The 144,179-nt window shown below is 41.9% G+C and overlaps 1 protein-coding gene across 1 annotated transcript; it reads right to left on the minus strand.

Annotated features, from left to right (window-relative positions):
* Positions 1-28,505: 28,505 nt before the first annotated feature.
* PLCXD3 (phosphatidylinositol specific phospholipase C X domain containing 3) lies at positions 28,506-108,066 on the minus strand. Its single transcript, XM_064735469.1, has 3 exons — positions 107,913-108,066; positions 60,274-60,982; positions 28,506-35,901 (listed from the first exon to the last, which is right to left on the minus strand). The coding sequence occupies exons 1-3, from the start codon at positions 108,013-108,015 to the stop codon at positions 35,745-35,747; spliced, it is 969 nt and encodes a 322-aa protein (XP_064591539.1). The 5' UTR covers positions 108,016-108,066; the 3' UTR covers positions 28,506-35,744.
* Positions 108,067-144,179: the final 36,113 nt, after the last annotated feature.

The following is a 144,179-nucleotide window of genomic DNA, read 5'->3' on the forward strand; positions in this document are numbered from 1 at the left end:
CTGCAAACAATCACTATTGCTCATCTGAATTTTCCACCAGAAAGAGAATATCTAGCCTGTTTCTCACTCCAGTGGTCAATCAAACTTTATTTGCTGGGACAGAGGGTTACAGCCAGTGTTTAGGAAGTAACAATACTTGGTAAACTACAAAAAAAATCCAGAAAAAATATGTATTAATTAAAAAATGCAAACCTCATAATGAGGTTGAATCAACACTAACTCTGATAGGCTGTTACAGTAGAGAATTATAAATTCGGTTTACCTCAAAAATCCCACCCCAAATTCAGCAGAACATTTAAAAACCAAAGTATTTGTTTCAAAACAATACTCCAAAATACTTTGTTTCCATAAATTTGAAATTAATTGTGCAATTGTTTTTTTCTTTAAGGTTTTTAGCCATGTATGCTATTATGATTTTTATACTTTGCCGAAAAAAAATGAAATTGCATCAAATCCAAACATTGCTTTCTCCCTTAGCAAAGAAAGGCAGTAGGTTTTCACACTGTTGTGCAATGAGAACTTGCATGACTTTTTACATGGAAAGCTTATGAATGAACAAACCTTTCAGAGAAATTTAAGTATAATTTAATAAAAAATAAGATAAGGCCGAGGAAGTAGCAGTCTTGCCAGTGAGAAGAGAACAGATATTTTCTTTTTCCTTACCTGACTTCCTGGCTTCTTGCACCCACAATGCCAGTTTGGAAAAGAGATGAATCCCTACACAACAATTACTGGCTTTATTCCTTCACTGTGCTGTTCATAGAAAAAACTCTTTATTCTTATCAGTGAGCAAAACACCAACCCATCAGTGCATCAGAAGCCATATAAATACTAGCCCATGAGAGAGCAATTAACATTTTAAAGAAATAGAGCAAACCCCACAGAACACTTTTCCACAGGTCTTGTAGCCCATGTGCATTGAAGCCAACAACAACCACAAAAAAGTCCTCCTTTCTCACTTACTGTAAGATTGTTACCTGAAAAGTCAGTGTACATTGCAGTCTCATGCCACCCTGGTGTGGTTTGCTGCAGTCTTTCAAAGGGAAGGCTGAGGCTTTGTTTGGTTTGGTTATGTTTTAATGAAGGCAAATTGATCTGGTGGGAGGAGTGCTCAGAACGAGGCGGCCTCTGCACCTGCACGCCCTGGGAGATGCGTTCTGCAGAAGTGTGGAGAACCTCCTCTGTGCGCAAATGCAGCTGCCCAGGATGAGCCAAGAGGAATCCAAGCACATTTCCATCAGGCCACCACAGTGGCTCAATGCTCTGCAGGTCTCCTTGTGCTGCCCCAGGGAGCTGCACAACCTCTCTGCCTTCAGTCTGACAGCGGGAGAGTGAGAATTTGGTAAGAAGGCTCATGCTTGTAACTCATTTCTGCTTTCACAAGGAAACAGGAGACAGAGTCCAAGATCAGGCAAGACGCTGTCTGCTGCTGCACCATCTCCACCAAAGGGAGGCTCCCAGAGAAAGCAAAATACATTTGAGGTTATTTACAACTGTTTGCCTTTTGCCCTCCATGGCGAGATCTGTTCTCTGACCCCAGGCAAGTGCTGCCAGCAGACAAGGACTGTGAGCCTCTGTCCTGCAGGACAGACACCACCTCACAACTGAGTACCAAGGCAGGGATTGGAGTGGTAAATGAGAGAATACACACATGCAAAACAGAAACAGCAATGGCAAGGACAAAACAAGGAAGTCGTTTGCTCTAAAAAAATTATCACAATATGAAATATTGAATCCCTCACCTCCCAGATAACCACCAAGGATTCCATGCAGAGGGCAATCCTACATTGGGTCCCCTTGATTCCATTGGACTGGTGGAAATATGCCAAGATGTCAGAATCTTCGAAACATGTTTTCCAATTTGTTGGGATCCAAGGTCATCTATATACTTGAAAAAAAAACCTCAGAGCTTCCTGCATAGCTTTATTTTCCAGTTGCCTTTGCAGATTTTTCTTTTAATTCTGAGCTTGCCAAGAATTGTTGTTGCACAACTTGAGCACAAAATTAGCAAAGTGATGTTCTGCCAGATCCTTATTACATTGTGTAAACTTGTCATAGGAAATCAAAATATTCATCACAGACTCTATCATTGCTGCTGGGTGGGATTTTTAAAGTTATGTGAAAAATATTATGTTCTACCCTCCAGAGAACATCTTCTAAACCTCAGCACTCACAGCTCACTGAGGGCAGCCCCTCCAGCCCCAGTGGGACCCCAGGAGATGTCTGGTTTCTCCCAGCCTTGCAGAAACAAACCACAGCTGAGCTGCAGTCAGTGTTCACAGTACATAATGCAGATGACTAAAACCTTCTAGTTGAGGAACTACTTCTTTCACTTCTTCATATCAGAATAAATAGGAGTTACTAAAGAATTATTAAATTTTAAAAGAATGCAAAGGAAAGACACATCACATAGTGTAAAAGCAGTCTTTTACAAAAGCAGTCTTATAAGAAAAGCCATTTGCAATTAGTGAACAAGCTCTGTTAATGCTAAGTGTGGTCTAGCACCACACTCAGCATTAACAGAAATGTTAGGTGGAGATGGGCACAGGTAGACCTCACACCAAAGCCAGGCCTTGAGAACAGCATGGCTGCATCTGTATTGAATGCTTGGATGGGAGGTCATGTAAATCAGTTGCCTGAAGCTTAGAGGCCATGGAGCAGAGAGCACTGTGTGGGCTAACTCACTTTTTGCAGAGCTGCTGATGTGCCCCAGCAGGCTGTCAGCTCCTCTGCAGGCTGGCAAGGGGACGAGACCAATGAAGGGTCTGGGCCAGAACAACAAAGGAAGCACTCATGTTGTCACCAAGGGGACTAAAGAAAGGAGTTTTTCACAAGCATGGCGCCTCACTGCCTGTCACTGAAGGACTGCTCTCCGTTTTATACCTGTTTCTCTAAGATTTTGTCTACAGGGTATCCTCAAAACTACCTCATTCTCTGCCATAGATGGAGGTTAGCACTTGCATAAGTGCATCTTTCCCTTGAACCATGGGATGTTCAAGGGCATCTTAAACAGTGGACAGTACCCCAGTGCTTGTGTTCGCCTTCTGTCCTGACAGTCAGTGAGAGATAAAAGCACTTAGAAATTCAGTCAGCAATATGGTAAATGATGGCTCCTACAAACCAGGCTACCTTCCAGAAATTATTTTCACACAGAAAAGTATCAACATGGAAAGATATTCCTGTATCTGCTGTGCCTCACTGAGACTCTGGTCATAAGTTCTGGTGCAGTATTCCCTAAAGACCAAAGCACCAACACTGGAATGGAACTGGGAGCGGCCCAAAGAGGTCAGGTTATTGCCCCCAGACTTTGGAAATGTCTATGTACATATTCATGGCCTCAGTTTCATTATTTCTACAAGAACTATTTATCCAGGAAAACAAACACATCTCTTCAACTCTGCTGCAATGTCTGAATAAAAGATCGTTTTTCAAACAATCTGAAAATATTACCTCAAAGAAATTCAATGAGTATTCTGCCTGACCCTGTAGCATTTCTAGCTGGCTTTCACAAGGTCACGTCTCATCTATTTCCTCCTATATCTAATTCCTCAAACTCAGAAAAACTGTGTAATTCTCCCAATTCAACTTCTAACTCCCCTCTTAGAGAAGCCCATGTTTCTACTGCAAACCTCCCTGAAGAAGAAAGTCTGGGACTGCAAAGGGGAAAGAACACAAGGGAACAGAAAGGATGGGGGCAAACACCACAAGATCTTCTGAGAGATAAGAAAAACAAATCAAACAGATCTTCAATTTAAGTGACATCTCCTGGCATTTTCCATATTTCTTATGTACAGGGAAAAGCTGTTCATCCTGTCCCCTAAAATTTGTATCTGTCACCAACAACCTTCAGTTCTTCAGAAAATGCATAGCAAGAGTTTAGTGCACTACATCCCTCATCTCACACTGGTCTTAGCATCAGCTGTCTGTGTTCTGACAAAATCTGGAGTTATAAGAGAAAAAAGTGATACTATTCACTAGACATTTTTTCCCCTCAAAATCCTCCTGAAAACAAAGCACAAGAGAAATCTTCCACCACTACACAGCAGATGAAAATTTACTATCAGGATGGAGCAGGAGGAAAATACCCCTTGCAATTAATTTAATAATTCAGAGAGTTGTTTTTCCTCCATGTATGCCCCCCATGAGAAGGGATATTTTAAAAAGAAAAAGAAAAAGAAAAAAAGACAACTTTAAGCACAAAGGCTATCTGAATGGCTTCAATACTGACCTATTCTGACACATCCTGTGGCAATAAGAAAAGTGACCCATAGAACATCCTATACCCTCTGTCCCTCTCTGGGCTGTCTGAGGACAGGTGTGGCAGGTGTCATTGGCATGGCACAGCAGCGGCAGGCAGCCCTGCATGCAGCCTGGCATCTGCCACTTGTGCTCTGCCTCACAGGGATCCCATGCCTCTGCCTCCGCCCTGGCTGCCTCTGCACAGCTGAGGGAGGTGTGGGGTTGAAGAGCAGGGTCCAGACCCGGAGAAGAGGGACTGAACCAGCTTGGAGGATTCTGTGGAACAGCAGCACCTGTGAAGAAAAACTATTTATGTCCAAGGATTGGACAAACAGATTCAGGTTTTATGAGGCAGAGTTTGGAATTAGCTTCCCTCTTCAACTGCTTTGTTGAATGAACAAAGTCAGGCATTCTTTCTGTTATGCAGAATTTTCTGCTTCCCTGAGTTCAGTTAATAACCCAGAAGTATTGGGAGCACCAGCAGTAGGAATAAGGACTTCATCATGTTGGGGAGTGTGGGTGTGGGTGTGAGTCTGATGAAGGTAATTTCAGGACAGCAGGAAGCAGAACTAGCTACCACTTCTGAAATTATGTTCAGGATGTTTTGCTCTGGATTAGCCCCAGTTCAGGGTATTCAGCTCTGAAAAGCACATTCACTGCTTGCACCATCAGCAGGTGAGGCAAGCACAAATACTTTTTGCTGGGTTTCTGCCCTCTTGCTGGTACCCCATAGTAATGGTTGGCCTGGAGCTAAGGATGGAAACCCCAGCTCAGGACCACCCCTTGTTTTCAGAACACTGTCTCTTCACTTCTTTAGGCCGCAGGATACCTGGAATTAACTTAAAGCATCTCACTTTTAAAAGCCACATTGGATTTTATCCCCATTGAGAGCCCAGCAATGGCTCAGGCAGACAGAAGCATGACTACAGGCCTGCCCCAGCCCAATAACAGCATAAACACATTCCCCTGAGCAAAAAAACATCTCTTCTTCCAGGGCCTGAGATGCTTAAAAAGTGGATTTCATCTATCACACTGTGAAGGACCAAAATTATGGAGAAAGCAAATCCCAGGTTCCATGCTTGTAAGGCACCCTAGCAGCAGAAAAAGGGAGTGGAACCAACCAGAAATGCTGCAGAGAGGCATCCACCACTCAGTACTCAGCCCCCTCACTTCACCATGAAAGGTGGGTGGAAAGGCAGCCACCTTTGCACAGTAGCCTGTTTTGCAAACCAGCCTCCAAGGGAGAGGGAAGCACCAGCTGGGGGAGAGTCTGAGCTGGTCTGTGCCAGGAGAGAGTCACTCGTCCTCCATAGTACTGCCTGTAATGGAGAGCACCTCCTGCACCAAAGCAAGGAGCCTGCAGCAGCCACCACTGCGAGGCCACAGAGGGATGAATGCAGGGGAGGGATGGCAGCATTTTGGCCACATGTTCTTGTTCTGCTTCATCAGCCTGGCCCACAGTTCATGGCTGGACCGTGAGCATCACTGCACATGAGCTGCCACCACCACTTTATCCTGAAGTGTCTGTCACATGGCAGTGTGGGACCACAGCCTCCCATTTGCAGTTGCTGCCTAAATTACTTCCATCACTGTTGAAGTCGTTCAGCAAATTAACTCTCTCTTGGTACCCATAGGCACTGGAGCACTGGAGTGAGAGAGGGATGCTGAGGTCTGAGACAGGGAACAAGACCAGATTTGGAATCCCCAAAACATCCCCCAGCCAGACATGCTGGATGTTGCATCTGTGCTTAGCTCTCCTGTGAGAAATGGCACTTCTGGAGTGCTCACAACAGAGCCGTGAGGCACTGGTACCCCATAGCTTAACAGATATTCTAGATAAAGCACAGGATAAAATCCCTGTCACTCCACACAACTAACTCAGCTGGACTCAGGTGTGGGATCCTGAGTACCTGCAGACATACCTGGAGTGCAGGAGGCAGCAGGCTGTGCCACAGCTGATTCCCCAATGTCATCTGCAATGTCTGTCAGCAGCAAGGAAGCTCATACTGCCTGTCTACAGGCTTTAGGTGCTCTCTGGGAGCCACTTCTCAGAAGCTGGGACAGGCTTTGTTCCAGGCCTCTGGAAATATGCCTCACTACTGCAGGGGCCATCTGCTGTGCTGGCCTTTCTTGCACGGGGACAGAAGGTCTAATAATGCATCTATGTAAGGCAACTGCTAGAAACTGAAATTTCCCTTTACAGGTTCCACAGACTTATTTCAATTTACTTCTAGACAGTTTGCTGGTAGAGCTCAGCTTCCTGAAGGAGGTAATGTTGCTGAAAACACAGCAGATTGGAAGATAAGATCCTGCCTGACAGAAAAACAAAGGCACAGAAAGACTTCAAAAAGAACAGAGCAAAGCAATAAGTATCCTTGATAAACAGTGATAACTACCATCAAACAAGTCTGATAATTATCAGTCAAAGTAAGTCACCTTGTTTGATTAAAACAGCATCTGAAAGCTGCCTCACTGGGAAAAGGTGGAGGGAACTGGGCGCACCCCTAACCTGGGCTCCTTCCCAGTGCACCCATTCCTAGCTCAGACTGTGTGCAGAAAGTTGGGATTCTCTGGCTCTGCTGTTTTCTCCAGGACCTCTCCTGGAACAGACTTCCTATCTCTGCAGAACCTGAGCCAGTCAGCCTTGCCCAGGATTACAGCAGTTTCCATGAGGCACAGAGCTGTGGTTTGTGGCTCTGTACAGTTGTTTCACAGGAAACAGTTGACATGTGCAGTGCGGTTCCCTCTTCTCTTAGATAATTCTCAAATTTGTGAAGTTCAGCCCACGAGTGGGGCCAGTTTGGCATTCATCAAAGTCCTTTCCACAAGTGTTTGTCCCCAGCCTGGCACACCTACGGGAAGGCAGCCAGGCACACTGCATTGGTGTTGGATTTCTTTCAGACACAGTGAGAAAAAGAATAAGAATTGTATCTCATCTTATTTAGGACAGTAGCACATTATCACTAAGGACAGGAATGAACAAAGCTTGGGAGGGAAAAAGGATTTTCTTTGCTGCAATGTACATTTCTCACATCATAGAGGCCCTGTGCCGCATGAAAGTTCAACCCTGCACATCTGTAAGGTGTGAATGACCTTACATCTCCAAAGAGACTTTTTGGGTGACTTGAATCAATTAAGATATGAAATTGCGCAATAACTAGTGAAATTCCTCCAGCTCTACTGAAGGCAAACTTCACCGCTAGGGAGCACCAATAGACAAAGGTTTTTACAGCTTTTTTTGTGTTGAAATCAAACCACGACTATAAACTACAAAATGCATTTAACAACGTTACAATAAATATTTTAAATTGCAATTTTTTATAACTACCCACTGAGAAACTAGATGAATCAGAATTAATGGGGCAAGAGATTTTAGTTCATTTGATCACTAGGCAAGTCCTGTAAATGGACACCTACTAAGAACTCTGCTGATTCATTTCTGCAATTCACGGGTAATTTTTTTGAAGTTTCAGTATGATTGGTAACTTTATCATCATAAAAAACCCACAAATACCAGGCAATGAAGGAATCTTTCTCTACCAGAGATGAACTTTCTAGGTCAAATCCAAAGTACATTACAGAGCCAAGAGAACAAACAGCTTGTTTTTTTCTGTGGCAAATCATGATCAGAGGTGCCTGTCTGTGTTTGGCAGTGACTCAGAGGCAGATAAAGAAAATTCAGAGCTGGAGCTGAAATCCCAGTTCACACAGCAGAACTGCCTGACCAGAGATGTTTGCTAACAGCTCACCCTGTACACCTCCAGTTCCTCTTCCTGGCACTACAAGCCCTCCTTATCCTCTCGGTCTCTCAGAGTTGGACACAAAACATCAGCATTGTTGCTGTAAGCCCCGGTGCAGAGTGGAGAGGCATTAAGGACCTGTCAGACTGTGCTCTGGCTGCTCTGGCTTTATCTGTATGCTCCATCAGCCAGGTGGCACCAGGGTGTTCAGGGGCCTCACAACAATGAAATGAAGACAAAGGCTCCCGTCAACAGAACTTTTTCTACTAAATGGCTTTGTGGATAGAGATCAAAGCGTAAAATAAATCAATCATTAAGGTAATATTTCAAATCTTATCTTCTGTTTCTGACACTAGAAGATGGGATTAGGCTTGATCATTCAGGGATTCAGGAACCAGTCAAGTTGCCAGTCTTCCTAGTCTTCATTCTCCCCAAAAACCAGGATTTGCACCATTTGGGACACAGCCTTGGCATACCTCAGACCAATTCCCACAAAACAGAGGAGGCTCAAATGGAGACTATTCTATGGCCACTGCTCAAAGGGAAAGTCCTCTGTGTTTGAAGGCATGGCTGCAAGGACATCATCCAAAGAAACATGCTTGTGCCATAGCTGTCAAAAGATGGGTGATGCAGAGCGCTACAGGCCTGATGCAGTGGATGATGGCACTCTGAGCACTGTTGTATAAGCTGTAGTGGTTATTTCATGGAAACTAGCCTGCATTCATCAAGTCTGCCAGGACAGCCCATCTTCAGTTGCATTAAGGCTCTCACCTTCATCAGTGGCCTTCATCATGCTATTTCTTACCTTGTCCTTGCCAACAGTCACATCACTGTAGTAAATGTGCTCTAAATACCACAAGAAGGCGTAATTGAAATCAGTAGGAAAGCTCCTGCTCACTTGTATATTGCAATGACACTTAAGGTGACATTCATGATCACTTACAGAGGGACAGCTTCTGTACTGTGGTGCTGCTGGGCTGGCCAGGGGTGCCTACCCCAGCTGAGGGTGCCTTAGTCCACCCAAGCACTGTGGGTTTGAGGCAAATGGGACTGGAAGAAGAAGTGGGGCAGCTGAGGGGAAATTAAACTGAGAACAGTAGTTGCATGCCTGATTTATGCTTGATACACTCTCCAAAACTGGATAGGAGAAACCATACAGAGGGTGAAAGCCTTGAGGGTTTCTGGGCATTGTATGGACTACAGAAAATAGAAATGAAACAATTTCTATTGTTTCATTCTATTCTATGTGCCCTATGTTGGTAGATAATGCTTCCCTTTTAATACAAGAACTACAACTAAATTCCTGTTTTAGGATCCTGATTTCTGACCTGCCTTTATGGCCATAGCACCCATGTAAAGGTCTGCTCCCCAAAGTTCTTGTGAGCCCCACTCTCAGTGGAACAGACAGACAAAATTTGGTGTCCGGCAGGAGTGCAGAAAGGAGCCCAGAGCTGTGAGGGGTCCCAAGGTCTCTGTTGCAACTCTGCTGTGATTTGACAAGTGGTATGTCTGAGCAGATCTAAAAATCAAACCACGGCTCTTGTCAGCTGAGGTGCAAATGCTTATCAGGCTTCATGAACACTCTTCTGGGAAGATGTTCCTCTGGCTGGTACATGTGTCACCCAGTCTGTAGACTGCAGGGCACTGCCAGCTACCAGAGAGCTGAAGATCAGCCTCAGCTTTGCACAGAGCCTGTGTCTGACAAGTCTGCCCTGCCCTGCAAGGTCCCAGAGGCAGCAAACACACAGGGGTGAACTGCCAGGGCACATGCAGGCTGCTGACCTCAAATCGTTTGCCCTCATGTGCTGAAATAGCCCTGCGTGCACCAGCACACCGTTTGCAGGGCTGCTGACCATCAGCCACAGTGTCTGCTCACAGCTAGTCTTCAAACAAAGCATTACACGGATCCTACTGCATTTTTCCAAGGATACGGATTCCCCTTCACTGCAATCACCCCCAGGCGAAGAAGGGCAATGGAATAAGCTCTCTGCCAAAGCTTTCAGTTCTCCTGGACAACTCCAAGCTCCCATCCCAGTAGCAGGATCTGGTCCTGGAGACAGGCTGTGTTCCCAGACATCAGCTGCTGCAGGACAGTGCTGTTTGCCCAGGCTCCAGCCCTGCTGAACCTGCAGTTTGAGAAAGGCCCAGGTGAACAGGAGGCAGCCCTGACCTGGTGCTAATGAACCCAGTCACAACTGCATCTCTATAAAACTGCTTCAACACCATTCAGCTCAGATAAGATATTTTTGTTTCGTGCTGGTGCAAGTGGGAAATGTTGAACTCTAATGTGCCTGCAGTGATTGACAGGCTCACAAGGGGATCCAAAGATATCTCACTATCTGTCTGAGACAGCTTTTAAAATCAAGCTTACAGTAGTCAATCCCTCTTTAGAGACTTAATGAGTTTAACAATCATCCCAATAAACCAACACTCAATTTACAAAAATAAATCCAGAGGGCAGGGAGTGAATTCAGGTAGGTTTCAGCACCCTAAGCAAGCCCCACTGAAGATGAAAGATGGTTTATGGTGTACCTATTTTGCAGATAAGCAGAAGACTTGAGATAATTCTATAATTACATGTGTGCCCTTCTCTGGAAGCTGTGGCTATTTTCATACCTCAGCCCAATAAAGGAAATGTGAGAGGCATCTGTGCTGTGTTTATAGCTCCATTAGCCTTTCTTGAACTGTAAATTACTTGGCAGTGGCTGAGACAAAAGGGAAAGGCAGGACTGGATTGCAAAGGAAAAGTTTGAAGTTCACAGCTAATTAAAATCTTTCAGATTTTACTGCCTAAAGTTATAGTTCCTTTGAAAATTTACTCCATAATTATAAAGCTCATTAGAAGAAATCAGCACATTTAGTATATGTTTAGTTGTAGAACAGACTACTGTAAACCACACTTTTGCATATATTTTCTTTATAACCTTTCAACTATGATAGTCTTCTGTGGTAATCTTAACTCTTCTCTCTTTCTCACTCTTCATCAGTCAGTGAATAAATGAATGAGTTCAGGCTGTGCCTGGCACAGTTGAAATTTTCAGAGTGAAGGGAGTTAGGAGCAATAAATTGTACTCCCATTTTCAGCTCCCTGGTTTAACCACAATGTCAACACTAGGAGAGCATAAAGGCGCAGCCTGTGAGGGCCAGTAGCAGGAGGCACAGTGCTGTAATGGCGTCTGGAGCATTATCAGTAGCACAGTTGTGAGTAATTGCATTAATTGCCTTTAATTACACTCTGTGACCTGAAGCAGGCTGCTTCCAAGAAACATGACACAATACTAATCACGATGGGTTTAGAAAGTAACTTGAATAAGAATGTGGTTAGATCTTTGTAATGAAGCTGCAGCTGGAGTGACAGGCATCTGCATGCTGGGCTTGTGTGCCTGTTCTACAGGTCACTGCAACAGAAGTAGAGGATGAAGCAGAAGATTTTTCTTCATAGAGTGAAACCTATACAAAGGGCAAATCTGGAAATGATGCTTTGCTTTGCTTTTCATAAATGTGATCTCTTTCTTCTGCCATTAGTGTCCCTATCCCTATGGGAAATCTTCAGAGGTGATGGGTTTTGCCACAGCTCCTGCTGGATAGTAATATCTTTGCCATGGGCACAATTCAAGTGGTAAATGACCACAGCTTTCCACAAATCCTGAAAGGATTCTTTTTCTTCAAGGATTTTTTTTTTTTCCTCAAAGGATTCTTTTTCTCAGCTGTGTCCCCTTTGCAGTTGCAGTTTTGCAAAAGATGAATAAATGTTTACATGTATGAATTTTAGCATTGAGGCTAATGCTGTTCAGTGCTGGACAGTTCAATGCTGGACAGAACTTCCTGATGAAAAACAAATGTCAGTGGAGGAATTGCATTAGAAAGACATCCTCCAAGCTCTCCAGCCAAGCCTTGGGATGGCCCTAAACTCCCAGTCTGACATCCCATCAGAGCTGGGATGTCTGCCCTTGTACCTCAGCAGGCAGACAGCCTCTCGGGGTGGTGGAGCCAGCATCACTGTTTCTGTCACTCTCATGTTCTACAGCAGGAGGAAGCTGCTGGTGTTGCCATGCCACCTTTACATCACTCACCTGCAATTATGGGAGCTGCACTCTTCTCCGTGACTCAGAATGTTTTATTCATGATCCTTTTATGGTAAGACAAAGCACAGGGAACTCTGATGGTACTGGAACTCCTTTGCATGCTAATGGCAAGCGTTTCAGCTGTGAGTCCCTAATTCTCATGCCTTACACTGGCATTGCATGTTTGAAGGAGAGTTGCATTCTGAACCTGCTGTGTGTGCATTTTTCTGCTTGTAACCTGCATGCAGAATGCAACTGGCAGTGTAAATTTGGTGTGCACACCTCGGTATGAAGATGGAGGAAAAAATTATTCACTGTGTCTTATGGTTCAGGAAGTCACATTCCCACTCTTCCCATCCAGCTCCTTCAGAGTGGTGAGATCCCCAGGCTGACCCCCAGCTTGGCTTCTTCTGAGCTGTGCTGTTCAGCCTCCCATAGCCAGGAAAATAAAGGGGGGGTCTGAATTATGCCTGCTCATGCTGCTTTTCCTCTGCAGAAGGCATAGGTGGAAACCCATAAGTTATACTGATGAAGAGAGAAAACCAGCTTCTGCCTTGCCCCTCATTGTGAATATTCCTGCAGTCACAGGCTGTCCTTTCTCCTGCCCAAGGTGTCAGTAGATCCTTGGTGAGTCCTTTTTGAGTTTCTGATATTCAGCCTTACCTGTATTTTGAGGTGTACATTTTGTTTTGAGGTGTACATTTTGAGGTGTTCAAGACATGGATCCAGTAGGACACACTGTGATTTTGTTTAAGTCTAGCCATCACATGATTCATAGTTCTACATTTATTTTTAGTTGTCTTAAAAATGTACTGCAGGTGGCATATGTATATATTTATAAAGGAACTCAGTGGTTATATGCAAGTGCCAACAAACGTAACAATCAACTGACAGCTTGACCAGGGTCCACATAAGTCTTCTTAACTCCTACTTTGGAAGCAGGAAGCAAATAAAGCAACTTCAAATCCCCAAAAACATCATTTACAAGTAACTGAAATCTTGACCTTTCTAATTGGTTTCAAAACCAAAAAAAATCATTCCAGAAACTAGCAGCGAGTCTCTGACTCCCTCAACTGTCCCTGAAAACCCTAATCTAAGGCCTTGCTCTTATTGTCATCAAAGTAATTAAATTAATGGAATTCAAGATAGGGCAGCAGAGGGAAGTGTAGTCCAGACAACCAAACACTGGGTTAGGAACTGGAAATTACAACACCCAGTCCCACACCTCCTTTTCTATGTATTATGCCAAGTCACTCACTTTTCTTGCCCTTTTCTTTATCTATTTTTAGACTTGGGGGTTTATTCACCTACTCAAAAAAAGATCTGTTCATCTCTATGTCCCCTACATGATCTTCAAGTTATTAATTTTCTTTGATAAAGACATCACTGACAGCCAGGTCTGCCTCTCATCACGCATTTTGGAACAGCCTTGACTTCCCTTTTCTCTGCCTGTACCTGCATAAACTCACACAAGAGACAGAGAAGACAGTGCTGTGCAGGAAAGGGGAGTATACCATGAAGGCTTTTGTTCTGTGCTTTTAAACCTCAGGGTGCAAGAAATCTGCTGGTGGAGGAAGCTGGTGAAGATCCAAGCCCACAGTGCCTCCGGTATTTAACCCCACGGGAAGGAGGCCTCATGACTAACACAGCACCCTCAGGCCCCTGGAGCACCATCAATGCTAACTGCAGGCATTTTGAGGCTTGCTTTCCCACCCACACCTCCTCCACTAAATCCACCTGTTCCCAGTGTTTGGGCACGGACAGCTCCCAGATCCCTGATACATTCACAGTGGATAACCAGCACAGCTGTAGCACCCATCTTTCCTTGCCCAGAGGGTAACGCAGCAATGGCTGCTGCCCTGCCCTCCTTTCTCCCCAGCCCTCGGTGCAGGCCCTCAATCCTCTCTGCACAGAGCCTTGGCACCACTCTGGACTGCCCTGGCCAAGGGTTCTGCTTCCCAGGCTGCTCCACACTGCCATCGTGGCACCACAACTGCATGTGGGTCTGGTGGGGATGCCTGGAGAGGCTGCCCAGAGCAGAGCCTAGGCAGAGTTGGAAAATAAAGTAGGTATTTCTTGAAAGGCCTTCAAAGGGTACACTTTGGGCAGTGCAGGAGCCTTGTAGAGGCTACAAGGACAACAGTCATCAGTTTTCTCAGGCAGATAAAAGTTTGTTCCTCTTGCATATTGGGGGTTAATTGTCCAATTACACCTTCAGGTAATTAGGTCACATTTCCCCAGTTTGCTTCCCACAATTCACTTTTGTTTATACTTTTTGGGCCTGAGGCTGAGATGATGACCTTGATTCCTATCTGAGAGAGGATTGTTTTATCTGACCAAACTGTGAAGAGAACTTACTAACACTATATACGAAGTTCAGAGTTATACACTAACGCAGCACAGGATATGAAAAATATAAAAGCTAAAACTTAAGGCATCAATGGTGACTATGAAAGGGTGCTCCAAGATGGTGGGTTTGGCTATACAGGTTCCCATTTCAACATTTGAAGTCAGTCTTGGTGAAAACCTGGAAAAAGCTGAACAATTAATGCAGCATCAGCATATTGAAGTTGCCAGCCACAGAGAACATTACATGAACACTTGCTCAACACCACCTTTGCCCCTTAAAGATAGTCATAATGAGAGGGTTTTCAGCACTGCTAATGATGGTGAAGAAAGCTGACTGCATCACTGCAGTAATTTAGCCCAAGGGAACCTGTAGAAACAAATGAGGCAACACAAATCACAGATTTGGTTCTTTTTTCTGCTATTCACCCTGGCCAACAAGGTCATGCAAAATATCTTTCATTTCATTACAGGCAATTTGAGTCATTAACATCAAGCTGACACTGTAGTGTTAATTCTGTTCTGCAGAGGTAAGAAAATGGCCAGTGGCCTGAATTTTGCATAAACACAGTGAAATTGCAATGCTGCAGCCAAGGTCAGCTCCATCTCTGGGTATAAACAGGCTGTTCTTTCAGACAAGGATTAGAAAGGTCATGCTGTATTGGGTCTGACTGAAGTAAAGTTCACAGCCCTTACAATGCTGTGCTTTGTATTGGCAGCTGGGTGGGTGTTGATGAGAGATCAGGATTTTGGGTGCTGCTGGGCAGAGCTGACCCTCTGACATCCCTTTCCCCACCAGAGGGGATGGGAGTGGGCAAGGTCCTGGGAGGGGACACAACGAGGCCAGCTGACCCAAACTAGCCAAAAGGACCGTCCTTACCATATGACAACAGCTCAGATATCTAAGCTAAGGGAGAGAGGAGGAATGAGGGGGCCATTAGTGAGATTCCAGTGTTTGCCTTCTGGAGGAACTGTTACATGTGCTGAAGCCCTGATCAACGGGAAGTGTCCAAACATTACTGCTGATGGGAAGTAGAGACTGATCTTCTTCCTCTTTAGCTCCTGCATGTGCACATCTCCGCTTTTTTGCCGTTTCTTTCTTTTTGCTGTAATAAAACTGCCTCACCTCACCCTGCTGGTTGTGCTCCATCTTATTCTCTCCCCTATCCCAGTGAGAGAGGGAGAGACAGAGCGACTGAGTGGGCACCTGGCACCCAGCCAGGGTCAACCTGCCACACAGGCTTACAAGAAAGGCCATAAAATGACACTGGGAAGAACAGTAAAGGACTCTTCTTTTTAAAATTGTTTTGGAATTTTGTGAGCGTGCTGGCTGGATTTTTTTATTATTATTAAGAAAATAAGAGCAAATCAAATGAGAAGATTCTCTGTTTCTGTCAGACAGACTCAATGAGTGTAACAAAACACAACTATGAGGAGGAGGGATTAGTAAGAGCAAGTAGGAACTGGAAGTTTGGAGAAGCTTATGACAGCAAAGAGGAACACATTCTGTGTGACCAAGCTCATGAAGGAATTTTATTTATTTTTGAACAAGATACATAAATAAAAAGGCTTTGTATCACCACATTAATTCAGCTTCAATTTTCCTTGTGAATAAACTAGCTGACATTCAGCTTTACTGTCAGGAATTTGGTCTTCCTGTTCTGACGACCATAAAATCCTGGTGGGAGAATTAGAACAGTTGAGGAAAGGAAGGAGCTATGGCCTACAAAAAAAAAAAAAAAAAAGATTACCCAAAATACAAGCTATCTATTTAAACATGAACCAGTTGATGTCTCATAGTAGCTGCACATATAGATTGCCCTTTCTAGAACCCTCACAGTCTGACTAAAATGAAAGATGATGTAATACAGAAGGAGTTTTAGGACTACAAGATTAAATAAAGCAAGATATCACCAAAACTGTATATGTTGCATTTGTAAGACACATTCAGCACAGTGCTGTACAAGAGGGAGCTTGTGCTGAATATCTTCCCAAGAGGAATCACAACTTTCTTGATACAAATATACTCTTGAGCATGCATGCATGTTTATTATAGTCAGGTTCAGAGGACAAGAATGCTGAACATGTGCTGCTATAATATTGATTTCATTTCTTAAACGTCAGTTGAGGTCTCATTGCACTATTCACTTAAGAATTTATAAATATGAACAATAACCAATCTTTTTCAAGTTGTCAGGGATAGCCATGAAAGACAGGTCTGTAAGAAGTCACATCAGAACCTTGTTATCTGCACTCAGGAGTGTGATTTGCAGACCCACCACCACTCCCTGATTCCCTAAGGGGAAGCAAACACTGCTATTTAGTGCCTTAGTACTCAGTGCTGAGTCCAGGGCTAACATATGGTCAGACTGTATGGATCAGTGTAAGCATTCTTGTGTTTTGTAGGATGTGGCAATATTACTTTTAGGTCACAACATGGCTGAATCAAGCAGCAGCTTACAAAACAAGTCATGCCACCCTTAACAGTGGGTGGCACTGGAAATAATGCAGTGAGAACTCGTAGAGCAAATTATGGACTACAGGACAAGACAAGCATGTCTGGTGTTTGGGTCCTTAATGCAGGATTTTGAGGGTTGCTGACTGCTGTAAAGCAGAAACGCATCTTGATTTAAGTCTTGATTTGTTCAAAGTACCACACAAACAGGCTTCAATGTCTGGCTGGTGGCACTAAGGTAAATTGTGCCCACAGCCTCACAGCTGCTCACATCACACATTCCTTGTTTGTCAAAAGTCCCTTTTCACCTGATTTGATCCTTGAGCAACCCTGTGAAAAGAATTATCACAGACTGATGCAACCAAGATCCTCTAAATGCTATCAGAATTGAGTGCATTTTGGTTTCACAAGCACAGTTTTGGGTAGGGAAAGGACAGAAAAGGAGGGGATACTGTCCTGAAAGTAGATGTTTTCTTGTCCCTTCCCATGAAGAAAAAAGTCCATGCTAGTCCTTAGCAAAATATAATAAAATAGAAAATAGAAGAACCAGTAGAAATGTCTGAGGATGGCTCAGTTCACAATTAGCCACTGCAAAATTCCTGTAAAACTATCAATACCAGTGAAACAATCTTTTCATGGGAAATGCAAGTCAGTCTGACCTGAAGTATTTTGAACCACTGATGATTCCCAAGGGGATGGATTCAGTTTGATTAAACATAAGTGAGACATAAATACAGATGTGACCCAGACAATAAGCTAATACATGTGCTGCTTCAATAACAGCAGTAGGACCTCATGGATTTTGTAATTACTATGAAGTGGGTCCTTAAAGGATGAGATTTGCACAAGCTCCAGCTTAGTCTGAAGAATGAGCTCATTACAGAGTCAGACATCTCTCCCGAATTTCCTGAAATTTCTTTCAGTGACACAAATACGCTCAGAGTTGCACACTTATCACCTTCAAAGCAACAGGATCAGTGTAGCATGGAGACAGTGTTTCAAAGGAAGTATTCTTTCTGCCATCCGAACACAGCAGCAGCAGCACAGGGGCACCTGGATGCGCTGTGGAGCCACGCTGACATCCTGACATGGCTGGGAGCCATCAGGAAGGTGTTACCCCGACAGGAGAGCCAGCTGCTCCTTTGAAGACAAACTTTGAGGTACAGTGAAGAAATACAAGAGCCTTCTCCATCAAATACAAGCAATTAACAGGATCTCAAATAACACAGCTTGGAGACAACAGTGAATCAAGGAAAATGATGCTTTTGAAAACAGCTCAAAGGCATAGAAACTGACAGTAATTTTGTACTTTAAAACATACACAGTATCCTTTGCAAAATGATGCAAAACCTCCCCCAGCAGATGGGGAGGCTTCTTCTTTCCACCCTTGGGCAGCTGGGCATGTGAGGGACCACAAGCCTCTGCCATTGCTGTCCCCACCTGTTTGAAAATCCACAGAGAAGCTCCCACCCCGGAGGCTTTATGCTTTTTCCAAGTGAATGCAGAGTGTTTGCAAATTAAAACAGCCATATTATCTGTGCACTTTGCAGAGGTATAAATGCCTATGAGGCAAGCTGCAAGACAAAAGGGGAGAGCCAGGGCACAACCCTGCACCAGAGATATTGTAAGAGGCAAGCACAAGACAACTACCCACTAAAAAATTGTGTATGACCCCAGACAGGGTATGCAAATACATATCAGCATCAGCATCTGCTTGCAGAGGGTTTTCTGTTTGGAAGGTCAGTGTGCTCTGAACCATCTGCCCCAGAGGTTTTGTACAGCAATTCAAGGAAAGATGAATGAGAAAAAAACAGTAGACCAATGTGTTTTGTCCTCTCTTCCCCTTTACTCATCTGAAGCTACCTATCCCCTTTGTAATCACAAAATAACAACATGAAAGTCCCCACACCATTTTGTGCCATTACAACTTGTCCAGTTTTTAGGAGAGTATGGACTAGAATCAAGATATTCTATTTTCCACATCTATCAGCATTTAAGGGTTCCACACAACATAAAAGAGCCCCAGGAGGGGAGAACGGAAGAGCTTCAGACCAGTTGGCACACAGATCTGCTCATGGGGAGTTGCCTGGGGCTAAAGCCCAGTGATCATCTGGCATCACAAACATAATTCTCTGACATGAGATATGTTAGCAAATTTGTGTTGAAATAGTGTGTGCTTCTGGAAACAAAGTTCAAAACAGAAAAAAACCCCAAAACCAACCCCAAATTAATACATAATCTTGTAAATTATAAAAACACAGGACAATTCCTCTTTGAAGTAGGTCCTCTCTATCCTTTAAGTGCTTACACTTGTGGATGCATGATACTTAATGGGGCACAATCACGGTTTCTTATTTTCTGAGACAATAAAATATATTAAAAATAAAAATACATAGACTTGCAAAATGTTTGTAAATATAGTTTGGTTCAGCTCTTTAACATGGCTTTTCAAAAAAAATGAACCAAGTTCTAGCAACTCAGCAGGATAAATTCCAAATGTACCAAAATGGCACTCAGATCATTAATGATACAGTATTTATGACTTGCCTTTAGGTAAGAGAGAACTTCTACAAACCTGTGAATAAATCCCATTTATATTTATTAATAAACAATTTCTGGACATGCACTGGGTCTCACCAGATAAAACAGAGTGAAAGTTAATGCTGATATTTTGCCCCCATATAATTCCACTGAAACACTTTCTTCCACTCATCTGATCTAAGCAATGCTAAAATGCCATAATAGGAGCTGCCAGACATTGCCATGACACACCACTGGTTAGCAGCATAAGCTTTTTGTCTTGGTTTTGTCCATCAGGCCCAAGAAAGAGAAGAAAATAGTGCCTTGCAGCAGTAGCAGGTCCATGCATTTTGTTTGATATGAAAAGTGAGACATTCCAAATCCAATTCTCTGTTATTCTACGCAGAGCTATGCAACTAAGAGTTATTACAAAAATTGTGAACATAATTCTCCAAGGTACTTATTTTATTTTTCTTGAAGGTCAAGAGATTTCTTCTGAACATCTGTGAAAAGAACAAATTTTAAAAAAAGTAGCAGGGGGTACACTGAATAATTTAGTAAAGTGTATGCAAGTTCTCAATATCAATAACTTGGTTTTTCAAATTAAGCTTCTTTTTTTTTACTCTAAGAGTTGTATTTATTTAATCCAAAATCTTATCTTCATTGCACAAAGAGAACATCAGAGGAAAAGCTTCTCAAAGCTCTCCTTTGATAAACATTATGATTACAGGCAAATTAAAGCACTTTACATATACATATTTGCTAACTGCAGCCTTTGCACAACTGATGCTTTCAACGTACAGAAAGAACAGCCCTGAAAACTGAAAAGCAGCTTCATCACAAATTGTTGATTTACATTTCTCTTTGTCACGTCCTTTAAGCCCTAATTGAGGACTCAAGGTTTAATTAAAACTAAAGCAGATAGAAAATGACAGGCATTTGAGAGCGGCAGCAATAGCAGCAGCCATGTTTCCCCCCTCACAAGCAAACAACCCAGAAATGCAAAAGCATTTGCATTTGCTTTATCTGCTTCTATTTCTGGTTTAAAATCACCAATTCCTCCTAATCAGGCTAAACTGCAGCCATATTTTATGAAGTCAGAACCATTTAGCTGAACTCTTAGAAACTGGAGGTCCTGCCTGATTTGTGTTCCACTGGACAGAGTGTATGGGTAGGCCAGGGCACCAGCTCTTAATAAATTATTGCAAATAAAAGCCAAAAGCCTAAATTTCTTGTATCTTAAGTACTCTGTAATGGCTGGCTGTGTTTTTCATGCTCCTCTTCTGCAGTGAATGTAACTATTCTCAGTCCTTGCTGAAACATCAAGTGTACTTCAGCACTTACTAGCAACATGTGGTATAACAGCCCCCATTAGCTTTCAGCAGCCTTGACATCCACAAACTTGGCCGTGCTGCTTGCCAAAGAGGGGCAGCTAATGGCCCTACCCTGCACCTCCCACTCAGCTTCCAGCTTGCAGGCTCAAAATCACGATGTTCAAAATTACAATGTTCAAAATCACAATGTTCAGTTCTTACAGTGGTACTGTCAGATTTTTGCAAGAAGATTTTTGCAAAAGCTTCCTCTTGCCTTCCCCAGTATACACACAGACCAATTATGCAGATGTACAAAGAGTTCCAGCCAGGTTTAGCTTGCTCATTTAACTGTTGTAGTATGGAGAATATAGATTATGTGATTTTCTTGCAGGCTGTGTTGTCTGCACAAACAGATGTACAGAGTAATAATCCTCATATTATCAAAAGAGCACCTGATCTGACCATATTAGAGTTTTAGTGATGCAGTAATTCAAGTAGGCAACAAACTCATCTCCAAAATGTTTGATTAATTGCAGCACTGCTATTTTATGCAAGTCCATGAATTGTGGACATGATTACCTGTTTGCATAACTGCATAGTTAATCACCCCAAAGCATTCCATGTGGAAGCTTGCTTTTGATCTGGAAAAGGCTTTCATAGTCCTTGTTTCCTTGAACACAGAGCAGGAAGACACAATAGCTAGTTGGATTGGACCGTGGGACAAGGCGTGGGGACGGGTTTGACACCAGGCCCTGTGACAAGCTGTGACTCCAGCTAATGAAGTGCTCCTGGCTCTCCACTCTGCTCTACACCATATGCACAAATATTTATCCCACAAAACTATTGTCACCCAAATGTGGACTGGGAAAATATCCAGGCAGTCTTATGAAAACCAGCACATCAAACAGATGAATGAAGACACAACAAAACCTTTTCCTCCCAGGAAGTGTTTTCAGCACCTGATAATCCCATCTAGCCAAGGGTATTAGGAAGGATTAAATATGGAAATAAGTGAAGCTGAAGTATTCTGTGACCCTATGATAACAAATCAGAAGGGTGCTCAAGGGGGCACTATCCAAGCAGAGCTTATCTTCATATGCAAATAATATGAATTAATTTTTTTTATTCATCACTAAAAAGTGCTATCAGATTTTGATTTGTGTGAATCACCTTATTTAGCATTAAAAGTAGTATTTGTTTATTTCTGTTAGGAAAAAAACTGCTTCTAAGCACTCCCTCAGCACCAAACTATTCACAGCATAAGAATTTTGTGAGATGAATCTACTCTGTGTATTAGCAACCTTCAACAAATGTGCTGTTCATGAATCTGCGTAATCTTCCTTTGGGCTGATGAAGACATTCAGCACCCATCCCAGCATCCCGTGGTAAGAAGTGTTGTGGTGTAACTACCCAGCAGGTGAAATTCTCTCCTTATGTCTCTCTGGACATGCCTCTGGAAAGATTCAGATGATGTCTCACCCTATTGTTTGTGGGACTGTGCCACTCGTGGTTTGATAGCCAGCTATGATTCCTCCTCCTGCCAGCCTCATCTCCAGTCCAAGGAGTCCCGAATTCATCTTTCCTGAGCTGGAACTTTGCTGTAACTTTGCTCATCCCTGTTGCCCTGACTGAATCTTCTTAGGCTGCAACATGCTCCTTAATACTGGCTAACCAAACTGCGCTGGTATTGGTGGTAGCTGGATAAACACAGAATGATGTGCTCTACTTTGTTCCTATCTCTTTCCCCATGTCATGGTTTGAGCCTGGCACAGAGCCAGTGCCCCCATGAAAATGCCCTCACCCTGGTGTCTGCTGTGAGATGTGACCAGGAATAAGCAAAACAGGCTTTAGCTTAAACATAAAGAACACTTTATTACCTAAACTACAGGAAAATAGGGAAAAACTATAAGGAAAAGAAAAAAAATTGAAAACCTTACAAAAAAACCACTTTCCTCCTCCCCACTACCTGACTTTCCCAATCCGATTCATTCTCCCAAATCACCAACTGCCCAGCCTTAGCACCACACTTTAGTATACTCAAACTTCAGTTCATGAAGAGGAAAGGAGTCCTTCTTGTTCCATAGGCTTCCCCTGGAAACACACTGAAACCTCGTGTGCTTCCCTGTCACTTCGGCACCGCCCGGAAAAAAAAGTCCTTTTGCCGCTTGTGACATCTTCCTTCCATGCCCAGTGCTCTCACCACTGTGCATGGCCAGAGCTGCTTTTAGGGTTGTCTTTCAAGGATGCCTTGTCGCACTCCAAAAAGGCACAGTCTCTGCTTTGGGACATCTGTCCCCCCCATATTTTTCCAACCCCCTGGGGCCGGGGGGTCCTCACAATGAACCCTCCTGGTTCTGAGCCACTGCTTCCCCCTAAGTGCAGTCTCTGTGTCACAGGAACAAACTGAGTCCATGGCCACAAGAAAAGTCCAGCCAAAAGGCCACTCCAAATCATCTCTCCCCATTCAATCATCTCCACGTTCTTCGGGCCAGGTCCTTGTCTCATCTCACCTCTTATCTCCCTTCTTATTCAGCTTCGAGGAGGATTAGCATTTTTTGCAAGGCCCCAGTCATGAAAGAAAGGGGTTAAAACTTTCAGTCTCTGTCTGTCCCGGAGCTGCGGCACTCCCACACACGCTGCCGCTCCGGCCGGGCACTCTTCTCCCCCCTTCTCCTCCTGGGCCGGCTGCTGTCACATTCAGTGTTGCCGGCTCTCTCTCTCCCTCCTGGTGGGGTGATGGCTGCCCGAGGGCTGACTCCCTGGGATCTTCCACCCTTCCATCCTCGAGGGCCTCCTCACCTCCCATCTCTGTCCAGGCCCAGGGCCTACCACGTGGCTGCCCCTCCCCCGCCCAGCAGCAGCGGCTGGACAGGGAAGGGAGATCTGACTTCTTCGCCTCGACTTCCCAAGAGAACCTCCCAGGGCCAGAGCCCCCCTTTTTAACCCCTGTGTATTCTCGGAGGTGTGTCCAAACCCCACTGGCTACACCAGGTGTCAGTATCAAACTCCGAACATCCATTGGTTTGACCACAGCATCCCAGAATTCCCACTTCTTCCTGGTCAAACCACCACAATCCCTACTGTGATTTGCTTTTTTGACTGCCAAAGCAAATGAAGTTTATTCCTTCATTATTTAAAGTCTGTTTCAGTGCTGATGGTAATGGTCAATAGAGGATTGAAAGGTAGACAGAGGGATGACAAATCCACATTTCTCAATAGCCTGGGAAATAGACTGCACACATTTGCTGTTTGTGTTCACTGTTAATTGCATATTTCATTTCAGTTAAAATATAAAATCAGACACTTACTCTTGAAGCAATCCAAATGGGATTATTAAAATGTTTTGGCCACTTTGGGAGCATGCAGTGACTCTGTATGACCAACAAGGTCTAAAGAAGGTGAAAGTACACTCAGAATGTTTTCTTTCCGACAGCTTTCGCTCTTTCTATTTCTCAGTGCTTTAATTGGAGGAAAAGCAGAGATGTATTTTATAGGGTTGCAGATGCATGACACAATGGAAAAGAGGTTTGTTCAGATTTTGGGTTAAGTGTTTAATGAACATGGGCAAATCTTCCCATTACTGCAGGAAAATAATTAGTGATTTTTTATTAAAAAACCAACCCTCTAAAACCTTTTACAAGATCTCTGATGGCATGTGTCAGATGACTGCCAGGTTGATGATTGAGCACAAGAGAAAGGTGAAAGTGGCAAACCCTGACTGCTTGGCCACAACAGGTCACATCTTCACTGGGACAGGCAGGGCTTGGAAATTTGGGAACAAGGAATTCATTCAGGTATCAGGCAGTAGCATGACTCCCTCTCCTCCTGGATTTGAATGCAAGCGGAGAGACAGGTTCCACATTTCTGAGTTTCTAGAAAAGCAAAGCCAGAGGACTTAGACTGCAGGCTTTTTTTTTTTTTTTTTTTTTTTTGGTGTTCCTAGGTAGGAACTATCCTGGCTGTTTCACCAGTGTGGCACTTGACATATCCAAAACACAACTCAGCTCACGCCCTCAAATTCTTCCTTGAAAACTTTACAAGCTTCAGAAATGTGATGGCTACTCAGGGAACAGAAGTGGTTTGTTCAGACAATAGTGTTGCTAATGAGGATGTTGTTTGCAACCCTGGAAACCGTACAGGAAAAAGGAAACAAAATGTATCTGCATAGATGGCACCACATTAATGAGAAAGGAGTATGTGTATCCTGTAAATCAAGCAGGAGATTTTAAAAACTTGCTTCCTTTTAATCAGAATGCTGTGAGGGATCAATGGCTAGCAAGAAGCACTGCAAACTCCTATGTTCCTCCAGATTACTGTTCAGTCTTCAAGTTCCTTTATTTCCTTGGCTTCATCTGGCTCAAATATTTTTGTTTGAAGATGATGGTGCTCAGGTAGGTTCTTTCAGGCCATACTTTCAGGTTGGGATGAATCTGTGTGACTGTGATAGAGACAAAAGAGGGCTGGGTCTTCAAGTGCATTCTCTCCCTCTCCAATAAACCCCCTCTCCCTTTCCAAGGCCTCTGATGTTCAGTGTAGTTTGTCTAAGGTGGGAACACCAGGGTGGGTGTTGCAGGGGGAATTGTCTGTGTGACTGCACAAGCAATATATTCCAGAGATGGGGGAGCTGAGATGGTCGCATTGACTTTGGTGCACATTGGCCTGCTGAAGGGCGATGCCTGTGGAACTTAGATCAAATTTACAAGGTGCTTATATAGCTTGAGTTATAAGATATCAATATAACCTGATATATCTACATAACCTGATATCAGTATAACCTAAATAATGACTTTTTATGTATCTATATAACCTGATACTTATGTAACCTGAATCATAACTTTTTATACCTATATAACCTGAATCATGACTTTCATACCTACCTAACCTGATATAAATAACTTTTTATGCAATGTAATGGCTAGTATAAGGTTAAATAGTTGCTTAATGCTGAATAGACAAAAAAAAAAAACAAAAAAAACTCACCAGGTGGATACCTTTAGAAATAGAAAAGTGTGGTACTAATGAGAAATTGGCAAGTGCAAAGCCAATTAGCCACAAAACAAAGAATTTGGTTAGGGCCAGACAGACCGAGGAACAATGCAAATGCATATGCTCTGAAGACAAAGTTGAAAAGCTCAGATGTGAATATGACCTTGGAAGCCTTCATCAAAGGCCCCTGACAACCCCCCAAGTGGGGAGGCACAAGTGCAGTACAAAAGAACTATTTACAACCATGAGGTCATACTATGTAAATTGGTTCTGGCACATATGTGATGATGTTGTAGTGACATAGTGACACTGAGCAACGCTTATTGTACAAACAAACCACAGCACAAGACAAAGGTGGGAGAGTTAGGAGCAGAAATCCCCCTCACCACCAGGGCTGCAATAAATGAATACCTGCTCTATAGACCTTGGTCTGTGGGGATTTATTTCTATCCTTTTGGGCATCAAGGGTATGAAATGCTGTTGGAGTCTGGAACAACTGGGTCTTCCAAGATTGCAGGCAGCTTCTGTGGGGTTATTCCTCTGCCAACCCCACCCCACATCCCCCTACCCCTTGCCAACAGGGATGTCTGTAGAATTCATCCAGACTGAACGCTTGCTATTGGATGTGTGGGGGAAAGCACTGAGAGCCATCATGCTAAAATCAACCCCATGTTTGACTGCCCTTCCAGCTGACCAGCTCCTGCTGCAATGTGTGCCATCCCTTACATGCTCTAGTCTGGTAACAGCACACTGTCAAGAGCTCCAGATTTTTATCCCTCTGTATCCATTTTGGCTAGCTTTTAATAACCATATGAAATTTTGGTATAACTTCCAACATTTTAAAGAAGAGATAGAAGTTTTGTTGATTGATACTAATCCAAAGTAACACCTACATTTACTGTTTAGTAACCACTTAAGCAATGGTGAAAATTTAGACTGTGTACTGACCAATTAACATGAACCTGTTGGTAAGATGGTACCTGTGGAATAGAAAGAAGTAGGGAGACATTTTAAGCAGCAGGCAAATTTAATTCATGGGTTTCTGCAGGGAGACAATGAGACTTGTTCATCTTTCGTGGCCTCTTCTACTGCAACCCTGCAGCCTTCACCTGGGCCAACTGAGAGGTCACAAAGAGTAGGAGGGCACTGTACTGGGGCTGCGTTTGCCTGTGACATGGTAGGAGAACTGAGCAACAGAAGCTGTCCTGGAAAACAAAATTTCTGGCCTTGTTAGGAAGAAAAAGTAACCCAAACCTTAAATTTCAAGCTTGTGCCATGCAGAAAGGCTTTAAGCTTTTAACATACCACACCCAACTATGGCTGGAAGATGAGCTGCTTGCTGCTCCCGTGTTCAGAGCACTCTTGCAGGGAAGTTTTCTGCGCCCAGTTCTGAGGGGGGTCCCTGCACCCCACAGGAGACACCAGGGCGAAGTTGGAGGGACTCCCCTCCTCACTGCAGTGTCCTAGAGCCAGACTTGGGGCAGCAGTCAGTCTGCTCCACCGCTCCTGCAGGCCAGCTTGGGTTTGCTCAATGGTGGCTGTACTGGGCAGCACTGTGGGATGGCCCAGGGCACAGCAAGACAGGCTGGCACTCCACAAGGGCAATTCCCACATTTCAGGCACCCCCAGGGGCATGAGCTGCACTGCGAGTTCTTGTGCTTTGCTGCCTGGGCACACTGGGGCTGGACAGCCCCACTGGGGAAAAGAGTAGCCAAGAGCCCACTGTGTCCCTGGCAGCATGGACACACCATGGACACCATGGACACACCATGGACACACCATGGACAGCATGGACACTCACAGCATGGACACACCATGGACAGCATGGACACACCATGGACAGCATGGACACTCATGGCATGGACACACCATGGACAGCATGGACACAGCAGGGACAGCATGGACACACCAGGGACACTCACAGCATGAACACACCATGGACATCATGGATACACCATAGACAGCATGGATTCTCACAGCAAGGACACACCATGGACAGCATGGACACACCATGGACAGCATGGACACAGCATGCACAGCATGGACACACCATGGACACTCACAGCATGGATACACCATGGACACACCATGGACACTCACAGCATGGACACACCAGGGACACTCACAGCATGAACACACCATGGACATCATGGATACACCATAGACAGCATGGATTCTCACAGCAAGGACACACCATGGACAGCATGGACACACCATGGACAGCATGGACACAGCATGCACAGCATGGACACACCATGGACACTCACAGCATGGATACACCATGGACACACCATGGACACTCACAGCATGGACACACCAGGGACACACCATGGACAGCATGGACACACCATGGACACACCATGGACACTCACAGCATGGACACACCAGGGACACACCATGGACAGCATGGACACACCATGGACACACCATGGACACTCACAGCATGGATACACCATGGACACACCATGGACACTCACAGCATGGACACGCCATGGACAGCATGGACACACCATGGACAGCATGGACACACCATGGACACACCATGGACACTCACACCATGGACACACCATGGACAGCATGGACACTCACAGCATGGACACACCATGGACACACCATGGACACACCATGGACACTCACAGCATCCCATGGTATTGCAGGGTCCCTACAATTAACAAGTCAAAAGGAGACTGCCAGTGCAATCCCCCATGGGACAGTCCATGTACACCCCTAACATAAGAGGTCTGTGTCTAATACATGGCTCCACGCCATGACCCCAAACTGTGCTTAAAAAGCCTCCCACATGAAAAGCCTTGAATGAAGCAATGAAGCCATAAAACAAGAATACAGGTACCAGAGCTTTATTAGATGTTTCACTGGATACAAAGAAACTGGATTTTATATTACTTTTTTTACTCTAAATACACATTCTTGTCATAAAAATTCACATTTGCTATACAGAACTGTAGGCATTTTTAACACAACATTTATTAAAGTACCATTGAACAGATCCTAAAACGAGAAGGTGCAGCTCTGTGAACCTTTGTGGGCACAACACACAGGGAGCTCCATGTTCTCAGTGTTACACAATCATCCTTCCCACCAAAACGGAGACAAGTCATTCAAATGCATTAATGCTCACTGGGAATAATAAGGCTTCTGTACAGAGACCCTGAACAGTGTCAGGAGGCAGTGTGGCAATAACATGCTAAAAATCATCACCTAGAAGATACTAAACTACTGATGACTGAGGCAGTCAAAAACTTAACTGTCCTGGCAAGCCCATATAATTTTTCTTTTTCTTTTTAAAATTGTGTTTTTAACCACGTATTTTTATTTTCAGTAACAGTAATTACAAATAACTCCAGGATTCTGCTTTAAGGATCCCTGCTTCACAGCAAAACTAATTGCAGCTACTTGAGGATTTTTTTCCAATCAAACTGACCTCTGTAGGACCAAAGGCTGAAGGAGAAATTAGTACATGCAATCTTGCTGCAGAAACAAAAGCCTCTAAGTGCACCTCCCTCTGAGGAGATACTCATTGGCCAAGGTGATGCCTCTTCAAGGGGATGTGTGTACATAACTCGGAACGTGGAGATAAACCATCCTGGGACATCAGATGAGGCCCACTTCCAGCTTTTAGCCCCACACACTTAACATCTTTTACAACCATGTGGACTGCTGTGATGCACTGAGGTTGACAAATATCTAAGATTTACAGCTGGCAGGTAACGGGATGTTATGCACAAGTCCAGATAAGCAGCACTGAGCAGAGGCAAAGGAGAGAAGTGGGAAGATGCTGCATTTTAACTGGACAACTGAAGAGGCTCTGAAATCAGACTTGTGCCTTCCCTCAGTCCCTGTTCAGGTGGATCTGACTGAAGCTGGCCTCATACCAAACGTGCTGCTGGAGGGCAGGCACCCTACTCCAACCAGCCAGGCACAAGGTGGGCACTCGCTGTGTTTAGTTAGTTCCTCTATCCTAATTCTCTTGGCATCAGGCATCCTAAACACAAACCATGAAGGGAAAAAGCCAGGTCTAGCTGTGGGAATAGTACAGGAATTGTACCTCTAGGCAATGTAGAGATTCCTAAGTAGGCCCTGCAGGGATAAAGAATTATTAGAGTCTTTTTATTTAAAGCTGCCACAATTCCTGAAAGCAGAATGCTGTATACGTGGGCAGGCCAGGCCATGCTGATCAGCCTATGGCATTCACAATTTTTACATAAGGGTTTTTTTTTGATAGGTCCAACCTACACTGGAGCAAAGTTCAAAGCTCTTCCTGCAAATTTAAAGCTATGTTCCAACAGAGGACATGAGCAGTATTGCATAGCATCCAGGCACTTTCTTAAAGCCAGGATATCCCCATCCTCCTATCATGACTATGTTCCAGAAGATGAATTTGAGGCCACTCAATTACATGATCACAATTCCTGCTGAGATCAGCAGGGGCTGTGTGTGTGCAGAAGTGATTTGATCTGTAACACACTGGAAACCATGTCTTTGCCACCTCGTACAGTCAAGGCAATTGATCAGGCAAACATCCTATTCTGTATTTACAAATCTGTAAGTGAGCTCCAAGTAACTTCAAGTTTAACTCCTTCGTGCCAGAAAGTGAGGGAGTCAGCTCTATGGACAACCCTTGGTAACATCTGAAACAGAACCGATAATTATGAGATTTAACAATATTATCCTAATGCATTAAGGCAGGTCACATAACTGCCCTTTTCCTTTAGGATTAATTATTATTTCCTCATACACTGCAGACAATCCATAATCCCATTTACACACATATCTACAAAACACCAGCACAGTAAAAACTAAATAGACCACTGAACTCCAAATACTTGTAATCAGTACATTACACATACTATACAGCATATTTTAACCTCATCATTGGGTAAACATATACAATTCAGAACAACATTGACTGTATGTAACACAGAAGCTACCACTGAGACATGGCAAATACATCATACACTATTAGCTTTTACTTCACTGAAAAGGAATTTAGAAGTTTGAAATGGTGTTACCTGAACTCTTGAAATCACCAAATGGCCTAATCAGTTGCTAATAACTAGTGCTTCATATACTAAATTGAGGATAAACAGCACTGGAACTGTGTTTTCAGGGCACTCTGCTTTCTTTTTTTATTTTGTGGAGTTAAGCTCCACATTTTTAAATTTCATTTGCAACACAGCCTATCATTACTACACAGTGACTCTCTGCTCACTCTCATCTCAGGGTAAAGGCTTAGTAACTACTTTGAAGTTAGTAGAAACTGTCTAGATTTGTATGAGTATGACAGAAAGATTGAGCCCAGCAACAGGATCATACATTCCCTCTCAGCCATGCATGCATATATATTTTTATGTATATATACACATGCTTACATTTAAAATAATGTTTTGAAATAGCAGGACCTAGAAAACCAGTAATGTATCCAACAGCAAAAGAATTCAAATAACCCATTAATTCTAAAACTATGTTCCTGTGGTCTGATTCCGATTCTCCCCTCACCATACAAGGCAGGAATTGCACTCCAGGAACCACCTCCTGTTTGGACTGGATTTCTACAGGTTGGATCAGTATGGAACAAAGATATCTCAGCATGTGTAAACTGAAAAACGGAGCCAGGTGGGTTTACACAGCTGAGACATTCTGTTTGTGCAGCACAGTTGCCATTTTCCAAGTATGGGTGAAAAGAAAGGATTAAGAAATCACATGAAACTGCCAGAAAACAAGAGCACTCGATGTATACATGATTAACATAGTGAGGGGGAAAATAAGCAGAAGAAGGAAAAAAATGTTTTGGCAGTGAGTGACATGACAGTTTGAGTAAGTAGATGCTTATATAGATCAATAGTGTAGACAGGTGTTTTTCCTTGATGGGCTGATTACAGTCAACTAATTTCCCATGCAAGATTCCTCATAATACATATGAAGAAACCTTTCAAGTTCATGGGATCAGAAGAAGACATCTGACCCAACTCTGCAAGCACATTTCTGGTTGAAATCAAAGACAATTTTAGCTGCATATGGGTGGCAAAACTGGGCTCTTGAACGGTCCAGTTGTGATGCATAGTACTTTCTGGCTTGTTCTTTTTTGGCAAGATCCCCAAACAACATCAACAGGGAGTGCATCTCTATCAGGACTTAGAGTTTTAGGCCCTCTCAGATGAAATCTTCAGAAGAGCATGGATAGTATATCCCCACATGCACTTTTTTCTTTTAGTTATTAAGGCAAGTTTGTTTACCTGTTCCTACCATAAAGTGCTGTGCTTCTCCAATAGAAAGATCGACAGCTAAATGAAAACATATTTTTTCTGACCAGAATTTAAGATTTTGCTAGCATTCTTCCCCATTAATGGACAAATGATAAATTTTGTCTATTATTGTTTCTTGTCAGAGGATTCTTTTTTGCTTTGCTTTTACTTTTTATTTATTTCCAAATGAGAATTAGAATAAAATTGACACTAAGCAAACATTTCATAACAATACTAACAAACTCTAGATAGCTCTATACTTATTCATATATACAGGCACATACACATACACTTTTTAAAATACAGCAAAGCATTTGCCTTGAGTACACCTCTGAGCAAGCGAAAAGCCTGGTGTGTCTGGTGTGTGTTTCAGCAGGGGTACCACCAGCAACCTGGTGCTGGTGCTCTTAGATGAAACAGAATTTCAGCCAGAATCAAAAAAAAAAAAAAAAAGAAAAAAGAAAAAAGAAAAAAAAAAGGAAAAAAAAAAAGAAATCTAATTTTCACTCCACCCAATGATTTGGATCACTTTACTGTATTAAAATTATAGATTAACTCTTTTGGCTATATTTGAGCAGCTGAAGAATCACAGCAGGAATCTGGAAACAACCAACTCCAGCTAAATGGAAAACAGAGCACTTTACACTACACTGTCATTAAATAAGCAAACATTTTCATATTTTTATGTAGGACGTCCACATAGAAGTGGGCTCAAAATTTATTTTCATGTTTTATTTTATATATCTGTTACATAAATTTTACTGGGAGAGCCTATGGAAACCAGAAACAAAGACTATCAAGCCACTCAATAACTTGCTTAGTTGTGGGTGAAAGCATTAAAGTCATACCCTTTGTTCAGCAAAACCATGACTTGTGACTCTAGGTAAATTTTCGACATGGTCTGGATGAAGTTTAAATGCCATAAAAAACCTAACTAGCTTAGATCACAGATCTCATTTGGGATGACTTGTACAGTCCTAACATATACAGAAGAGAATGCTACTGAAAGAGCCATCATGACTTCATAACAGCTGCATGGTTTTTTTCAAACAGATTTATAGTAGTCCTGTCCACAACCCCGAAAATCATTATGCAAGTGTACAAGGATGCATGTGTTATACACACACATTTAAAAGTGTCATTATACTACACATACACCTAAGTTATTCTTTATTCTACACTCACATGTGCATACTCTTTTTCCAAGTACAAAACAGCAGGAAGTGTTCTTTTTATTTCACTCCCTAAACTAAAGCCAAGAAACCCCCTATAATGCTTGTTGCCTATCTGTTCAATATGGCCATTTCTGAATTCCTAAACTCTGATGGGAGACAGTAGTCATTATCATCTGACATAAAAGAGCAATGGACTCTATGATGCAATTCTCTCTTCTCACTCAACCAAAAGTTCTAGTAATATCAAGTGAAATTTGACCTTAATTCTATCCCATAAATCCTTGCAATATTTCAAACATTTCCTTGTGAGATGTTATAGCATCTATTGTTTCGTACAGATGAGATGTTTTATTTTCCAAAGTCGTGTGAGTGTCTATTGATGTGTCTGGGAGATGAGACTGCCTGTATTTTATCCAGTTAGGTGTCATACAGTTGCAATGTCATACAGTTGCTCTCATTTTATAAATTACTGAATTTTCCATTTACTTTTTATATATGTTTTTTTAAAGCTAGGATGATCAGTGATTTTGTTGCTGGAACAGTGCCATTCAGTAGATTTTCAACCTTGTGTTATGCAGTATTGTATCCCACAGACAATTTAAGGACTATAGAGTACTGTCATTAGCTAGAATTGAACTACTGCATTCTTCAGTACAGGAACTTTTCACTGATGAAACTGGCACTGATTTTTTGTAATCAGTGGAAAAGTGTTCTGCTCATAGCTGCCTTAAAGAGAAGCTTAGACTGCATCTACTTTTAAGTGCAGTTTCAGTCTTGCAGAAATCAGGTTTCCACCACAGGACAAAATACTGCACATGTTAGAGTATGCACAACTCACCTTTTGCTAATCCATGCTAAACAAAGTCATTTCCATATTCAGGGCACGGGATCAGGCTCTTACATAAGATTAATTTTGGGGAGAAGTGGCACTCAAAGCTGGCCTACCTGTGTTCCTGATGGAACCAGGGAAAATATGGACCAGCAGCTGTCCCTTAGAGGCTCATATTGTGACCAGTGTTATTTAATATCTTCATTAATGATGCAGATGAGGACTCAAGTGCACCCTCAGCATATTTACAGGTAACACTAAGCTGAGCGGTGCTATTGACACACCTTCAGGATGGGATACCATCCAGATGAATGTGGACAAGCTCAAGAAGTGTGTCCATGGGAATTTCACATGGTTTAACAAAACTGAGTGCAGGGGCAGCCCCTGGTGCCAGCCCAGGCTGGGCATGAGCAGCCCCAGAGCAGCCGTGCCCAGAAGGGCTTGGGAGTGCTGTGGGTGAGAGGCTGCACATGGCCCAGCCATGGCATTCCCAGCCCAGAGAGCCAAACGTGTCCTGGGCTGCACCCAGAGCCCCGTGGGCAGCAGGGCAGGGAGGGGATTCTGCCCCTCTGCTCTGCTCTGCTGAGACCCACCTGGAGCACTGCATCCAGCCCTGGGCTCCTCTGAACAGGAGGGACAGGGATGGGCTGGAGCCAGCCCAGAGGAGGCCATGAAGTTGATTAGAGGGATGGAGCAACTCTCCTATGAGGAAAGGCTGAGAGAATTGGGATTGTTCCATCTGGAGAAGAGAAGGCTTTGGGGTGACCTAATTTTGGCCATCCAGTACCTGATGGGAGTCTACAAGAAAGGTAAAGAGAGACTTTTTACAAGGGCGTGTAGCAACAGACAAGGGGGAGTGGCTACTGAGAGGGGGTTTAGATTAGATATTAGGAAAAAATTCTTTGCTGTGAGGGTGATGAGGCACTAGAACATGTTGCCAAGAGAAGCTGTGGATGCCCATGCCTGAAAATGTGTAAAGCAAGGCTTTGGATGGACCTTGGAGCAACCTCGTCTAGTGAAAAGTGTCCTGCCAATGGCCAGAGTGTTAGAACTAAATAATCTTTAAGGTTCCAACCCAGGCCTTTCTGTGATTACAGAGTTAGGCCAGTATCACATATCTGCTGGCTTGACCTGAGGCAGAGACATTGGAAAACCCCCTTTTGAGAATGAAAAACAAGCAGGATTCCATCTGTGCTTTGTGCAAGCTACACAGTACATGATGTCTGCTGTCCACTGATTATGGTACATAGCACATCATGTTTACTGTCACTGATTATGCATGTGTTAGAAGCATGACTTTGGATTTACATCACAAAGGCATTTAAACCAGCAGCTCATTGATAAATATGATCAGTTAAACCACCTAACAGATGAAATGTAGCAGCTTAAAATTTTTGTGCCAGATATACTGTCCTCAGTCTCCTGGTGCAATGCCCACACCATTGGGAATCCTGCTGTGAGCAGGAAGAGGACAATATATACATCCCCTTGCTCTGAAAACAACAAATTTCTTGGCACTGCTCATAACCACAGAAGACACATGAATCACATTTGGTACCTCATGGAGAACCAGTAAATGGCCTTCTTTTATCAAACACTGTAAACATGTTTAGTTTTGCTCTTCACACTAAACACAAATATGAAAAATGATCCTAAATGATGAAAACATTTCCCTTATGCCCACCCACTAAAGCCCTAAACACCTCAGTGTGTTACAAGAAGATGAGTGTTTTACAATAGAATCCTTTTAGAATACAATCTTTCTTTTTTTTCCAAATTCTGAATAACGCAACAACACACATATCACAGTACTATCAAGTAGTGTCATCTTCACCGTCATCCAGAGAATAGTTGAGCTTTATGACTGTGCTGATAAAGTCACCAAGTTCTACAAAATCTGCAGTGATAATATTCACACCACTCTCTCCTGCCTTCTGAGTTCGGACCCACTCCATCATTGCAGGAAGAGCCCTGAGGAGAAAAGAGGAACAATAATTACTCATAAATCACTGAGACAAATGCATCAAGGCAGGATCTACTGACAGTGTCTCCCATCAATCTTACTTGGTTCCTAAGGGAAAGAAACCAAGTGAGACAAGACACAGGTGACTGCTCAAGCTTTTTGAAAATTCTTTTTAATTTTCATTCTCTGGGGAAATAATATGTTGACTGCACTTCAACTTCTCAGTGGAAAAGAATAGAAGGAAGATAATGCAGGCTTAGAGTAATTATTGATTTTGCCTAGGCACAAGGCAAAATTGGACCATGGACAAGATACTTTTTGATATCATCAAAATATGACTCCAAGGGATTTGCTTATGGAAAAAACAGTAACAGAGAGCTCAAGCCGTTTGCAAAGCATGCTTGACACGCACAAGGAAATGCTGAAAATGGTATTTTGAGGAACACAGAAACAACCATGATTCCTACTGTATAAGTACAGCATATACCAAAAAACCTTTCTTCACCAGTACTGATACCCAAGCCATGAATTAATTAGACTTAATCATAAACCAATGGTTGGTAACTGAAACAGAAAGCACCATAGTCATATCAACTCTTTTCTAAGATGGCAGATTTTAATTATGTCAGATCCTTAGCACAGGAACACTGGGGTCTAAAGGACATCTGCCTAACTGTGCTTCTGAATATAAAGAAATTTTTCTGACATTTTTCTGCGCAAATACAAACTAACAATCACAAGAAACATCTGTGAGAAAAATAAAAGGCTCTTTAGTCCTGCTGAGGCTGTCAAGCAGCAAAATCCAGGATTTAGGAGAAAGAAGTTAACAGAGTTCCAAAAAATAAGGTACACATTTTTCAGGGAAAGTGTATTTTTCAGAGAAAGGGCATTTTTCAGAGAAAGGGTAATTGACCATTGGTACAAAATCCCAATGACTGTGACAAACTCTGCAGCAGTCTTTAAATCAAGCCTGGGTATCGTTCCAAAATTATACTTTTGGTCAACCCCAAGCTGCTGAGTTAAATAAAAGAACCTAAAGTCTGGGCAGGACTGCAGTCAGTTTAGATGAACATTGTGTTCTCCCTTTGCTCTAAAATCTATAAATCTGTGGTTTCCCCTAAACCAGCATGTTGTGCAGCCTTTTTCACAGACACAAGGTACATGGAAAATTTTGGTCTGAGAGTAATTTAAATTAAGGTGAACATATTGAACCTATATCTTTTCTCACAAGCTTTATGAAAACTAGTCTAATGAAAACAGAACTATTAGCAGGCAGAGATTGTACTTGTCAGTGGCTACTAGAATCAGTCCGTTTTAAAAATAATTTAATACGGAATAAAACCCAAGCAGCTAAAATTATTCCTCTATGTGATTTCACAGAAGAATACCGAGGTTTTCTTTCACCAAAATGTACTTGAATCTGCCGTAAGATCCACATATCAGCAATACATTTTATTTCAGTCATTGATTCAGTATGACTGAAGCGCTTGTGTGTATGCACACAGCTCATAAAACCAGACTCAAGCATTCTGCTGTGTATGAGCCCAGCCAGCACCTTCAGATGTAAGTTTATGTAATGCTGAAAAGCTGCACTCTGCACAACTGTAACGGGACACAGGTCAGGCGTTAAATTCCTGGCAATTCCTGGACTGCTTGGAAAGATCTGTAATCAACCAGAACCAGGACAGATCTCAGCAGAACAGCACAGACCACCAAGGTGACAAAAGGCAGCTCACAGCAGCTGTGAACTCCACTGAATATTCATATGTGAAAGGTACTGCTGAACTCTGCTCAAAGATACAAGGTCAAACCTACGAGATGGCAGTATGTTGGTTTTGTATTTAATACCAGTTAGAGGTTTAAAGGTCAACTCATTCATTGCAGGCAGGCACAAATCCTTCCTTCCTTCCTTCCTTCCTTCCTTCCTTCCTTCCTTCCTTCCTTCCTTCCTTCCTTCCTTCCTTCCTTCCTTCCTTCCTTCCTTCCTTCCTTCCTTCCTTCCCTCCCTCCCTCCCTCCCTCCCTCCCTCCCTCCCTCCCTCCTTGATAACCTTGATATTTTACTCCCCATTGAGGCATAATTAACTCATTTTGGTGTCTTTTACTTGTTCTGAAGCTGGTTCTGATGTCATTCTTTCTTAACAGCTTACAGTTTGCTGTCCATACACTTACCCATATCGACCAAAATACTGTTTTCCTTTTCCTGATGTGTTCTTAGTAAGTCAGACTCCACCCAAAAGTCATGCCTCCTTTTGATCAGTGCTTTATCCTACAATCAGCCTGCCTTGCCATTTCATCCACAGCTGGCTTTGTTAGTTGAATGGGTTATTTTTGTTTTACTGATATTTCATACAGGACACAGTTGCATGACCCTCTGCTGGTACGTAAATTGCTAGATAAAGTCACGGAAACCTTTTGTTCATGAGACTAGAAAGCATTTAAAGATAAGTCAGAAATGAATCACATTATCAAACAAAAAGCTTATTTGCATAGCAATGCCAAATAACACAATCCTATTTAAAAAAAAGACAGCTGAAGAAAACATTCCACTGACCTTAAAGATTTGTTGTCGACTCTATAGCTCTCTTTAGTGTGTCTCCCACAGCTGGTACAGTCCAGCCCTTATGGCCATTCCCAGTTCTCACAAGGAATAATTTCTAACCCCTCTGGGTTCCAAAGCCACCGTGTCACCCAGAGCCACATGCACAGAAGGTGCTGCTTGTCCTTGCACAGAGCCAGGGAGGAGAACAGGCGTGCTCCTCCACAAGAGCTGTGCCAGGAGAAAGAGAGGAGTCCTCTCCTCTTACCTCTCTTCCTGTTTTCATTCTGCTGCAGTTCCTCTGACCTGGGCTGGAGTTGGCCAGATCTGATCCTGCCAGGCCAGTGCAGCACTGCCCCACAAACCAGCATTTGAAGTCAATTAGTTTTTCCACATCCCTGGTGGAAGCAGAGGGGTTAATGGAAACAGTTGCCTAGGGAGGGCAAAGACACAAGGCTGGGGGGCTTGAGTACTGGCAGGGAAGGAGGTGAATGGCATGTTACCTTGACTTGATTATGAATGGAGATCAGGAATCTTGGTGATAAATTTTCTGGCCTGAAGGGATGTGTGGAGTATCTCATTTCCTTTCACAAACTGGAAACGAGGAAACGCCAGACAGCTGGCCCTCACTGCCAGGATGGTGGGAGTGAAGCCAGTGACTGACTGATGTGGAAGGACCTCATGGCAAGGGCTGTGGGCCAGCCCCAGCCACCACCACTGCACCTCCACGGAAGCAGACAGATCCACCACCAGTGGTGCCCAGCAGCCTTCTGGAGCAGCATTTCCACCTGCCAAAGTCTGCATGAGAAGGGGGAGAGTAGAGGAGATCTGGGTGATAGGGACCTATCTATGCTGGACAATCAAAGTCACACAGAGGTGCTTGATTGTGGCTGCATTTCTTCTGAGATCTAAGTTTATATCTCAGGTGGCACCTCACTAGGTTAGTCAGAGGTACTCATAACTTGGGCATGACCTGGGTATCAAGATGGTTCACACCATGACTGCAAGCATGCCCTACATCACCACTCTCAGCTGTTTTGTTATTTTTGAGGGGCCATATACTTTCTCATGCAGCATTGCTACAGCAGTTTTCACTTACAATCCAGTAAAATCTAGGCTCAGCTTTGACACTTATTTTATTACCTCTATTTTCCCTGTTCTGCTTGCTTGCTTGTATAAACAGAAATATGCACATATTAAAGTTTTTCTCGTCTTTCAGGAACCATTTTCTAATGCATTAGAGATCTGCTGAGAAATACTGACCTCAACTACAAAACAGGCATAGCCCTTTTTAACGTTACTGAATATTCAAGACCTCTTTCTTCTTTTTTTTTTTTAATCTATCAAAGCTCTCAAGTGACTTCAATGGCATTGAATTTTGTTCAAAAATAATAATTAAGCATTCAAGTTGCTTCAGTTCAAGCAGTTAAATCATGACTCCCATTAAAAGCTTTCAGAAAGAAAATATGACCTAATTATTTGTATTAAGATTTGCTTTTAAAAAACTGTTCTTAGGCTATTTTAGTTCCAGAAGAGGGTTGGTTATTTGGTATTTCTAATGCCTGAGTCATGAAAGCCCGACAGTGTGACAGAAGACTAATGACAGCAGTGCTGTAAGACAGGACCTCCCATGGCGGAACAGCCGCTCCTCTCTGTAGAGCTTTCACAGGAGAGGAGAAGGAAAAGAAACTTCACAAACACAAAACAGAATGGCCATTCACTATTTAATGAGAGTTTGATCACTAAAGGCAGAGAACACGTTTTCTTCTGGAGTGCAGGGAGTCAGTACAACCTAATCCACAGTGAGAAATTGGTCCCATTCACGTGGTGTGATGCTGCCGAGCATTAAGTGCCCATTCCCAGTAACACCAGTGAGAACTGCAGCAGGTCTGATGCCCAGGGCAAAGTGACATGTGGCATTTCTTCCCTCTCCAGTGAAGCACACACCCTGCTCCCTGCAGCCTTTTGCAAATAGGTGTTATGGCTGAACAAAACCAGCACCCCTTTGCAGGAGGCTGTGCTTACACAAGCCTGACTGAGAGTTCCTATATTCCTTGATTTCCCTGCTCTCCATTCAATTTTACCACTGTCTGCAGCAACACTGAATTCTAGAGCCATAATTCAGCATATGGTCACCTTGGCTTTTCAAGGATACTGAGAATTCATTGCTCCAGTGAGAGCAGTGGATTTCCTGTGTGTCACTGAAGCATGAAATCACAACTGGAAAGAACTTTGAAAAGTCATCCAAGTTCATGCAGACCACCTTGAACGGGATCAGCTGCACTAAGATCAGTGATACAAATCACTCCTGGTTCAGTTTAATCTATTTACAAGCCCCCAGTGAGGGGCTTTCTGTGTATTCAGAGCACCCCCATACAGAAATCCTTATACATCCTCATTTGTTTCACCTGGAGCACCCAGAAATAATGGCATTGTGGCATGCTGCTCAAGAGTGTTCACCATGCCCTCACTCTGCTCCTGCTGAAGATTTACTCTGTCTCTGTAAATAAGATTCCCTGAAAAGGATGAGCCTGAGGTACCATTCCACAGTACACCATTCTACCATAATTTTCTCTGTGGCAAAACTACTTTAAAAGATCCTCCTCTTTTATATGCTAGCCATTTGTTTTCACTCCCTGATCAAAATTTACAATTCTCTCAGTTATGCTAATAGACCTGTAGAGACAAAATTAACACAGCACATGGAAATAGTCTGAATTAACAGAAACAGAACAAGTGGTTTTGCTCTCCCTCTGTCCCTGATTCATTGACAAGTTTTGGTTTGTAACACGTCCTCACTAATTGTTGAAATGTGACAAACAAGGAACAAATGAACTGAAGCACAGAGATTTACATGAGCTCAGCACAAAAAGGCTGAAAAGGAACTCCTCAGATGCACTTCCACAACTCTTGGATCCTCTTTAGGCAGCAGTTACATAGCCATAAAATTGGCACCACCAAGGTCAGGTTGACTCAAACCAGAAAATTTGGGCAACATTGAGCGGGAATTGCTTTCCCTGGATCTTGAGTGGTCATTATATAATGTAGGTTGTTCTTGCAACGTGAGTTGCCATGTTGCAAGAACAACCTACATTAATATCTAACAACCTTGAATTTATTCTTCTGAAAAACTTGTCTTAATTTAGTCATCCTCAATTGCTTTATACAATTTGGAAATGCATCCATTCAAATGACACAGACAAGCATGCTGGGGTCACATGCATCTTTTAATGTAATTATTTTAGCAGCATATTCCTTAGAGTTGCCAAGGGCCAGATGTCTTCCTTCTCAGATTGAACTGGTGTTGGCTTTCTGGGTTTCATTTGTAAAATGAATTTGTTAAACCTACATCTTGTACAAAAACATAATGGGATACTTAATAGCAGCAAATGGTGGTTTCTGGAGATAATTCATGTTCAACATCCCATTTTCCCTTTTCCCCCATTTTTAGCCATTGCATCTAGAGCACTAACTAATAGCATTAGGAATACAGGCAGGAGGAAAAAGACTCATTCGACACTGTAATATAAGAGCTCTCTTTAAGGAGACAACTCTAGTATTTTGGCTACTCTTGGTTAATGCAGTAGGGAACTGAAGTGGCAAAGACAGAGCTAAAAGTTTGAGCTGCTGCCATACAAACCATGGTGTTTAGCTTTTACGTTATGACTGAAAAAGGCTGTAAAACATGTAGTTACCCTTGCATGGAAAATACACACTAGCCAAAGGATTTAAAGGAAAAGTACTACTTGCTATGAGGATGTCTCTGTTCAAAGGCTGGCTTTTCTCAGTGATTCAGCAGATCAAATTAGACAATCTCATCAACTGCTTCTCTAACCTGGAGCTGTGCAAAGCACTTGACATGGTCATGGCATCCTTGTGTCTAAATTGAAGAGACATAGATTTGGTGGATGGATCACTTGGTGGACTGGAATTGGCTGGATAGTCACACTTAAAGATTTGTAGTCAGTGGCTTAATGTCCACCTGGAAAGCTGTGTCAAGTAGTGCTTCCTGAGGGTTGGCATTGGGACTGGTGCTGTTTAACATCTTTGCTGGTCACATGAACAGTGGGATTGAGGATTCCCTCAGCATGTTTAATGATGACACTGAGCTGTGTGGGGCAATCAACACACGGGACGGAAGGGATGGCATCCAGGGGGACCTTGACAGGCTTGAGAGGCAGGCCTGTGCAAACCTCATGACGTTTAAGGTCAAATGCAAGGTTCTGCACACGGGGGTCAGGGCAAACTCCAGGCTGGGGGCTGATGGGATTGAGAGCAGTCCTGCAGGGATGCATTTTTGAGTTTTGGTGGATGAGAAATTCAACATGGCTCATCAATGTGCACTTGCAGCCCAGAAAGCCAACCTGGGCTGCACCCAGAGCACTGTGGCCAGGAGGCTGGAGTAGGGGATTCTGCCCCTCAGCTCCACTGGGGTGAAACCCCACCTGGGCTGCTGCATCCATGTCTCTAGCCCCCAAAATAAGAAGAAAATGGAACCTTGGAGTAAGTCCAGAGGAGGCCATGAAGATGATGGACTGAAGCAGAAGGCTGGAGTACCTCTCCTGTGAACACATCTGAGAGAATAGTTCAGCATGAAGAGAAGGCTTTAGGGAGACTATAGAGCTCATTCCAGTACCTAAATGAGGCCTACAGGAAAGCTAAAGAGGGATTCTTCACAAGGGCATGGAGTGACAAGACAAGAGGAATGGCATCAAACTGAAAGAGAGCAGGTTTAGATTAGATGTTAGGAAGCAATTTTTTACCATGAGGGTGGTGAGGCAGGGAAGTCACAGGTGCCCCATACCTGGAAGTGTTCAAGTCCAGCTTGGATGGGGCTTTGAGCAACCAAATCTAGAGGAAGGTGTCCCTGCCCATGGCAGGAGCTGGCATAGGATGACCTTTAAAAAGTTTCTTACAACACAAACCATTCTATGATTGTAAGTTAATCAGTTATCTCTTGCAGATCACAGAGGGGTGATCAGGGAGGTCAGAGCAGTGTTCAGTCATTAGCCCTTTTAACCTCTTGTAGCCCAAACACAAAGCCTGAACAGTCATTAACACAGGTGCGTGGATGAGGCATATTTTATCTGTGTGAGACAGCTGGTCCTGCTCCCAGTTCCACATAGAAATCTGAGTGTTCAAGAAAAATTAAAAAATTCACATAAATGACAATATGCCTGGAATATGGAAACTGGAATTGGAACTTATTCCACTGTCTGTGAAACAGAAAACCGCTGCTTTACAGAAGAAAATATCTGTCACCAATTAAAGGAACAGCTACAGGTTTGGGGTTTTTTTCCTCCCCCATGTTTTAGTTCTTAAAAAAATAGATATGATTTATTCATATACCCATTACACTGGAATCACTGCATTAAAGCATCCAAGTCAGGTGTTAGAATCTGACAGCAGAGCTGGAACTCCTTTGACACAGATGTGTGTTGTAGCCAGTACCAGACCATTCACAGCCAAGGTTTCCTCCATCAGACTCTGCTTTGTTTTCTCCAGGAGCTGCCACTGTGTGTTATCTGGGATCTTTCAATGAGTTCTCCTGCTGAGGAACTTATTTGGGTACTCGAGGCATAGAACTGTTCAGCTAGCCCTCATTCTGGAGTTTCACTTGCTACTGCTGGCTCATCTCCTTGTTACAAAACTCACATTCTTGAAAACGTAAAATTTGAATGATTCAAGAAAGAAGACAGAGATTTAGAGAGGGAAAAAAAATAGATAGTAGTGCATGGAAGAAATACTTTGAAATTTAATGTGGAGAACAATGAAAGAAAATCTACCACATCAGTGTAGAAGAAGTGATTTTTACAAGCATTTAGCCCTGCCCAGAACCTTAAAACACAGAAGAATTAGCAGAGTGATTATGAAAATCCCACTTTTGAGTAACAGGAAAAGTTAGTAAAAAGGGTATGTAACACTAGCAGAGAAAGCAGAGCAGTTAGATGGAGGGCAAGGTTTAGTAAGAAACTTCTGGCTGCCAGCACTATTTCTCTGCTGTACAACTTGTAACAGAATTTCATACATCATTTCAGTTTCCACTGACATCATTGCTGCAACAAATCTAAACTACTTAAGTAAATAGATAAAACAAGCATTTTTTTCAGACTAATGGTGTAGCCTGAAAAACTGTTTCTTCCTGCAGATACCTTAAATGAAGGTGAATCTCACCAATATTTTAATTCTTTGCTATTGAATATAGAGACAACCAAAAAGGAAAAATGTGCAGGTGACTGTTTGCCGTAGTATCTTATTCAGTATATTCCACAATATGTTATTCAGAAAGACATATGGAGAATAATTTATTTGGAAGGCAAAGTTGAAAAATGCAAGGAAAATAATCATATTCAAATAATAGAAAGTTACATAAAGAGATGCATCTTATGGTTCCCTGGAGTTTAATACTTTCTTACTGTTTAGAATGAAGGTGAAAATGTGTTTTGTTCATGAAACATTCAGCAAACAGATTATGATGAAGTAATCCACTTAATAAAGTTGAAAGGGAAAATTATAAGAGAAAGAATTACCTCCAAAGAAGGGAAATAGAAGTTTTTCATCCCTAGAGCTATTTGGACAGCAAGAAGCAAAGAATATAGTAAGGGTTTCAGGCAGCACATCCAAGTAACAGAAATTGGGCATAATTACAGCTCTGATTTGAATGATGTTGTGATTAAAACAAGTCAGAAAATTAGATGGTGGAAACAAAATGACATAGGAACGCACAGTTTTTCAGTTAATTAAAAATATATTAAATGTGTAGCTCATGTTCAGCACAGCCAATTAAACATTCTTTTCTCACTCTTTGGTCTCTTAAAATTGTCAAAACACTTCAATATTTCTAAAACACTAAGGTTGAAACCATCACATGTAAATGTTATCTTACATATTTTTCTCATATACAACTAGTCTTCAAGTTTGTTCCCATTTCACAAACAGAATCAACAACATTCACAGTTCCGTTTTCCCAGTACATTTAATTTAGCCCACAAACTCCTCTCTGCTGTACCTCTCCACACCTGAGGCATCGCTTCTTCTGCCAGCCTGGTGCCTGGACCACAGGCACACACCTATTAACTCTTCCACAAAACCTGCTTCACCTCACCACAGAGAAGGATCAAGCTGCTTATTATAATTTATACATCTTCTGGCTTCTAGCTCTGGACTCCCACAGCTAAACCATCTTTGTTAATCAGCTGGATCCCAGAGGCACTATCCTCCTAAACAGCATCCTGGGCATTGCTGTGAATCATTTACCAGGAGCAGCCTTCCCAGAGCTATTCCTCATTCCTTCTACTTTCCTCACAACCTAGAATTAACAAGCCCAAAGCATTCATATGATAAACCCTTTACTATGCCAATTATAATTATCTAAAATATAGTACCCAGGAGATATTACAAAATAGTCACTGCTCTTTTACAGTGAGAAATGTTTGTCCTGGATACAGCTGGTGGAGACAGGCTCACCAGGTTGTCTTTCTGCTGTGGTGGGAACTGTGCCCCCAGCACAGACTTCTCTGACTTCTCAATAATCAGTGGGGTCATGAAAGAATACTGCAAGAGTACCTCTTTCACCACCCCCCACGTGGGAGTCCCCATCCCCTGTCCCCTGTTCTCCCATCTCCAGTAAGTGCCACGGTAAGGCAGGTGAGCAGCCACAACATTCTCTCGTAGAATGGTGTCCGGGAGGAACTTGCTAACTAGTGATCTCCGTTCCTTTTTCAAAAGTTGATGAAGCTCATCTTAAAAGCAGTCACTTTGTTCTCACTCCCACTTTTCCAGCTGGAAAACTTCACTGTAGGGAGCCCTTCTCTCACTTCCAGCTTAAAGTTATTTAGTCAGTGTTGCCCTTCTAAGAATGCTGGCCCTTAGCCTAAACTGTTTTCCCTCACTGGTATTTATTCCCGTGATATTTACAGCGAGTAGGTAATCACAGAATCTCTCAGGATTCACTGTGCCAGGATAAACAAGACAAGCTTTCTCAATGCCTTCAGCAATTCACTCCCTGCTTATCCTGGTTGGTAGTCCCTCTCTGCAGCTGTGCCAGTATTATCTACTCAGAACAAGGATGACCAAAATTGCATTGAACATGCAAAAAGATATCCTATCATACCTCAGCATCTTTCTGTGCATGCTGTAAATGTCTAGGTGCGTAACATGAGGATACCACCCTTTTTTCTACACCGTTTCCACCAAGGGCTAAGATTTAGCCAACCATGGGTGACACTACAGCAGCTACCTTGCCTGGCAATCCCAGCTGATGAGATCCTGCCTTAACAGAGCATGCTCCCATCATCATGACATTACATTTTATACCACTGGATTTCATCTCACCTCTCCTGCAGGCATCCAGGTCTTGCTATATGTTACCCCTCAGCTTTCCTCAGTTACAATGACAGACTCTTACTTTGTGTTAGCAACAAACTCCCTTATTTACTGCAGAATTCAAGGCCCTTACTGGCAAAATTAAAGACAACCAGGGTCTTTGAGGAAAGCTACCATTTCTACAGTCTGGTACTTCTAACATGTCCAACTTAATTTCTGATTTTCAAACTCCATTTCAGTTGATAATACACTACTTTACACTTTACCAATTGCATTATGCATTATTTACCAGCTGCACCAGGCCATCCCAGGGGTGACAAACAGGTCAATGGAGGTAATTATGGCCCTCTGCCCTCATGAGACCTCACCAGGAGCACTGTGTCCAGCTCTCAGGTCCTCAGCACAGGAAAGACATGTACCTGTTGGAGTGGATCCAGAGGAGGCCACAAAGACAATTAGTATGATCAGTATGAGAGAGGTGGGGCTATTCTGCCTAGAGGAGAGAAGGCTTTGGGGAGGCAATGGAGGAAATAACATCTGCTTCTTTCATTCTGTTAGATAGTTCTGCTGACCTCTGAGCAACCCTTTCTAGCATTCATTACTGGCATATTTTGTAACAAAACAATAATACTCATCCTTTCTTTTAACTCAAACTTACAGCAACCAGTCTTGAAAAGTCAGATGTTACCATCAATAGCATCACAACATGACAGACTGCAGTCAGTCAAAAAGCTAAGTCAGACTCTTCCACATTGCATAGCCCTGAATCACTACCTCTAGACTACATCTGCCAATATGCTGTCTGCCTTGAGTTCAAATAATCTTCAATTTTAGAGAAGGCAGTTGGGTCATTTAACGTCTATCCAAAACAAAGCAGTTGGATAATTTAACTTCTATCCAAAATAAAGCAGTTGAACTTTCTCAGAGAAAAATTAAGGACAGATTCTGATTTATTTCTCCCGCAAAACAGTAAAGCATCCTGAAATGTGCCACAGTATTACTTAAACAATAGAGTCTCCCTGAAGAATTATATCATTCCACACTGTTTATGATTGTGCACACCATGTTAATTAATATTGTGAATAGTACTGCTGCTTTGCTGGGCTGGTGGTATTCACCTTCCAGACAGCAGAAAAAACTGTAAGTTCTATTAGTCATGAGCAAAGTTAAAATGGATATGGGGAATGGGACATAAAGACTACCACTTGATCAACTGTGATACCAAGGGGCAGGCAAAAGCTGGATGCTTCAGGGCTAGACATCCACTGTGGTACTAAATAGATGTGAAACCAAGATTCTGAAACCAAGAACTGCTGTTCCGTGAAACTCCAGCATTTCAAAATGTGATTTTGCTTCATATTAGAAAGCAAAACAAAAATTTTGGCCTTTCCACAAAACAACGTCCAAGAACTATTTCTGAATTAAAAAATGAAAAGCTGTAAATATAGAAACAGCATTAAATATTGCAATTAAGAGTGTAACATAAATCTAAAGACAAGACAGAACTAATAGGAGTGAAAATTGAAATATTTTGACGTATTTTTCTAAAATAGACTTTTCCCTGGGGAAAAACACTGAAAGGAACATTCTTGGGGAAAAAAAAAGAAAAAAGAGTAGACTTTTAAATACCTGTAGTTGTCAATAAAAAGTGGCATTGATGGGAAAAAGAAAAAATGGCTTTGTAATCTTTGGGTTGAAAAAAGTCACAGAAACATGCACTTGATGTCACATCTAAAAAACTAACAACTGGAGACCAAATTCTTTACAAAGGAAATAAAATATTAAACAACATACCACTGATTCGATCTCAAATTAGCATTAAAGACAAAAATTATTTGTTGATTTGGAGCACTCTTACTGGTTCTGATCAGCACTAAAAATAGGCAGACTTTGTGAGAACTCTCATGTTTCCAGTAATACTGATAACTTTTGAATTGATCTCATATTTTATTTAACAAGAACTCCACAGCAATGAACCATGGTTACCAACCACAGGGAAAGGTAGACTAAAAAATACATTATGTATCTTGTAAAAATTTACCAAGGGACTACAGAGGATGCATCAGCAATAAAGTAAAATCCCCATGGAGAGAAGAAAAGAGAGGTACTTGGTTGAGAAACACTTCAGCAAAGAGGTCATGGAATAACTGAACTGTTTGGGTTAAAATGGATGCTTAAAAGTCATCTGAGGGACACAGCTTGTCACTGATGTCCATCAGGAGGACTCTGAGCTGTTAGCAACTATACTCTGGATATCTATCCAAGCCATTCCTCATTCACCAAAGTCTACTCATCAAATCCATCTCTGATTTAGAGAGAAAGATGTTGTGGGGAACCACGTAAAAGATTTTACACAAGCTCACACAGATGACATCCCCTGCCCACTGTTTTGGTCATTCCATCACAGAAGCCTAGCAGGCTGGCCAGGCAATTCCTGCCCTCAGTGAAGCTGTGATGGCTGTCTTGAATCACCTCCCTGTCCTCCCAGTGACTTAGTGTAACTTCCATGAGGAACTCTTTCATCATATTCCCTGGCACAGATGGGAGGCTGACAGGACAGAGTTCCCAGGGTCCTCCCTTCTACCCTTCATAACAATGGGCACAATATTTCCCTTTTTCCAATTACCTGGGACTTCCCCGGACAGCCATGAATTTTCAAACAACATGGACAGCAGCTTGGCAGCTCCAACAGCCAATTCCCTCAGGACTTTATGTTGCATCTCATCAGGTCCCATACACTTACATACTACCAAGTTCCTGAAAAGAACACAGATCTGATCTCCCTCTTATAGTGATTTTCCTCCCTGCTTTAATGCCAATTCGCTCGAGATACCTGGGAAGAAAGGCTGCCAAGAGAAGCCATTCCCTTCTCCATCATCATAGCATTGAGCCATGCTGCTTCATCAGCTCAAGGAAAAGCAGCCACCTCAGCCACGCGTGGTGCTGAGAGTCCTGCAGGGGCTCACGCTCATCTCACGGGCTGCAGACCAGGCTGCACATCCATCACAGAGATGCTGCACTCCTCTTCCTCCAGTAAACCTCTCACACCAGAGGCTAACAGTGGTCAGTGTTGCCTAAGCACTTGCCTTGCATCAAAGACCAGCAGACAGACCTTGCACAGCTCTGCCTCAGCACAGACTGGGGTAGATCTGCACAACCTCTGTCACTGTCACCCAGTGCACTGGGGTAACAAGTGTCAACAGAGACATTACTTATGAGACAACACGAGTTCACAAAGCATGGCCTGGAGAAAAACACACACCACTTCAATAAGCAGATGTGAATGTATCTCCAGAGATACACCCTCTCTTCTCACAAGAGCTGGGAGCAGGTATGGTCAGTGCTGGCTGTCAGCAGCAGAGGAACACAGAAAGTTACTGAGAAGAAATTACAGTAACAGACCCTGGATGTCAGTCCATCCAATGCCTTATTTCATAGAATCATAGAATATCTTGACTTGGAAGGAACCCACAAGAATCATCGAAATCCAACTCCTGGCCTGCACAAGACAACCCCAAGAGTCACACCATGTGCCTGAGAGCATTGCCCAAACTTTCCCTGGACTCTGTCCCATTTGGTGCTGTGACCAATGCCCTGAGGAGCTGTTCCAGTGTCTGACCACCCTCCAGGTAAAGAACCTTGTCCTGATATCTAACCTAAACCTTCCCTGACACAGCCTCATGCCATTCCCATGGTCCTGTCACTGGTGAACAGAGAGAAGAGACTGGTGCCTGCCTCTCCATTTCCCCTTGTGACAAAGCTCCAGTCTGCTATGAGGTCTCCTCTGAGACTCCTCCAGGCTGAACAAGCCAAGTGAACTCAGCCTCTCTTCATACAGTATCTCCTCTAGACTCTTCAACATCTTTGTAGCTCTCCTTTGGATACTTATTCTTGCAGTTACTAAAGGAAAAACAATGTCCTTCCAGAGCGGAAAAGTATTTTTCAAACAGTCTACTTGTATTTCTTATGAGAAATAGCTTAGAAGAAAAAAAACAAAACAAACAAAAACAAAACCAGGTGTTCATCATATGGATTAATACTCTCACAAATGTTCCTCAGACTGCTGAGCTCAAATGAGGGTGCTTTCCACCAAGAGAAAACAATTCATCTGGATTTACGTCTCTCCTGTTCCAGCACAGCCAGACACTAACAGCAGTGAAATGCTGTCTGATGGAGAGAGGAAGCCAGCAGCAAATGCCACCAGGCAAGAAAGATCATTATCAGCCAAATGTTCTGAGCTGCAATTAGCAACAGGCTCAGAAGAACTCGGTGTGCCTGGTGTGAAAACAGGGCAAGAGGCAAGGCACTGCTCTTGTTTGCAGCGCCACTGCAGGGACCTTGCTGACATCTCTGAGCTGAGTCCTATCCTTACCTCTAGCAGAAGGATGCTTAACAAACTGGGCACAGACACTCCCCATGCCATGTGCTCCTACTCCTCATGGACACAGCGCCAGTCCTGGACAACACACAAGCACCTTGAGGACATTCCAGCAACGAGCTTCAGGACCACCTGCCTGGCACCATACAACAGCCTGGAACAGCACCCCTGGGTATGAAACATCCTTTCCTACATCTTTACCATCTTTAAAAGCTGTCAGCATTCTGGCTTCAGGCTTATATTTTCACCCTAATTACCCAAACCCTAACCAGCATCTCACATGCAGCTGAAGTAGAAATTAAGCTTGCTGGGGTGACTGCTTGCAATAGTTTAGAGGAAAAAAGCAAATCTAATTAAAAAGAGCATGTGAGAGGAGAGAGGTGAAGAAAGGGGCTAAGGAAAGGATGTGACAACAGTGCTCCTTTAGCAGAGGCAGAGCCTCCTCCTGACACGGGGTGGTTGGCACAAGACCCACATAGCTGGAGGTCAGCTGAGAGAGTACGGAAAGTCATGAGGAGCCAAGTCCTCACTGTTTCAGCATTTTCCTCAGCCAAAGGCAGGAAACAGAGAAATGGCCCTGTAGTTGGTTTTCTCTGGGAAGACATGCAAATCCAAGACAAATTGTAATGACCTTAGCTCTGAGAAAAAAGCCTGCTCATAAGGAGGCAAGTTGCTTTTCAATATCCACTCAAACCCTGAGAAACAGCAGTGAACACTCTGGACAAAATGACCACTTTCCCATTATTTAAGCAATACCACAACTGCAGGAATCATTTGGGATTACAGCCTTGCCTCAGAGCTGTAATTTGAACAGGTCTCACTGGAAAAGCAAAGAAGTCAGTTTCAGACATCAGAGTGTGTAAACAGGTTGGGTTGGGGTGTTGATCTGCTGGAGGGCAGGAAGACTCTGCAGAGGGATTTGGGCAGGCTGGATCGATGGGCTGAGGCCAGTGGTGTGAGGTCCAACAAGGCAAAGTGCTGAGTCCTGAGTGCTGCCCTTGGGTCGCAGCAGCCCCAGGCAGTGCCAGGCTGGGGCAGAGTGGCTGGAAAGGACCTGGGGGTGCTGGTGACAGCAGCTGAACATGAGCCAGGCTGTGCCCAGGTGGCCAAGAAGGCCAGTGGCATCCTGGCCTGGATCAGCAATGCTGTGGCCAGCAGGACCAGGCAGAGATTGTCCCTGTGTGCTGGGCACTGGTGAGGCTACATCTTGAATCCTGTGCCCAGCTTTGGGCCTCTCACCTGGAAAAAGGCATGGAGATGCTGGACTGAGTCAGAGCTGAGAAAGGGTCTAGAGAGTAAGTCAAGTGAGGAGTGGCTGAGTGAGTGTGGTTGTTTTGCCTGCAGAAAAAGAGGCTCAGCAGGCAAAGTTTTGCTCTCTACAAAGCTGTACAGGTTGCAACATGGTGGGTTTGACCTGCTCTACCAGGCAACCAGTGACAGGACACGAGGAAATGGCCCCAAGGTGCACCAGAGGAGGTTCAGGTTGGACATCAGGAGGTTCAGGAAGAACATCTTCATTTATAGGGTGATTAGGGATTGGAACCGCCTGCCCAAAGGGGTGCTGGAATCACCATCCCTGGAAGTGTCCAGGAAACTACTGGGCATGGCACTTTATGGTACAGTTTACTTGTCATGATGGTATTTGGTCAAAGGCTGGACTCAATCTTTGAGATCTCCTCCAAGCTTTTTGAGTCTTTGATTCTAAATCCAAGTAAGAAGAGAATAAAGATCCGTGGCAGTCCCTCTTTGCTGTTCATCAGCAAAATTAATGTGTCCATTACTCAAGATCAAGTTTCATACTTGATTTACTACACAACAGCGTCTGCTCACAGAACTGAGAGTGCAGGGTGCAGGTTTCAATACCCCACCATGGAAGAAATCATGGTAAGGTTCATCCTTTGTGCTATACCTCTGAAAAAAATAATGTTCAATAGGAAAGTGCCTGCATCTCACCATGGCTCCTATTTCACTCTAACTACTTCGTCTCCTTCATATCTTAATACTCTTTTATGATACAATACATTCTGGATGACAGTTGCTTAGCTACAAAAACCCTCAGATCAACAGCTACAGTATTAAAATATTGCCAAAGGTCAAATCCCACTGTATGATCATTCAGCATCTTATAGATATATCTTTTATTATTTTTTCTTAGTGTCTGAAATAAATACTGAAAGACATTTTAATATAACAAGCTGTGCTCTCTAGGGCAACTGTACAACCCAGGACAATACATGCAATTATATCATTATAATTACAGTTAAATTCTTATTATAAACTTTGACTACATTAAGTTTGTGTACTAGACCTAGCTCTCCCCTCCCCCTCCAAAAAAACCAATCATTCCTGGAGAAAAATATAATTATTAAAAATGTGCCTAAAAGTAAAGTTGTAAAGAAAAGATCAATAAAAGGAGGCTGGATATTTGAAGGATTTGTATTCATGAAACCAGCATCTTTCACAGTGACAGTGGCACTTAAAGAAAAAAATTGCATTGCAACCCACAGACATTACTGAATTCCTAGGGAAAAGACCGTATCATCCCTGCTTTAGCAGAAGAAAAGCATGGGCATTTTTACAGCTTATGCAAATTCTGCATTATACAGAAGGTGGTACATCAACAAGACATTTGGCCTGCCTGCCTTCACTATTTCCAGCCCCCCTGTTGCAGTGATCTCTTTGTACAATTGTGGCAGCAGTGTGCCAGAATCCCTACTGCTTCCTCTGCAGGCTTTATCCAACACATCTCTGACTGTAGCCCGCATGGCCAACTGCTCACTCAGCCCACAAAGGCTACTTGCTTGTAAGCACAGGGAAATGTGTACCTAAATTAATTGCAGGCTTGGTGTATCAGCTGAAAATGGATTTAAGGGGTTTCTGTCTCTAAGACTCCTTTACCACCCTTCCTGTCTTAAATCTTTCCTACCAGCCAAGTGGAAATACCCGCTGGAGAAGCTGGGCATATGCAGGTGACTTCTCCAGGGACAGTGTGGATGCATTCTCTCCAGACTGCATTTGAAAGCCCTCTAAGGTTTTAGAGGCTGCTGAGAATTGCTCAAACCAATCAAAAATGATACAGCATGTTCAACATGGTTTTACAAGCTGACAGGATTTTGTTTTGACATTTCTATTCACATCCTACCCCTCTAGGATCATGGAGCAGCAACAGAAGGTTAAAAATGGAAGGGGTTCTTTTGGAAGTTTGATCCAAACATATAATGAGCATGTTAGTTTGTGGAGAACTGTCCAGTTCTCTGCTTAAACTGTGACAAGGATGTGCATATAGATCTACTTATAAAACCCTATAAGTAGACTAGCATGGTTTGCAGCATGCAGAGCTAACACAACACAGACATGGATGTTGCCCTATCTACTGAGTTTGTTTTTGCTTGTGTTTATGTGAAACATCTTTGCTTTACACAAAATTATTACCAACTTGAACACCACCTTGTGAATATAGCCGAAAAAGCTTGTTTGTGTAAATCTCTGTGCTCATTTTGTCCCTTATAACTGAAGAGCAGAAGGATCAACTCATCAAGGAATTATTTCCTTCACAAAGAGGTGGAAGCAGCTACACAGACCGAGGCCCAACATTAGCAAATGCATTTTCCCTGGGGTCAGCACTTGTTAGCATCTATTAGCTTTTGAGTTTCCGTAGTGATCGGAGTAATGCAGAAAGATCAAAGAAAACCCAAGTGACTTAATGAGACATTTGCAATTTCACTACAGCAGCCATAAAGAGTGAAGTGTGAAATCTTTGAGACAAGTAGATGTTAGAGACAGCTTACAGCAGTGAGGCTGAGAGAATTAACATTTCCTTTTTTGTGATGAAAAGTACTTGCTGCTGTCTGTATGTGCAGGGCCACACTGTGCCCACAGTGCAACGACAGGAAAACATAAAGTATATTTACAAGTAGTCACACAGCACACACAGTAACTGTAAGCAGGTGTTTTGATGCCCAACATTATAAAACTCACAGGAACACCAAGCAGAGGGAAAAACTGTGAGACACCAGTACCTGCCTCAAGAAAACATCAGAATAACTACCCCAAGCAAACAACCAGAAGCCAAGCCACTGATCACAGATGTCACCGTGGTGGTCACCACGCCAATCTTCTTCCTCCACCAAATCCCACAGGCTACTACTCGGTATGTTGACAAATACTTTAGCAAAGCCATTAAAAATCTGTGCTCCTGTATTTTGTGACAATTTAATACTGTTCCAAGTTCATGACCAGAGCCATCAGACACAACCCCACAGCCCTTCCTGTGGGAATGCTGTACTGAAATTCTCATGCAGACAGATGGTCCATGATGAAATGCCACTACACATACACGGCCCATTGGGGGTTTCATTGTGCTGGCCTGTAGACGTGGTGGATAGATTCTTCCAAAGAAATCTCCCTGTGCTGTTGAGTGTGCAAAACACAGTGACTGCCTGTTGTGTAGAAAGACTGGAAAAGTAATTAAGCACAGTTTTAGGAAGAACAGTAATACTAAGGATTTGTCGAGATTGCCCAGAGTTCTTTTGAATAGCTTGCTAATATACCAGAATGCCATTGTGTGCCTTCTGTGGTCAGGAAATAATAACCAAAAAAAAAAAGGAAAAAAAGGAAAAGCCAGCTGCGTCCCAAGGCAAACATGTGTGGTCAGGCGTGCTTGTACCACACACATTAGCGAGGGACTGAGGCTCCCCTCACCTCCCAGCTAAAGAGCTGACACATCAGCTTCGAGTCCTAAAATTGGAACCAGCTCACTGGAGCCTGCTCCTCTCCTGCAAATCTACAGCAGAGACAGACATCAAGGTCACAGTCAAGAAGGATGCAGAAAATTAGAAAAACATAGTTGCCATTTCTGTTGTTTTTCTTTTTCATATAAAATAGTTTAAGAATGACATCAGTCAATATGGAGTGCAGATTAAAATATGATCAATTCCCACTCTTCCTGTCACACAGAAACTCAAAAATTCAGCTGACGGAGGTGTGGCACCATCAGCAACTGACTCAAAAAATCCTACTTCTGGCAACTTCAGGAATCATTTTCCACACAATATCCACCTAATCATCTAATATCCATACCCTAGCTAAATCTGACTCTCCTTTGTTCATGACTGTACCCAGAGATGGATTTTCTCCTGACAGTTACTGTGGCCTACTTACCACCCCTTCTGTTAATATTGTGAATTGGATGCTTTGCCTCCATTTCAAAAGGTTTTATTCTCATGTGCAGGACATTTTTTTTTAAATTTGGTTTGGTTGCTAAGGAGGAAGCTTTAGCAGGGTAGGCAAGGATTTAGTCATATGTGAGCCACAGGGAACATTATCCTTAGAGATTAATTTGGAAATCAAGTGACAATTGGCAGGATATGTGTTTACTTCCTATTTTTTGAAAGCTTTACAAGTACCACAGGATTTCTGCATCCTCTGAAGGAGATCTATTCTTCTGCGACATTAATAAACGACAGAGACAACAAAGAGAGTATCACACTTGTCTCAAGTGTCATAGATAAAATTAGCAATTTCACTGCAAATCAGAAAGCAAACTAGATTATTAGGAACAGCTCTACACTAATCAAAAGGGTGTCTCACAACCACCTTTCAGATATACTGAAGGCAGCTGCCTCACTATGAAGTTAATTCAATGAGCACAGCAAATGTAATTCATTTGGCATATATTGTTTGCTAATCAAAGAGCATTTCTTGGCGTCTAAACTGCGTGTGTGACAGAATGTTAAGCCTGGAAACGCATTGATAGTCCTCAAAGTTTTTAATCAAATCCAAGAAACATAATGTGCACACATGCAAGCAATTCTCCTCATTCAAGTAGTGAAGGTGAAATCTGTATTACCAAGTGTTGTTACACTGAACAGCGGTCCTAGGAAGACCTTACCAAAAATAGCTTTGCCCTCACGTATTTGTGCAGGACAGAAAGCTTCAAAACTTTTAATTTCTCCTTCTTTCTAATTACCATACCACAGAATACTTACTACCTGTTATGACAGGAAACTTTGTGAGCAAACATTATCAGTAGAAAACTCCTGGTATATCTTCACTGAATTGAGTCTTAAGAGTATGAAAATGTTTTGGGCTTTGGATTTTTTTTTAATTGAGGTTATTTTGGGCCTCACAGCTTGCATACCTGAGCTCTAGGGAACAGGCTATAGAATAACATCTCTACCCCTTCTGAAATATATTGCCTTGGAAGGCTTCTCTACTACAGTGTGAGCGTGGACCTCTACCATCACAGGCAATCACACTGAAAAGCCATTAAACCAACCATTTGGCTGAGAGGAATATTTCACTGTGTTCTTTCCCAAAGAAAGCTGCAAAACAGCAGAATGGAGTCCGGATGGGATTGCTGTATGGAGTCTGCTCACAGATTCCCTAGTCCAATGGATGCTGTGACTGGGGGAAACCATGCTCTCCCTCTAAGGCAGCCACTGCTCTTCAAATCATAAACAATTTCACTATTAAAATCAACTTCAGAGATCAAAACCTGACATGTTTCATTGTCTCTGAGGCGATCTACACTTTGCCCTATTTTCAAAACAAAGTCAATATGTAAAAGGCCACTGTGCAGGTGGAGAAACAAAACAAAATAAATTGCTACATGTTTTATTCAAAATGCAAAAGGAACATTTCTTAAATGTAATACTTAATTTAGGAAAAAAACCAAACCAAACAACAAACCCTCACATCAGAATTATTTGAAAAATTCAACCTTATTCATTTGAATTCAGAACTTTTAAAATTCAATGAGAGGGAAGAACCCCATCCAAGTATGGTTACAAAACTGCTTCCAAAGGCAAGATAACTACATTCTTAATGTAAGGCTCTACACCACCATTTCTTAAAAAGGAGAAAACAGTGTAATGTATAAGTCTATGCAGTTACTGGCAACAAAAGCACACATGTTACCCACCTGGACACAAAGATGGGATTTGGTCTGGGTATTTATTTTGAAAAGAACAAAATAATATTTTTACTGAGTGATGGTTCAAGGTGACAAACATAGCACAGCTGGACCGTATGTCTTGTTACCTTTGGTGTGGATATTTTTAAGCTACTGAAACATTAAGGCAGGGTAGGCTGAAGATAACTGTGCAAATTCTACTGTGTAAATAGTACTTCATCTTTTAACTGCTTGCCTATTTATTTTTAACAGAATCTTCATAAAATGAGGAGCACTTCTGAATATATTTGATGTTTACTTTTAGAGCAGTTAACTCAAAATACAGGCTCAGTTTCTATCAATATTATCATAAATTTGAAACTTACATATTATCATATCAAACCAATATTATCATAAATTTCTTCCTACAGTCTATTTTTGTTTTAAAATAAAAATTAAAAATGAGATGCCATACTTGGAAGACTAAATATCAGCCTTGGAGATTATTTTGAAGATCCATTTCTCTCATAAGTGCTAAAAGAATTATACAAAAAAGGAAACAACTTTTCATGTAGAAATGTGACTACACACTTGGGGATCATGTGAAAAATATCAGTTAAAATCTGGCAAAACAACATTTCCAGGTTTTTCAGCCCAATTACTTATTGGCTTTTGAAGGTAGTTATAATTTCAAGATTTGCTGTTGGGAAAGGCACACTGAGAGTTCAATGGCTCTGGATATTCAAAACTCAGTCAAACATTTTCAGCATCTATTTCAAGTCTTTGCTTTACAAACAGCTTCTAAAAAGCACATTAGAAGCCAAAGATGAAGAAAATGAGGTTTGATGGCTATTTTATTGATACAACAAGCTTTAAGAACAACCTGTTAGCTTCCTGATTGTCCTACTTCATGTTCTAAAGAACACTCAGGAAGATGTTTACCAGAGGAGAAAGTTCCCTGACAACAAGGTGTTTATCAGCAAAATCCATCAACAAAGCAGTGTTTAGTGCAGAGAAGTGCTCTTCAGACTCAGGAGAGAGGGAGACTCCCCAGCCTGATGGAGCCCCTAAAACACAGATGAAGGATATACCAACAGCTGCAAGTGCAGTCACACAAGTGCTTCTAAATCCCGTTCCACTGCCCATAAAACCTTCCAAGTCAGTGTTTTACCATGTCAGGTGAGGTTTTTACCTATTTTTTCCAGTCAAGAGCTGCTTTGGAAAACTGCCGTAAAAACAGCTCAACCTTTCCCAAATATGAGGCATGTTTTCTTTGCAGACACTGCATTTTTCATAGAAGGGGTTATGCTCCCAACAGAAGACCTTCCTGTCACAGGCACATCCCTGAAGAGAGCAAAACATTAGCAGGACACTGACCATCATTGTAATTTTTTTACACTCTGCAACCCTTCTTTATTTTCAAGGAGAAAAAAAAAATAGCTCTTGCATCTTGGCATTAAGTTTCAGTTTTCCTACCAGGTTGTCAAGAACATAGTCACATATATATGCCTTTAAGCTCAAAACTGGCTGTGATTTATCAAAGTCAGAATGGTATAAATAATGCATGTCTTGCACAGGTGGCTTTTTTTTTTGTAATAGAACAACTAATGGCCTGTCAACAAGCTATTCCATATACAGAAGCTATATGATGGTCTGCCATCTCTTTCCTGTGTGGTAAATGAAGAAAGACTTTAAGGAGTCAAATTCTCTCTAATGGTGTCCTGCTGTCTTTGATACAATGTGTGATGGTACAGAGACAGAGAAACCATGCATCTTTGTGTAATGGCAAATCCTGCAGCATCAGGCTTTGCTGATGAGCCAGGACAAGTTTTTTTTTAATCCAATATCTGAAGCCTGATGCACAAAAAAAGATTACTTAGATCATACAGATAGATTTGTCTAGATCATACAGATAAGATTTTCCAGTACAGAAATCCTAGACATGATATTCAGTGATTATGGTAAGAGACCACATTTGGAAAACAAAGCAAATAAGCAAAACCTGCATTCAGAAAAAAAGAGAAGGTTAAGCCAATAAGGCTTATTGGCAGATTTTCTTTCAAGATGCAAAAGTTTGTCCTTCAATGTTTTTCTCTTTAAATATTTTAGCATTATGCCAAGTTCTGACTGGCCCACAGTAGCATGGAAGAAATGCATCTGCTAGAGTGCCTTTAAAAGGAATTGGAAGAACAGCACTACCAACACACATTCAGCACAGTCAGCACACCTTACCAGCCACAAACTCACCTCTCTGTGATCGTTTCTCTGAGACCACTTGCAACCCCTTTCACCACCGTACTAGCCTTTGGTGTCAGCACTACTTGAGATATGAAAAAGGAGCCTTTCTTTCTTCTTTCAGTGATTGATGCCTGCAGGAACTGAATCAGCTTTTCCGTATCTGTTGTGTTTGCCCATGGAGCTGGCATCATCTGGCCTGGCCACAGGAAGGCCACCTCGACGGCCACCGGACTGTGGTAGAACACTAGCACTTGGTGCTCCTTTTCCCACAGGTACTGGAGGCTGACTTCATGGGCAAATATAGCAGGACACATTTTGTTTCCGTATGTGTCCTTGAGCATCTGGACAAGCTTTTCATGATGGCATTTCTGCATCCCGTAGAAATGATTGAAGTCCAAGAAGACCACTTCCTTTGGGTGCTCAGTGAGAAACGCGTTGATCTCCTCCAGACCTTCCTTGACTTTGGCACTGAATAAACCGTGGGCAAAGTAGAGTTCATTGTCTGGGTCTCTGGGCTTGGTGGAAATTCTGAGATCAAAATACCGTATACCTGCCCCCAGCTGGCTGGTGAAGTTCATGGTCTGTGTAGCCAGCCACTTCCTCATCAGCTTTTTAGCCACAGTCCCAAAAACTGACACAAAATTCTGGACCGTCTCTGGCTGTTCAGGCCCAACTGGAGAGGCTTCATCAATGTAGAAGCTAAAAGAGTCATGAGACCCTAAAACACAAGAGAGAAAAATTATAAAAAATATATTAAAAGCCTTTAGTGGGTTTTTCTCAATGAAAATAATTTTCTGACCTCTACCAACACCCACCAACCAACCCTCACACCCATTCCCTCAACAACAGTACATTTGTCTGGCAGCATTTGCCCCAATAATACTTTGTAGGAGCTTCAAAGAAAGTCTGTTTCACTGCTTGTCTGGATGCTCAGTCACTCTTTTCCAGCTCTTACTTAGGCCTTTAGGCTCAATGAACCCAGTGGCCTCTGAAGATCAAAGCAATTCTGGTAGCAAAGCAAAACATTAAATCCCTTGAGCCAAGGAGGAGAGTTTGGCCCTGCACACTGAATTGTGCATTGTTTAGTCTGTAGAACCAAAGGAAAAAACCAAAACAAACCAATATCCTTCCACACATACCTTTATAGCCAGATAAAACAGGAGTTGGAAAAATGTCAAGGAACATAAATATTTTATGTTCTATCTTAAATCAAGTCTCATCTGGTCATACACAAGGTTACTAAATGGTTTTCCTTCCTAAATTTACTTCTAAAATTCTTTACTTTCTTTTGCTAAATAAGTACAAGACGTAGAGAGAAGAACTGCATTGCATTCCACTGATAAAATTCAGAAACTCAGACAAAAGCCAAATTAACAATGCTCAGCATTCAGACATCAACATGAAAGCAGTTATATGGAGTTATAAGCTGACCCTAGGAGATGCTTATCATCTTTGTCAACCATTACCCTGCTGAACACCTGGTGTTTGCACCTGGCAGTTTGCACAGAAACACAGTCCAGCTGCAGGCAGAGCCACACTCCTGCCATTCCAGCCATAGATGGTTCTGGTCAGACTCGCAGCAGCAAGCAGGTCTGCTGCTCAGCCCGAGACACACTGCTTGCAAAACTCCTTCAAAGTCAGCAGGACTTGTATTCTGGAAATGGACTGCAGTACTAGGTGCTCAGAGATCCAAATCCTACATCAAAATGAGTTCACAGCACTGGTCTTGTCTGTCACCAGTGCTTTTGCAGGTGCTTTTCGAAATTGCTTTCCAAAGCACGCATGCTGTAGCAAGTAAGTATCACATTAATGAAATTCTGCCAGTCAGTCATTTCTGAGAGTGATGCTACTTTACCTGAACTGGAATAAACCCTATAAACTGAAGCAGCAGCTATAACATTTTCTTCTTTAACAACAAATGGAGTCATGACAAATCATCCTAGACTCTGGCTTGGATTTGGCTTTGTTTAATCTGAGAAATGTCTTGAAATTTTGTACACACCTACTTCTCCTGGTTGCCTCTTTGAACTGCATTTTGCTCTAAATAGCTTTTCCATTTTGATGAAGCTTTCTACTGCTAGGTGTTGAAGTGATAATGTATTTCTTGCAGTACCTGATTAGATCACACAGTATCTGGTTACACATTGATATCCTTGGGGACTAGATCTGCATACAGAATTCTAATGGTAAAACAAATTATTAGAGCAATGACCTGTGTATCAACAGTATTACAGGGAAAATCAATGAGATGCATTAAATGTTCTGCTCAGTGTAACCTGCACTAATCTAGAAATCAAAGTAAATCCAGTCTTGTTTAAAACAAGGCACAGCCACTGATATTAGGAAGGGATGGTTTTTGCAAACCCCCCCTTTGTCCATTGAAGCCCATTTTATTTTTGTAGAGTTTTATGCCAGATTAAGTACCTGTGTAAACCTGATCAACTGATTAGAGCAGTAGGCTCAAAATGGTATTAAGACTAATTAAACCATTTGTCTCTGATCTTCTGGTCTGCAGACATGGGCAACCTGAAGTTGCAGAAAACGCAGTAGCTAAAGTTGATCCCAGCACTGCCAGTGGGCACATATTGGTTTAAAAATTTTCTTAAAACTACTTTAGTCAAGAAAAGCAGCACAATTCTCACAGCAGAAAACAAGGTGAACAACATGTCAACAGGTACCTTTTAGCTACTGGTGATTCAAAACACAGAGAAGTGTATGTGTGTGTGTCTGTGTGTCTCTGTGTGTCTGTGTGTCTGTGTGTCTGTGTGTCTGTGTGTCTGTGTGTCTGTGTGTGTGTGAACATCACAGCTAGAAATACCTGAACACTGCAAGCTGGACAGGTCAGAAAAATATTTTTTCGTCATTAAAGTCTTTGTGCACATATTTGAGCCTAAAAATAGGTATTTCTATGTGGATGGTAATGAGAAAACTGCACAGTTCTCAGTGAATTTTCATGTTTTGTAACCCAAACAAGGAAGCCCTACAGCATAATACAAAAAGGAAATAAGGCTTAACTTGGTTGATGCAAAATGAAGCAGAGGTCAGCTGTTCAAAAGTATGTAAACATTCCTCCTGAACAACAAATACAGCAAATATTTTATCTTTTCATATGTATAACTATTTGGAACAGGTCAATTAAATATTAATTTTCATTGTGCACTCATCTATATTTCCTTTTGCCTTAATCATGCCTTGTTGTCTCAGATAGCTTACTTGTGTAACTCACAGAAATTCAAAATCCTTACACTTAGCAGAGTAAATTAGGGTATGATTTTTTCCACTGTCATGCCCAAAATCACTATATTCCTGGTAATGAGGGAATCCTGTAAAAACATGCTTTTGGCAGCCACGTTTCCTTCCAAATCTTTCTTTTGTGCACAGGGGCATTCCCCTCCTACATTTTCACTGGAATGTGTTTTTGCAGGTTCTCTCTACCACCAAAGTTCAGCCTCCATGAAGAGAGGACACAGGTTACACTTAGGAACACAAATGCTATGATGCCTGCAATCTTTGGAAGGTGGCAGCCCTCGCACATCATCTGTCTCTGTTATGGCAGGTCTGTACCACAGAGACTTCACAGTCTGAGACCTGGAGAAGCAAAGAGGGCAAATTACTCATCCCAAGTCATTCAGGGAGCAAAAGAAGATACTCCTCTTGTGTGCAGACATAGTTTCTCACCATGCACACTGTTTTCCCACTATTTCAACAACCCAGCATATCCAAGAAGTCAAGGATAAAGGCTCATGGATCAGCATGATGGGGATAGCAAACGAGGGGTTAATGTGGAGTGCCCATACTATAGACTGCCCAGTCAAGAAAAGAAAGTGGATGAAGCCTTTAAACAACTGGAAGAAGCTTCATAATTACATGTTTTCATGGGGGAATTTTGAGACATTTGCTGGCAGAGCAGAACAGCAGAGTGAAGGACATTCAGAGAGCACCAGAAACTTATTTTTTCTGCAGATACTCCTTTTAGTAGTGAAGTTGCACTGCTGGATGTTGTATGAATTAAGGAAGAAATTGATAGGGACATAAAGGCTGATGACAGCCTTAGACTGAGTGACTACAAGGAGAAATAAGAATTTGAAATACTCAGGAAAGCAATGAAGGCAAAAAGCAGAACAAAGATCCTGGATTTCAGAGCAACTGTCTTGGCTTGTTCAGGAAATTGGTAAGTGGTAGCCTGGAAGAACTCAATTACCTTAAATGCCAAGGGACTCAGCAGAAAGGGCTGAACTTGGAAAGCAACTTCTCTAAAGCATATGAATAGAGTGTGAAGAAACAAGGACGTAATGCAGGAGGCAAGTTTGTCTGGAGGAGTAACTTCTGAGTGGCATCAAACTTAAGAAGCCACTACAGAAGGTTTTAGCAAGGACAGATTGCCAGGGAGGAACAGAGGACAAAGGCACAGGGGGAGTTAGGAAGGGCTCAGCTGGGAAGGGAAACCTGCAAGGAATGGGAAAGGCAACAGACAGCTTCTGCTGATATATCAACAACAAAAAAAAGCACAGAGAAAAAGGGTCCACTACAGAACAGGGCAGGAGACCTGAAGGATGGAATGCCATCCAGAGGGATCTGGACAGGTTTGAGAAGTAACCCATGAGAATACAATGAGGTTTAACAAGGCCAAGTGCTGGTGCTGCACCTGGGTAGGAACAACCTCACTATCAGCACTATCAGGCTGGGCAGGAGCAGTCCCAGAGCAGCCATGCCCAGAAGGGCTTGGGGGTGCTGTGGGTGAGAGGCTGCTCATGGCCCAGCCATGGCACTCCCAGCCCAGAGAGCCAAACGTGTCCTGGGCTGCACCCAGAGCCCCGTGGGCAGCAGGGCAGGGAGGGGATTCTGCCCCTCTGCTCTGCTCTGCTGAGACCCACCTGGAGCACTGCATGCAGAGCTGGGCTCCCAGCACAGCAGGGACAGGGACCTGCTGGGGTGAGTCCAGAGCAGCGCCTTTGACCATAAAGATGATAAAAGGGCTTCTTCTCTGAGGACAGGTTGAGAAAGCTGGGGTTGTAAAGCTTGGGAAACAGGAAGCTGCTGAATAGCAGCTTTCCAGTACCTAAAGGGGTCTTATTTAGAAGAGAGAGAGCAAGTTTTCAAATGGACAGCCACAGGACTAGGAAGAACAGTTTTAAATTAAAGAGGAGAAATTCACATTAGATGTCAGGAAGAGGGCAGTGTTACTCAGAGGGCAGTGAGGCACTGCATCAGGTTGCCCAAGGAAGTTGTGGATACCCCATCCCTGGAAGTATTCAAGGCTAAGTGCTGGATAGCATTTGTAATCTGGTCTAGTGAAACATGTACCTGACCTCAGCAAAGGGGCTGGAAAAAATGACCTTTAAGATTCTTTCCAAGTCAAACCATTCCATTATGCCATAAGAAATTACCAAGAGACACCTAAAGTGTCTATACCAGCCATGACTCAAAGAACAGAAGTGGTCTGTTTCAACCACTGACACACTAAATTTTCATAAACTGGATATTAAAGAATAAATTGTGCAGTATCACTTAGATTGCTAGAAATCCCCTGCTAGTATTTTTACTAGGGAGAACTGTCTACTGTTTTCTTTCCTGGATTCCTGCAATAGGGCAATTGGGAATATTTAACTCACTACCACTCACTATGGACATATTTATGGTTTCCCTGGAGGGCTAACCCCCCCATTTAAAAAGTAATTGGGCTTCGTGCTGAAAGAAGTCCCTAAGGGAGAATACATGTTAGTTCAGAATAGTTTCTTCAGTCTCTTGGAGATTTACATAGAGGCATGACAAATTTATTTTTGGTGGCTAAGCTTAAATATATCATTCACAAAGCCAACAAGTATACGTGAACTTTGCCATGCCTTTCCTTGCTTCCCTGTCATCTCTGGCCATCCCTTGGCAAATACAGCCTTGTAAACAGCACCTAGAATTGAACAGCACCTAGAATTGATTGAGCAATATCCTTCCAACAGCAGCTATCACACCCTGATGATCCACAAGTACCAGAAAAAAACCCCACAAACAAATAGAAGAAACAATTCACAGGTTTTAGCATGTTTTGGTCTTCCTCTTCTTCCATGGATCTCTTGTCTCTATGCTAGGAGTTATCCAATAGCTTTTGGAAGTGGAATTTTTACTAGTACTTTGAGTGTCACTAAAAGCTTTACCTGTGGTCTTTCTGTATTTAGGAGATGTCATCCCTTTGTGACTATTGCTGAAATGTCACATGCAGTGCCACATAATTCCTTTAAAGACATCCTTATCAAAGAGGGCTCTACAGTGACTGACAGCAGGTAATATATTTCTTGGATGGTGTAGAGAATAGCTAGAACAAAGCCCATGACCTCTGGTACACAGGAGTTCAATGGAAATGTTCTTGCAATCTCATTTGGTCTGTTCTCCCTGTCTTTTTTGACCTTAAAAATCAATCAGCCAAGGGAGAAGCCCTATGAATTGTCAGCTAGTTGCACTGCCACTTCAAGGAACAGCAAAGCCTAGTCATGAACCCTACAGTTAATGCACCTCAGTACTGTGTTCTGCCTTCTTTTTGAGATGGCTGAGTGCTGCTCTCTTCATCAAAGCCACAGCACATCTCAGGAAGTCAAAAGCTGCTGCCAAGAGCAATCCAGTCCCCTTTAGCTTGCAAACTGCTTGGGTGATATCAGCTTTGTTTGATAAAAACACTAAACAGGCAAACAAAACCAAAACTGGAAGAAACAGAGAGATTATAAATTGCCCAGTGTCCAAGTGTCCACACAGGTAACTGCCTCACTTTCCAGCTGTTCTTCCAGTGTTCATCACCAGCAGTGTGTCCCTGACACCAATTGAAGGTCACAGCTTAGTCACATATTCACACTCAAGAATCCACATTCTAAAGGCGTGGGAAGAAAGGTAGACATTACCTCTGATAAAGCAAAAATCCAGATACTGAACAAGTCCCAAGAACAGGAATACTTGCATGACATTAAAAATTGCCATACATGTACATGTATACAGCATATATAAATAAATATGCTCCTGTCCTCCAAGAAATTGCACTCTTCTGGTACTTGTATCCCATTCTGCCTTGAAAACATTGGTTACAATGTGTGAAACAGTGAGGAAAGGAAATGTTTGCTTCCTTCTTGCCCCATAACTTCCCAGAAGTGACAGCTCCCTCTGCCTCCCCCCGCATATTCTCTCCACCACCAGGTGAGTTCTGGACCAGCCACTGGAATTGCATATAAAGGTAACTTGGACCCTGGTCCTGTGCATGGGAATACATCACTGGGAATCTGGACTGTGCTGCTTTATTGAGACTGTCCTGCAGACAAAAGGGACAATCTGAGAAACCAGGCAGGAGCGCAGGCACCACCATGCAACCATTTTAATGTGGTTTGCTTACATGGGTGAGCTGAACTACTTTGTATTGTATTTTGCAACCTCTGCCTGGGTTTCTAATGCTATTTCTGCCATGCGTGGAACTCAGCATTACCCAGCCAAAGCCCCTCAGCTGGAGCCCCTCAGTCCATATCAAATGTCCAAGCACAACTTTAACAGACTCGCCAGCTACTGGACCGATCTAGGACACAGCCTAGAACTGCATTTACAAAACATTCAAAACCCAGCACAAAGCATCTGCTTCTTGTTCAGTGTAACAGAGAGTTTATTTTCAGGGATTCAAAGAACAGCTCAGTTTGGAAGAAAACTCTGGAGGTCATCTGGTCCAATCCTCCCTCTTCCTGAGTGAAATAAAGAAAAATATGCAGACCTGACAACAGATCATTGAAGACTTCTCAAAAACACCTTGCCAAAGCAGCTCCTTAGCCAGGAAGAAAGAAGAGCTGGTAGGCCATCAGTCCAGAAATGGCATTCCATTTCTAATGACCAACTTTCATACCTGGAATGACTTTGTTTGTCCTCCCTATAAAAAAAGAAAATTTTCATGCAACAAGAGAGGATTTTAAACAATTACTTGCTCTTCTTCCTCTTACATGTCCTTATCACCTGTGAAATACTCTTGAGAACCATTTTGGTTTGTACTTTTGAACATGGCTATAATTGCTTCCACGGGGAGAATACTGCTGTTGATATTGCCAGTACCCCATGACCATGATGAACTGCTCCTCACTCAGGCCAAGGTTGTTACTTACCATTTGAAGCTGTTAAGAAACAGCTTATGAAATAAGGCAGTGCCTGCACTGGGAAGTGTTTCTGGTCACTGGACTGAGCCAAGATCAGTGCCTTGCCTAAGCCCTGCTTCTTTCCTATAAAGAACTCACTTCTCAAAAAGAAAACAGGTTGGGAGGTGGGGAGGGATCTGCTTGGTATTAAGGCCCTAGGTAGCTAGTAATTATCACAGTATGACAGACAAGCTTGGCTACAAATCTGATTAGATTACTCATTATTCAATTCATACTAATGTTTGGTGTATAGAAAAGTACCCACATGCAATTTCTCAAAACTTCCCTCCTGCCAACACAAAGACCAGCTCCCATTCCTTTTAGAACACTGTATCAGTCAACTCCACTTTTCATATTCTCAATACTGTGTTGAAAAGTAGAGAAACAAAAAAACCCCAAGCTGTAATTATATTTCTAGCTCTCCAAACTGTGTGAGCACATTCACAATCACAGCCACCACAAGCTTAGTTTTGCTAAAGAAACTGCTCTTTAACAGAAGTTTAGCACATGCTGCCTTCCTGAGAGTTTTCCCTCTTACTTACTAACTTCTTTACTGTCCTGTAATTGTTTTTGTAGGGTGAGATGAAGTAACTTTTCCTGAGACACTGCCAAGTGCAGATAGCCTCCCACTTCTTCCCAGGCAAACCACCTCCTGACAGATTTCCTTGGAGGTTTCATGCAGCCAGCACTCAGAAGGCAGCATGGTGCAGCAGCACATGGACAGCAGGGACTTTCTAAGAGTCCCAGATGGTGTATTCTAAAAGCTCATCTTTAAGTGAATAACTAGTTAATCAAATGCAGATCTAAACAAGGCAGATATTACACAGGCAAATGTAAGATTAACACAGCTGAGAATCAGAAAAAGGGCAGCAAGGCCAGGACACAGCACAGAGTGGAGAAGGCTCCTTCTCCTTTTTGCCCAGCGCAGCAGAGCCCTCGCCCAGGGCTGCAGGAGCAGCAGGGCAGGAGTGGGGCAGCAGGGCAGTGTTGCAATTTCCCGTTTTAAACCTCCCACTCCCTTCCCAGGTGTGGCAATGCCTCTCTTCCCCTTCCCCCTCTCCCCGGGCTGGGTTGTCAGTCAGTCTTAAACATTCCAGCAAGGCCATCGTGGGGTCGGTCGAGTTCACAGGATGCCCTTCGGGCCTGGGGGTCATTGGCCTGTCTGTGTGTCCCTCGTCCCCTGAGACCCTCCTCCTCCCACCTGGTTGGTGCCTCACCTGTCCCATCCCCTCCCCCTGTCCCTGGGTTTAAATTGAGCCAGAACCATGTGCTCGGCATTCTATTGGAGCTGATACTAAGATTCAGACATCTGTGACCATGGAATAAAACTCTGGATATTAACCCTCCGGCAGAATCCGTCTCCTTTTCCTCTTCACCCTAGCCTGAAGCCTTTCCACCCGAAGTAAACTGAGTTTCTACAAGCCTGGACTTGTTTCAGCACCCAGCTGCAACATCCAGCCAGCCAAAAGAGTTTCTGAGGTGAAATACCACAGTCGCCGCCCTTGGCCCAGCAGCAAGGGTCAGACGAGCCCAGGCACAATCTACCTGGAAATATTGGGATCCTATTCCAAAACAGCAGGGAGTGGGGCAGCAGGGCAGCTCAGGGCAGCAGCGCTGCTCTCCAATGCCCAGAGCACTCCCCACTGCTCATCCAGAGCGAGTCTGGCCACCAGAACTCCTGCCAGCACTCAAAGACAAACAGAAGTGTGGGGAACATTTTTGCATTATAGATGTAGAAGTGGAAAGGATCATGCTGAGGGCTGAGAGATTCAGCTGGTGTGTCTTCTCCACTGGTTTTTTTTTCCCAAATAAACATCTCATCTGTACACAGAAGAAAAGGTGAAGAAGGAAGGCAGTGATACTACTTGTGCATATACCACATTAAAAAAACACCCTGTTGAACATTTGGGCACTGCATTGAAAATTTTAAAAAGTGCAAAAGGCTTTAAACTTTAAAAACCTGCCCACAACAAGCCACTAAAAAAGTTATTTTTATTTGTTCAGTCAAGCGAAACTACAAACATGATTTCACAGTGTTTTGTGAGCAGACACAAAGCACAAATTCTGTAATAGAAGAAGGTTCCCTTCACCTATCAGGCTAAAACACAGCAGAATTCATGGAAATACTTCAACCCAAACTTAAAAAAATTAGTAAATCAGGTCCTCATTTTTGGCAGAGCAAGAGTGAAAAAATTAATCTAAGTTTCTAAAAATAATCTTTACATTAGAATTGACCAAGCATTTAAAACATATGGTTTAAGGTCACCAGAATTTATAACTTCAGCAGCAGACTGGACAATGGACACACCACCACAGCTTGCATGGGGCAGGTCAAGTGCTGTAGTATGCAGAGTGGCATGGTCTTCTTGTTTATTTGTTTCCATATATGGAGATTGTATAGAATATTCTAGATCACATAAATTAGCATCGCATATAACCTTGTATTTTATGCCCAACTATAATTTGAAGACAAATTAACTACGTAATCACTGGGAAATCAAATTCATTGGGGCAGAGCTGTAGCTGCTATCTATTACCCAAACCCCACAAATGAAAATTCTTTTAAGTCTTTGCTTTTCTGTGAACTGCGCAAAGAAATCTAGTATTACGTGTTTTCTTTTCACTCTGCAAGCTCACTGCTGTGTGTTCAGATGTATCATTGATCTCTATCAGATCTCACATTTTAGTTAAAGACTAGTCTCAGAAGTACCGTAATAGCTATTTTTCATCTTAATTTAGGGACCAGCAGACAGGAATGTGAAGGAAGGAAGGAAAGAAAAAGGGAGGAAAAAATAACAAGAGGTATATCTGATTCTAAGCATAAAATTAATGTGCCAGGAATAGTTTGGGGCGTATTTTGTTCCAGCACCAGCTCAGTCTGTCTGAGTATGTCATCAGCATCCTAGTCATATCTCCTGGGGCAATCAGAAGCACTAGAATTGTGAGCCAATAGCTTTGGAACTAGTGAGAGGCTGTGATGATCCCAGGCAGCTTCGCTGAGCCTGCAAAATGGCATCTGCCAACAGTGAGCACCTTCTGACCACAATTCTGGCTCATGATCCAAATACATTGGCAGAAAAGGCTTGAAGGACAGCATGCACCTGAGAAAGCTCCTAAAAGAGAGAATACTCATATTTCTATCTCTCCATGCACATGAAGAGCTCAATGTTCACACTCTAAAATAGCATCAAATCAGACAACTTCTGCTTCTTGAGCTTTTATTTTATTTACTTTCATGAAAAACATTCTTTAGTACCTTGAAACATGAGAAATTTCCCTTAAAATAACTGCCTCTGATTGCACTGATATATGTATTGCCACCTATTGTATCTTTTTGGCAATGTAGAAGCTTTGGATACTTGATTTTGCCTTTCCCTCACCTCTTGCATATGCCCTCTTCTTTGATTTTTAAATCTATGAAATACACAGTGCAGCCTTTTCCTAACTCACAATAGCATTGACACATCTACTAGCCTCAGTATAGTTCTTATTTCATTAAGCTCTTCTTTCTATTTAAAAATCAGTAACAGTAATGTAAAAAACCCAACAAAATGAAAAAGGTGCAGCATTTTCTACTCAATCTAAGCATCCCTTCTAAACAGTTCTAGTGATCTTGTAGGTGACAGAAACTACTTGCACAGCATATATGGTTTCTGCATATCTTTACCCATAATTTTAGCCAAGAAAATGGCAAGAGCTGTGTCTGGACAAAATGAAACCGCATTGCAAAGCCAGTGGAAAGAATGATCACTTCAATCAGGCTGTCTGTTTATTTTAAGATCCCTACAAGACAAGCATTGTGATCTGAGATGGATCACCACAAGAAATTTAAAAGGTAAGATTTTTTAATTTTACAAATATCAAACTGTGCTGCAAGAACCTCTGCAATGCAGAGAAAAAAGACTCTTCCTGCACTGAATTGAGTGCACTGGCTGTCAGTCTACCAGAACTCTAGAATGGGACAGCCTAAAGACAATATGGATAAAGTTTTCTATTACCACACAAGAAATCCAGACTAGCTTTCTTTGCTTTTTCTCAGTCACCGAGTTTGAAAAACTGAGGCAAATCTGAGCAGCTCACCTGATGCTTAGGGAGAAAAGCTGCAAAATATATACCTTGTGATAGAAGAAATATTTTACCTTTTTCTGATTCAGTTTGCAAAGGCTTTACGAAGAAACACTCTTAAAGCATCATTTCAAAAACTTGTACATAAAGACTTAGCTGACTGACCACATCATGCCTGAGAGACAGCAAAAGGATGTAAAATACTGCAAAGTAAGAAGAGTTAAATGGAAGCTTGTCAGGTGTTTTATATTTTGACCACTGCCCTTGTTACGCATCCTTCCTTATCATTTGGTTGCCTCAAATGTTCACATTAGACATTGCTCTACTTTTGTGCACTGCTTGGCAGATTTGAGGAAGAGCCATAAACAAAGTTACTCCCTAAGCCAATCTGTAGAATGCAAGACTCATCCTCTGAGACCAGGTGCTCTAAAAGAAGTTTCTCATCCAAAGTCCCCTCAACTATAAGCAAAGACATTGTAATGTTCAACATCATGTACCCTAGAGCAAAACACTGAAGCAATTTCCCTAGGACCCTGAGATACAGATAGAAAACACTATGTCCTTTCTGCCAAAGGAAAACACTAAATCCTTTCTGCCAAACTCTAGAAAAACATCCTTAAGCACTTGAAGCCCAAACTTTAGGAATTTACCAGCTACACATGCTCTAATGGACCATCCCTCCAGCCCAGGGGTCCCCACACAGTCAGGAACTGTAACTCAGGAGACTGGGCAAAGGAATGGGCAAGTGGAGCAGTGGGCAAGTGGAGCAGTCTCACCACAAGGAAGCACATGGGCTCATTCAGCTGGCCATAAATATAACCTCTCTGCCAAGTTACCACATCGTGGTGTCACCGGCCTTCTCAAGCCCAGAGGTCTGCAAATAACAGCACAGCCTCTGCTTTGTAACACACACCGCTGCTTGTCTGCCTCAGAAAGTAACTACAGAGAAAAAAACCTTTCTAGGAGGCCTCACCGTCTCCTCCACGTAATCAGTATTTGTCTTTTACATCCAACTGCATAACAAGGAAAACAGCCTCATGAAAAAGTTTTTGTACATGAGCTGTCAAGTAGTGGCTTTCCTAACTTGCCAGCTGCAAGGCCTCACGAGCCATCAGGCAGGGACACATTCTGAGCTCGCTGGCACCCAGAGCCCACGGCAGGCGTCAGAGCACACCCTCCTCAGACAGTGATGCCCTCACACCTTTCAGTCCTGTCCCACATCGTGCTTTGCTGCTCAGATTCTCACAGAGGTTCTCCAGTCATGTTTAGTCATTGTAGACTATCCTTTCTAGGAGCACGTGTGGAAACCAACTACAACACCTGTAAAACAGAGGATCATGCCAGAAAACAGCTTCCTTTGGTGTGGTGGTACCAAAACTGGAAGACAATGAGCCAAGAGGCTTTATAAAGGAAAGCTGCAGAGACATGTACCTATTTGGGAAAGAAGGACCCCAAGAACACCTTTCCACAAAACTATTTATTTGGTCCTTGCTAAATGGAAATATAAGCAAAGGTGAGCTGGTTTTTTAGCCATGACAATATATAAAAAAGAACAGAAAACACAAGAAAACACCAGAGGTATCAATCTCAATCAACAGATAGGAAATGGGACACACCTGCATGCTATGTTAGCCTGTAGATGAAATAAAAAACAAACAAACAATCAAAACAAACTACTACACTATTATACACTAAAGAATTAAAAGTGCCACTCTTGGAAGAGTCATAGCTAGGATTGCAAAATGTATCTATCTGTCTCGTCCCTGGTCTATATCTCTGCCAGCCCAGTAACATAAAACTGCTTTTAATTTCATTTTGCAAACAGAATGAAGACAAGTAAAGACACATAGAATAGAGAGAACTTGAACTGTCAATACCTGTCTTCTACACATCTCTTCTAAGATCACTGAGGAGGCAATTTAAAGGTCTGCATGATCAATGAACCTAGACTCCTGTCAAACACCTTGTAACGCCTAGCAATCCAATTTCAATCAGTTCTTCTTGCATTATTTGCTGCTAACATTATCCCTGCTCGATTCAACACAGCAATCAAATAAGCCACTACACAATACAGAGGGCTACAAGAAATGAATGAAACCAGTTATAAAACAGTATTGATGTTATTTCATTTCCTAAGTTTCCAGCCTACAGTCCACACCAGATCCCCAGTTGGCATTTATCAGTATAGCCCTAATGACCCATTAGGCCAATTTAGACTGCTGCAGATCTGGCTGTTAGTGTTAGACTTTAGCATTAAGAAGTCAAGGAAAAAGCACAGGTGGTACTATTGATTAACCAAAAAAAACAGACAGATGATCTGTCCTTTTTCCAGACTCAGGATACAACTAATTTACACTGGATATGCTTGTGTCTTCAAAAGCAATTATTAGTTTAGCTGTTTCATACTAACACTAAGTAAAATATCATCATTTCATAGTATCTTCCTAACATGTAATTGCATACTTTTGTCATCCTCTAACTAATTTAATCTGTTTTCAAGGATTCAAAAACTAACTTCAATTCAGTAAAATTTAAAATTAGTAAACACATTGTAAGGACACTTGAAAACTGAAAATGGAATGTTTTCAGTCTTGCATATGCTCAAAAAAAGAAGCCATGTCTCCTCTGAACATAATGGCAATGACTGCAGTCCACCCAGACTGACATTGTTTTGGCTTCAGTGTGACACACAGCTTAGAAGTCAAAATATTGTTATCTGCAGTAATTCCACAGCTGGTGATACTGGTAAAGCTGAGGGTATTAGTAAAGCTGACATTTACAGTGTGGTGATGATGCCAGCACATATTCTTCCATGCTTCCTTTAAATTCTCAAACAACCTATGTGTCATCCTTTACTCCTGGATAGAGATTGCCTTTATTCCTTGGTCAGGAATATCACAGAATATACATCCTTGACGTCCTCTTTCTCTCCACTTTTTAGCTCTATGTCATCCTGAATATCTTCAAAGTACTTACAAGGACTTGTTAATTTCTGACCCAGTTGCATGAGAATGTGAGCGGCCTGCATGGAAGGAGACCCTTTTCCTTTTCCTTAAATCACTAAGCAATTCTTCAATAAAATTACACTGGCAAAGAGCATCTCTGTTCACAGTTGCACCTCATAGCCAAACACAATGGCACCTGTTTCACAATGTGAATGTGATACAGGTGCCATTGTGCTGTTTTTCAAGGAGACTGTCAAAGCTGCACCATGATCCATGGCTTTTTTTTTTTTATCTCTCTACATTTTCTCCAGTTACATCTCTCTATCTTTCCTCCAGACATATACATTAATTCAGCAATTTGAAAAATTTTCAGTAACTGAGATATTTTGAAAAATAAAGTCCTGTTTACTGTTTTTGTAAAAAAACAATACAGCAAGCACCTTGCAGTTACCTTAAAGAGGACCAACTGGCAAGAGACCCAGATCTTACATGTAACTGTGTAAAAAGCTTTTGAACAACTTTAAGCACTCTCTTGGATATAGAACGACCCTCCTGCTGGGACATCACTGAAGCTGTGAGGCATGTGAAACCAAAGTTCCCAGGACCTTTCATTCCTCCAACCCACAGCTGTGATCCAGAGGGAGGTGTGAAAGACAAATTCAGGATATAGCTTTGGTGGAAATCTCTTAATCGCTTAATAGTCATTTCTGCAATACTGAGCTAAAAATACACTCTCCCTCATTACAGTAATGTCCTAGTAAGAAGTGCCACATAGGAACTGGGTATTGCTGGATTTTCAGCTGGGGCAGTGTTTGTGCACACAGACCGTCAATGTCTCCGCAACACTCTCGCTATGCCAATCACGGACCACAGGAACATCCGCGTGTCCCACAGGAGAGCAGCTGCACGGCCGCCCTTGAGCCTGCAAACCTGCACGCCAGGGCAGCCAGGAGCCCTCAGCACTGCTGCCAGCTCATCCAGCCACAACAGCCACCACGGCAGCTGCAGAGCCTGTCCTCTGCCCTTACGGGCATGTGGTGCTCCAGATGGTGCTGCAAGGACATTGCCCACCCCTCCGGCCTGGAAGCGTCATGAGCCATCAGACAGATCCCACATTCAACAGAGAAGGCCTTTCTTTTCGCCAAAGCTCAGTTTTGTCCTGGGCTCACGACAGTAAACCTCGTGTACGGTTAAAATGTTTCGTGTTTTAAAAAGGACGTATAAAAATAATTGCACAGCAAATTGTTTAACACCTATGAAAGCACCTAGTCTGTAAATCTTCTGCTATTAACAATATCACTGACATATAAACAAAAAATGCATGCCTCTTATCAGAGTGCATGTTTTTAGATCTAAATATATTCATCAAAATTAAAATTTGTAGGAAGCTCTACAATCTTTCCTACAACTGGCAACCAGCCATTTTCTACATTAGGTTACTGCCATACTTTAATTAGCTCTAATTCACAAATTATAATCACTGTCTAGAAAAACTGTTACCTTATTCTTACAGAATGCACTAGTGCAAAAAAAGGTTTCTTTTCCCACCACGAATTATGACATACCTGTCTTCCACTTAAGTACTCTGGTTTTCTGAAAATTATGTACAAACTACTAGCTAAAAGCACGAAAATCTCTGTTCATTGGAAACAATTGGCAAAAAGGAAAAAAAAAATCACTCCTTTGCTACAGGGACTAGTACCTTTTTCAAATACATTTCAGGAGGACACAGAAACTAATCATCAGTTCTTTACAAAAAACCCCTTGGGTGTATCATTCTTTCTGTTCCCAAGGACCTTTGAGACCCTGACTTGTGGGATTCTGTCTATTGCTGTGAGTCAATGACATCTAGGTTCTTCCAAATGTGACAGTTTTAAGCCTACTGGTGTATAACTAAATATGCAGCAACACTCCTATTGAGGAAACACAATTTTAAAATTGAAATTAAAGATTTCAGCCCTTTATAATAGAGATATAGCTGTTGGTGTTACTGAAGTTCAGGTCTCATACGGTTCTTCAACATTCAGAGTTGATTTCCAAGCATTATTCCAGGCAGTTTTATTTGAGCTCAGTTTTCAAGTGCAGAGCTTTATTCATTTGCTGGATCTGCTAGGTGAAATGTAATCTTCCTGAAGCACTAATAACAAAAACCAAACATGGTGCAGATAAGTGCAAGCCAAAGGAATAATCAGCACAAAATCTTGAGAAGAAAGGCTTTCAGATTGCAAATTCTATTGTCTGGGAAGAGACTGGCAATACAATGCCTTCTATATTTGTTGAAGTGCACTTGAAGCACAGGAACTTCTTGCTCCATGAGCTTAGCTACCCAGGAAAGCAGAAGACACATTCCACCTTTTGCCTTATTTCATCTTCCCTACCCATCTTTGACAAGGTACAAATATACATTAAACACTAATTGTTTCTTTTCACAAGTCAGCATCCTTTGAAGAACTCCAGAAACAAGACAGTTCAATTATTTGCATACAAAGAGCCAGATTTCATGGCACTGACTGATTTTCACCAGACAAGAAGAAGAGAGGCACAAAAGGGCACTATGCTCTGGACAGTTAATGACATATTCAAGGATGAGAAGCCAAGTGTGAATGTAAATGCTAGACATACACGTTTGTGTATGATGCCACACACAACAGCACATGAGGAGGGATAGCAGGCAATCTGTGCTGAAACCCACCCCTGCTGCATGCTCCTTTCAGTGGCTGCACACAGGCACATCACCCAAAAGGCTCCCCCATCCTGTGCAGCAAGAGCAGCTGCAATGGAAGCAGAATCTGGCCCTCAGTGTAGGAGGAAAAGGAACAGTGAGCAGAACAGCAGTTCCCACCCTCGTGACACCATTTAACAGTTTTGCTGGTATGTGACCTTTTGTTTGCCATCAAATAATCTCCCTAGCATTCAGATCATATGTTTGTCTATTCATCAAATCCCCCGAACATTCAAACCACACACACAAAGGCTGTTTGGATCCTTCTTGCCTCTATTGTGGCAGCTCAATAACTAAGACAGGGAGCTCCCAGCTGGGTATCAGCAGTAGAGAAATACAGCACAGCCAGAGGGGAAAGACATGTCAGCAGAGCACACTTAAATAGGGAGAAAATTAGAGTCTGGAAACCCACCAAAAAGTCATCCCTTTTCTTCTGAGTGTCATAAAAAAGATGCTCAAAATAATTACTACACTAGCAGTGTTTAAATGTTAATTTGTACAGTACTCTGTGGAGCATACAGTTCTGATTGACATTTTGGCTAGAAAAGGAACCTTACTTAGGAATCTCTGCTGAATTAAAGCATTAATAGAGGCAGTTTGATAAAAACTATGTCACCCTGTTTGAAACTAAGCCAAAGGAAAGATATGCTTTTATGACTTTGCCCCTGCAATTGTAGTGATATTTAGACCTAGAGACTTTTAGGATGGATTTGAATCCTCACCATTAAGAATCAGGGACTCAGAAATCACTACAAAATTACAGCACTAAAACTGCCCTCAGCTGAAGAAGTTCTGTGTGCAGAAGCAGCAATTTATTGGGTATTTAATTTCATCACACAGTAGCACATTCACTTAGCTGACCCATGCTTATCACATCAACTATTTCATCAAACTGCAAACACTTAAAAATGAAGCTTCTTGTCTAACCTGATATGGGTTATCTAAATTCCTTCTGAGGTGAAAGAGAATGACCTCTGGTGCCTATTTACCTTGTTCACATATCTGTGACTAATGTAAGTTAGGACACTTCATTAGTGAAAGAGATTCTTTTTCTCCCTCTTCAAATGAGGAAAAACCAGCTCACTTCAGTCAGCTAAAATTAGGTGAGATGTATCCCAGCATATATATCTCTGCTACTAATTAATGAGTCTTTAAGGAGAGGGAAATATTATCCCTTTGTTACTAATGGGCAAATTATGGCCTGAGAGGCTGTAAATTATACTTTCAAAGAATTTAAAGTCCATCTACACTGAATGTGGAAGTTTAAAGTCTAAAAGTGTAACCCTGAAAACCCCTCTGTGGCAGGTAATGAATAGAAAGTCTTACCTCTTTTCTGTCTCATTGAGGTCCAATTATAGCAGTTACAACTGTACAGGGCAGCTTGAAGAAGTGCTCAACAAGAAGCTTGTCTGTTTTGCTGTGGGTAGGAGCTGGAGAAACTTCCACAGAGACATAACACAGGGATGCTTTTGTTATTGCTGGGCAGGGCTTATGCAGAGCCAAGGGCTTTTCTGCTTTTCTGTTTTTCATAGTGCCATGCCAGCAAGGACCCAGCATGGGAGGCTGGGGGCAGACACAGGCGGGACACATGATCCCAGCTGACCAAAGGGATGTTCCAGACCATATGACATCATGCTTAGGATATGAGGTAGGGGGAAAGACAAAGAAAGTGGGAGAGATATCTGGAGTGATGGCATTTGTCTTACAAAGTAAACATCCCATGTGATAGAGCCCTGCTTTCCTGGAGTTGGCTGAACACCTGACTGTCCATGGGAAGCAGTGGGTGAATTCTTCGTGTTGCTTTGTTTGTACATGTGGGTTTTTCTTTCTCTGACAAACTGTCTTTATCTCTGAATTTTCCAGCTCTTAGTCTTCCAATTCTCCCCCTGATTCTGCTAGTGGGGCAATGAGCAAGCAGCTGTGTGATACTTAGTGGCTGCCTGGGGCTAAACCACGACAGACTCCCAGTACAAAACAGTGTTTCTCCACCACAGTAACACACAGAAGCATAAAAGATAAAAGATGATCATGTTTTGTGGGAAATGCTGACTCAGGTTCAAGAGCAGAGGCCATTACTAAAGGGATGCAGGCAAGAACGAACTCTCCACAGCTACCTGGACTCACCAGATGGACAGAGGCAAGCTGGGCTCTGAAACCAGGAGTGAGCACCCTGTGCTGGGTGTTGTGGGCAGGAAAGTGTGCAAAGGACAAAAGGAGGGAGAGCCTACAAGACCAGAGTGGCTGCTACAGATCCTCCAGAGACACCTGTAGGGAAACACACACTTCTGACACTTCTGCATATTTGCTGTATGTGAGTGGTGTTAGGACAAATGTACACAGCTTCACATAGCCCAGAGAAATCCACCATAATCCTCAACTGTTCTCTGTAAGCTACAAGAGAGACAGAAATCCTATTGGGAGAAAGAGCATACCATAACACTTTCTGTTTGACAAACTAAAATTACACAAGCCAATTTGGTATTTCTCCCAACATGACACCAGAACAATGCCCAGACGGTCAGTCCTTGCTGTACTGAGGGAAAGCATTTTTTGGAACACAGTCAGGCTGGAATACACTCAATATCCAGACAATAACACTTTCAGGTTTCACAGACAGAGATATTCAGACTGCGTATATTCTTAGACAGCACTAGTATTAGTGTCAGGTTGTATTTTTGTATATAGCTTGAAGTCTGCTGCTTCCATTTCAGGCCTCGAGAAAGCTTTCTGTATCTAAAAGTTTATCCAATTTTTTCCAATTATAGCTGCTGGTCGTCAAAAGTTATTACCTTTCCTACGTGCCTGGGACCATCACCATCATATGGAAACTACTGCAATATGGGAAGATACTGAATTTAGTATCTGAATGGAGATTGTGCAACATGAAGAAAAATGAAATCACATTACCGCTTACTTCTCAAATTTGCACACCATGCCCAGAAGACCTATACACCTAAACCTCTAAGTATTACTCATTTTTAACTATTACATACAACTAAGTAGAGAACTTCAAACACTGTGAAATCATCTGTTTTACTCAGCAAACTCAACTCCTCAGGAAATAACAGAAACAAGAAAAGTGCTCCCAAACACTTAAACATGCATGCAACAAAACTAAGCACTACATAGCAAAGTCTGTTACACTGCCAAAATAATCTGGTAACAGACAAAACAGAGAAAAAAAATCTCATTAAGAGGAAAACACATCACTGCCAGCAACAAATTAACCTGGAATCCCTACAAATGCATAAAGAAGCAATACCCTTGGACACAAACCTAAAGTCCTTAAAAAATTTCTTCAATAGAAGGAGACTAATAAAAACCCAAACCTCTTAAACCTTTAATATTTTTTGTTAACTCTAAATTATTCATTAAGCTAATCCCGGTAATGCCTGGTCAATAAACCCAACTGTCGGATTTTAACAATACAGGTAACAACACCCAGCAGTCAGTGCTAGAAGTTTACATTTTCCCTCTGCCAAGTAAATAACCTCTGAACTAAGACTGATCTGATATCAAAGGCTCCATTTTTCAGATGAGAAAGAAATGACAGAGGATGTGTGAACTGTCAGCGTACAGAGGTTGCACTTTTTGGGAGGTAGAGCCCTTCTCGCTCAGTCACCTCCACCAGCCCTCCCTACTAACAATTCCGACTTTTTGCTTTGATATGCTACTGACATCTGAGGGGAGACACAGCCTAACAGGCAGCTCATGGTCCAACAGAAAAGAAATACATCTATAAATAAAAAGCATTACACATTGGCAAATGTGCTGATTTTTCGTCTGTGTGCATCTTCCCACCTGCACAGCACTGGAAATTAACATTTTCTCAATTTGCTTGAAGAAACACACAGAAGGTCGGCTCGATCTTGTGATTTCTATGGATTATATTACCTGACTTGAATGCCAAACACAGTTTGGTATTTCCAAATATAGACCTTGCATGTATTTTTCTGAACAGTCTCAGCAAAGGGCTGGACAAAATTTGATTTTCCTTCTTCCCAAAACTGATTATGCTCAGTGGCATATCCACTCCTATACACTCCCTCCCCATCCCTCTCATTTCTCTCAACCTTCTGTTTCCAGCAAAGAAACAAGAGGAAATTATAACCAACATCAGCTACATTTCCACTGAAGCCTGTAACAGCATTTTTTCACAAATCTATTGGTTATTTCCCATTAATTATTTATTTATGCATTTGTAGCCAAATAGACAATGGTTTATATCACAAAGGGTGCACAAAATGGACAGATAACAATACAGTTTCTTAATCTGGCTGCATTCCTCCTGCAAAAGGTGGCTGTAGCTTTGCAGAAAACACAATGCAAAGGTACAATGGTGAATTGAAAGGTCAATCTGACCTTCACTTTGACAGGTTTTAGACATTAAAGGTTAATACACCCAGAAGATGCTAGCTCTGTCTCAAAGCCCCTTTTCCAAGCACTGTTTTGTGTACAGAAACAATGTTTCTATATAGCATCACAGAATCATTTGCATTGGAAAATACTTTCAAGACCATCGAATCCAACCACATACACTGCTGGGTGCCGAGCCCACCAAAGAGAGGCACAAGCACAAGCAAGTGTGCCATTAAAATGCCAAAATGCCATTTTTAAGTGGCTTTAGATAAATTAATGCAAGCGTGTCGGAGGACACCGACACTGGCAGGACACTGTAGCCACACACGGTGCTCTCCTCCACCCACCCTGCGAGGGACATGCATCCCGCAGCACCCGCAGGGGATGCACCGGGGCCTCCCAACCCTGCCCGCTTCCTCCGCACCACAGAAACCCTTCCAGTAACGACACATCCTAACCTCATTTTTCCTGACCAGGTTTGTCTTCTTTCCATTACAGACGCAATAATTAGTCAACAAGGAGGACCTGCCATAGCTGAAAGACTAAGTTGTAACACAAGAACCCAACTGGCATGAACTACATTTCAAAATCTGAGTGGAGCCATATCATCTGTTGTTTAATGGAAGACTTTGCAGCTCTGTCACACTGAAGTTTCTGCATTTGCATTTGATACTACAGATACACTTTCCACCCCGCGCCTCCTCCCCAGAAATGTATACTTCTAAAGGAAAAGAGGGCATCAATTCAAAGATGGATGGAAATTTAATTCCACCAAAACTGGAAAATTTTGAATAGAATATTTTTAGCTAGGTAGTATTTGTGAGCCAGAATTCTGACAAGGACATATTGTAAACTCAAAAAAATCCCTCATTCCTGTTCTAAAATAAAAGCAGAGCTATTTAATTACTTCACCATTTTCTCCTCTGGCAAAAGCATCAGCTAAGCAAATAAAATATTTTAGTACAGAGCTGTGATTCCGTATGGCTTTAGCCAGGTTGACAAATAAAACTAGCATAAACCTCAAAACCTGGGAGGGAAACAGTTATCTCATTAAAGTGCAGCACATTAACTTGCCATCAGCTCTGCTGCATGCTGTGCTGTGAATAAATTAAATGTGAATTCAGAAGAATTCTGACTGTCTGTGTCTGACAAGCTTTATTACTGTGCATATACCAGCAATCATCTCTCCAGTTTTTCAGGGAAAAAAACCCACAAAAAACATTAGGGAGGCAAGAGCGAAACAGTCCAAGTTTGTCTCTTGTGGCAGTGAAGGTTTATAAGCTAAGCTTACAATGCCAGAGATGGCCTCACATAAATGCTTTCATAGCAAATGCATAAATGGAGCCAATCTTTTGGACAGCCACCAGTGAAGAAGATATTTTGGTGACTTACCCTTAGCAGTTCTCCTTGTGGCCAAACCTACTGAGAGTCCATGATTCATGCAAATGCAATCGAAGTTCTCTCAAACAGAAATGCAACCTGAGCACTGACTCTGATGGATTTTGGCTCAGTCAGGCACAGGGGAGGTCACTGAATAATATATTTTCCTGGGGCAGTAGGAAACATTTCCTTACCTTCTGAAGTTCTTTGTCCTTTTTTCTTGAACTGTTGCTTAATCTTGGAGCATGAAGAGGCTCCAACACATTAACTGTGTGTCATGCATTTCAATGAGACAACATTTGACCATGAAAAGCAGGTAGAAGCATTTTTTTTCCATTACATTTTCTTAAGTTATATCTCACAAACAAAAATCAGGATTTGTGACCATCTTCATGTATTTCAAAATACAAACATAATATAAATGAATGCATTTTAATCAGGCAAAACCATCAAACAACCAAAACACCAATGAGGACAGAAGTGAGACAACCATCACTCTAGCTGGCTCAGGTCTCCCAAGACACTACCAGAAATGCAAGTATTCAAGACTGGAAGCCATTGATCCGGCACAAAGAAGGAATGTGCAACTATGTACGTTTTGCATCTGTGCCTACATTATATTATTCTTCAGATATGCTCAATAATAATGAATTAATATATGATTTCTGGCATGAGCTTTTGAAGACCTTATGGCTGGTTTAGCTCAATGGGTGCAGCATTACGTGATGACCATCGAAGGGTAAGCAAGAGCAGAATTTGGGGCATGGGCACAACTACACATAGTAGCACAGGGTAAGAAAGAGTTTGATGTCCTGGAGCATGTCCAGAGAGGGGCAACAAAGTGAAGGGTGTGGAGCATAGGTCTTGTCAGAAGTGGCTGAGGGAGTGGAGTGGTTTATCTTGGAGAAGAGGAGGCTCAGGGGGAACTTCATTGCTCTCTACTACTCCCTGAAAGGAAGGTGTAGCCAAGTGGGGGTCCACCTCTTTCTCCAAGTAACAAATTAAATGAAAAGGAGAAATAGCCTCAAATTTGTGTCAGGGAAGGTTTAGATTGGGTACTGGGAAGAACTTCTTCACTGAAGGGATTGCAAGCATTGGAACTAGCTACCCAGGGAAGCAGCAGAGTCACCATCATTGGAGGTATTTGAAAGATGGGCAGATGTGGCATTAAGGGACATGGCTTTGTAGTGAATCTGGTAGTTTTAGGTTAATGGTTGACTTGACAATTATAGAGGTCTTTTCCAACTGAAATGATTCTATGATTTCCTTCTATTGCACAAAGCACCTTGGTCTTTGGCAAAATAAAATCCTGTAGCTCCATGCTCATTTAACTTGCAGATGCATTAAACCATATAATGTCAGCAAGTCTCTTGGACAGAAGCACACTGAATTTCTAGCAGTTCAGACTGATGGGGAATTAAAAATTAACCTTTTACTCATCAATATTTCAATGCCCTATTAGGTTCCATTCAATAGAGAATGTCCTTAGCACATGTCCTTACAAAACAATCACAGCAAAGCTGGAAAGGATGACAAGCATTTAACTGAAGAAATTACAAGGACACAGAATTATGGTCCATTTCATTGCTAAAAGTTACGTTGCTTCAGATAACACAAGTTAATCTACAGATAAAATCTGTGCATTCCATAGAAGGTTCCCTCTGAGGTTGGTCAGAAGTCCTGAAGGAGCTCACCCTGCTTTGCCGACCACACAGAGACAGCACCTTCCCAGGGACGTTTTAGCTACTAAGGAGGCTTGGATGCAGAGAAATGGCATTTGATCTGCGGCCCTAAATCCTACAGTTTTATCACTGTAGAGACAAAGAGACAAAGAGACAAAGCATCAACTCCAAGTCACTCACAGGGAACATGTCTCTGACAGGGTTACTGAGCTGAATGCAATCTTGCAAAAATGTAAATTCACAGTATGGGGATGCTGAAAGTGCCTGGTACCTATCTGCAGCAGGAAAGTGGGTTGTACCTCTCACACAAAGGGCTTCTGGGAAATTAAAGCTCACACACAGCAAAACACAATTCCCTTATCTAGTTTTTTCCCCCTTACCAGATTTCTCCAGCCAAATCAGACAGGTATTGTACAAGTGTTGAGAGAAAGGAAACAACTATAATGTATCTTTTAAATGAGAGTTGTCCAGACACTATGTGATCTGGTGAGTTAAATTAACTTCTCTGGCATTTGCAAGTGGTAAAGAGGTAAAAATATTAAATACTTAGTAAATAATTTGCCTTGACAAATATGCTGTTTTTTCTCTGGCAAACAGTACAGGAATCATCACTATAATGTACCTGAGCAGACACAACTGATCCATGTTCTCTGAGAGGTTCTACATGGGTTCCTGCTGCTCAACTGCTTCTGCACTACCTGGGGCAGGGCACCCATGTGTGCAACTGCCACACACACTGAACACAGAGGAACAGAGAACTGCGAAAATGTGGCAATGTTCACTCTGGAAAAGGATTGTTGAGATTGTCAGGGTTTCCTGTAGGAAACGCTGTTTCTAAACAGGTCCTCCTTTTCTAACTTGTTCATCTATCACTTGAGTTGTCCCATATTCTTTGTGCAGCTTGCAAAATAGAGTTTAATTATAAACTTCCAACAGGGAGTTGTCACCTGAAGGAAAAAACCACAGAAAAATACATGTGCACATATGCAAACACCCATACACACATACACATTGGAGTCAATGCAATGATTAAAACACACCCAAATTATTGTACCCACTAACCAAGTGACTACTGTCCACCACGCAAAACCGTACTCTTTACAAGTTGACAGGGAAATCTCCATTCTTGGGGAGGAAAAGCTTTCTCTTGTCTTCAAAAACACAGATTTTGAAAGAACTAGGATTTGGCCCAGGAATAGTTTTTCAGTTCCTGTGGTCTCTGCTCTCTCTCACTCAATCCAAAAAAGCCCAGCAGCCAATCCAATATAAAGTGTGGCTCGTTATCCTGTTTGGTTTTGGAGTGGGGTTTTTCTGTTTGTTTGTTTGTGTTGTGAAGTTTTTGTGGTTTTGATCTGTTTTGTTGTTTAGAGGCGTTTTTATAAATAATTTTTAAATTTACTAAAATTACCCCTGTGTAGAACTGAAGTTTGCTAAGTCTGCTCTGGGTATCTTACAGTCTGCAAGGAGAAGAAATGGACGGACAAAAAATGTGCAGAGGAAGAGAAAGAAAACTACTGGTGGCAGTCAAAATGAAGAGAAATTTCAAATCCCTGTTCATGTTAATGTTGGCTTGGCCTGCTATATCCCACACAGGAAGAGGAACCCTCTTCAGCTCTCCTACATGAAAGGATGGTTTAACAAGGACCTGACTCAAAGTAAGACCATGCTCATCTCTGGCAAGTGTTTTCTTATGAAAATGCCCCTGCTTATTGCAGAGGGTTTGGATGAGATCAACTTCCAAGGTCCCTTCCACATGAAACTATTCTGTGACTCCACGATTCTAAGCAGCTACACAAATTCAGCAAGACTTAAAAGAGCACTCCTTTCAGCACACAAGTGCCCAAGTCCAGTGCAGATCTTTGATCTTCAAGCCCTCAAGTAGAACACCCAAGTGAGAACACTCAGGTTTGCAGAGGGGGCAGAGGGGCAGGTTGGTCCCGTGAGTCCCTTTCTAACAATGTCTTTTAAAGAGCTGACATACATAATCAAAAAAAGAAACCCCAGGGACTGAAGCATTTCTGTAGTAAAGTGAGTGAGTTGTCTTGAAGCCCAGGCATGACAGATATTAGTCCTCTCACTCAGATTCAAGGAGATAAGTTAGCTACAAAGCTCAGTGTTCAGCTGGTTACAATACTTAAGGAACAGAAGGTTTATCTTTCAGGTACTTTTAACAACCACCTCTCAAATCAGTGGCACAGATTGGTGCCTGACAAAAGCGTGGACACCAAATACTGACAGCTCCAATGTTTCAATTAAGTAGTGATAACTCCGAGAAGAAAAGCCATACTGCCTTTTAACCTCTGTACCCTAAAGAGCTATATGCAGAGGATAATTAATTGCTCAGATCACTATAGGTGAAAGCCTAACTCGGCTGCTGGAAAAAGGCATGAATGAATGAATTACATACAAATATATATGGATAGATATATACATATACACACATAAATAGATATAGATATATATATATATATATATACATATATACACAAATTGTTAAAAAATTCTGCCTACATACATATGTATATATATATACATATACACACATACACACACACACACACACACACACACATATATATATATATGAATTAAAAAGTTTGCAAGACTCCTCTGCATGCAACATGTACAGACACCTTCAAAAGGCTGGGATGGATCCTTGCAATCATTTGTCACAATCTAATCCCACTCACTGTCCTTTCCAGGAATTAGAAAATGCATGGTGAAATTGGCAATACATACAGACTGAGACAGACTGTAGTCCACCCTGCATTAGGAAGAGGGAAACACCCTGAACATGGTCACAAAATGGGGTCACTTTTAAAATGTCTTGAAAACATAAAAAATTCTGTCCACAGGGGAGCCCACATGTATTTGCTTAAGGTTCAAGTGGGTCAGCTTAGGGCAACATGTTCACGGACCTCAGCAGTGACCTAACTCTGACTTCTGGAAAGCATGGTTTCATGAATTCCAGATGGATTTAGAAATTCAAATTTGAACTTTTACCAGTTCCATGAAAGTTAAATCAGATATCCATATTACCTGAGCAAGTCAGCCAAAATCCCAAAGAGCACTTTTTAAAGACATCGTGCCACAGAAAAATATTTGCATTTTGTTAATCTTCACTTGATATTAAAAAAGTGGAAGCCTGAAAATACATACAGATATTTGTTTCTTCTGACACCAGTGCTAGTCATAAACAAGGAATTTAAAATGTTTTCATTAACTTTACTCTTCTGCTGATCACCGACTAAAAAGGTTCCCTGTCTTTATATGGCTTGTATGCAATTATTCATTATGTCAAAGCTCAGCTGTTCACATTCCAGGCACAGGATTCACTGTTCATATTATGTATCTTAGTCCACAGTTTGCTTTGAAATAGTGAATTCGGCTGGGATTAATAGTACTGTCTGAACTTTGCAGCCTATTAATCAGTCAGATTCATCAATTTATTCTCCTATGGGCAGTGGTAAGTAAACTCACAGTAATTGTTGTCCCACACAATTGTTTTGTATAAGAAATGTTAGGCAAGTGTTCAGGGAAGTTCACTTGGTCAGTGCATTCAAGAAGGACCTTTCTGTAATTTTAATTTAGTACCTCCCAAATGTTTGTAAGCTACTGAACCAGGGTCACAGTCACACTGCACCCTATTCACATTCTGACTTTTCCTGTTTTGAGCACATGGGTAAGCACTTAGAATTAAGCTTCTATAAAACATTTTGAGAACAAAGCTCGACCTAAGCAATCCTGATGACAAAAGGATCATACTTTAGACAGAAAAACTGAATAGAAAGTATTGCTGAGAACAATGTGTTTCCTTATTGCTATACCTTGTTCTGTCTAACCCCATCTACTCCACTGCAGTCTATGTTTATAAATTCATTCTAAACAGTCCATATTTGACATCTTACTCTGCTGCAAGGAATGTAAAAATCCAAAGAAAAACCTTTAACAAACATTACTTTTTTCTTCCAAAAAAGGATTAGAAGATAAAGCACCTAAGTCCAACACTATAAAATAAAAGTTTGATTTTTAAAATATTGAAGAGGAAAAAATATCACAACTAAGGTGAAAAGACAATAAGTTTACAGAAAACAAAAATTCTGCAAGTCAATGTGATTACACTATCTGTTATGCCAAGCAATAATTAAGTGTAATAACTATGAAGGGAAGAAATAAAGTAAGAAAAAAAATAGTTATAAGAAATTGTTGAAGCCATGATTAAATGTCCTTGATTAACTGTTCCACAACTACTATTCCTTGTTCAGTCTGGAGAGCAATTTTGTCCCGGCCTACATACTCTCTGTATAATGTCTAATTGAATATTTTCAGGTATCACTGCTTGCTTCTGGCTCCTAAAAACCCAATTTCTGCTCCTAAAGGCCAAAAAATGATTCAGTGCTTCAGGGCATGTACAGGTGAAGCAATTATTTAGTCATCTAGGTGATACTCTTCCTGAAGCAGACAGCAAAATTGGCATGCAGTGAAATATCCTTTCATAACCCTGCCAGAAGTAGCCTCTGTCTCTTGAAGAATTTTTAAAAATTTTATTTATTTAATAAAAAGTAGTGAAAATGGTATGGTTTCCAACAGAAATCTCTGCAAAGTGGTGAGACTACAACACTTTCCAGGACGTGTAGGTAACAGAAAAAGGTTTACTTTTGTTACTTTTGTAATACCTAAATTAACATGACATGTCCATTTCAAAAAATATTTCCTGTATTTTTTAAGTCACTAAGAAATAACATTAATTTTTTATGTGTGTTCAACTATCAATCTACACTTACACATTCTATCGTTCAAGAGTGCCTGAAAGGTAGTATTTTAGAGAAAAGTAATTTTACATGGTTGGTTTACAGAACAGAAAAACCCAAGGGGATTAACAGACAAAATCAATAGATTCACACCAAAATCATATTAGAATAGGCTGTTCAACAAACATAGATTGTAACAGCTAGCTCCACAAGAGAAGTAACTTTAAAACACTGGAGGCTGAAATACACTTTAATTCTTGAGTATTGAGTATTTCCAGCTCATCTTGGCTCTTCGCCAGGAGTTTCCATCCCCATGACTCCTGTTTCTGATCTAAGTCCATACTCATAAAAAACTGAAATATGAAACATAAGCAGTTAAAAGCAAAATTTAAAAAATAATCTGTATTTCAGACATCACAGAAAGGAAGCTTTCAACAAGAAATTTTTCATTTTTGAATGAGAGAACACCTACAATTCATCCCAAATGGAATATTCCTTTTTTGCAGTTTTTCGTCAACTGTGGATGAAGAAACGCATTTGTTACTTTCCAAGTTCTTTTCCTCACAATACAGCATTTACTGGAAAATGGACAACAACAGTAAGGGCATTTCAGATCAAGGTTGCTTTACCTCTAAGGCCACAAGAGGTAATGGTTATTGATGCTGGACTGTTGCCTTGCATGGAAGACATCAGTTCAAGCCATGGAATAATTCAATTTAATAGACTCTACAGCAACCCTGAAACCTCATACTAAGATGGAGTGCTTTTTCTGGAAAGAACTCTGATCTCACTTTTAACAGATTTCTCTTCTCAATCTATCAGTTGTTCTAGCAGTCTCATCGGTAAAAACATTCAGTTTAATTTCAAGCTGAATATATATGGAGAAAAATGACATTTATATTTCACTTCTTGACTACCCCCAGAGTATGCTGTAATAGTTATAATCCTACCAGAAAGCCATTCTGAAAAATCATTGCTCATATTCTTTAATCAGACTCAGAAACATTTTCATACCCTGTAGGAAGAGACAGCTCCATCAAAAATATGACTCTCACAGGGTCTCTAACACCAACTTTCTTCATGTTCTTGATGTAGCAAATGGTCTCTTCAGGATTTCATAATTTCTAGTATCGGAATAAAATGTGTCATTAAAAGCTTTAAAAGGACAGCTCATGGAACAACTTACAGGACATCATCTTCAACTGGCACCCAAGGATACAGACTGAAATGCACAGGCAGGGCAAAGATCTCAACATCTTCTCCTGGTATCCCCAGCCTCCTCCTCTTCCCTTTAGCTGGGATAAGCAATTCCTCATCATTTGCTCTTCCTGAGGCTTTCAAATTCAACTTTGACATACTAAACAGCAATACCCTCTTTCCAGACAACCAGAGAACTATGATTATGGAGCACAGCATAGGCAGAAAACATACATTTATACAGAATTACAGTGTCACATACCTGGACCTCAAACACACTTTGAAAGCCATAACGCCTTTATGAGAGTAAAAAGAGGATTGCATTGAAGGTGAAAGGGCTGTTCAAGCAGAATGAACAGAGTAACAAATACTGTGGTGATTGTGGGGTTTTGGCTTGGTTCTTTCTTTCATTTGCAGATACAAGGACACTCAGAAAGTCAGCATCACTGCCTAAAAAAGAAGATGATAATTTGGTATCAAGTGGACTCCCCAGTATGTATCCCAGCATTTTAATGCACATATTCAGAAACAGTGCAAATTTAAAGTAACAGGAATTCTTTTTCAGTGCATATTACAAGAAAAGCTTCAGAGATTTTTTTCTGCATCACCAGATCTTTCATTAATCTTATGGAAGTATTTCTACAACAGAAGACATCACTAGCACCCCAGAACAATTCATGGAGAGATCAAATTTTCTGTCTGGATCTTGCAGGGCTTAAGGATGCTGCCAGAGAACAACAACAGTGTAGGCAGTACCCAAAAATAATAGTTGAACCAGCCTAGCTGAGATCTGATGGGAAGTGAGCTAGCGAACTGCCTGATACAGTACGTGGTCAGGTGTGTCCCATGGGTCAGGGACAGCTAACCTCAAAGTACATCTGCATATTGAAAAGTAGCATTACTTTTAATTGTTAATATATTTTCTTGCGTCTTCCCTACTTTACATTTTCTTCTAGAATAGAATGTGCTTTGACTCCAGCAAATAACTAAAATATAAATTTACTTTTCACTGAGTTACAGCAATGACTAATTAAGGCCCAACTGGAGGTTGTCATCCTCCAGTTATAGTATAAACATATACGACACTTCACTGGTAAGAGAAAAAGAATGCAAGATTTGCTGCTTGTTAAGTAGTGACTTCTGCATAATCGTCAGGCTGTAATTCAATTGGTTCAGATTCTGCCACACGCACAACAACCCAGACACAGGCTCCATGGTCAGAGATGTTGGCTCTTTACCAGACAGAGATACTCATCACAAAACTTCACTATAAAAGAGTACTGCATTTTGATAGAGCTTAAGATGCCTCCTGCAAAGAAGAGCTCAGGGAACAAATCAAGTCATGTACAAAAATTCAGTCTTCCAATGCCTGCCCAGAGCTCTCATATGGTATGGGAAAACCATTTACCAAGGCATTCACAGCATCAAGTTTTATACAGCAACAGCTGTGGCAAGTCACCCATAGTCTGGATTAGCAGCAAAGTCTCTAAATTTACAATATTCTTCCAAACTTGTCCCTGATAAAGAAATATAAATGCATCTTAATTGCTACTCTCTAAACTACTTCTAAATGCTTCCTGCTAGAAAGTAATCGCAACTCAAGAGAAATCAACAAAGCATGGATGAACATTTTTCATCTCTTAAGAAGTTTCTGGAGGTGTTTTGTGGAGAGTTCCCTCATGAGTAAACTTCACCAACATGCTGCCAACGTGCAGCAGACAGGTGCATCAGCTGCAACAGACGACAGCCGGTGCTCCTGGGATCCATCTGACATTATCCACATGCAGCGTAACATGTGATTCTTAGGGATGGTCCTGTGCAGGGCCTTGCCAGTCCCTCCCAACTCAGCTCATTCTGTGATTGCCACATCTCATTTGCAACCACACCAGACCCACCTCCTCTTCATTAACCATCACAGTTCTGAGCACATGGCTGTCTTAGGTTGCAAATGCAAGATACACCTAGGGGTGTGCATTCTATTGCCATCTGTTAGAGGTGGGGCAGTCATCTTCTGTTAATTGGGCCACCTGTTAAAACCAGGTGGGGCAGTTTTCTTTATCTCTTCCACTACCAATTCTCCCTCCAAATATATCTTCTGTTCATGGGCCATTGAGTCTCACTGCGTGACTGAGGAAATTACATCATCCCATTGGGAAATGCTCTGCCCAGGGGGAGGAGCCAAGCATTCCCACCTGGATATAATCTGAGCCTCAGAACACCACAGGCAGCCTTTTCCCACTGGATTCCCAGAGGAAGACCAGGCCCATCTACACCACCACTGGACCTTCAGAGGAGAGCTACACCCTTCTGCAGGATCACTGCTTCAACAGAACCACACCTGTGACTGCAGGAGGGCTGCAGCCACCATTTAATTGGGCTACTACCACAGGGTGTCAGATTGTATTCTCACTCTGTCAGTGTTGTTTCATAGTACTGCATTTTTATTTTTCCTAATAAAGAACTGTTATTCCTACTCCCATATCTTTGCTTGAAAGCACTTTAATTTCAAAACTGTAATAATTCAGATGGAGGGGGTTTACATTTTCCCTTTCAAGAGAGGCTCCTGCCCTCCTTAGCAGACACCTGTCTTTTCAAACCCCAACAGAGGATAACAACAGCAGCGGCGATTTCTTCCCAGCTGCCTCACCTGCCATAATACCCACTTTTGCCACCCTCCAAGTCTCTTCCTGAATTTAACATGCTTAAAATCCCCCTTTAAAAAAAAACAACCCTGACTCTCCATTTATTTTTATCCAACTCAAGTCAATTTCCCTGTGATGCAATACAGGCTGCTTTTTTCATGTGCTTCTTTACATTGGTATCCTTGTATGCTTCAATAATTACCTTGTTATCAGCTAGGTTGTTATTGAAAAAAAAAATTAATTAAAACAGGACCCAAACATTGCAGCAATGAAGAAGCGCCATGTTCAGTATTCAGTTTTAGCAGTTCAGTGCTGCCTTCACCAGCAGCCATTCAGATTGACTGCAAACACTGCTACCAAGATTTATTTTGGATATTTTAGGAAGTGTCACGCACAACAGGACAACTGTAAAGAAATTTTAACCTGTTGCTTTGACAAAGTCATTAATCAGCCTCGCTCTTCATCCCCAAAGAAATTCCTTGAAGCTTATTTTTCTGAAATCATGAATTCATTGCCAAGAAGAGCAGCAGGAAGTGTCTAAGAGTAGGCAAAGGCCTACTGGCAAACATCCTTTTAGGGCTTCAGTAATTTGATATTCTGCTTGAAATTAAAGTTATAAAAAATTAAAAGCTATAAAAAAAAATTTGTCAACAGTTTTCACTTTATACATCAAAGCTTGGCATTCATAAAGTATTTCAATACTGCGACATTGCTTGATCGCAGCACCAAATAATCAGAACACAGCCCCCTTCTGCTCTGAGCTTGCAGAAATCTTTCACCTGCATGGTTTACCATTAACTTTACTCAAACTTCACAGAAAATTCTCTCACACTCACATTTTTTTTAAATAAGGCCTGGGCTGCAATGGTATATAAATGGTTTTCTCCAAACAGGAGTCCTGAGTACAAAATTTATTAGACAGGGTATCGCAGCAATGCGTATTTTTGGAACACATGTAAGAACAGCAGAAGTAAAATAGTCTTTTCAGATCCCACAAAAAACTTAGCAGCTGGTGAAATGCCTGGGTATATCCTGTTATTTAGCAGTAAAATGTAGGCCTTGTTACTGTAAATTTCACTTATTTTCCCCAAGTCGTGTAATTAATACCTGTGTCCCTCTTTCTGAGCACACATTTTCCTTAACTTTTGCTGAAGTCTTCAAAGCAAAATCAGCCAACAAAAGACTCCTGGGCTATGCTCTAGAAGCTTTCTGAAGCAATGCTTTGCAAAGAGATGGAGCTAAATCTGGCAGTGCTCACCCCCTAATCTCCAGGCAAAGATTTAGGGTAGTAACCTAAACGGCTCATCTGCATCCCTCCAGCCTTCAGAATATTTATTTCTTTTTTTTTTTTTACTTTATTCTCTCTCTTGCATCATTTTGGAGCATGGATGAAAATACTGGTGCCTTCATGCTTTCAGGCAATGCTTATGAGGCTTCTAAGTGCTCACACCCTGCCTCTCTCCCCACTAGAACACACTAAAGATTACAGCAATATGCAGCTTGCTTAACAACCTTCACATCAGGAAACAACTCCACACGACGCAGATAAAACCACCTGTCTGTGGTTCCCAGACTGAAAGGGGAAGAAGTGCTGCCAGGTGCCACTAGGGAACATCCAGCGCAGGGCTGAGGCAGTGCTTGCGTATAACTCCAAGACAGCACATGCAACCTCTAATGTAACTCAGAATGTGCTGCTAACTGGCCTCCCTTGCTCTGCAGAGCTTGCAAGCCTCCAGCTTAGCTGCAGCTGCTGTAGCCCTTTATTTGATTCTCAAGTGAGGCCAGGCCAAACCACTTACCACTTTTTTTTTTGCCTGATTTCATCTCTGACTGGTCCTTCTTTTCTGACACCACTTGAGAGGTGGGTGATGCAATGCAGTGCTCTGCATGCCATCAGATCTGATGCACATGTTCCTTTCCTGTGAAAAATGTTTCCTTTCCTTGCTGGTATGACATAGTGCAAAGCATACAAATCTCAGGTACAAAACATAAAAAACCTGATGTATCTGCTGTCAAAAGAAGCTCTTCTCCTCTATGTTTGGGAAAATGCATGGCTTAAAGGTCAAGTCACTAAATTAAGATCTATAAAATACAGGTTCATTTTCTATTCCTGCCTCAGCATCCCTTATTTTAATCAAGTAATTTAGTTTTCCTGTCAACAAAACATAGAAAACATCCTGTCATGATAGAGAAAATGAGTCCTTTATAATTTGTGTTTAATACGAAGGCTATGGAGATGGATAAAACATGCACACACTTTCCATATTCTGACCATTTTTTTTCTGACAAGCTTTAAGCCTATGTCTTTGGCTCAAGCATCAGCAAAAGGCAGAAGTCAGAAGCCCTGTCCCAGACCAGCCCCACCACCAGTCACTGGTGTTTTCACATGCTGGTATAGACCTGTATCAACTCGGCAGGACTAATGTCAAAGTCACCATGCCTGATCACTTGCACTGTGATGTCTCAAGGATCTCCAGCTCTACTACTCTTCTCAGTGCCCAGTCCAGGTATCAAAAACTCCATAAATCCTTATCTTTAATGCAATACAGAAATCCACATAGTGTTTTTGACAGCTACTCTTCTATTCTCCCCACCATAATTTAAAATATGTATTTTCAAGCCATCACACAGCAATGCAACATGAAAATCCAGCCTAGATCAGAGACCAAAGGAATTGGTCTTTTGGAAGAAGCTGTTCAAAAGAGGTATGATGACCCTTGGTGTTCCAGGGCTTCAGAAAACAGAGCAATACCGCTGTTATGAAAGAACCATATGCAGCCTCAAATAATCCAAATTTTAAAGTCCTTTCTTGAAGAGTATTTTCTGTTTCAATGCCTATCTCAATTCCATAGTAATTCCAGGAAAAAAATCACTACATCTTTGGGAGACAAAACCCAGAAATTTCAACCTTTACTTACTGTAGTTCCAAGAGTTCTCCAGACTTCAATTACATCGGCATCTTAAAAGATATGTTGAGACTTTGAAAATAAGTTGCCTTGTCTTTTAAATACTTTGGTCTAAATATTAAAGCATATTATTACAAATAAATGTTAATGCACCCTATTTTCTACAGTAAAAAGGAGCAAGTCTGTGAAAGGCCTGCTACCTCAAACACCATTACAATACAGATAAAATGCAAAATGTTACTTAGTGGTATTTCAGCTTCAAAGTAATCAATTAGACTATATGCTATTTCCTCCTTTTCTGTACATAAGGGTTTGATCTAGCACCATTAGTCATCACAGTGTATGTGTCAGCTGATTTTGCCATGCAATAGGTAAAATCCACAAACTTGCTTATCTCTTGCTGTTCCCTGATTCATATTTAGGTCATAAGCAAAGACAATGGAATTTTTGGATAAAGCTGAACTGTAAATCTTGTGATTTTTTTCACTCTGAAGATAGATTATTTTTTCTTTAATGTAGCTATTTAATAATGGTTCACTTAAAGACTATAAGCAACATAAGCTAGTACTTTTCTTTCTGACACATGCATTACAGTGGGTATTTTAGAGGGCCATATTTAAGTTCATCATCTAGTCAGCATTGCTTTCTTCAGCTGTTCAGAGCAATTTATTCATCAAGAGCTAACTGAGGCAGACTCAGTTCCACCCTACATAGTGCACAAAGTAAAAATACAGTTACTGCTCTAATTTAGTGACATTTCATACAGATCTGCATTTACACATGGTATAAGGCAGTGGAAAACCAGACTCAGTTAGATTCATGTTAAAATTTCTCCTCTTGTGAGTGAATCCTGTTATCCAAAAAAACTGCTGAAAATTAATCCGAAGGAAAAAAAGGCACCCAAACCATGAACTGAGTAGAACTTATGAAAAAATGTTCACTGCAAATACAGTAGTTCTCTTCTTTTATCCTGGATCTTTCCTGGTTTGTCTGTAAGTTGGTGCAAATTTTAAAAACACATTATTTTATCATATATAGTTCTTTTAAGCACTGTTTTAATCTAGCAGGCAGAAGAACAGGCATGTTATCCTATCTCCACTTACTTTCAAGTGTCATTTCCAATTAGAATACTTCTCCATATCTCTATTGGTTTTACATATTCTCTAAGTATTTCTGCCCTGTATCCCACTCTTAAGGCAGAGCAGAAGTAACACCTGATGGAAAGTGAGATGTAAAAAGGATTGCATTTTGCTTCTTGGCTTCTGCATTGCAAAAACAGAATGCTCTTGCAGACAATAGCAATTCCAAAATGAAAAGGCATTATCTCTCACTTGACTTGGAGAAGCTGCTTTCAGGGAATTTAATTTATTTATCAGCACTTCTGTATACCTTTTGAAATATAAAACCAATTAATAAACCCTACAAATTACAACAAAACACCATCATCATCTTTCTCCATGGGAAAATTCAAGGTAATTCACAGCCTAAGATAGCTGGCTTGAAGATTAAGAAACATTATCTCTCTTAGCATATCTGAGAGAGCCATGCTGAAAAAAAGTAAAATCCAGTTTCGAAAAGTACACAGGCAGAAGAGTTAAGGGATATGTATAGAGGGGAATATCTCTTTTTTCTCACCTGGTCGTTAAGCCTCTTCTGTGATACAGATCAGAGATGATACCAGAGCCAAGGCACTGAACTTACTGCACCTTTGATGTACCTTCAACACAGCACTTCTCCCTGGTCCTAAACCTCCACCTTCACCCACTTTAACCCTTTTTCAATCCAGATAGAAACAGGGCTCTCCTGCAAAACTGAAGTCACTTTCCAATAGCATCGACTACTCTTGGTTGCGTGAAGGATGTGGCCTCAAAGGAAACAGTAAAAATTCTGTGGTGTACAAAGCATATTAATAAGCAGCTAGGAACTGAAATCCCAACACGGACCAGATCACCCAGCCTTACAGTGGCTTGTTCTGACCCCTGTAGAGCAGGATGATGTGGCAGGGCCAAATACATAATGGCACAAAAGCCAACCATTTCTCTGCAGCACCAGAAAAACAGCATCATCTTAAGCTCTCAAAGAAGTCAGTGTTAGTTTTATTGGTTTGTACACTGTTTTCAGCAAAGAGAGTCTGAAGCATTGCTGGCCAGTTCATTAAAATTCATCGTAGAAATCCCTGTTTCTCCATATTCCACACTGTGATTTCTAAAGGAAATCCTGCCTCATGCACACCAGAAGCAACAGCATTCATTTGTACATGTGCAGTTCACATCCTTCACAGTGTCCCTTGGCTTGTTTCCCCTGTTATACATCCAAAAATTACTGAAGCTGGCTTGTTTTCTCCTTATGTATTGTCAACTTATAAAGTGTTTCTCAAAACACTCACTGGGCACACGGACTAAATGACACTTGGCTAACGGCAGGAGTCCAGCTCCAGCTCACAGCAAGAGCCTGCACTCCTAGATAAGCCTTGAGCATGTCTAGACATGTGTCCCCCATCCCCATCATGGACAGCACCTGTTTTGAGGTGATCTCTCCTATTTGAAAGAAGAACAGCTGTCAATTTTGCACCAGAAGCAGAGGAAGGCAGAACTCCAACTGAGCAATGCTTTGCAGATCACAATTCATCAAAACTGCGTACTTCCATACCACTGGCAAAGTTTCACTTCAACCATGGAAATGGTGAGATAACTGTACAAGGTGGATGAAAGATTAAAGCATTAAGAAAAAACCAAAACAAACAAACAAGCAAACACATAAACATGGTCCAAAACAGACAATTCCAGGTTTGGATTCACATGGTCTAAGTGTCCTGAATTTAAACATACCAAAATATATACCAAATACATACCAATCTATAAAAAAAAAATACTGATGCAACCCCTTAAAAGTGATTTTATTAGTGCAAGGAGGATGCAGATGAATGCAGACAAATACAGCATCTGCTACTCAGTGTCCAACTTAGATCTTCGCCTCTTCCAGTTAATATCCTCCCCCTTTTTGTGGCTTAGGTTAACTGGGAATTTCTGTCCAAAACCAGTTTCATCCAGCCTGTTCACCCCAGTGAATGAATTACTCCTACCATTGTGCCGTGCTGAGTGCCAACACAATCTCCATTGCTTTCCAGCAATGGAAAAAGTAACTGGCAACTGCCTCCTGCAGCAGCTTCAAAGTGATCTCCTGATCTGCCCACCACACACAGATAAGCCCCCTTGGAGATGCAGGCACTTCAAGTCTCAGGGAACCCATCCAAGTGTTTCCCATTTTTTGATCACATGATAGGAATACATGAAAATCATCCTCACACATGAAATACAAGAGACACCACTACCCCAGCTTGCATGGCTTCTGCTACAGTATTCGTGAACATGAGCTACACAATTAGAACAGTCTTACAAAATCTGAGAGTTTCAACAGAAAGAAAGAAGACTAAACCTAAAACAGCAATCTCTTGGGATTCCTGTGTTAGCACCTAGAATGAGCACCTGCTCAAACTTCTCCATTGACAAAGCAGCTTTTGGGTAGCATGCACAATGGATGGAAAGCAGAACTCCACCAAAAGCTTTTGTGAGCTTTGCAGTATAAAACAAAACAACTTGACTTCCAAAGTGCAGCCTAGGGGTCAGTGAAATTTTCTATAACCCACTGAGCAGACTTCCTAGCCCAGCTCTCCTCCTAAGAGCAAGGCCAGCCTCAGTATCAGTGGGCTCCTTGAGATTAGAGGATTTAGCAAAGCTAGCAAACTAATAACCTTTGAGGCTCTAAAGCATCAATTTGATTGCACAGCACTACATGTAACTCACCTTTTCTACATTTTTCTTACTCTCACTTAAATCCCAGTTTAGAAGCCTTTCATAATTATAAAACCAAGCTGCCAATATATAAAGAAAAGCCAAGGGTTTAATAGGATTTTAAAAAAATTTCTATTCAAACACAAAGCTACTATGGATGACAGCATGACAACAATGTAAAGCATGAAGTATACTATTTATCTCACTGGAGTTTGTTCAGTTAAAAAAATGGCTACAGAATTTATTAAAGGCTAGATTAGTTCAGTGGCCTTTATCCTGGCTTTTTTAAATTACAAGCAAAATTCATAATGCAGTAGACTTCACAGATAGGTGTTTGCCTTGATGGCAGCAGCACATGTCATGCATCTCCAATCATCTGACACATCCTAAGTGACATACACAGAAGGGAGCAAAGCCTGGAACCAAAACAAAGGAAATCTGTTTCTTCTTTACACCCTCTATGTTTTAAAAGTACTCTATAACATTTTATTTTCATAGTTGAAACACTAAATATTTAAGCATGAGGTATGTGAGCTAACCAGGTAAGAGGCTGGATGAGCCAAAGATTAACTTTTTTCAATATTGAGACACCATTTCAAAAAATGGCAAAGCATCTGAAAACTGTTTTAGCAATTTGTTTCAAATTAGATTATGGTGAAAACTGAGACGGTGTTAAAATAGACAGAAAAATAGAAACTGGGACTTTCTAAAATGAAATTACATATTTCGGCCTTTACGTATCATTATTAGCTGACACTATATAGCTGTTCAAAGTAATGGAAAAGATTAAACCAAGGTTTGCTACAGTAGGTCAAATGAAAAACCATTCAACTTTGCAAAAATTTAGATTAAAATCCAAACCTTCAGATTTTGAACCACATTTTTTCCCAATTATATTTTTTGCAGTTTCCCAGGGGCTATACTGTAGGGATTGCACAAGGAGATCTGTTCGCAAATTAAGCACCTATAATTTCAAGCTACTTTGAAGAAAGGGTAAGATTGGAATGAAAGTTATTCTTCCTGGAACTGCCTGCCCTTTGAAGAGCAGAACAGTCAAACAGAAATCTGTCTACTAAATCTGAATGCTATTTAAATTATATACATTATATTTGAATGCTATATAAATAAATTATATACATTATATTTGAATGCTATATAAATTGCATACAAATGATTTCTAAAAAGTAGTGTGCATTTTAATTATTATTTCTATACGGAACAGTAGAAGAGATTGCACAGCACTCTTAGGGGGTTTAAAGTTACAGTCTGCAAAACTTTGTCTACCTAGGATCTGCATTTTAAACTACTTACACAGTTGAGATCATGTCACAGTTGAGCATCTTCAAAGGAAAATCCATTTTGCATGAAAGACAAGAGTTCAAGTTGCAGTACAGTAAGAACCATAGGAAATTACCAAACATAAAACACACACCAAACACAAAGTTAAAGACTGTCAGAAGGTAAGGGCAGTTTGGATACACAGAACAGTCAAGAAATTTTCAGATAAGAGATTAAAAACCCCAGCAGTTCATTGAGTTGGAAAGACAGAAATAATTCCAGATGGCAACAAAGCTGTTCCCTCTGCCACACCTGCCACGGTGGCAGGATGCAAGGCAGGTTGGAGAAGGCAGTTCTGCTGGAACTGAGCCGCAGGAGACACGGTGGACAGAGATGGCTGGATTAATAAACAGCCCCTGTTGGGAAACCAAGCAAAGGCAGTTTCGAATTACCTCTGGTAGCAGATGGGCAAGTAACCGAAGGGTTCGAACTGTTTGATTTTTACGGCAGTGTGAGTAAACAAACAGCTTTATTTTGTGTGTGCTAGAAACATGTCACAGCAGGAGAAATTAATGGCGAATGCCACAGGAAACTGTATCACACAGAAATATTTCTGAAAGGGTTGGAAATGACACATTAGCACGTGCAAGGCCAGTTAGAAACTGTTTTGTAGATAAAAGTGATTGATTTAAAAAGATCGTCAACAAACTAAAACAGAGCTATCCTAAAGAAAAGTTGTAAGAATATTTGCTCATTTTCTGATCAGAAAAAAAGAAAGCATAAGGTACTTACTTCTGGTAGAAAACCACTGAAAATTGAGTGCAAGGCACAGCGGAAAAGAAAGAACTCTTCCAGGTACATATACATGTCAAAAGCTAATGGGCGACTTACATTATAGTTTTATTTATAAGTTTACCTGTATCATCAGTTTAGAGCTCTAGGCAAAGCTAATTTTGTACAGAAAAAAATTGTACCCAGGCAAGTGAAGCAGAGATATTCTGCTGACCGGGAGCAGACAGAAAAGGCTGAAACAGATCCCACATCTCAAAGACAACCACCTTTCATTCTTCAGCCAAATCCAAGATCAAAATTAAGATTAAAATTCAAGATCAAAATTAAAGAGTTTCCTAATAACATTTAAACAGTGAAAATGTTGTGTGTCTATGTAACTAAAAGGAAGAAGTTCTAGACTTTTTTAAGGTGAAAGAATTTCCCCAAGGGAATGAGAATGGGAAATGTCTATCCAAGAAACAAAATATCACTTGAACATTTGCAAGTTACTACAATGGAAGTTAAAATATTTGAAACAGACCTGTTCTGTTAACACAGCAGTGCGACTGATCACCAAAAAGGCCAAAAGATTCCAGTTGCACTAACTTTCTTCTCCCAAGTCTCCCCCAACCATCTTCAATATCCTAATACATCTTTGATATTTGACACTACTACACATCCTCCTCTTTGTGAAATAACTCCCTATGAGGTCTTGATCTTTCTTTGCAAAGTATGATGATAGTGGGAAATAGAAATTTCAAGTCTCTGAGCCTTTTTCTAAAGATGGGTAGTACTAAAAAATTCCACCTGACGCTTCTTATTTGAGGTGAGCCAAGCTAACTCTGCTGTGTCTAGCAACTGCTTTCCAGTTGATGGACAAAGAAAGTTACATGTCAAAATTAAAAAAAAAATTAAAATTCCATCTGAAAAATGACAGAAGCCAAAGAGGTCCTAGGAAAATACTTTTCACAAGACTTGTATTTTTCATGTTGCATTTTCAAGCAACAAGAACATATGCTGAGGTCACAGGTTTCATCTGCACAAGGAAATCAGAAACAAAAGCCTGAATAATCACAGCTTCAGAAAGTTATGCACTCAAGAGATATTCTGAGACTTAAATTCATTCAAAAGATTTTACCCATACTTTACAGAAATGGCCCTAGCATGCATCATGACTGCTCATATGGCAGAATCTTGGGCTAGTACCAGTTTTGATGGAGGGGTGAGTTACTTATGGAAGAAAATATTCTTTTCAATCATAAATTATTCTCGTGGACTTCTGAGAGTCTTGGAATATTAGCACCAGGAGAAAAGGCAACAATGATTGCACAAATTATTCATACAAAGACTCTGATATTAAACTAGACACATATTTAAAGACTGTCAGTAAGAAAGTTTATTGATCAGTAAGTGGAACAATTCATAAGAAAATGCTGCCTACTGATGTCTGTTTACTGCACTGCATGTGACTGATATGACCAGCTCAGATTAAGGCAGGTGCATTGACACAGCAGAATACACAGGCTCTCCATACCTCACCTTTCAGCCTCAGCTTGGGAGCATGATGATTTCAGTCCTATAAACATGCAATGCCTCCAAAAACTTACTTTAAATCCTGGTCAAAGAAGCACAGGCACTGACAAAACCAAATTTTATAAACTACTGAAAGACACCCTGCCCTCAAAGACCAGAACCCACAGTCCTCCACCTTTTTCTTAGACAAACTGTTGAGAGCTCAGCCAGGCAGATCCTTTAACACAAGAGGCAGTCTGCAAGCACTAGAAGATGTACACCTTGACCCAAAGTCCTAAGAATATATCCTTTCATTATTCTAATTGTCATAGCAATAGAAGATTAAATTTGTGCGGCATTTTCTGGAAACTAACAGATCATTTAATTTCCAAAGATTGTATACTGTTATTTGCTAACATTATCACTTGAGGAAAATCTGCCACTTGCAGCATAAGAGAACACAGACATAGTCAACTCAAACAAAGACAAAAACCTCATAGAAAATGCATCATCCTCATATGTGGAAGAAATTAAAATAGAAAAGTTTCTGATCCACAAAGCTGGCACAAGCTATATTAGAGATTTCTGTCTCATCTAGAGGGTTCCTGCAGTTGGGAAAACAAAAGGACCCAGCTTGAACTGTGGAGAATGGAATGAGTAGAAGAACTTACTGAAATATGAGAAAAATCCAGCACAGATTTGTTATTTATAAAAGTATAAGGGGTGGTAAATAGCATAAATTTGTACCTGCATAACCTTAGCAACTGAACAATAAAAGAGTATGAGCACAATTTTTAAACAGTTTATGAACAGAAAATTCCTTCAACAATATAGTTTAAATACAATCACGACAGAATATTATGGGACCTGTGCTTCTCTTTGCAACAGCTAAAATAATACAAGCATGACTGTGCAAAGACCACTGAGTGTATCACCTCAGTTCCAAGCACTCCTTCTAGACAATGAGAAATGTACTGATGATTCATAAAACAACACTTCCCCCCTAATATGGAGGAACACCCCTTTGTAATGGAAAATTCATTCTAACATTTTCAAGCTAATAGTTTGTTTTCTTCAACATTAGCATTGTTGGACTCTGGCTCCAGAACTGAATTTCATCCAGCTGAAATAAGGTCAAAATCAGTATTCCTACTGCACAAGGGAAGTTTAAATCCTGCTGGAAAAAACAGAAAAAAATGTACCGTTAACTTCTTTTAGTATGGGAAAAAAAAAGACAATGTAAAAAAATACTATGAATATTTTACTTCTTAAACACTGACTTCAAAAACAGTGAAAAATTCACAAGTTAAGGCCACCTTGACACATGAAGGTTTGGATTACACATATTCCTTGCATTAACTACTTGAATACTACTTACATGCTAACAGCTACTATGCACCTGTTATTAATGCTTAGTTGTAGACATATGGGAGAAAACTTTCATATAAATATTAAGAATGTCCAAAAGGTTATCTCTTCTAAAAGGACGAAACCAATCCCATGTTAGCCCTTTTCCTCACTATTGTGCATGTCCACACTGTATGTTGAATATAATAATAAATCTACTGTTAAAAGATAGTGCTTAAACTACACTGATACCTCTAGTCTGTGTGCCATGCTCCCTAGCTGCAAAATTCACATGAACTATATTGCTACCCTCGCCATAAGACTCTATTTGCCAAACCTAGCATTTTAAAAGTGAGACAGGCAGATAAAAGTCTGTGTCAATTTGCACTAACAGAAGGACAAATTTCAAAGGTCTTAACGCTACGCCACTCAAATCATGTAAGTTTTTCTGCTAATTTCACAAAAAGCAAGTCTGCGTGCATTGCTGTTACATGAACAAAATAGTTCTGCCAATGTAAGGGCTCAGTCTCTGCCCCTTACAGCCTGCAGAACTTGCTCACTGTTAAATGCTATATTGGGATTAACATGAACAGCCCACTGTAAATTGGTTGGTTTGTTTGTTTTTAATTTAAACAAGGTGTGAAAGCTTGCATTATTACTGAGAAAGCTCTGAGAAATGTACACTTCAAAAAAATGTGGACAGTAAGAGAGCAACAGAGAGATGTTGGTGAGATAGATGTACCAGTAACAGCCTCATGATGCTTCCTTCGGTAAAGGAAGTCACTTAATGGTGATGCATAACAAAGGCAATTTTTTGCATCTGGAAGCAAGTTAAGTTTCATCATTTCTCCTCAAACCTGGAAAAAGTCTCTAAAACAATACATCTAACTGGAAAAACCACCATGCATCCCAAAGAGAATAATTTCTCATCGTGCCAATATTCCATAAGAGCATTCCACAGTTTGTGGGTTAATGAAAAGTTATTACACTGGAAGACTTTTACAGCTCCAACAGAATTTGGTGGAACAATTGCAGATGCTGGGTTCTTATGCCTTGGAGGGACACAATTTTATACAGGATATATTCAACCAACAGCAACACTCAGTGTAGCCAGTGAAATGCTAGATATAGCTTGTGTAAACCATAAGAAACTAAGAGACATTTAATTCTAGAAGGGCACACCTGCGTCTAAATGAAACTATAGAAAACACATTATCACAAATTTCAGCTGCTATTACATTGTACTAAAGTATCTTTAGTACTATAACAACTGGTGTAACACGAGCACCTACTACACGAAACTTGCAAGAAGTGAACATTTCTCATAAGAAGCTTAAAAGACATTAGAGCTTCAACATCTCTGAAACCTCATTTCAGTTAGACACCTTAGAGAGGAAGGATGCTGGTAAAGAGGTCTTGCAAAATCTTGAGGTGCTCCTTCAAACCAGAGATCATCTGAAACAATTACTGGTTTGCATTCTAACATGTATTTTGCCTAAGTCTACAACCATAGTTAAAATCTTACAAAAAAGAAATACTGAGGCAGGACAGGAAACAGTTCGTAGTCTGAATACCATCACCTGCCATCCCTCATCTTATTTAGAATTGTGTTGAGATCGAGCGTTTTCTGACAGCGACATGACACGAAGCCGCACACTGCCGCAGCCTGCCTCCCCTCCCGCAGCCGCAGCCCTGCGTCCGTCCCCGCTCCGACCGACCTCGCCGCACAAGTTTACGGGGAAAGGGGCAGTATGTGGCATTTAGGTCCTAGGCGAGGTTTACTGCTCGGGCTGCTACGCCAGTCCGGCGGTACAGGAACAGGCTCCCTTCCCTCCCCGACCCCAGAAACAGCCGCGCACTCCGCGCCCGCCGCCCCACAGCCGCTCACAGCGCGGGGCCGCCGGAGCCGCGTCCCGCCGGCGCCTCTGCCCGCACCTGCCCCGCTGGCTCCCACCCACTCCCACAGACAGTGCAAGGCGGCGCGGCGAGGGACGGGCACGGAGCCCCGCGGCAGCGCGGTAAGGGATCTCCGCGGAGCCCCGCGGCAGCACGGCCGGGGCGCGCCGCCTCCCCAGAGCGTGGAGCGCTGAACCGCGCCGAGCGCTTCGCCTTCCCGGCGCAGGGCGGCCGCGGGGCGGGCAGCCGGGAGCACCCACCGGGGATGGCCAGGTTGGTGAGCGGGGTGCTGTGGAGGCTGCCCGGCAGCGCTGCCATCCAGTCGGCGAAGAGCAGCTCGTTCTTCCCCTGCGACGAAGCCATGCTGCCGCCGCAGCTGTACCACCGCCGCCGCCGCTCGCTCCAACTCGCCCAGTCCCGGCCACGGCCACCGCCACTGCCACAGCCCCGCCGAGCCCGGGCCCCGCCCGCTTGGCACCGCCTCCCCCCGCCCCGCCGAGCCCCCGCCACCTCCCCGCGGCGCGGCGTGAGAGCCCTTGGGGCCGGCACGGAGCGTGGCGCGACCGGACGGCACCGTCGGGCTCGGCCCGGACACTCGGTGCGCGATCCCGCCCCAAGTACCGCGGGGGTCCGGGGAGCGAGCGGCGTCACGGCCAGGTCGTGGCGGGTCCGCACTGCCCCGGGCCCCGGCCCCAGCGCCCCGGCCCGGGCCCTCGGAGCTCGGCCCGGGCCGGGAGCCGCAGCAGAGCCCGCCTCGGGAGCGCGGTCTGTGCCTGGGATGGCGGTCGGCGCCCCGGCTGGTGGCCCTGGGCCTCAGCAGAACATCCCCGACCTTGGCGCAGGTTCGGCTGAACGCCCCGCGCCGGGATCTGGCATCCCTCTCAGGCAGCTCCCGGGCAGTTTCATCTGCCCCTGATACGAACGTCTCTGTTTGCAATGGGTTGTTCACACGATAAAAAAATCGGTGCACCTTAGTTGAACATGCCCTGCAGATCTAATTTTTTGGCAATAATTTTTTAATGATCCAAAGTAGTATCTTCTATTACCATCTCCAGCCTGTCTTTGGAGAAACATCTTAGCGTGGCAGTAAGGAAGCATTTGCGTGGTTGCCTCAGGATGGATGGATGAATGAACCTTATAAAGCTCTGTGAGCCATTTTAAACTGTTAGGACAAACGTGGCCTTTTCACCTTCAGCATTTTTGTGAAAGTTGTTTATACGTGTGTAGAAGTTCATATGGTAGAGCTGTCAAAAACAGTGCCTAGAGAGAGCCATGACTGAGGCAGGTTCACTTTATCAGTTCACCTTGAATTCTTATGAGGGTCAGCTCTGGTTCTGTAGCTTGTGTTCTTACTCAAACCCTTTTATAACAGCTGAGTTTGAAAATAAAACTTAAGGGAACAACTAATAATCACCCTCCCTTCGCTTTCTGTCTAAAGTTTCCAGAGCAAGTATGATGAGAAACTCATCCTCTGGCTGCAATTTCATGAAAAGTGAGTGACTATTTCTGAGATATTTAAATAAAAGAAATTTTGCTGACTCACTTTTTGCAATAGAAATAGCTCTTAAGGAGAGATTTGACTGGGAAAATGTGATCATATGGTTGACCTTGGGGGAGATGTTGAGTGTGATTTGAACAATGCATGAAAAAGGGAGAGGAGAAAGCAAACAGCCACCAAGCCTGTTTCTGCAGTCCTGCTTCCTGTGTATGAAGCTGCTAATATGCCCTTTCCAAAATGACTGGTATTAGCAAGCATGAAAAAAAAGACAGATCCACATTCTGGATATGAAGTCATAAGCCTCACTAAAAACATGGAAGATACTACTTGCATAAAGGTGGAAGGTGTTACATTACATCATCTTCAGAGAATGGAAGAAATTTTAGTAAAAATTTCAAGATTTTTAAAAAGCATTCCAGTAAGGGGCAATTAATATTTCGAACAATATGATTAAATCAAATTAGATATTTTATTTAAGGGGTAAAATTGTTTATGAATTGCACTGGTCACCTGGAAAATTGCTGATGAACTTTCATCCATTTCTCTATGTAGCCTACCTTTTCTGAGACAAAACTGAAGTATACATATTTTTGAAAGATTAAACATGTTGTTCATGTTGTTGTTGATCTCTTATGGTCTCTGAAGCTTGGGGATAGCTCAGAGCAAAATAAAGCAAATACCAGCAAACTCATCACTTTAAAATGTATTTATATGTATAACGTCTAAAACTACCTTTCAGTAGTGCCTTCTACTCTAATGAAGACCTGTAAATATCCCTTTCTGTACTGACTAGAAACCTGTTGGCATTTGCTTCTGCAAGTAATTTGGGCTTTTATATCTTCTTTTTTTTTTAACACCCTAAGTATTATTCCTCATAGTCTGGATTTTAAAACCATGGATACTGTACTTCATGAAAACTGGCCCATTCTAACATGTCTCACACAAATCATGCTTGAAGAGGTCTGCCTCTATTTCTAGTGCAATGTAACTGCTACAATAGCAGGCTTAAAATCTGTCATTGAGTCTCTGTGGACTTGGGAATCACAGGCTTAAATCACAGGCTGAATTTGAAGTGAGATGGGATAGGAAAGGAGACTTTTATGGGACAGAATGTGAGAAACATTTATAGAGCAAACTAAGAAACACTGACTTGGAAGCTTTGATATCAAATAAAAAGGTATTTTTCTTAGCTTTTCAGTGGTATGAAAAACATGTTTTTATCTGCTTGAGAGGTGTTTGATAAAAAAAAGGTAAACTGTTTATCTTGATTAAAGAGCATTTTATTGTGGTTTAGTTTGAACCTGTTATTTGACTCATTTTCACTGATTTATAAACAATGATAGCCTGTAAATCAAAGGCAGAACATCCATACAAGCTTTTGATCCTATTTAAAAACAGTAAGAAACCAAAAAAATCACGTTTGGCTATATTTTTGAAATCCTTGCACATAGCAAGTCTGAACTGTTAAAGAAAGCAGATTCCAGGAATAAAATTATTTAAAACCTTGAAAATACCAGGTAAAATGAAAATTAAAAGCAAAAAACAAGAAAATACCTTCTTTGCTTTTTTATTCGCAGCTATGCTGAGCTCACTGAAGATGCCATGAAGAGACGGAAAATTGGAATTGTGCTATCTGTTCATCATGTACTGTGTTCTCCCCAGTCTGCAGTGTGTATGAATAGAGACACCTCTGCTTCCATGGAATGGAATAGAGTAATTTAGCCAATAGGAATGTTGCTTCAGCATTCAAAACTAATTACACTATTTAAAAAGACTTCCTGTTGTTTTTATTCTTCTAAAAAAATAGCATTTTTACAGTGTACATTCACTGTTACACTTTTTCATTTTAGCAATCACACAGTTTGCTTTTTCATATGTCCTTGGCATCTGTTTTAATCGTGTGAATAACAAAGGACTAACAGGATCTTTTTCTGTAAGTTACATAAAGTACATTCCACTCTGAAAGGTAAAAGAAAAAATTACTTAATGGGGCATGGTATTTCTGTGACTATCCTATTATACAGAAAAATTATTTATCTACTTTAAATATATTGTTAATGAATTCAAAATGAGGCTTGGAACTGAATAATTAGTATTGTTTAAATAGTTGAACTTTTTCAGTGGATTCTGCTTCTGAGGTTGGTTTCTTCCTCCTTCTTACTACCCATTTCTATTATTAGAAATTTTTCAGAACAAATCCTGGCTGCCATCCCATGTTTGCATCTCTCATGGCTTTCAGTGACTCTATCAGTAACACTTGGGCAGTAAAGCCTTTCCAGTTGTTTGCAGCTGAGTTGCTAATTATATTTTTGTTCTTGGAAAGGCAGTGGATCCATGATTTTCTCAATTTTGCTACTTCTCCTGGCTAACAGGTATAACAAGTGGGACAAGTACTTAAAGTCTCAAAGAGTCAAGGTAGATTGAATGAGATAATTTATTCAATAGTCATATGGGTGAATAGAAGTTGTTACAGGTATTTTGTTGTCATTTTTTACTTTGTGTGGCTACTTTGAGAATCTCATCCTGCATTCATTAAGCAATCTCTGTTTAGCAGTATTTGTTTTGTCAAAACAGATTACAAAATTCCTCAGTAGTCAGAAACCTTGTAGAAAGAGGAAAATAGTATATTTTTCATTTTGTCTAAAAGAATAAATCTGTTTCTGATTTTCAATCAGAAGAAAATGTGGTTTATTCTGTACTCTGATTCGTTATTCTCTACTGAGAAAACTGAAGCATCCTTGCTTGTGCCAGTAATGAATCTGAGAAGAAACAATATTTATTCCAAGCAGCTGACAAATTTCAGGATGATGCTAATGTTATCCCTACTCTCTTGTGATAAATTACACTGACTGGGGCAGTGGTGGGTTAATACAAAGGTACAACACATGCTTTTACTTGCATACTTTATAACCAAAGCAAAGACATTAAAAAAATATACAGAAAATTAAATAAGGTGTATAACAAGACAGTTTGTTATAGTTAACCAGATTCTGGAAGCTTGAAATAAAGAAGATAAACAGCAAATTAGAGTCTTTGTATCCAATCCTCAGGTGGAAATCAATTTCACCTTAGATACTTCTTTCTGAATAGTGTTTATCAGGTTTCTAGAAGAAGGTTTGTTTTGTCTTTTTTAACATTTTCAAGCAGAATCCTGCTATGTCTCACCTAGCATCAAAGCACACCACTGGCTACTTTTTTACCTGGTTAAAAACAAGGAGGTTTGATTGTGTTGGCATTACTGAAAAGACTCTAATGGCATTATCAAGAACAGCAGTGGCAGTTCTTGAAAAAAACCCTATTTTCTCAAAGCCAGTGCTATCAGATCACATCAAAGTATGCAAATTTGGTGGAGGCAAGGGTGAGATAGAGATTGCTTTTTATTTCTAGACCAACTTGACCATGTTTAAAAGCCTCTGTAGAAGCTCATGAACATTTTGTCATGAATAAGTATTTCTGAAACTTGAAGGCCCCACGTTTGGCATGGTAAGGAATTTGCAGGGAAAGCTTGATTCAAGAATTTGAATGTGAGCTCATTCTCTAGGTAGAAAACTGTTGTTTTATTGAAAACAAAAGCAAAATGAGATGGTTTAGTGGTGGGCTTACCACAGGCAATGCAGAAAGAAGCATCAGTACTGATCATAATCCTTGTAGCCTCCCAAACGCAGTGTTGGCATGGTCACAAAAGACCTTATCAACATGAAAATATCTAACTTCAGTTAAAAAAAAGAAAGCTTGAAAGACCCAGAAAACCTCTCGTCTGCTATGTTTCCCAGCCTGTCAAAAAGGAATGAGAAGTTTTTGAGGCAGTTAGATACTCCATGACTCTACTTAGCTTTGTCAGAAAATACAGCCCTTTGCATGAATACAAAATTTTGAACAGTTTAACTAAAACTTTCACTAAAAAGTAATAATAGACAAAACATTCCAGAAGATTGTTTGGATGATGTTATGTCTACTTGGGCATTGTAACCAGCACAGGCAAATTAGGAATGTTCAAGGTAGGGTAAAGACTGTTAAAAATGTAATACCAGACCAAGTGAAATAAAAAATTTATTTTCATGGACTATATAGTGTGTTATCACATAGTGGTAAATAAAAACAAGTCCATACGTAGAAAAATCCTTGAAACTTGCAGGAATTAAATGGATATGATAATCAGAAGTAGATAATGCTTGCAGGATTTTACAGTGGACCACCAGAAACAGAAGATGCAATCTGCTTGTATGTGTAAACCATTTAGGATGTAGTTCAAAACTACCATGCACAGTATTAAGAAAGGAGAGAAAAGAGGAAAATAGTATTTCTGAATAGATATTAAAGTACTTTTTGATTTGTCAAGGTATGGAAATTAATTGCTATAAAAAGAAACACTCATTTTACAACTGTTTCTTTACCATCAAGATATTTAGAGTGGCATTTTGTAATTTATTCTGGATTTGACTAGCAGCAGATATGTACTATTACATAGTTCCCATCTCGTTGCTGTATGATTATTTTTAAAAGAGCAGACATCTCTCAAACAGTTCATGATCTATAGTAAGTGTTTTTTAAAACATTTTAAAAGAAACGGGAACTTCATTAAATGAGAAAATAGCAAAAGCAAACAAATGTATAATGACTGCTCAAGCAATGAGTCTTAGGCAATATTAAGTATTTTTGTTTCTGTGCCTGTTGGAGAACAGTCCAAAATCAGTGAGATTATGAAAATACTCCACTGAATTTGGATCTCCTGCATGTAAAACTAATATCAGTTGGTTAATAGCTGATGCACCTACTGCACTTATATCCTAAGCCACTGGAGATGAAAAGTCTTTTCTGTTTTTAAGTAGAAAAGATGATGGATGACACGGAAGACTTTTCAACAGGAGCTGCGGTGTGTTAACAGTGGTCACTTCTACTCTTGGCAACTGGAGTCATGTTACATGAAAGATGCATGTCTGCATCCCAGCTGAGGCTTTCCAAACAAGCTCTTGCTGTCTGCATGGTAATGAAGCATTCCCAAAAGGTGTTGAAAATAGTCAGCAGGACTGGTAGGATTTTTAGCACATGACTCAAATCAGTGTGCCAGCCACATTTCACGGGCTGCAGTTGGTGCCTGCTGAGTGGATGAGAGGTCATGTTCCTTTGTAATTACACATATCCCATGATCGGTGAGTGGTGCTGTTGTTTCAGCCTGGCATTTGCAGGTTGGGTAGGACAGGGTGCAGGGCAGGGTCTCAATCCCAAACAAAAGGGTTCTGAAGTCATCACACTTCTCTAGGGGAACAGGTTGGCACAAACGCTAGAGAAAGAGAGGTGACAATTACATGTAAGAAGAAAGCTTTTGCATGGTCTGCTCTTCCCCACTCCACTTTGGAACACTACGTGGTCATTACTCAAGGTGCAACACATAATCTTCTTCCCTGAGGCCATGGAGTCTTATTTTTGTAGCACAAGAAAATAGGGTGAGAGAGAATAGAAGATAGAAAAGCAGAATGGAAAATGTGGGTGATAGTAAAGAAAGGAAAGGTGTCCCCCATAAGCTTGGAGAAAGCTGATATCCAAAGGTGGTGGTATCGCCAAGAGCTTAGAAATCAAGCTCTGGATTCATGTCTGCCCCTGGTCATTCATTCTCAGGGACAATGGAGTGGAGGAGCTGGTCTTGCTTTTCCTCTAGAGGGTGTCTGTTCCACTGCCATCTAACTCTTGGTTTTTCTGGTTTTATCTCCATGTCTCACTGCTTTGAATTGCTGCCTCACTGTTGGACTTCATGGCAAATTAAATTGCACACCTAACACTTTAATTTCGTGACTGCACGGTACCTAGTGAACCATTCCAAAAATCTGTAAATATTTCTAGCTAGAGACCAGAAGTCAGACATCAGCTTCTGAAAGAATTCTCTGCCTTCAGGACTGGGCTCTAATTGCCGTTCATCGCAACTTGCTACTTGTTAAAAACAGTTTCATTAAATGCAGCGCAGCTCAGGATTATCAAGATAATTAAGTTTGCAATGATCCATATGACACTGAGTGAATAAAAACTATCAGGAATTCCTAATATGAGTACAATCCCCTTAAGACTAAAATTCATTATTCTTTGCAATATAAACTCAAACATTTTAGAGTGTAGGCCACAAAGTATTTTCCCAATTTTCTTGGGGGAATATTTGAGATTACATAGGCTGAGGGATTAAATAGGATCAGAGGCTTGTCACCAGGTAACCAAAAGGCATCGTAAACCAATGCAAAGCACAGAAGGTGCAGTCTTGCTCTGGCTGGCCTCCTTCATCTGCTCATCAGCAGGAGGGAGAGCCTGCAATTCACCCTCGCTGCATATGCTGCATGATTCCAGCAGCTCATAAAGGTTGCAGCTTTAATATATTGCCTCTGACAACCTGACAGTATTTTGGCAGTTTTCTCCCATTTAACCCTTTTTACCCTTTTTCATTTCATGCAGTAGCTCAGTAATCAGAATAATGCCTTAATCCACTGAAGCAACTACTATGGTAATAGTCTAACAAAGAGGGTTTCAGGACCTGCTTTTTGGGATTCAAGATGATAAAGTCTGGTTGTGTTTTATTGACGGCCTGAGTCCTGTTAAAATATACACATTGGTCAAATTAAAAGTCTTTGGACATGACTAAGTCAAACAGGGCCCAGTGAAGATGGATCACAGCAGCACAGCAGAGAGAGGAATGAGGCCATTTGAGATGAGCAGCTGGAGGAAACAAGTGCTTGCACCCTTGCCAACAGGACTGGTATGGAGCTGGGAGTGTGGCTGTTTCTGCTTTATCCCAACAACAACCACTGCAAGCATTGTGGGTCATCCACTGTATTTATTTGAGGGAGGAGGATTACTCATCAAAAGTGGAGTCTAAATTCCAAGGCTCAGTTGCAGATCCAGAGCATCACCCCAATGATCAAAGAAAGCCCCACTGCTTCCCATAATAGCACTGGGTAGCTCCTTTCCTTGACACATAGGCTGAACTCAGCATACCATCACTTCGCTTTAATATATATCTGAGTAGTTGTGAGGGTTTTTTTCAGATATTCAGCTTTCTATTTACAAGTTTTAAGGGCAATAGAGAAAAGCAATTCTTTATAGAAATAGATATTCCCTGTCCTGTCCATAAACCAGCCACTTTAACAGGTGCTTCGCAAGGGCTGGACAGGTCAGAGCATGACTGTGCTATAATGTGCAGTGTCTGCTCTTCTTCACGTTGGCTCCAGGCCCTGTGGAGATTAGTGGGGGCTCAGCCAGACAGGACAATGAAAAGCAAAAGAATTCTGCGCAAATCTGCACACAGACACACAGGCCTCACCAAAATACTTTTTCTTGTGTGTGTGAAGCAACAGATTTCCAATTTCTGCTGCTATGGAGAACAGAAACTTAATTCAACCAGTGAACATGCTGTTTTCATTCACCTGGGGGAGATCCTAGGTATTTTCCTCATGGTGATTAAAAGCTTTGCAACCCACCAATGCCTGCAAAGGCACTGTGAAACAAGGCTTAGATGGACTTGGACGAGTGGAAGAAGCTTGAGATGAAGGCCCAGTGTTCAGTTTCATTACTCTGCAGACTAAAGAAAAAATCTTTCTGAGCAGATTACGTATGTAATCATGTCAAAATCAGAAAACACATATTTATGAGTAGAAGAAAACGTACATTGATTCTAGGCATAAGTATTCTGCTTGAAATCTCTGTGTGGAAATGATTCAGCAGCAGCTGAATTGTAAAGGTAGAATGCTGAAGTCTCCTCACTGTTGTGTTAAGCTTATACTATCTGAGAAACATGAGCATTGATGTGCTATTCCACAAGCCATATGAAGGGAGAGAAATACCAAAACTCTGTCCTGTTTTTAGAATTCAGTTTTTGGAAGAATTTTCCACTGCTGAAAGAGAAGTAGCAGTGGGAGTTTTGTGAATGGTCTAGATGATAAATAACTTGAATCACACACAGACTGAGGAGTCACAGTGGTTCAAATCCTCCCCGTTCTGAAGCTGATGGGAGACAGCCAACCTGCCCAAGTGCCATTTTGACTTTCCCTACAATGTTGCAAGAGTTTTGTACAAAATTTTGTTTGCTAAACAGACCAAATGTTGTGGAAGGAGAAGGAAAAGCAGGAGCTGCTTTTCCTATTGCAAATGACAGTCAGAAATACTCACTGATCTGCATCAGTTTTATTCCCTGGCACCAAATTTTTGATCTCAGGTTGAAAATTATCTCGCATGAGGGGAGACAGATGTCTTTAAGACATGAAACTAAAGAAAAGCTTTGAAACCAAGCTGCCCCCAGGAACAGCATTTTGAGAAACATGGCTCAAACATACACGCATGCATTTGGAAGCCCATCTGAATGTAGTTCACCACTCACACTAAAGGGGTTTTAACACTATGAGAGAATAACACCTATTAGTCACCACCAGAACTCTCTTTTCCAATACTTCTTTCTATAAAATTGTGGGATCTCAGCACCTCAGGACTGAGGTGCCGAGCCACCGAGACCACCCTTGGGGGGCTCGGGAGTCCTGGAATGTTGCCAGAAGTGTCTGGTGGCTGGACTTTGATCCTACACGGGAGACGACACCTGTATGAGGATAGGAGGACTTCACCGGGGTGAATGGTGAAGGGATTAGTTAATTAGAGGGTGAGACACAGGGTTTAAGATTGCTGTACAGGGGGGTTTAGAGAAGTAAGATGGAGGAATTGGGGTGTGTCCTGTTCTTCTTCTTCTTCTTCTTCTCCTCCATCTTCTGTGGTGATGGTGGCACTTTGGGATTGGTCATTACTGAAAGTGCACCAGACAATAAGAATAAAAAGGATTGGGGAAAAATGATAAATATTGTACACGTAACTATGGGTAACAAGATAGGTGACTGTCCAGAGGGCAGCAGAGTGTGCTCATGGCTGGCTGCTGAGCAGACCTCTGTCGGGCCGAAAGAAAATCTTTTAGATAAACATTTAGTAAACATAAAGACCGAAGGAAGAACTGAAGCCTCTTCTCGTCCTTTGATACGCGGGCTGCCCCAAGGCCACTCCGGGCCTTTCCAGGCCCTTCAAACAGCCGAAAACCGGACATAAAATATTCTAGAATTTCTCCTTATAGGGAGAAGCTGTTTAAGCAACTTTCAATAAATTAGAGAAGTTTAGTTGAGATTGGTTTGAAGTGCCACCTTCTTTCTGCTGCATGTTGAGGAACTGTAGGACAAAGAAGGAGGATAATTAGAAAAAATATGAGAGCAAAGGATTTCAGAAGTTGTGTGTGTGCCAGCAACGGGTAAATGGTTTGCTGATTGAAGTATAATGCCTTTGGGGAAAAAAAATCCTCACAAAAGTACATTGGTATAATCTGAATGCCCTTTTACTGCGCACCCAATACCTGAAAAAAAGGAAGTCTTACTAAATACAGAAGGAAATTCTGGCATTTCATTTACACACATTAAAAAATGTTTGAAAACATTAGTATGAAAAGGCAATGAATCTCTGCTAAAACTGTCTGTGTCTGTAAGAGATAAGAGGGCAGGAGGAAGGAGAAAGAACAGTAATTTCTTTTAAATTATTCTTGTAATCCATTTACTTACAGCACAGCACCTACAAAACACCTTGCAATGACTGGGCAGATGCTCTGGCAGAAAGAAGTACTCTCACTGTTCCCTCATTTTTCCATTTCCTTGCAATTCACTTTTTTTCTAAAGTAGTGAATTCTTCAGCTCAGGTATTGTTCATAGTGACATGCTAATAGGGACCTCTACTCATCAATGCAATAGAAATTATTAACATGAAGGAATTATTACCATACTACTATTCATGTGGGTAAACATGCATGTGAAGACTTTGGTGGGTTTTGCTTTGCAATCTCTACAGCTCAACTTGGTGGCTCCCACAGCTTCAAAGTCCTCTGTAGGGGGGAAACCTGCAGAATTTCTGCCAGGACTGACCACTCAAGACCTTTCCCTGCAGTAGAGGGGAGGAGTTACTGGGGAAGATTTGTCTTGTTTAACATTATTGTTTTGCCCAAAGAAAGATATTCTGGTCAAGACTATGAAGCCCAGCTCTATTCTGGAATTTTGAAAGAAAAACTTCTCAGAAGGATGAACAATGGGCATTTAAGTGCCCATTTAATGTTTTTAAAGGATTTGTAAGAGGGAATAAGTGTTGCTTGTGCTACATCTGATAAAGCTTGAGAAGTGTCAAATATATCTCAAACGTTATGAGGAAGGCTTAGGTACAGTCAGTGAGGCACAAACAGCAGCAGGGATAGCAGTGGCAGCTACAGTAAGTTCTGGGGGCTGAGCATGAGGATGAGCAGGGCAGAGGGTTCCTGGAGTCAGGGACATCCAAGCAAGGGCCCAAAGAAGTCGTTCAAGGAGCTGCTTTCACTTGTCTTGTTCAGCCTGGCCAAGATGAGACCTCATAGCTGCCTGCAGATTCCTCACAAGGAGAAGCAGAGGGGCAGGCAGTGACAGAACCCAAGGGAACAGCAGGAAGCTGTGTCAGGAAAGGTTCAGGTTGGGTGTCAGGAAGTGGTTCTTCACCTGGAGGGTAGTTGGGCATTGGAACAGGTTCCCAAGGGAGGTGGTCACAGCACAAAGCCTGACAGAGTTCAAGAAGCATTTGAACATTCTCAGGCCCAATTCTTGGGATGGGGCTTGTGTGATAGACACAATGATCCTGATAAGTCCCTTTGAACTCAGGAGATTCTGCTCACTGAAGAGATGAGAGACCTGGAGGCAGCTCTCTCAAGCAGGGTGATGTGTCAAGGGTGTTGCCACAGGCAGCTGTGACATATTTCAGTGACACAGGAATCTTCCTTTGGTGAGGGGAGCAGTAACAGTGGTGGGTAACACAGGACTGAACAGGAGAAGAAGTTGGGCAGGGAGACCAAGAAAAGACCCCTGGTGGTCGAGGTCACATACAGGCCGCTGATCCAGAGGAGCCTGTTGATGAGGCCTTCTTGGTTTGGCTGCAGGGCACATCATCCTCACTCCCTCTCATCCTGATGGGGGGTCCAGCCACCCAGACATCTGCTGGGAGAGCAATACAAGCCAGCTGTAAGCAATCCAGCACACTCCTGGGTGTGCAGAGGACAACTTTGGGTCCAGGTACTGGCCAGACCAACCGAGGAGAAGCCTGGCCGGGCCTGGTGCTCACTGATGTGGATGAGCTCATTTTAGGGGTTAAGTCTGCACGCAGCCTGGGCTGTGGTGACCATGCCCTGGTGAAATGTGTGATCTCATGGAGTATGGGCCTGGCAAGGATAATGGTCAGGACCCTGAAGGTTAGAAGAGAAAACTTCGACCTGTTTAAGGAGTTGGTGAATGAGATGCCTTGGGAAACTGTCCTTAAGAACACAGGGGCTGACCCGAGCTGGCAGCACTCTAAGGCTATTTTTCTTAGAGCACAAGAGCTCACCATCATGATGTGTAGAAAATCTTACCAGGCAGGCAGGAAAATGGCATGGCTGAGCAAAGATCTGCTCCTCAAATTGAGAAAAAAGAAGAAAATGCACAGTGGAGGAGGGACAGGTGATTTGGAAATAGTACTGGGATATGGTTCGGGTGTATAGGGACAGCATGAGGAAAGCCAAGGCACAGATGGAACTGGGCTCGGCAAAACATATGAAGAATAACAACAAGGAATTCTATTAAGGATATAGGTAAGAAGGGAAAGGCCAAGGAAATAATGGTCCCTTATAAGAGGAATATAAGGGGAACTGGTAACAATAGATACAGAGAAAGCTGAATTACTCAATGAGTTCCTCCCCTCAGTATTTGCTGGCTTGTAGTCAGCTTACCACACCTCTCAAGTTCTTGAACTTTAGATGGGAGCTGGGGAGCTGAATCTGTGAGCAGAGAACAGGTTCTGTACCACTTGATGAAACTAAACAACCACAAGTCTATGGAATCTGACAACATGCATCCCAGGGAAATCCCATTCCTGAGGGGAGCTGAGTGCTGCTATTGGCAAACATTTGTATTTGAAAAGTTGCAGACATTGTATTTGAAAAGTGATGGCAGCGATACCAAGTACCTGGTGATGAGAAAAAGGGAAACATTGCTCCATTTTTAAGAAAGGAAGTAAGGAAAATGTGGGGAATTATGAACCTCTTAGTCTGATCTCCGTGCCTGGTAATTTAATGTTGCAGATCCTCCTGGAAGCACTGTTAAATCACATACAAGACAGGTGATCAAGGACGTGATCTGAGACAAAACAGCATGGCCTTACAAAGGCCAGATCATGCCTGACCACTCTGCTGACCTTCTATGATGGAGTGAATGCAAGAGTCAACATCTCCCAACCTGTACAATTTGATGCACATCAGTGCTGTGAGTGAGCCAGTAGACAACTTGGTCCTGATCTGAATTCCTAACTCTTCTGCACTGTGGCAGTGCTAGTCACAGAGTGTACCGAGTAGAAGAAAACTGTAGTTCAATACAAAAATTGAATACAGTTTGTCTTGGCCCAGTAATTAAATTTTTTGATCACCTCTGTCTTACTTGAAAGTAAAAGTATTCACCATTGTTTTTAAGTGATTTTGGTAGTCTTTGGATGTCAGCTGGGGTCTGTAGCCTGTACTGGCATTAGGGATATTAAAGGTGAGGCTCTACACTCATAGAGCATACCATGCATTACTCTGCTGTGATACAGAAGAGTAGCTGTAAATCCACTTCCGTTTTCACTGCCACCTTGTGAGAAAACTGGTAAGAAGAGAAGATATTCTGGGTGGCATCTGAAGTAAAGTATAAAAAATGGGTGGTGTGAAAGGACAAGATGCTTTCCAGTAAGACATTGGTGTTGCTGGCACCAGAGCAGAAAGGATTTTTCTCCTTTTATTTTCAGCTGGTCATAATATGGAAATGCAATATAATGAGAAATAGTATGGCCATAGGGAATATTCAGTATAAACTCTTATAGGTAAGTGTAAGATAGAAGAGGATGAGAAAAGCAGCAGGCAAACTTCCAGCCTGTTACCCTCATATCCTTCAGCATCATTGCAAGGTTCTCTCTAGATTTTCCAGTGCATTTTGTAACAGACATTAGATTCCTGAGCCCAAATTTGATGGCTGGAATTAACTTTATTTTTGGAATTATTAGTAGAACCAAATTTGGCATAAAGTAGTATAATTTGTGACCCTAGTAGCAGGACATACAGAAGTACCCTTCCTAGTAGGGTGTGCTACCTTTCCCTGTGTTGCTCAGAGGTGTGGGATGTCCGCCGGAATCTATGAGATCGTCTGCTTGTTGCCTGGGATTCCCTGGAGGGATCCCACTGTGCCCGCTGACGGTGCTCACTCCTCCCCAAGCGCACTGAGACATCCTCTTCATGCCTTGCAGCTCGGTGCCAGCCATGAGGAGTTTCAGAAGCCGTGTCCCGAGCCCTGCTACGCTGCCATCTCCTGCTGCTTGAGGGGTCAAAACTCTGGCTCTGCTGACCCCTGCTGTGGCCATCAGGGTTCCACCTCCGGGACCTGCTTCGGTCCCTCTCCCAGTCTGTGGCACGGCTATTGCCACGCTCTCTGCTGGGAGATCTGTGGTGCCCATGGTCTGCAGAATGATGCCTCCTCCTGTCTGCAGAGTGGCGACGATATCTCCTTCCTCGATTATATCTGGTGGAGCTGGTGTAGTGCCCTATTGAGTACACCTCATAGCTATTGTCTCCCACTTTGCGTAGGAGGTATCTGAAAGGCTCCCGGCAAATTGGACAAACAGGTCTATTGCGGGACCATTCCAGTATGCAAGGAAAGCAGAAAGCATGGCTGCACCAGCTCACTGAGACTGGGTTGTTAATGATGTCCAGGCAGATTGGGCACATTTGATTCTCGGAGTTATGTGGGGACTCAGCCTGGAGCTCCTGGTTGTTGCTGGCAAGAGAGGAAGAGGTGCCATCTTCTGCCAAGCCCTTCTCCATCGCTGTCTGGCAATGCAAACCAAAGAGACACAAGGCTCCTGGCCTGCCCTGGAGACACAATGCAGAGATGCAGTCTGCAGACAGCAGCCAAGCTGTCCACATCAAGCACAGAAGAGCTGCCCCTTCTACCTTGAGGCTGTGCTTTGAGCTGCCACAAGGGCCAGGGACTATCCTGAGGCAGACAAGTGACACCAGAGGTGTCTCTGCATGTGGCAGCTCTCAGGGCAGGGCAGTGACTGACCTCTCTGGCACATGCAAGCAGGAATTGTAAAGGTGTAAGAGCAGTTTCTGGCCTCTCAGCAACAGCACCTGAAGCCTGGGAATGTGGCAGGTTGGACCAGCTCCCCAGGTCCTGCTGCTGTTACTGCACAGGAAATCCTTTCTATGCCCTTGGAAGGCAGCCAATAGGATGGGGGTCCATCCTTCCCCCACCTGCCAATGTCTGTCCTCTTTGGAGGAGGGCAGGCATTCTGGCCCTTCAGGGCTGCTGCGCACTACAAAAGGGATTGATGTCACACATGTCACAATGACTCTGATGACCCACAGGGCTTTCAGGAACTACACACAGAACACACAAGCTCTGACCTCAGGGAACAAAAGCTTCCCAAGGCTGCCTTGCTATCAAGGAGTTTCCTCTTTCTGTATTTTTTTTAAAGTCACAGGTTTTACCATTCATACCCAGCACTATGTTTTGGTTTAGGAATAAACCAGCTTAAGGTGTTTATTCTAGCTTCTACCTACACTATCTCGTTATCCTCTTAACCTTGGACACCCTTACGTAGGTCTCTAGATTTTTAGATCTGTTTTTTGATGGAGGAGAGATTCTATGCTCCAAGCTTGATGGTTGGAATTGAGTTTATTTTAGGAATTGTTAGTAGGACCAGTTTTGGTGTAAAGTGGTACAATTTGTGACACAAGTAGCAGGACATACAGTAGTACCCTTTGTGGTAGGGTGTGCTACCTTTTCCTGTCCCACTCAGGGCTGTGGGATGTCCATCAGGATTGATGGGATTGACTCCTTGTTGCCTGGGGTTCACTGGAGGAAACCGATTGTGCTGGCTGATTGGGCTCACTCGTCCCTGAGGCGCGGGGGACATCCTCTTCAGGCCTTGCAAGTTGTCCCTCATTTTGATCCCTCTGCCTTTGCTCTTCTCTTCGCATTTGTCGCCAAATATTGTGGGCCCTCCTCCGAGATCGTCTGCTTGTTGCCAGGGATGCCCTGAAGGGATCCCATTGTTCCTGCTGACGGTGCTCACTCCTCCCCAAGCGCACTGAGACATCCTGTTCGTACCTTGCAGCTCGGTGCCAGCCATGAGGAGTTTCAGAAGCCATGTCCCAAGCCCTGCTATGCTGCCATCTCCTGCTGCTTGAGGGGTCAAAACTCTGGCTCTGCTGACCCCTGCTGTGGCCATCAGGGTTCCACCTCCGGGACCTGCTTCGGTCCCTCTCCCAGTCTGTGGCACGGCTATTGCCGCGCTCTCTGCTGGGAGATCTGCGGCGCCTATGGCCTGCGGAATGACGCCTCCTCCAATATCTCCTTCCTCGATTACGTCTGATGGAGCTGGCGTAGTACACATCATAGAAATTGTCTCCCACCTTGCGGAAGAGGTATCGGAAGGGCTCCTGGCAGACTGGGCAAATAGATCTGATGTGGCACCATTCCAGTATGCAAGAAAAGCAGAAAACATGTCTACACCAGCTCACGGAGGTTTCGTCCTCAATGGTGTCCAGGCAGATTGGGCAAATAAAAGCTCTTCGAGGCATAGGCAGGAGCTCCTGGTTGTTGTTGGTAGTAGAGGAAGAGGAGTCACCTTCTGAGAAACCCTCCTCCATTGCCATCTGGCAATGTAAACCAAAGAGACACAAGGCTCCTGGCCTGCCCTGGAGACACAATGCAGAGATGCAGTCTGCAGACAGCAGCCAAGCTGTCCACATCAAGCACAGAAGAGCTAGCTGCCCCTTCTACCTTGAGGCTGTGCTTTGAGCTGCCACAAGGGCCAGGGACTATCCTGAGGCAGACAAGTGACACCAGAGGTGTCTCTGCATGTGGCAGCTCTCAGGGCAGGGCAGTGACTGACCTCTCTGGCACGTGCAAGCAGGAATTGTAAAGGTGTGTAAGAGCAGTTTCTGGCCTCTCAGCAACAGCATCTGAAGCCTGGGAATGTGGCAGGTTGGACCAGCTCCCCAGGTCCTGCCCTTATTGCTGCATAACAAATCCCCTCTCACGTATGGATTTCCCCAGTGGAAGAGGGCAGGCATTCTGGCCCTTCAGGGCTGCTGCACACTGCAAAAGGGATTGATGTCACACATGTCACAATGACCTTCTGGTGACATCACAGGGCTTTCAGGAACTAATGCACAGAACTCACAGCTCTGGCCTCAGGGAACTAAAGGTTCCCAGCTTCAGTAGGCTGCCTTGCTATCAAGCAATATCCTCTTTCTGTGTTTTTTATATATAGTCCAGTTTTTAGCATTCGTACCCAGCACTATGTTTTTAGAAATAAACCATATCGAGGCATTTCTTACTCTGCTGGCTTTGCAGGTCTGACTCAACTCCTCATGCTCAGCACTGAGGAGGCCACACCTGGAGTACTATGTCCATTGTGAGACTCACCCTCATGAGGGTGGGGTGGATCTACAGGAGAGCACTAGAGAAATTGGTCAAGAATAATGAAGGAACTAGAGCATCTCCCCCATTAGGAAGTGCTGAAAGTGCTGCCTACAAACTCTTCAACCTGAAGAAGACTCTGAATGGGGTAATTTTTCAAGGTTTATCCATACCCGATGGGAAGGTGCAGAGAAGACTGAACCAGGCTCTTTTAAGGAATGCCCAGTGACAATGGGCACAAAGCAAAACACTGCAAAGCAAAAATCTTCCCTCTGAACATCAGGCAACCTTTTTTTTGGTGTCGCAGTGACTGAGCTGTGACAGATCTAGCCCAGGGTGCTCATGGGATCTCCTTCCTTAGAGAAACTCAGAAGCTGTGTGACTGTGGTCTTTGGCCTTCATCTTTCAGTGGCTCTGCTTGAGCAGGGGAGCTTGGACCAGTTGACATCTGGTGGTCCTTTTTCACCTCAGTCATATTGAGGTGATTCTGTGAGTCAAAGCACACTTGTGCAAGATAAGAAAGCCTGTTGAGGTTGCCTGATGTGGGAAGATTTCAATGCTTCTTTATGCTCATGAAGAGTCAGGTTTGCGTCGTAAAAGTCAGTCATTCATGAATCTGCAACTTTTTTACCTCCAGGGGCTTTATTAGTGACTGCACAGAAAACTAACAAGCAGATTGAAAGCATGAGGGCTGTAAAGGGTTAAACATCTCCTTAAAGGCATTGGTATGTTTTCACAGTGTACATTGCACATGACCATAGTTTTCCCAGGTGCTTGTCAAGTCACAGTTTACAACTAACTCCACTTGCTGCGTGTCAGCGCTGTGAAAGAAAGTGGGCAACTTGATCCTGATGTGAATTACTTGATGGCAGCATCCTAATCATTCTGCTCTGTGACAGTCCTAGTCATAGAGTGACACAAAGATAGTATAGAGTCAAGGACAACCATAGTTCAGTACCAAATTTGAATACAGTTTGTATTCAATCAAAGTTTGGATCACCTTTATCTTTTGACAAAGCTCCTCTTCATACCAGTCTTACTGGAAAGTAAAATTTTTTCAAAACTTGCAGTAGAACTGTTGAAACCTTATCTCCACACACTTCCAAACTGAGCCCCATGTGATCAAAGATATAGACCAACAAAATCTGCTATTTAGGCCTTCATGGACCATCAAACAAGTGGAATTATTAGCACAGAATCTGCAATTAAACCTGCCTACTCATCATTCCTGAGCACATCTTACACAGGATGATTTTCATTGTTCTGTGTACTGACCTCTCCAAAATGATCAAGGAGAGATGTGACTGGTATCCTGGGGACAGCATTAGGACTATTATAGAGCATGAATGCTGAAGTCCTGGTAAACAAAATAAACTCAGTATCAAGTGTTTTATACCAATTGAAACCAATTGCTCTTATCAGGTATATTACCTCAATGGGAAAGGATTGATGGAAAGGATTGCCAGCTTATTTAATGACTATTCTTGGTACCACCTGTACCAATACCTATTAGTTGTATCCAAACTGAGTTGTGGATACAACTTCCTACAGCAGCAATTAAAAGGGAAGGCAAGGTACCTTGTCCACTGAAATTCATAAAATCATCTGGGATAATGCAAATAAATTTCAAAGATAATTTCCCTTTTAGTGGCATCTAGTTAATTTCATCTATGACCCTTCTAGCTAGTAAAGATTTTATTCTAATACACAGTGCTTCAGCATATATCACATACACAATCATTGTAGTGGGGTTAAATAATTGTGGAATTATTCCCTATCTGTTATTGCACAGAGTATATGTCCAGCAAAATGGGAAACAAAAACCAAACCGTTCATGTTGATGCATGCATTACAAGGGAACAACAAGGACTTATTGGTGGAAGTAACACCATTAAAGCCCATCAAGGCATTTGTCTTGACACTGAACAAAATGTTTGTCAGTTTGAAATCCATCCTGATGAAATCCTTGGAACTGTGCTTATAAACATTGGAAAGGGATATGTTTGTATGAGAATTATTCCTGATTCCATATTGAGAGACAACATCTCTACAGAAATAAGCAAACATCTGCTTTCATAATTTTACTTAAATTGATGATTTTGTCACAACCCACAAATTACTACACATCCTGTCAAGATTTGTTGCCCATCCTCATTGGAATGAACCTTGCACTGGTAAAAAAACTACTGCAGCACAACAACATGTGTTGGCTACTGGAACCCAACTGAAGCAATGGACAATGAACACAGAACTTAATCATCCTTCATTCTGGCTTAGAAGTGGTACACCATATCTTGGAAAGAATGAAGAAAGATGGATAATATCACTAGTGGGTCATTTTGTTCAGCCAGTCACTACTGTCTTAGGTTGCAAGGTGTGGCCAGGGGTGTGCATTCTATTGCCATCTGTTAGAGGTGGGGCAGTCATTCTCTGTTAATTGGGCCACCTGATAAAACCAGGTGGGGCAGTTTTCTTTATCTCTTCCACAACAAATCCTCCCTTCAGGGAGATATCTTCTGTTCATGGGCCATTGAGTCTTACTGGATGACTGAGGAAATTACATCATCCCATTGGGAAATGCTCTGCCCAGGGGGAGGAGCCAAGCATTCCCACCTGGATATAATCTGAGCCTCGGAACACCACAGGCAGCCTTTTCCCACTGGATTCCCAGAGGAAGACCAGGCCCATCTACACCACCACTGGACCTTCAGAGGAAAACTACACCCTTCTGCAGGATCACTGCTTCAACAGAACCTTCAATACCTGCCACTCCAGGAAGATTGCAGCCGCCATTTAATGTTGTTTTATTGCTGCTTTTTTATTATTTATTTCCTAATAAAGAACTGTTATTCCTACTCCCATATCTTTGCGTGAGAGCCCCTTAATTTCAAAATTACAGTAACTTGGAGGAGGGGCTTTACATTTTCCATTTCAAGAGAGGCTCCTGCCTTTCTTAGCAGACACCTGTCTTTTCAAACCAAGACAACCACCGACAGCAGGAATTCTTAATCTAATATTGCACACTATCAATAATTTTGTGGTTTTCTGACATGTTAAGCTTATTGTTAAATATTGTTATATATGTTAGAGTGTGCCTAATTGTACTATTGCATGCATCTCCTCACATAATACTGTTCTAACACCTTCCATAAGGTCTTAAAAAAATTAAATCTGGTAAACTGATCAAAATTTTCCTTCAGTGTATAATTGAAGTTTAATATATCTCTGTTTACAACTACAGAGGCGAGAGGGTGACTGCACCATCATTCACCAAAGCAAGAAAGAAACTGACTTTATTAATGGATTGTGCTGGTGCTGGGGGGAAACAGAGTGACAGACAAATCCCTTCTAGCCTTCCTTGTCTTCCCAGGTACACTAAAACAATTGGTATAAGTCTCTGAAACTTGAGGGGCAGGCAAATGACACAGTAGACAAAGATCCATCCAGGGGGACTAGTCAGTGAACCCCATTCATTACAACTGTTTCAAGTTCAATTTTTGCCAAAATCAGGTTTTGAGTAGCAAAAGCTGGTTTTTCATTCCTTTGAAACTCCATAAACATTAGGGTGAGCAGCAGGCACTGCTCTGCAATTTGAAAAGCCTTCCAAAAAAAGTTTGTGGAGTTTTTATGCCCCAAATCCAGATTGTGTCTAATTATTTTCCTCTATCACAAAACCTGTTCAAATTCTATGCTTCCAGTAATCACCTCCAGAAGAATGAAAATTCTGTATTTTTCCCCAGGAAAACTGTTACAGATTGCATTACATAGTTTCCTTTTTTCCTTTTGTTAAATTAAAGCAATATTTTAAATATCCTGAATATAAATTTCTCTTTCTTCACTTACTATTAGGTTTGAAGAAAAAACAAGAGATGATCTTATTTCCTTAGCAACAGAGTCAGGTGTGATTTATGCCACTGTGTGTTCCTGCAGCTGTCTCCAAGCAACAAAACAAACTGCAATGTCAACTCTTGTAAGCACAATGTATGGAGGGGACTGAGGGAAAACTTTGGAGCCTGTATACCCATCCCTGGCATCAAACAGGAGGTAAGACTGAACAGACATGTAGTTTTCCTAGAAAAAGAAATCAATCCAATATTCTGAACATATCAGTTCAGCCTGACAAATGCCCAGTATGCAAAGAGTAACCTATTTTAAATCAGTCTGTGCTTAGGAGACAGCTGTAGATGTGTCTTAACACTTTACCAAGGTTTTGACTTAGTTTATGAAAGTGGTACCGCTGTTTGTTGTCTCTCAGCTCAGAGGAGGCTTCTCAGAGTCTCTGCACAGCAAGAGCTCTTGTGAAAAACAGAGTAATTGCATGGGAAAAAATCAGTAATAATTCACTGTTAAAGTAGTTGCCAAAATTTGCCAAACTTAATTTGCCATTTCAAAGCTGTTTCCTCTTTGAAGTCAAGAGGCTTGCATCTACAATTGTATAATGTTGGCAAACACTGTGTCTCTAAATAGCAACTTTAAACCTAGTGAGGCTTGCCAAATGCAATCATGACAGATAACACTATTTCCCTGAAAAAAAAAATACAGTTTTCGTTAAGGTAAAATTTGCTTTAGAATCTGAGGTTTTATGAGCAAAAGCTGCAGTTTGTGCATCAGTCTCCACAAGTCAATACCTTTTAGATGCTTGTCAGATGCAGAGCTAGGACCTGAACATGAAAGCAAGAAAGCAAGCAACCCTGCCTTGTGTAAACATTTCATCCCCACTGCTATCTTACTCATACTGGAAATCCACAAAACCTCTGAAATGCAGGGATTTCCCCGGTGATGGAGTCAGTGCACCCATGTTTCACATCCCAGAGCACATTCTGTCCATGCTAGCCCAAATGTAGAAGAAGAGTAGGCATCACCCCTCCCTGGAGTTTCTCTGCCATGTCAGTGTGAACTTAGTGTGTTCTTGCAGCCTTTGAGAAATGGAAAATACCCACAGACCAGGGCCTTCCACTCGTTGTTGGTTGCAACACCAGATCCATGGCTTGCAATACCAGGAAGCAGAGGGGAAAGGCTTTGTAAAGACCACTAGACCACTCCTCATTTTTAGGGGCCAGCTTCAAAATGGCACAACGATCTCTTAAGAACCAGATTGCTGGGGCCAGGTGTCTATCACTGCTTCTGGCAGTGCTGGTCAGGGTTCATCTCAGCCTGGTAACCAATTAACTGCAGTTTCTGCCCTTTCCAGGCAGAAATCAATTTACCATCATCCTTCAAACTTTCAAGTTTTCAGTTCCTGGGCATCTACCTAAGCAGTTGTGCTCTGAAGCCAACCTGCCTAATTACAGCACATTAGGCAATAGCCACCTTGCCTTGTATTTGTGAAAATTGCTTGGGGTTTTTTTTCAATATGTTTGTGCTAAATGGTTTTTTTTCTTCTTTTTCTCTTCTTTTTCTTTTTGCTTGGTTTGGTTTGGGGGTTTTTTGAATTTTTTTTTGTTTTGGTTTGATCATTTTTTGGTGTGGTTTTCTTTGGTTTTGTTTGTGTTTATTTTTTTTTACTTGTCTTTGGGCCTCATCCTTTAGGAAGAGCAACAGCAGTCTTACAGCAGAACATTTAGAGCATTTCCTACTTTTTAGACCATCCCCCTTTAACTCAATTATTTGTCTTGAATTTAAATGTCATGTTTCTGCAGACTTTCTCTAGAAGAGCTCTCACTGAAACATTTTTATGATACTCTACCAAAATTTTCATTATCTGGCAGCTGTTCCTTAATTTAAAAAGAGCATAAAGCTGTAATGCATAATGTTGATTTTTTTAATAACATTTTGACCTGAAGTGATAGATTGTATATCACCCTGGATTTTTGCTGAATATTGGATGAAAAAAACATTAAGGACTTGCTAGCTGTCTGCACATACACACTCCCATTGACACTGTTTCTGTAGATCAGGTCTCACTGCAAGTTTCAATATTTAAAAAGAAAATATACTACATCTTTGAGACATGATGCGCTACCGAAATCAGGCCTGTTCTCCCATTCCCTTTTTTTTTATCCAGTGTAATCAAACACAGAACTTTACAGAAAAAACAATCCCTGGGAACTTCAAGAAATGCTACTTGGCCCTATCTCTAAAAAACTAGTAAACATGAATCTAATTTCTTTTGTGAGCTACAAAAAATTTAATCATATGATTCCTATCAGCAAATCTATGAAACTACCTCCATATCTGGTGCTGTCAAAAAGCTCAAATAACTTTTTCTTTAATTTGAGATGGAAATTCTGATTCTGCTTTATAGCATGCACCTGTCTCCTACTCTCTGTGGTGAGGCAGGCTGCTTCCCATTGTAAAATGGCACAAGGTGAAAGAATTGAGAAGCCAATTCTCTCTAAAACACAAGGAAATGCTACCTGGGTCTCCCAAATGGTCCTCAAAGTGTCTTTAGGTCCTTCAGTTCAAAATTTTGCATGCCCTTCTTGAATGTATAAATACATGGATATGAATAAGGTTTTTTAGTATAAAAGCTCTCTGAAAGGAGAACCAGACCTGTAGGAAATGCAAACCCATTTCAAATGTTTTAATACTTACCTGCTTATTATTTGTATATGTATTTTTTTTTAAAGTTATATACTTTTAATATGAAGTGTGAAAGTATCAAAATGGAAATAGAACTCTCTTTTATGCTTTCTCTGAATTACAGTTTTATACTTAAAAGAATTTTTAAAGTGTCTCAAGATACCTGATTTTTAGTTTGGATGGTTGGGGCTTTTTTGCTTTGACAATCCCTCCTGCAGGTGTATTTAAAGGATGACTTAGAACTGTCAAAATTTTTTTTATTCATCAGCAGGCTATCCTTTTCATTAGTTATTATGTCTCATCTGCACTTGTTTGCTTCTAGGAAGCTCATTTTAAATGGCATATCTTTTTAATTGTTCATTATTTTAATTAAAATAAGCACCCTGCAATTGTTACAGCTAAGTTTTTCTCCTAATCTTTTGCCTTTTCATTTGTTTATAAATACCAATTTCTTCAGTGTCCTAGTGAGACTTTTCAGTCTGTGTTTAGTGCTGCATATCTAGAAGTCTGACTATGGGATATTAGAAGACTGATTTCTACACTGCCTCATACCAGTCCTTGTAGAACTAATTAAATTTAGAGCTGAAACAGGTTGTCAGCAAGTCTGCATGTTGCAGTTCTCTTAGAAGAGTTGGAGATAGTCTTTTCCATCAGAATGCTGCAGTATCACCTCAGTTCTAGGAGCAAGTTGGTGCAAAAGAGTCATGACTGAATCTGAGAAGCCTGGGAGGAAGATGAGTTTAAAGCAACCCAGACACAGCCACGAGGTCTGTATGGAAATTGTGGCCCACAAGTCTGGACAGCAGCATCAGGGGACCCAAGCACCAGCCAGCAACTCCAGACTCTAAAATGCACATTCTCCACATCCCTCTCCTCTCCTCTCCTCTCCTCTCCTCTCCTCTCCTCTCCTCTCCTCTCCTCTCCTCTCCTCTCCTCTCCTCTCCTCTCCTCTCCTCTCGCATACTTAAGGTCCACCAGGCACCTCCCCTCCCTGTAAATCCACAAAGCTATGGTTTGTCATGGGGGGAGAGGTCAAGACAGGAGCACTGTCATATGTCCCCTCCCTTTGTTGACCAAAAAGGTCAGATGGGATGATGGCAGACAAGCCCTCCCTCTCGCAGAGTGACTCAGTACTCCCAGGAAAGGAACAGTAAACAGGCCCTGCTTCTGAACATTTCAGGGCAGCTCAAAATTGGACTCTTTATGTCCCAAAATCTACACTTTTTGCCTTTCCTTCCCTTCCCATTGTCATAGACATGAAAAAGCATCTGTGAAATGTCTGTTCTTGATATTTCTGAGATGAGTTTCCAGGTCTTGTAGCAGCATTAAGTGTGTATCTGGCAGTTTGGAGGAGAGAGGGGGGAGAAGATTTGGGATTGGTTTGGTTTGGTTTTTCCTTTTTTTTTAACTTCTATTGAACTGTGCTGTAGATTTGCAAATTTCTCTCAATGACAGACACATTCTTTCCTGAACATTTTTCTCCAGTGTATGTGACTTGAAAAAGTGCCTAATGAAATGGTCTTCTGTGCCTGCACCAGAAACACACGTTAGCCCTAGAGGTACCAATTCCCAGCTGATACACAAAACCCATCTTCAAGCTCTTGCTTCTTTACTCACTGTCTAAAAGAGTAATTTTTCATTCCCTGATGAAGCTTTAACTAGTAAAGGATCACAATGGCTCCATTTGAAATTTCCCTAAACAGCAATAAAGCATTATTAATCCCTGCTCCCTCTCTCGTCCCAGATCAACTAACAGCCATCATAAACACAACAAACTGGGCTATTTGTCTATGCTTCAGCTCATGTAGGAATAATTTTCTGTTTGATTCTTCAATCAGATCTGCAGACTTTCCATCAGCTGCCTCTTTTATTCTCAGCCCACACAAGACAGTAAAATTGTCATCTTTTAAAAGCAAATATTGTACCTTTCCAGTTACATTTTCATTTAAAAACTAAATCAATAGAGTTTGCAACTGATAACCAGATTGTGATTGCTTTTAAGATTCTGCTATCTTTCCCATGAGATAATCAGCACAACAAAATACATCTATTTATTATGAGGAAAACTCACATATTCAATCAGTCTGTTTTAAAAGGGGCCATAAATGAGATTTAGGATTTTAGACAGACTGGGTAACTTTCCGTCCTCTTAATTTCCAGTAACTTCAGTTAAGTCCTTCTTCCCTGAGAAAGTTTTTTAAGACTGCTTTAAGACTTTTATTTATTTATGTACTTACTTATGGATATGCATACCTCTACTCATATAATTAAGAAACTTATTTTAGTGTTTCTTTTACAGAAACTAAAAAGAGGTGAGCCACTTTGCTCTCTGCACAGCTTATCTCAAGACATCCTCTCTCTACATTGTCCCTCTCTACAATCTTCACCAGCTGCCTAAACGCAAGCACTCACTGATCCCTGCCTTGAAACACCTATTCCGCAATCAACCCAAAGACAGAAGCAAAGAGCTTCTCTAAAATAATTACCGCAAAGGGTGTCCTCACACACTTTGTCTTGCAGCATGGGGCTGTTGTGCTTTCACAAGACAGGGGAAATGTTTCACTCTGGATTTGGAAAGGAAAATGGATGAAAAGGAAGACAGAAGATGCATGCAAATATATTTTGCATAGGTTTCTGTAACACTTTAAAACGCTGCTCATTGGATGCTTCTGCTTAAGTCTGAATAGATTCACTGGGGATTTTTGTTATTAAAGAAGAGTTGCGTCTCAAGTGCGATATTCTCATGCTTTAATGCTACAACATTTCATTGAAAGATTCAGGTGTAGACATCCTACCTGTGATTATCTCCTGCTGAGGACCTGAAGAGGCTGAGTGAAGGCATTTGTCATCCCCCCAGCATGTGGCCCATGATTCCCTTCATTCCTTGAACTCTCTGGCAGGGACTAACAACGAGAGTCGAGAGTAGTGATGCAACAGTGAACTGCCCTACAGCATGGCACAGCCCTCAGTGCCAGCAACAAAACTGAGTGCCAAACTCCTCCTTTCACCTGGTAACCTTGCTGGAAAGCCATAGTGCTTTAAATGGATAAAGATAGGAAAAATATAGTGGTAGGAACTCTGATAGGTTTTCTTTCTTTTCCTTTTCTCCCCTATATTGTGTTCTGGTTTTTCGACAGCTGATATTACTATGGGCACCTAATCAGAATCAGGCTAATCCCATTGCAATGGGAGCAGTGCTGTAATGTTAGAAAAGGCCAGAAAGGCACCCGTCTGGAAGCAGGAGTTCTCGTCGGATTGAGAGACAGCTTTAGTGCCAGACACCCCAGAGTTAAGCCACTTACATCCAACTCCCCATGTTATATGAGTGGAAAAGTTACCCATTTTTTAAAAAGGTTGCAGAGTTCACAGGTTGGGCTAGTTGGTGCCAGGGTGGAATTCTAACTGTTTGTTATTGTAATCACCTGTCGTTTTAGTTAACTACCTGTTGTTGATGGTTAAGAATTCTCCCTTTTGTCGAACGGCACCCGGCTGCTGCCTGGAGGATGGCACCCGGGACGGTGAAGAGGAGGGAACATCGGGGCTGGCATGCAAATGAAGAAGCCCCTCACCAAACCTAGCAAAAACCCCTAAAAACAAACGAGCCAACAAGGAATTGAGGGGTCTAAGTGATGTCTAGACGTGAGGAACAGAATCCAGTATCCGCTAAGAGCCTTTTTATCTTTCACCCTAACCTCAAAGATGTCGGCTAGAAACAGCACCTCGATCAAACCAAAAAGAGGGAATCTCGTGATGCTCTCATGAGGACGGAAGCCCCATCTCTGCCTGCAGACCAGCGGACACAGCTGTACTTTTCTTCCTCTTCCGTGCCACTCCTGGAAGCAGCAGTGGCATGGGCGCGACCCGTCAGTTCTTCCCACCCGAGCTGAATTTTAATAGAGGCTTTAAAAAGGAGAAAGATCTCCTGCCCTATTTATTTCACAGCAGATTGAACAACAGCAGTCAGAGTACACTCTCTGTTAGAAATATTACAAGCTCTATATGTTAAAGCATTCCTGGTGCTGCTCCCTGGCCCAAGTCCGCCCTGCAGTGTTAAAACTCAAACGCAGGTGAGGGGAGCGCTGCTGGCTCATCCCCTGCCATCACTGCCACCGACTCTGGCCACCTCAGGGTTACAGCTACTTTTACATTCATACTTTCTCAGAACCGGCTTAATCAGAGATGCAGGTTAAAGTTTATTCTGTTTTAGAAGTGCTTGTTCCAAGCAGTTTGGTATCATTGTGGGCTCCTTCCTGCAGTGATTTCCAGCACAGCCGGTGACCCAGCGCTGCCCAGGAGCTGCGCACACCGTCCCGGCGCTGCACGGCTGCGAGCGCGGCTCTTGCTGCGCCGCGGCTGGGAGGAGCAGATCCCTCATGTGGGACGTCCTGGGGAAAACAGACGTGCACTCAAGCTCCACTCGCACATTTCTTCCCGCAACTTCCAATGCTTGGTTCTCCTGCGGTGCTCTGGCTGCTTAGGAGGGTTAAGTGTGTTTCACTGCTACTTGCCGAAGGCAAAGACACACCCCACCCTGCCGGTGTTATTGTATACAACACTCCATAATGCTCAAATTACACCAGACCGAGACAAAAGCCTGATCTACATGGTATGTTCAGGATGAATTGATATAAAATACCATACCAACACCACTAAAGAACTATTCATTCGTGTTGTTATGCTTGTTTTATTCTTGTTCTCTTTTTGTTTTGCTAATGCAAAGTTGACTTACGTTCTGAAGCTATAATTATGTGTGGATTTTCATCTGCTATACGTTTCTCACTTCTCTAGTTCCCTCACTAGATTTCATAATTCTTGATAACACAAGGACTTATACAAGTCTTCACAAGATTAAATAAGGCCACTTAAATGTGCTAAGCTAGTTCAATAGCTGCCTGCACAAATGTAAACATCATGTGCCCTCTCTCTAAGAAACTTTTTTTTTTTTACATCAAAGCAACATTTAAATGCAAATGGCAAATCAGATAAATTACATGTAGAAGAATTTAAGACTAGTTTTGTTTGATAAATTACCTTGAATATGCTGGGCACAAAGGAAAAAATGCTTATAAAATAATATTCCACATTAAAAACTAATTTATTATGAAATACTATGAACTGAACAGATTGTTCCTGGTGACTATGTCTTCCAAAAGCTTAGAACCAATAAATTTCTCTGAGTTCCCCCTCCTTAAGCTTGGTGGTGACAGGGTAGGAGATCCATCGCTTCTTGAGGTGTGGATGGTGGGTGTGCCTGTCTAGGGGATGGTACAGTCTGGCTCCACCAGGCAGTCTCCTTCTCAAGGCTCCCTTTTAAAACTTCTTGGCCTTTCTGCTTGTCCCCTCAGCTCTGGCACCAGACTGAGCAGATGGTCCATCTGGTCGCACCTCACACGGCTGGTGTCTCTGCAGACACTTTTTGCTCTTTTGAGCAGTGCCAGGCTCTGGTACTCCCTGCACCGAGACCAGAGCCCCGCACACGTTCGTGGCTGCCCGCTCCCTCCTTTCTGGTGCACACAGGGGTAATATATGGTAGAAATAATTCATTCTATTAAAGAATGTATGTTATATAAATTTTTTAAAACCCAAAAACCTGTCTCTGACCACCCCGGCCCGAGAGCAGATGTCTATTCAGATGCCAACGAATTCCCGGACACAGATAAGATAATGATCGACGCTTTAGTGTAAGAATAGACGCTTCCAGGACGATGATCACCGGTATCTCGAGTCATTGGAAACTGCCTAAGAGCGATCATTGCTTTGCCGATTGCATCAGTCAAGATAGCCAGCGACGCCAGAATTGTATATCTGAATGCATGGCTTCCCCGGAACCCATCAACGCTGACTACACTGACTACGCACCTGGAGCAGATCGTCATCCGGCTCTGCACACTGAAAAGAACAGCGATGAATGTGAAGAGTTACAAAAGAACTCCTTCGCCTCAGGCACAATAAACTGTATAAAACCTCGCCGCAAGAAGTGGCATTTGTGAAAGAAGGCGATTCTGACGTGGTAGAGGTCAGGTCCAGGTTCACTCAGCGCTGATCCCGGGCTCGACGCTGCCTCTTTAGTTGTGGTGGTTTTGGAGACCATAATTCGGTCGCGCAGAAAGATTAATAAATAAATTTTTTCATAATTTGGCTCATTTTTGATCATTTATAACACAGGGGATGTGACTTCTGGAAAATGGACGGATTTGGATTTGTGGAATTTTGACAAGTGGAAACTGAAATAAACAGGGCCAGGAGACTGCTTCTCCTTTATAATGCCTTTATTAAAAGTGATCAGCTCAGGATTGGGCGGCTCGGCAGGGCTGCAGTCCCCATCGCGTCTCCCAGGGCGACTCAGAGGAGGAGGATATGCGCAGGTCCGTCCACTAGGGGCAGAGCCGGGGATCCAGTCCTCATGGGAGCTTTAGGGCATGTTGTCCCCGTCAGATGTTGTTTTCCCTGGCTCGGTCTCTTCTGGTCCCGGCGTTGGGACCACTCTGCTCAGGGCGAGAGGGGCTCCGAAGGTGTTCAGCATCTCTGCAGGCTCAGCACTCGGCTCCTCACGTCCAGACTTCACTTTAGTCTCTCAACTCTTATTTGGCTCGTTGTTTTTGGGGTTTTCTCGTTGCATCTCGAGTCGGGGTCCCACAAAGCATTCTGGACTTTGGAGTCACTTTGCATAACCCCCCCCACCCTCTCAGGTGTCTTCCCTATGCTGGAAGGGCGCACTGCCTCGGGGAAGGGCCATTTCCCCACCCAGCCAGGCTTTTTACTAATACAAAAGAAGGAGATAAGCATTAACGACCCGGTATTACAATAACAAAGCACTAAGAATCCTGGCAGCTCCTGAGACCTGGCTGCCCCCCTGCAACTCTTTCTCACAAAAAAAATATTAACTGAATTTTTGTTCATAACAGAAACCAAGTCTGAGCTCCTTGAGCAGCACTGGACCACCATCCGAGCTCAATGCCGGGGTCCTGCGCAACCTCTGGCCACGGCGCCCACGCTGTTCTGTGCCCACGATGTTTGTGCGGGTCCCTGCACTGTCCCTGCACGGTCCCTGCACTGTCTCTGTGCGGTCCCTGTGCTGTCTGGGCTCCTCTGGGCCACGGCTCCACCACATCCCGCTGGGGTGCCCATCTCTGCTCCAGTATCGAGGGCTTGCCAGGTAGGAAAGCTCCACCTGCTCGGTGCCCTGAGGCACAGGGATGTGACTCACTCCAGCTTCAGGGTCCAGGAGGGACCCCAGGCTGGGCAAAGGCTGCTTTGTAATCTGTTCCTAAGCAAGCACCCGAGGAAATCTTCACATCAGCATTTGGGGATAAGCTTCAAGCTCCTGGAGAGTTCCTGCATCTTTCCCCACTCCTCTTCCTTCTCCTTGTCCCTCTCCTCTCGTCTTTCCTCCACTTTCCCCAAACACTTTTGGGAACTTTGAAGCTGGCAGATCAGCAGCGTAGCTCAAGAAGGTGATGTTGAGTTTGGAGTAGTTACAGCATCAGGTGTACGTGCTCCCTTTCTCTGTGTGAAAGGGGATGCAGCCTATCACTCAAAATATGTAGCACTGACTTGCACATTTGACATGTAACTTCATGGCGTAGTTTTCTGGCTCTTCCTGTTTTATACTTATTTATGCTCTATTCTGTTCCTTTCACTTCTCTGCTGCTCAAGACTGCAATTCACAAATAGCTCTACATTACCATTTGCTTGCAAAATAATAATGGTTCCAACCTTTCCTCATAAACTCAGATGCAGCTCAGAATTCAATGAAGGTGTCATCAGATTAAGTAAAATCAGAATTGCTATGCATGGATCTTAAAAGCAATTATTGAAGTCCCTTCATCTGAAGGAAGTAATTTCTCTAAAGGTTATTTAGCAGTCATTGTCCAAATACAGGAACTCACAACATTTCTCATGCCTTTTATTACAGTGGTTTATCCCCTGTCAAGGGGGATAAAATCTTAAGAACAAAATATCACTATAGCATCTTATGATTTGATTTTTAACTCTGCTAGCATCTCTGTGTTTGCTTATGCATAAATAACAAAATTGTTCTCTGCAGTTTCATGTGGGAACCCCTGCTGGCACCTTATGTTTCTCAAGCTGTAGGAAAAAATTGTGACCTTCTTGTCCTCAACCATACAACCAAGGGAGCTGCAGCTAAGACCTTTATTGGTCTTAAAGAATCCTTAACGCTACAAAGCTAGGCAGATGGCAGTGTAGGTCCAGACCAAACAACCCTTTCAAAACCCAACAGATTTAAATGTCAGAATAAAGTCACTTCAAGTTCCTGGTGATATTCAAAAATTTCCACAAGACTGGATGAAAACTACCCTCTTCTCTGACATGCCCCAGTACTTGTAGTCATATACAGTCCAGACCAGAGGCTTCTAGAAGAGGTGAAAAGTAGAAACAATTTTCAATGTGGCTGGAGAAATTATGTGGTTACCAGACTGTTGGTAAGCCAACTGCCAAGAAGCAAGTCTGTGAGGAAATAAAACTCAGTGAACAACTCAGGGCACTACCTAATGGGCATCCTTTCCTCTTGATGGCTCAAGAACAGCATAGTGTATGCAGTCTCTTTGGAGGAGAAAAGCACAAACGCTGACTCTTACTTGAGCTCCAGGAACTAGACAGTATTATGAAGACTTCCAGAAAAGCACCACTAGTGATGGTCCACTCTGGGATCGATACAATATCAAACCAAACTGCACAGATGGAAGAAAAAACTTGGCTCCATGTTTTCTGTCCCCAGGAGCAAGACAGCAACATGATAGAAATAATGGAGACACATCATTAGTCATATTAATAGAGTGAAATGGGTCTTCCCAGAGTCCCAACAGAAGGATTTTTTAAAAGACTGGATAAACAGTATTTCCTGTGTTGCAGCAGTAATTATTGGGAATGGAGGGAAGTGGAGCACTAAGGAAGGAGGTGGTTTAAAAATAGGAATATGTAAATGAGACAAATATAACACAGACATTACCTCAGCAAATCACAAACAAATTGACCTACAATGACAGAAAAAGTGCAAAGAAATAGCTTTCCAATTGATAGAAATTGCAGCAAGAAGCAAAAAGAATTGGAAATATCTTATTTTAGAAAAAACACTTAATTGACATTGCAGAAAACTAGTGGGAGGAATTGCATGTCTAGAATGTTAAAACAATTGCTTTTAACTTGGTTAAGAGAAATAAAACAGGTATAACACAAGTGGAACAATTACAGCATGTGTCACAGGAGGTATTGCTCACCTTAGACACTTTAAACTACAGTCCAGAGTGCACACACACACACGCGCACACACACACACACAATGACTGAACATTAGTTATATCACCTATGAATTGGTTTAATTTTCTTTTTTAGCTATTTTTTCCATGTTTGACACATACAAGAAAACTGAATGTTGTAAACCAACAAGAAGAGTACCTATATAGACAATAAGGCTTGTTTTAGGTTGCTATTCTGAAATTGGCATCTTCAACCTTAATGCTACCTGATGCTGCTGGATGCTGTCTGTTGTGTTCCTATCCCATCTGTTCATCCCTTTGGACTGCCAAGTGGTATTTCCCTGGGTTTGTTTGGATTTTGGTTTGGGGATTTTTTTGTTTTGTTTTTTTTGTTGGTTTTTTTTTTTTTTTTTTTTTTTTTTTTTTTTTTTTTTTTTTTTTTGGTTGGTTGGTTGGTTGGTTGGTTGGGTTTTTTTTTTTTTTGGGGGGGGGTGGTGGTGTTAAGCTTTCTGTAAATGTTAACACACTTTATTTTGTGTTAAAAGGTAACTGAGAAAAAGTTGGGTTTTTTCTCCCTAAAGTTTCATTGTATACATTCCTACTTGGAAATCTTCAAGGTCAAACAGTTTTAACTGTTCTAGCTCTTTCTGACTCTTAAGATTCTCTCTGAATCTTAAGATTCACGGATTAGTGACAGTGACAGTGATAAAAGGGAGACAGTTCTTCTATAGCGTATGAGGATGGTTTTAGGCAGCTTCATTTGAAAGAGAGGACCAGTCAAAAGAGAAGGAACAAGAATGGATATTGTCATTCTTTGAGAAAAGTATTATATGGTCAAAAAGCTACAATTAAGACAGAGAAATTTTTTTGGTCAAATGTTCCTTTTAAATAAATACAGACCAGATAGAAGTTCTGTATACAAAAAAGAGACAAGGAGGAATAGGTACAATGAATATGTTGTCTAGCTCAGAGTATAGGAAGGTGTAATAAGGGAAGTTAATATGTTACATAAAGGTTTATGGCAGGCTTGGCAAAGAACAAAATAACTTCCATTTAATATTTTAAGAAAAAAAAAATGAAATCAAGATGGGCACCTGTTCAATGAATGCCTCTTTCTATTTCATTAGGAGCAATCTTTATAAAATAATTTGCTACTTTGTATCTGGAAAAGGCAAAATGAGGTACTTGCAGTATTTTCCTGACAAAGATGAAAAGACCAGCAGAAGAAGAAGCACACTAATCTTATAGCAGATACACACTTGAGACAACAAGGCTGGGTAACTTTTTCCCAAGTCATGTAGTGAATTTTCTGTGGAATGTTCTAGAAAGTTGATTTTATACCGAAAATAAGTTCTAGCAGAGGCCAGAGAAAATGTCTGATGCCTGGAAGATCTGCAACATTGTCCACACTTGAGCCGGAGCAAACAGAATGACAGATGGTGGCTTAATTTGATAGCAATCTCAGGCAAAATAGTGGAAAATCAAATAATCAATTGTAGGAGATTCAGCCGACAGAAAATGAGCCATCTTGCATCTACCATGGCAACACATCTGCCACTGCTGCTCTTTAATCTGCCTAAATGCTCAGTGAAGGTTTTTTGCTTTGCAGACAAGGAGAGATGCAGCTAATCTGAAAGGCTAAGGTCTTTGTGGTGTTACCCCCAGCTTTCTGTATTCTCCATGTTCCTTTCTCCCTTTCTTCCATTTTCCAGAGTCAATGCTCTTTAGATTTAGCTGGAGAAACAGCTTATCCATTGAACTTGGAAAACAAGTTTTGCCAGATGGTGGATTTAATTAGTGAGTGGCAGAAGGTAAAGATAACTTCAAGTCTTGAATGGTGGTGGTAAATTGTGCTTGGCTCTTCTTTGTAAAGTCACAAGTGAAAAATTAGTGTTCTAAGATATCTTCAAAGTGCTGGCTCTGTGTTGGAATATTTCTTCTAAGATTGTAGGAAAAATGTTACCTGATGTCTAAAAAATCATCATCAGCTGCAGTTGCTAGAGCTCCAGTGCACAGCAGCTTGCTTGTAACCTAAGCAATGAGCTAAAACATGAAACAGACTCAATTACAGAGTAAGTTTGCATGATAGCAGCAGAAGACTGTTAACAAGATAGAGTGCATTTGAGAAATCAGCAGAAAGCAGAAATGCACAGCAGAATCCTCACTGAGGTAATCCCCAAGCTGTGAAAGTTCAATCATAGAAGAAACTCTCTTTTGACCTAACTACAAATTCGAATACATTCTGCACCAATCATACAGTATGAGCTTTATGGCACCCAGGGATCCAGTTGAGTTTTGAAGACCAATCATTCTGATCAGATAAAAAAAAGAAGAACATGTTGTTAGTCAGAGGGGTGTATGTATATGGGTGCATGTGTGTGTGTGTATGTGTATGCACATGTTTATGTAAAAGACTGTTTGTAGGACCTGATGGAACATCTTGAGCTTCTTAGCTTTTGAGAAAGAAATGTTTCTTCTGGAAATTTTGAGATACCAAAAAGTATGACATGAGTGTATCACAGCATGAGTCAGACATTAAGTGGAAAATGGGCTAGCAAGGATTCTCATACTATAAATTGGTTTAAAAAACAGAGTGAATAAGTAGAAAAAGAATCTTACATGGATAGGACTGGAAGAGACTGCAAATAGTCATGGCACAGAGGTGTCCCTGGTCTCTTTTCTAAAGAGCTTTTGTAACCCAGTCTGGAAGAGATGATGATACCCAGTGCAGCCATCTGCTCAAAAGAGCAGCAGCAAGGAGGTCAGATCATGTGGCTTGGGGTTTTTTCTCCA

This window comes from Zonotrichia leucophrys, chromosome Z, assembly GCF_028769735.1.
Source record: "Zonotrichia leucophrys gambelii isolate GWCS_2022_RI chromosome Z, RI_Zleu_2.0, whole genome shotgun sequence".
Classification (NCBI taxonomy): Eukaryota; Metazoa; Chordata; class Aves; order Passeriformes; family Passerellidae; genus Zonotrichia; species Zonotrichia leucophrys.

What these genes read in the sequence shown, in the direction of transcription:
- PLCXD3 (XM_064735469.1), bottom strand. Translation starts at nt 108,015, where the DNA reads ATGGCTTCGTCGCAGGGGAAGAACGAGCTGCTCTTCGCCGACTGGATG. An exon ending in CACCAACCTGGCCATCCCCG is followed by an intron (nt 60,983 to 107,912) that starts GTGGGTGCTCCC and finishes CTTGTGTTTTAG; the next exon opens with GGTCTCATGACTCTTTTAGC. An exon ending in AGAGAAACGATCACAGAGAG is followed by an intron (nt 35,902 to 60,273) that starts GTGAGTTTGTGG and finishes TTTTCTCCTCAG; the next exon opens with GGCTCTTCCTGCAATGATGG.